Source organism: Gordionus sp. m RMFG-2023, chromosome 1 (assembly GCF_954871325.1).
Source record: "Gordionus sp. m RMFG-2023 chromosome 1, tfGorSpeb1-WG-v2, whole genome shotgun sequence".
NCBI lineage: Eukaryota > Metazoa > Nematomorpha > Gordioida > Chordodea > Parachordodidae > Gordionus > Gordionus sp. m RMFG-2023.
The window spans coordinates 67,903,407-68,037,189 of record NC_088775.1 but is presented as its reverse complement, the minus strand read 5'-3'; the positions used below and the strand labels follow the sequence as shown (position 1 = coordinate 68,037,189).

The following is a 133,783-nucleotide window of genomic DNA, read 5'->3' as shown; positions in this document are numbered from 1 at the left end:
TTACTAAGCTAAAGGATATTTTTAATTTTAGCAAAAATTGCAATTAGACATTTTACCATTTAAATTTATTGTTGTTTTTAGAAAATTCAAAATTTTATTTCTTTCTTTTTATTTATTAAAAATTATGCATATTTGGGGGGTAAATTAATTTTATTTTAAATTTTAGGCTTTTTTATGAAAAATATTCAAATTAAAAAACATGTTTTCAACCTTAAATTTAAAAATAAGGTTTTTACTTTATAATAGTTCTGTAAACGTTGCTTCAAAAAAAGAAACGCGTTATTCCTTGCGTCAAAAAAAGTTGTAAAAAAGGAACGCGCTTTACTGCCTGTTCAGAAGTAACTCGTTACTTGAAAAATTAAATATTATAAAAATTTCTTATGTATATCATAAATAAAATTATACAAAAATAATATATTATAAGATAAGATATTTTTATAATATTTTTTTATTTATTTTTAACAACAATTGATTTTCAAAATTTTGAACAGATAAACGAGAGAATGCTCAACACTTCTTTCGCCGTGCTAAACACACGTTCAACTGTCGCAGATGGGAGGGAATTCATTAAAAATTAAATAATCCCTATTTTGATAAAAGTTATTAGATCATCTTCAAAAGAATATTCATTCAGATCTTCATCAAATTTTTTTTTATCTTTTTCAGATAATAATCTGGTATGTGTTTTGTTTTTTAAAGGAATCAATGTCTGCCTTTTCTATGTCAAGTTATTTTCTCAAACTGGGAATAAGTTCGAGCTTTCAACCTTCGGTGACTTATAATTTTATCAGCCAATCCAATTTAAATGGGTGCAGGCGCGTAACCAATGGGGGGGGGGGAAGGGGGAAATTTCACCTCCCATCGCAAATTTGACTTCCTAAATATCATTTTAAGCTAATAAAAATTTTACCCCCCTCCCCTGCCCCGTCAAAATTTTTCAATATCAAGCAGAGTTTATCTTTACTGCTAGTTGCATTAATAAATTATTTTCCAGCTCACTACTCTGTAGAAATTTACAAAAACCAATCGATTTGGTTCAAGTTATTGATTTGGAGGATAATGTGAATAGGAAGAATGAATGTAGATGAATATTTCATAAAATTTATATAGACGTTGAATCAAAAACTAAATCTTATAGAATATTATAAAATATCCTATTTCATCCCATTCTTAGAAAATTTTTTATCGCAAATAAAAGTACGGTTTTTAGATAAAAAACAAGTCTTTGATAATCATCAAATTTTATTACCTAAAGATCGTTAATCGTTTTCTGATGCCATTATTGGTAAAATTAAATATTTAGCAAAATTTTATTCCTATGATATTCATACTGAAATCAATTTAATCAGTGAATTCGAATTGTGGTATAAATATTTACTACGTTTATTATTTTACTTGAGCATGCTATTGATGCGCTCAATCGGTATAAGGAAACCTTGGCTTAATTTCCAAATATTTTGAAGGTATTTAATATCCTAGCATGTTTGCCTATTACAACATAAACGAATGAAAGGACCTTTTTCAAATTGAGATAGTTGAAATTTTTTTTACAAAATACTACTTCCAAATCTGGGCTAAATCGGTTAGCTCTGTTAAATATCCATAGAGATTTGATTCCAACGACAAATGAATTTCTTGATGAATTGGCAAATTTCGCACGAAAATTAAAAATGGCATTATAATTCTAATATTTAATAAATTTTTTGTATAATATTGTATTTGATAATAAGTTATAAAAACTTGTTCTTTAAAAAATTTTCTAGTCAATATTTTATATACACTACAATTAGTATTTTCAATAAAAAAAATTTTATTCTATATATTATATGAGAATTTAAGTTGAAACTAGTTTTTAAGCCAATTTTATTTAAAAAAATTGACACTAAACTTTATTTCAATTTTATATTTAAAAAAAAAATTTATTTATATAACCTAACTTAAAATAAAAAGTGGGTTATATATAACCTTTATTTCTTCTTTAAATATTCATAATCGCAAATTAGTAAATAAAAGCTAAAAAATATTAATATAATTATTATTGAATTATGAATAATTTAAAAGAATAGCTCACAGATATGACCCGGCTGAAAGTGGGAGAAAAGCTGGCTGAAGGCCCGCCAAAAGAGTATTGGGGCAAAGCCCCCCAAAAAAATCCCCCCCCCCCCGTATAGGAAAATCCTGGATACGCCACTGAATGGGTGAATTATTAGTGATAGTATATATTCATCTTTATAGATGTGTTCGAAAATATTGAAAATAAATATAATCAAAATATAAATTGTAAACAATATTTCAACTGTATACCATTTATGTATGTCTTGCAGGATTGTATTAATAACTTGCTTACAAAACTTGAAATTATTATTTAAAACAATTTTTTAAGTTTTGATGTTATATTAGTTATCGTGGGAGTGAGATATCCCAAATATTCTAAAATCGAAAGAGCATTATAACAGGTTTCATAACATAAAATCAGAGTTGTTAAAGGATCGAATCAAAAGATCGCCGATCCTGGATTCGATCTTAAATTTGTTTATATTCTCGGAATTAAGATCCTGACCTTAAATTGTGGATCGTGATCGAGATCATTTTTTTAAATATTCGATCCCGATCCTTTTAAAAATTATTTTTTACTTAAAAAGCAATAAATAAAATATAAATTTTGAAAATTAAATTAAAATATTATTAAAAAAAATATCTATCTACATCATATTTTATCAACCACCATTCCACGAGATTTTATATTTCACCAATTATCCAAATTTTTAATACGAACAAGTTATATTTATTTATTAATTATATTATAATATAATTAATAAATTTTAGGTTTTAATAATGTCCTCCATTATAGATTTAGAACATGATACATCTACTTCTATTGATGTGACAACAGATATAAGTGAGAATGAGAATCTTTTACCATTTCATAATTTACGTTAGTATTTTACTTTATGTGAAATGTGAAACGGATGGAAGTAACCATACAATGATCTATGCAAAATGCTATTTATGCAAAAACAAAACATCTTCTTCAAAGATTAGCAATTCAAACCTAAAGAGGCATTTAGAAGTAATTAATTCTTTTAAAAATACAATTTTTATTATTTGTGAGGATCATAACAATATGCATATAATAAAAATTATTTACAATATTTATTAATGTGTTAATCTTAATTATAATAATCAGGAATTTTAATATTATTAATATTAGCCCATTCTTAGCAATGATATGAAAGGGAGATTAGTATTTTTAATGGGAGCTGAAATTAATTTTCAGTATTTAAAACCCTTCAACCACATATAAATAATATACTTAACTTAATATATTTAATATGTAACCCTTTATTCATAAGTTTTTAAATGCTAAAAACTCATTTTATTCATATCATAGGAAAATATTTTCTCAAAATCTTTTTCCCATATCATCTTGGGCAGTTGTTAATGATAAACAATTTTAACTTGAATTTTTAAGATAACCTATATTACTTTTTTAATCACATGTGGGAAGTTTTTAATAATGGTAGAAAATATTGTAAACTTAGATTAAATAATATACTTTATCATATATAACAAAATTTGTTTTGAGCCCTTTATCATTTTTTTTGTTTATACAGGTTTTACTTGGCCAGGGTTAGCAAGTCAGTCAATCTGAATAGAAAAATATGTTTGAAAAAGAAAAAACGATATAATTACATGTGAAATGTGATCACAATGCTTATTGAGTTCAGCATTTTAATCATAGTGAATTTAATGAAGAATGTAATAAAATAAAAGAATTAGGCATACAAGGTGGTGATCAAAATATTTAAAGTTATATTATAAATTTCAAAAATAAAGGCGGCTTGTTTAATAGAAAATTATGGGGATAGCAGTAACTTCCATAAGAAACAATCAAATTTCAATCTCAAGCAGTGGAATTAGCTTTGACCACCATGGCCATTAAGAGAAGTGACATTACTAACAATTCCTAGATCTACTTCTTCTTCAGAAAGAAATTGGTCGATTTGTGTCAATAATCTTACTAAAACAGAAATCGATTGAAGATTTAGACAAAAAGAAAATTGATTAAAAAATATTAAAGAAAATGATGATATTCAATATAAAATAATATTTATTTTGACCGTTCAAATGCACAACCGTGGTTTTGTCAGTCACTATTCTTAAACAGTGTAGATGAATAAAGTCTACAACATTACTGTTTAGAATATCAATTTTGAATGGCAATTCAAAAATAAATTACATCTAAGTGAAATAAGGGATTTCCCCAATTTAAAATATTTATTAATCTTATTATTTTACAATCTTTATAGATATCTTTTCTGTTTATTTGAAGGGGGGGGGGGGGCGTGATAAAAATTTTATTATAATATTTCTGCATTAATTTCAATTAATTTAAATATAATATTTTGATATGGGTTCTTATTGAATCTTAAATAATTTTAAAATATAATAAAAAAAATAGCTACACTAAAATTAACAATAATTAATGACATTTGATAAATTATAATTATTTAAAAAAAAAAGTATTACCAAAATTTAAAAAAAAAAATTTTCTCGTCTGGCTGGTGCCATTCCTTTGGTTATAAATATTTTCGCCATTCTTTCCTCTTTATTTCGGAGTATTATAAAATATGTTATCAAGCAATAATAAGGAGATCTTAACCTTTAAAAATTATTTGTTCCGCCTGGATAAAGTAGTCTCTGATACTAATTATTATAGATGCATTAATCAAGATATTTTTAAATGTCCCGTACAACTTACAAAAAAAATGGTAAGATAAAAGATAATAAAGAAATACACAATCATCCAGAAAATCCAATCGAAATGGAACAAGAAAATAATCAATTCAATTAAGAATGAAGCTTTAATAATACTATGGAAACTCCAAACTTTATTGTGGCGAAACACGTATCTCAATTAAGTGATTCCATATCAATGGCACTACCATCACCTAATCTTATAAAACGTATAATTCACCGAACGCGGAGTTCAAACAGTTTTGCACCTCCGGATCCTAGCAGCCTTATTGAGCTGGTAATTCCGCATGAATATTCAATTACAGATAAATATAAGGATTTTCATGATGATGGTTCGGTAAGATTTTCTATAAGTTTTTGAACAAACTAAATCCTTCATTTTTATTGCGATAGGCTGCCCGATAAGAAACACTTTATTATAATTGCTTATTTATTTATCATGTGTGTCAGGTTCCCGACCGTGTTATAATATTTGGAACAAGAAAAAATTTGGACTTCTTAGCTTCATGCGAACATTGGTTTTTTGATGGTACATTTAAATCGTCGCCACCTTTATTTACGCAAATTTATACAATTCATGGGATTAGAAATAATAATGTTTTACCTCTCATATATACATTGACCAATAGAAAGGATTATGAAACTTATAAAAGAATATTTACTATTATAGGTGACAACTTAATATCAACTCCAAAAAAAATTATGACGGATTTTGAAATGGCCAGTGTAAAAGCTTTCAATGAAGTGTTTCCCAGTTCGCAACACAAATGTTGCTATTTCCATTTTGGCCAATCCTTTTGGCGAAACATTCAAAAATATCGCAGAAATATAAAACAGATGTTGAATTTAATATACAACTTAGAATGATGGTTTGTTTGGCGTTTGTGTCACCCTTAAATGTAGTTGAAACATTTGAATTACTAATAAACTCCGAATTTTATTCTAATAATCAATTGTTACTTCAGCCTCTAATTGAAACTTTTGAAAAAGCTTATATTGGTAAAACGTTTGGAAGAGGCAGACTACCTGCTTTGTTTAATATTGAACTCTGGAATTGTTACCAATCAACATTGAGCGAAGCGAAAACCAATAACGCGGTTGAAGGGTGGCATAGATGCTTCAGTTCCCTCCTAACAAGTTACCATCCAAACATGTGGAAATTTATATCAAGTTATCTATATATCTATTATTTTAAAATGATTTAAAAGGTATAAAGATTTACTAATAAACTATATAATTTTTACTAGGCTTAAAAAAACAACAAGGGTTGACAGAGTTAAAAATTGCTCAATATAATTCTGGTGAAACACCCTCTACCCCGAGAAAAAATATCGAAATCTACATGCGAGAATAGTAACAATTATTTCTGACTTCAAAAATCGATCAAGATTAGATTATCTTAAAGGAATCGCTATATTAATATAACATTGAATGTTTAATTTTTTAAATTCTTATCTACAATAATAAAAATTTTGTTTATTTTTATATAATAGTCTCAAAATTTTTATATTTTCATTATTTTTTTGTGACAAAAATATAGGAAGGTCTACTTTGGTATAAAATTTAGCTAGTTACATAAGACTCATTCATCAAGATACAGATTTTATGAGGGTATTTACAAATTCTTTTATATGTGACGCAGTCTTTCTCTACCACATCAATCCCACGATTAATATTTCAAAAATAACTACCTTTCGTCATGCATTATAAAATTATTTTAAAATTCATATTCCCCCTTGAGTCATATAGTTGTTTAACCTTACAAATATGATCATTTTTTATGAGCAACATTATTAGAAAAATACTATTATAAAATAATACTCAAGTATTACACTAATGGGCAAAGTTTTAAACGAGGATTACATTTTCCTTTTTATTAAAGCATGTAAATTTATATCGGGGTGTTTTTGTCAGTTGTTTTTTTCCATGGTTATTTTTAACCAGTCTTTGTTCAAATCAGTGATTCTTTTAAAATTTTACACTTCAGTTATATATTTAACAAACAAACTATTGGTTTAGACGATATGATATGGCAATGCTCTACTTTTTCCTTCACATATTCAATAAATAAAAAAATCATTTTTTAAAAAACTTTTTATAATGAAATTTATTTTTTAAGGATATTTATTCTATATGTAAATTAGATATAAAAAAATATGACCTAAAGGGATCTAAAAATAAGATAATACTTGCTATACCATTTCCTATTTAACTTAAGAAAAGGACTGCGGAGAATATAATCAGGGGCTTGTATGCATATCTATAAATGATTCAACCCTGTCAAAACTTTTAACCTCCTACCAAATATAAATAATTAAAAAAAGAAAATACCTTTCACCCCTTTCCTATTTTTCAAATAATGATAATTATTTCATAACTAACTATCCCCCCTGTAATTTCAATGATGCTCCTCTAATGAGTTCGCAGTTCAAGTTACTATTGACCTTGCTATAAAAATTTGGAAAAAAATTGGTTGTATTAATTTTGTTATATAGCTTTAAAATTCCTTAAGGTTATTAATTATTTAAATATTGGAATTTGGTTAACCTTTTTTAATATACTATATTCTCATTTGATTTGATAACAATGTAAATGAGCTTAGGTGGCTTCATGTCATGTCATGAATAATAAAAATAAAACTAAAATTAAAATACATCATTTTTTTTTATTATATTTTTTTTACGGCATTAAAAATAATCTAAATTTTTTTTATTAAACAATAGCTCAACCTATTCGCTGGATGAAAATAATTAGCTATCCTAATTGTTTTAAATTTTACCATAACCAATCCATCTCATTTTGATATAACATTTTCCAAAGTTGCCGCAAGTTATGTCATCTGTCGGAAAAGTTTCCAAGCTTAATTTTCTTTTGGCTAAAATATCGAGTTAGTCTTTTATCTTTATCCTCATATTTTGAAATAAGGAAAAAAGTTGATTTTATAAATAATGATTATTACATTTAATTTTTTTATTATAATTGCTTTCTTTAGATTCTTTGTTCAATCTAAATTTGATAATTTTTGAAATTCTAATAACTTTTGGTTCATACTCAGGGTTGCCAGGTCAAAATTTTCAAATTGAAGGAGATGTGGGAGAAACATGAAAATTGCGGTAGAAATATAAAAATTGCTAAAAAAAATTTTTTTGCGGGCGGCCTTCGGCCTGGATTTTGAATTGATTTAATTATCCGCCTATTATTTTTTATAATTAGTTATATAAATACAAAGTCGGTAACTATTTTTCAAAATCAATAACATCTTGATTTATTAAAATATATTAATTTATAAAAAAAAACAACGATCTTTATTAAATATAAAAAACGATTTTAATTTTACAATTAAAAATATATTTTATGCGAATGTCCCTCAAAACGACCGCAATTGGAAATCTACCGTGTGTGTGTATAACATTATAGGGATAGGCGCTTAATTATCACGTATCACGTTTAAATACATAATAAAGTACTCCAAAATAAGATATAATACAGATGCAACTACAGTTGCGGCAATTGTACTAATCTTGTAGTACAACATTCACAGAGATGTTTATCGTCACAATGTTGGTAGAATCTTTTTTCCATAATATTTAACGACTCTAATATAAATGAAAATTATACTTGTAGAACAAATGAGCAAGGCTATCATTAATGTTTTATGACCTAAATCCAGGAGGTCAATTTTTGACGATTTGAAAGATGGGCATATATATGCAATTCTAACAGATGCATCTAATAAGGGATTTCCCTTGATCTTCCGCTATTTCAACAAAATTAAGGTCATTTCAATAAAACTATTAAATTTTTTCCCATCAAATAGTCAAAAATCCAAAGACATAGCTAACCAAATAATATCAGATTCGAGATGATCAATAAATTGCATGTCAGCTTTCTGATCTGATAATGCCTCAGTGAATTTGGAAAAAAACAGAGTGTATTTACAGAAGTGAGTCAGCACAATGTTGGTTACGATATGTTCCTAATACCGGCCATCGATAGAATTTTAAAATTTTATACACCTTTAAAAAATATTTCTTATAATGAATGGCAGAAATATTTTTAGGAATGATTTCACATGTAGAATGTGCAGTTGCTATCAGAAGAATCTTAACAAAGATTCACAAAATTATGCTGCAGATGTGTCCATCTTTACAAATTGACAATAAATTTTATGGCGCCCTTGCTAAAACATAATTATATTTTATTTGAGATTTAAATAATAGAACTTAATATTTACCGTCGTTATTGAGATTATAAAATTCCTGGCATGACATATTATACATTATTTAACCATTAGCTCGTTCTCTAATGTTGTTAAATCCGATTTCTCTCCTTTTTCCAGGCAGTCCTCTTCAGGCTAAAAATGCGCTCGGATGAGGCATTAGAATGAGGTAAGGAGAAGTTTTGGCTAATCATAAAAAATAGAGAGAATTAAAATCTCCTCAAACAAGACATCAATGTCTTTCGGTATTTTTAATATATTTATTAAATTACAAAATCCTTAATTGATGGTTTCTGTTCCAAGGTCATAATATTTATACAATTGTAAATAGAGTTATTAAAATCAAATTTTGATTGAAAATATTCTAAAATTGTATTAATAAATATATCTGCTTCATTTAAATATGTATTAATTAGAGTATTATTTGAACATTTTAATATAATATTTTTAGCAATAGCGCCATAAAATTTATTATCAATTTTTAACTATAGAGATGAACAAAGGTAGCATGATTTTGTGAATCATTTTTAATAAAGAATATTCTGATTGCCACTGAATATTAAATGCATGCAGTAGATTTCCTACATGTGAAAAGAATCCCAAATATACATCTGCAATTTCATACTAGAAAAATTTTTTAAAAATTTTAGGACAGCCTTTAAAATCTTAAGAAGTATTTTTTTAAGGGTTTGTAAAATTTTAAAATTCTATCGATGGCAGGTATTAATGACAACCACCTGATAGGTATATATTGCAACAACTCACATCATTCCAAGTCAGACCACTTCACCAACTCTTTTAATTCATTAACTCTTTTAGTTGAACTAAATTCGTTAAAACATTTTATCACAATTATTTCGACATCCACAGATAGTACATTCATTCCCTTCTTGCAATAATTATGTAGTATATATGGCATATACAGCCAATTGGTATTAATTCATTTGTGCTGCCTCAATTCGGTAACTTTAGTTTTTGCCAAAATTTACAGAGGTATTATCAGCGCAGAAAGCTGGCATGCAAATCATTGATAACCCTGAATTAGCTATATTTACCCTTATGTGGCTAGCTACATACATCGTTGTTTTTCACTATTTGAGGAAATTTTTTAAACAGTTTTATTGAAATGTTCTTATTCTTGTTGAAATTGCAAAGGATCGAGGGAAATGTTTTAATATTTCCCTTCTTCTCTTCTCTTCATATGGATGCCCATCTTTCAAATCGTCTAGAATAGACCTCTAGGATTCAGGTACCAAAACACTTGTGATAGCCTTGCTCATTTTTATTGCCACAAGTAAGGTTTGCACTTATATTGGAGTCGTTAAATATCATGAGAAAAAGATTAGACCCACATTGTAATGATATATATAGAGCTCTGTGAATGTTGAACTACATAATAGATGTATACAATTTCCGCAAATATAGTTTCATTTTGAGAATATTTTTGTATTGCAATCGATGTTGATATACTCCACTGTACTGACTGATATTATTGAAATAATGTTGATTTATTATTGGTTAAATAATTAAAACAGGATAGAAAGAAATTTACAAACTAGACATGTTTTTCGAATAAATATTTAAAATTTAATTTAAAAATATAAAAATAATCAATTAATGTCTCAAAATTATTATTTACATATTAAAAACGTTAAAATACTTTTTTAAAAAAATTGCTGGAGAAATTAAAAAATTGCGGTAGATTTTTGCCGGAGATTTCCAATTGCGGTAGTTTTGCGGGAGAGAGATATCTTCGTGTAAACTAAAAAATTGCGGAAGTCCCGCTGATGGGGAGAGACATGGCAACCCTGTTCATACTTAAAGGTTGCTATTGTCTATTTCTCTTATTAAAACTAGTTTTTATTTATTGACTAGAAAAACTGATTGATGGAATAGTAAGTACTAAACTGGCATTTCTATGGTATGAGCTCATCCAAAAATATTTGTTTTTTTCGCATGTTGCCAATCGTGGCAATTTTATCTTATTTTGTCGTTAAAAACTATCTACCAAACGAATTGAAGAATCAATGTAATAAATTTCAATTATTGATTTAAGTTCCAGATTAAATGCTTCCAGAAATTTGGTTGATTATACGCTTTAATGGGAGATATAGATTTTATTTCTCTTATAGTACGGTTACCTTTTTGTATGTGAAAAAAATGACTGAAGAATTAATAAATATTAGCGCAAATCAGCTATTTCCCATTCTATCAATAATGCCAAATTAGGCAATTTTTCTTATTTTGCTAATAAACTTTTTCTTTATACTGTCTATTAAACTAATTAAATTATAATTAATACGGAACATCGATAAAATTTTCTGAATAAATTATTTCCGTCGCCAGTGGCGTAGCTACGGGGGTGGTTTTCGGGTTTGGACCCCTCCCAGAACAAAAATTTATTTTTAGATTATACGTTCAAAAGACTTATAAGTGGTGACTTTATATCAAATAAATACCAATAATATTTATATTTTTCTGGTTTTGATGTTTGTGGAAGGATATTTTATTACTATTGAAATTATCTGGATAGTATTATTATAAAGTCATTGAGAATAATCTACTAAATTATAAAACAAATTATTGATGCATTTAAAAAATATATTTATTATATATTATCGAAGATATGGTTATGATTTGTAAGATAAACCCGGCCGAAGGCCGGGCAAAAGGGCCGAAGGCCCATTAAAGGAAGTCTGGGGGCGAAGCCCCCAGGCTTTTATATGTATGGACCCCCTCTAAGGAAAATACCGAGCTACGCCACTGTCCGTCGCTTAAATCATAGATTTGCCAAAATTTTGTTACTAATAGTTTTTTTCCTTTTGTGAGCTACTATATTCGTTTAAATACTCAATTGATACAAATAAAGCAAGAAATATTGATATAATTTACAATTAGTTCGTAGAACTATTCAGCCGCCAAATTTAACGGCGCTGATATTAAAATATATAATTGTCTATTCCTCTGTTCTGATACTCAAGTTGAAGCATATAAAGAAGTTACTAAGAATTATCAAACTATTATTATAATTATAGATATAAATAGCTTAAACCTTTGATTTTAAATGATACGATCAAGTTAGAATATTTTGAAAGAATTAAATAAAAATGTAAATATAAGCCTAAAAAATATCTAAATATTTATTTTTAATTCTACATTCAAATGCTGGCTCAGAGATGAGTTTAATGTATATGATTAGGCGAAAAAATCCTTCTTCGGTCTCATTTGATTTATTAGAGGCCGAATTATTGGTAAAGCAGAATTTTGACATGAATTGCGAAGAGTTAAAATTTATTTTCATATATAATAAAATTTTAAATAAAATAAATTCCTTCCGATAAATATGTAGATTTGGATCTTATTTTTTATATATTTTGACTTTATAAATATGGATAATATTCAAATTTAAATTTGTAAATTATAATTTGAAAAAATTATTCACCAATATTTATATATAAAAGGATACAATTGTCGCGCTTTCCCGCTTTTTATCCTTTAGTCATTAAAAATCCCACCTCACTCTTAGAATATGGGAGGTATGGCCGGGTCTAAAAATTTTTGCAATTTATAAAAGAGAAAATTGAATAAGACACCTATTTAATCTAGAATTAAAATATAGCCACTTTTTATAATTATTTTTTATTATCCTTCATTTATATACTCTTCTCAAATTTCTTAAAATGTTTTTAACAACCCCCCCCCCCCCCACTCTTGTCGTGGTAAAATATGTAAAAGTAAATAAATAAACACTTAACCCATTTTGCCCTGATTTCCCGATATTGAAATATCTTTATTTTCTTGATTTGGAACATTTTCTATTTATTTTCAAAAAATCCTGATTTTTTTAATTCCATTTTATTAGAAAAAATGAGTAAAAGTGCTTACAAATTGAGTAGAAGCGTTTAGCGATGTTTTCATAAAAACGCTATGATTTAAATTTAACTGGTATTATTTTAAAAAATGATGAAAACTATTTTACGTTTTTTAATCTTTTTTTATATTGTTTAGTTAGACTTGTGAAATCAGCAAAAATAAAAAACTAAAATAATTGAAGATCTAATGATTTATTCCATAATTTATTCTTCATAAATATTACAAATTTATGTAATCCAATATTTTGAATTTTTTTTTTGATTAATCATAACTTTGCGGTTATTTCTATTTATAAAATGCGAATAGAAGAAAAAGGAAAGGTCATAATATTCAAATGAATTAGTTACTATTATTAGTGTTGTTAAACGGCTCGTTTTGAGCCGATTTTTAAAAACGGCTAACTCAGTATTTCACCTAGAATAATATTACGCAAGCCTGAAGATTTTGTTTGTAGAAGGAACATAGGTTTGACATCTATAAGCGAAATCTCGAGGCTTAGGCAATATTTTTCTGGCTAAAATATCTAGTTAGCCGTTTTTAATAATCGGCTCAAAACGAGCTGTTTAACAACACTAACTATTATATCAAAGTTATATCGATGTGCATTATCTCAAAATTGTAATTAGGAGGCATTAATTATCAGTAAAATCTTCTATAATTAAAATAATCTAGCAAAATCAATAAAAAATTCTTAGCTTTCAGTATATTTTTTTTATCTAGTTTAGAAATAAAGTATTACTTTAAATGACATAAAGCACACTTTTAAATTTTATGTTGGGGGGGGGGGATGGTTAACTTATTCTGGTAAAAACTTAACCTAAAATGTCCGCTCCATAATTACAACCATGAGTGAGTGAGACCAGGAAGACTAATATATTTTCTATCACATCAGATAGAGGTTACATGCTTATTAAATAAACAATACGTAATAAAATATTCTTAAAACATTCGCGTTTATGATTTAAGAAACTTCGGTTGGTAAATTGATATTGAATATATCAATTTCACTTAAAATGAATTCACAATTTTCGCGGTCATGCGCTCGCTATATTAATTTCGCGCAAATACATTCGCGGTAGAAAATTCGCTATAAATGGTTCGCGATTAAAGTTTCGCTATAACGAGTTCGCGATCAAAGTTTCGCTAAAATGTATTCGCTCTAAAGTATTCGCGGTTTAGGTTTCGCGATAATGAGTTCGCGATCAAAGTTTCGCCAAAATGTATTTACTATAAAGTATTCGCGGTTAAGGTTTCGCGGAAATAAATTCGCTATAACGAGTTCGCGATCAAAGTTTCGCTAAAATGTATTTGCTATAAAGTATTCGCGGTTAAGGTTTCGCGGAAATAAATTGGCGATAATAAGTTCGCGATATTGTCTTCGCTATAAATGTTTCGCGGAAAAAAATTCGCGGAATTGGTTTCGCTATATTACCTTCGCTATAAAATTCCTTCGCGATAAACGACATTCGCTATAAAAGTTTCGCTGAATTGACCTGATACGCATCGAAGGTATATTATATTTATATAAATTTTATATTTTATTTTAGGGCTTTTATTGGAGTTACTGTCCACTGGCTGGACCCATTAACCCTCAAGAAAAGATCAGCAGCTTTGGCACTGAGGCCCAAAATTGGAAAGCAAACATATGATATTTTGGCTAAGGAAATTATGGATATCCACAAGACTTATAAAATTCTTAATAAGGTGGTGAAGATGGTGACAGATAATGGAACCAACTTTGTAAAGGCATTCAAGTAATAATTTTATTTAACAAAAAAAAATTATTAAAAATTTTTTTTTAATTTTTTCTAGAGTATTTGGAGAAAATGAAGAAGATAGTGAGGATATGGAATTAATAAATTTGGATGATATATTATCTGCTGATGACTCAAATAATCCTACTATCAGACTACCAAAACATCAACGTTGTTGTTGCCATAATCTGAACCTTATTGCAACCAAAGACGCTGAAAAAGCAGAAAATGATATAGCGAATATCAAGAACAACATTTGCTAAATGTTTTACCTTAATTAACAAACAAAATATGTCCCCCTAAATGGCTGATATTCTATTGCAGAAATTGGGAAGATATATAATAGCTCCCAACAAGACAATATGGTACTCCTATTTTCAGTCAATGAAATTAATGGACAATATGCTCTCTGAAAAGTTATTAGAAATAGAAAGTTTATGATCAAATTGGATTCACAATGTTTAGGCAAGAAGAATGTTTCTTTTCCAAAGAATATGCTTCATTAATACAATTATATTTTTACAATAACTAAAATTTAAATATTAAAGGTTATGAAACCCTTGGCTACATCATTAAAGATCTTGGAACGGGAGAATAACATGGAGCAGGGATATCTAACCCCATTTCTAACCATACTTATGGATAAATTAAAGAAATTTAGCTGCCTGCAATATTGTCAGCCTTCTGTAGAGTGTTTTCTTAGAGGTATTGATAAAAGGTAATAAATTTTTATGCAATTTTTTTATGTTAATAGATATCAGATATCTGCAAAATTTATTTATAAAATTGCCATGATCTGGCAATTTTATTAAAATATTTTTAACAGGCCCCTCTGATATCTGGTAAAATTTTAATGGGCCATAATAGGCATTAAAAATTATTAAATTTAATCAATATTATACAGATGATTGGTCAGGCCTCACTTTAAAATTTGAAAGGGCTAACTTTTGCAGATACCTGATTTATATGAATGAACACCTATTTAATAATAAATTAATTATCATTTATTAACATAGATTTCCTTCACTATATGATGACAGTAATATATTGGCATCAATAATTCACCCAAAGTTTAAGCTCAATTGGCCATTTATTAATCTGCCACAAAATTTGTTGCTAAAAGAAAGGCTAATTGCCCATTTAGAAAATATACAGGGTCACCACATGCAGATCCTTTAAATGAATGCATGAATGAAATCGATACCTTTTTTGGGAAAAATTCGTCACAAAATGCTTTTTCCATTGCTATTTTTTTTTTATTCTAATGATGATTCTGTGAATATTTTTAATAATTATGTTAATTTAAAAAAAAAAAATTATTGAATATAACACACCTTTACCATCAAGCGCTCCTGTGGAGCGCTTGTTTAGTAAAGCTAAACATGTAGTTAATGAAAAACGTGGTTGTTTAAATGATGATAATTTAGAAAATTTTATTATTAATGGCTAATTTTAATTTTAAATAAATATATTCTAATTGTTATAATAAATTTATACCATATTTAATTAATTTTTATATTAGTTAATTTTGCATCGATCAGAAATTTAAATAAGAAAAGGATCGTAATCGCGATCCTTTTTTAAAAAAATGGTCGATCCTGGATTTCGATCCTATTTTTTTCAAAAGATCGTGATCGGGATTCTATCTTTTTAAAAGGATCGGTTAACAAGTCTGCATAAAATCATATATATACATACATATCATGTTTTTTAATTAACACTAACTATACGATATAATCTATGAACGACTTGTTATTATATAAAAATCTGTAATTCGGATTTATCTTTGTCAAATTGGCCATCTTAATAAGACTATTAACTTCACGGAGTTATAAAAAGAGTTCCATCCTTTTATCAGATATTTTCTTATTTTTTCCTTAAAAATGGTTACCCAATTGAGGAAATATTTGAATTGGGACAAAACTTTACAATATGTAGACTTTGTACCATTAATTTTCTTTATTGGTGTAAAAAATGTATCATATTGGGCTTAGGGCAGGGCTGTCAGGTCTCTTCCCGTCATCCGGGACTCCCGCAATTATTTTTTTACACGCAGACATCTCCCTCCCGCAAACAGAAATCTCTCCCAATTTTAAAATTTTTAACCTTTTAATTTTTAAATATTAATTTTGAATAACAGTATTTGATTATCTTTATAATTTCTAAATAAATTTCAAAAAAACATATCTAGTTTGTCAATTTCCTTTTTCCTAATGTGTTTTATCCAAATAACAGGTCATAATAACCATGTTTTTATGTTACTTAATTTTAGGAATTAGAATGGGAACAATTTATCTAAACTGGAGTATATTTCCTTTGGTTTAAATCTCTTCTCTTTTAATTAAATTATCATTATATTTATTTCAATATATAATATAATTAAAAATTATATCGGACTTATTTCTATAAGATAATTATTTTATTTATTATAGTTCACTTTAAGCAAAAGCAATTCATTATCATTATAACCAATTATTTAAATCATAGCATTGCATGACTCAATATTTGGTATTATGAAGAAACAATCATTAATGAATTCCTATTTAAACAGCTGTCAACTAGTACAGGCACCTTGTATGCTATTGAATGGTGTGATTTAGTACAAGTTCCTATCAGATGATTGTCACTAATTTTAAAATATCACCAACCTCTAAAAAGATATTTGTCCAAATACTTTGAAGGAATTTTTCGAAAATGAATTGGCGGAAGCATATCTAGGCATGGTTTCACATTTATAAAATCTATATATTGTTAATATTCAATTGCAATAAAAAGATATTTGTTAATACAAATTCATAAAATTAAATTTTCTCTCGCCATTTTTATATTTCTCACATAAAATTTATCAAATTTCTCTCGCAATTTGAAAGTTTTGACCTGGCAACCCTGGGCCAGGGCAGGTTAAATCATCTTCATCTGAAGAATTATGTACAATTGACATAATATTCTTTATAAAATAAATTATAATATTATCGAATAAGATTGTAAATTAACATATCTTGATTGATTTAATATTAATTAGATTAACAATCTTGACCAAAAATTTAACAACGTAAATTTATAAAAATGAAAGAATTTGGTGGTTGATCTGACTTAAAAACTCGGCTTAAATTATTTAGGAAATTTAATAAATAAGAACAATTTTATAATACAATAAAATATGTTTTTTCCATATTTTTTAAGAAATAATTTAAAGTAACGAACGAGTAACGTTTTGCGTTACCGTTACTCAAAAAAATAAACGCGTTTGCGTTACTCGTTACCTCTAGAAAAAGGTAATAAAAACGGCCTTCCGATTTTTTCAAAAAAGGCAACGACGTCGTTTCTAAAAAGAAACGCCTTACTCTCGTTACGTTTGAAAAAAGGAACGCGTTACTCGCTATTCAGTAAAAAGTAACTATAATAAATTTTTTAAATTTTTTTTCCCCATATATAATAATAACAAAACTATACGAAAATAATATAAGATAAGATCTTCTTGTAATAATTTTTTATTTATTTTTAACAACAATTAATTTTAAATTTTGATCAGATAAACAAGAGCACTTAGCTTTCGTTGTGCTAAGCACGCTTTCAACTGGCGCAGAGAATGGGTGGAATTTTTTTTATAATTATAATTTACCCACCATAAAATTACTATTTATTAAACAAAATTCCCAGTGGCGTGTTTTATATTTAATTAATAAAAATTTTAATTTAGGGATTTTAATTAAAAATAGTAAAAGAATGAACTTTATTTTCAAAAAAAACTTATTATATCATCATCACAAGTATCTTCATTCAAATTCTCATCAAAATATTTTTTTCCTTTATCAGAAGTTAATCTGGTATGTGCGTTATTTGAAGAAACCAAGTCTAATTTTAGTTTATATTTGTCAAGATCTTTTCTCAAGGATGAAATATTAATTACAAAGTGTAAACCTAGTGCCTTAAACTTTCTTTATTGGTCTAAAAGTTTCATACTGAGCCCATGGCAGAGTTAAATCATCCTCATTTGAAGAAATAAGTACAAAAATGATAATATTAGAGAATATATTAACATATCACTAATGATTCAATATTAATTAGATTAACAATCTTGACTGTATAAAATTCAACAACAAAAATGTAATAAATATAAAAATTAAGAACTTTGGTAGTTGATGTGAATTAAAAACTCGGCTTAAATTATTTATAAAATTTAACAACGAATCATATATAATAAAATAAAAAAATTTTTTTATCATATTTTTAAGAAAAAATTTTAAGTAACGTTTTGCGTTGCCGTTTACTCAAAAAAAAGAAACGCGTTATTTGTTACTTTTAACAAATAGCGCATGTAATTTTTTTTCCTTAAAAAAATAACGCTGTTATTAACGACGTTACTTTACAGCACTAAGGAAAACATAATTTTCTAATGGTTTTTTTTCCTCTACGCCCCCAAAATAATTCTGCCGTGGACTTATCATTCGTATCGGTCGCATTATTATAGTAGAACCTTTTCTCTCTCCATACTTCCTTTCCTTTAGACTGCTTTATCAATACCATTCTCTGGGCCTGCCCATTCGATCACATAGCTCTACCATCCACATTTTCTGCCCACGCGACTATAATACCTAATTATACCCCATGATAATTTAGTATTAAAACTTTCCTCCCTACACTCACCTACCCAAATTTTCTATAAACTACCTTTCTATAAACAATAATTAAGTAAAATTAATAAGTTTCCTTATTTGATCCTTTAAATTTAACACTTTATTTTGCTGATAATTTATTTCCTGTTATTTTTTGATATTCCGTTTAAAGAATGCGGAGGAAAAATTAAGGTAATTGATATTTACCAGGAAATTATTGCTTTATTTTAAGTTTTCACAAAGTCTTCTCTATTTTCTTATAACTCACGAATTAATTTTACCTATTTCCGTTTAAAGATTTTGGAGCAATTAATGGGCCACAGATTGGCATACTTTTCAGAATTTGATCCTCATTTTGGTCAAGTCATTCACGCTTTTAAAATGGCTATGACAAGGTAACGATTAGCGCTACTCTTTTAGATAATATATTGATACATATTAAGGACTAAATAATGAATTCTTTGTTATTTTTTATTTTGGCAGTTAAACTTTCTTATTTTGCTAAAACTCAGTAACGGCTAATTCCTCTGGTATCCGGTTGTAGATCGATTAGGATCAATTAAAGGGCTATCAAATGGTGTTAGTTTAGTAATTGACCATCAAGTTGTTCCACCAGTTTCAGATTCTCACACTTTTCTTATTTTGCCTTTAATTTCCTACTTGAAGATCATTTTGGCAGAATTGGCAATAAATATTGGCATAAGTTTCGAAATTAAGTCTTCTTACGCCTGTAAATAATAATATCATGTCGAAAAATTATAGGTATCTTTTCTTTGTAATTATACACAGACACAGAATAATTATTATGATATTATTATAATAAAGCAAACATCATTGTATTTTTACTTTATTAAATTTTGGAAGATATCTTGAACTCCCGTCTAATATGATTAAAATGATATGTATGAGTAGCGGAGGCGCTTCCACATACTCTGCTAAGTATATCATATAATCACCATAATATCTTAATTTATTTGAACTGGAAACTATATCATCTTGAATTTTTATTTAATTTCATTTTCAAATTTGTAATGTTAAAATCATGGGAATTAAATAAAACAAGCTTATTCCTGATCATTCAAAGATGGAAGGATTTTTTTTGTCTCATTCTTCTTGGCTTGTAAGAATGTCTATTGTAGTTTTTAAATAGTTATATAAATGATATCGTATGTATTATATTATTTTATTTTAGCCGTCAAATTTTCATGTTTATTAGTTTTATCTTTTTGGAATAATATAAAAAAAGTATTCGAAACTATTTGAAAATTTCTCCAAATATAAGGACTTTTAAAGTATCGCTCAAATACAATAAAATGCAGCTCGTCTTCTTGTGAACGATTATTCTCAGCACTTAAACAAATGTTGAACATTAGAAACCAAATGAGATCATTTTTGTCAATAATAAGCACGAAAAACATTTAAGTATCCAAGAGCCAGCGACGTCGCAGTCTATATCTAGTTTATACAAATTCTAATTAATTTAGAATGTGTTATTATATTGGTTTCTAAAAAAGAAATAGGTCATTACATTGGGAGTGACCTTTAATTGTAAATTAAATAGTTGCCAACCTCATAATTTTATAAGTCACAATACCAATTCAAACAAAGTATTCCTGTGCTAAAGGGTTAGTATAAATGTGGGCCAGGGCATAATATAGTGTAAAGTAGGATCATTAATTATAAATAAAGACGCCATATTTATTGTTTATAGTCGCGACATTCATCCATTACATTGACAATATTTATCAGTTGTTATATTTTATTATCACTTTTAATATATTTTTTTAACGATACCTCCTATTTTAAACCTTGAAATGTTTTTAAAATAACATTTACTTTATAAAATATGAATATTATATATAAAAAAATATCAAAACATGTTTAGTAAACCATTAAATTGTAATAATTTATAATTAATATTTTATTAACACCACACCACTTTTGTTGTATTAGTTTTAAAAAGAATTATGCAACTCTAATATAAAATGTATTTTGTTTTAAATGACCTTTATATTAAAGATCTGCAAAAGTAATTCGGGCCAGTCCTAATATTTTAAAATAAATTCGGGCTTGGTGGTTAAATTTTGAAATAAAATTGACATATTTGAAATTTCTGAAAGAATGCAGGAAACAAGGTGCTAATATTTTTTATCTAATGAATTTGATTATATTCAGCTTAAATATGTGAAATTATATTGAGAAAAAATTAATTTCTATATTTAAATAAATTTGGGCCAAACGGACAAATATTTTAATTAGGATTAGGATTTTCAGGGCTAAATATATTTCGCTCGAGACCGGACCTTGCCGGACAGAATTAAAAAAAACGGACAGAGCTGAACTTGAAAAATAAGCCCGATGCAGATCACTAGTTATAATAGTGATGTTTAACAGAAAATATTTCGTAAGCCTCTAAATTTCGTTAAAAGATGCCTAAACCTTTCTACCATTTATGAGAAAATCTCCAGGTTTGCGTAATATTTTTAGCTAAATCTTGGGTTACTTTTTAGAAATCGAACAAAACAACACTATTATATATCATGGATTTTAAATAAAATGAATATAATATTTCTTCTTGTAAAAACTGCGAAATTCAGTTAAAAAATATAATTTTATATCCTATACCTGTAATAAAATTTAAAGACCGAATTAAATGTTTCTATTTGTTTGGAGACACTATATCATGCGGAATATTATCACGACAACACTTTATTACTCAGTCATTTAATAACATGACTTTTTATCATGATATATTTAAAACTGAATTTGATATTTAAAAAGTTATATTTCGATAATATCTGATTTTTTACTTTTCCTTTTAAATTTCGATATTTAAAAAAAATGTAAATGAATTTTTTTTGTAAATTTTTTTATTTAAAAAAACTAATATTTTAATTTTTATAAACATCATCTCTAACGGGGTAGTAGATAGAACCTTAGGTTTGAGATCCTATATTGCAAAATGAGAATTTCTGCTTTATGAGTATTTGCAATATAATGAATGGTGTCCTTAACTATCGACCTGGATCCCATAAATTGCAGATGTGTGGGGTGACTATATTTGTGTTGAGGTGGAGGTCAATTGAGATCCGTAGATCTTCTGATGATATACAAGTGCCCAGATTCTTACATAATTATCATCGTATCTTATAACATAAGCAATAAGACAATTTAATTTCTACTCTTTATTAATTATTAAGTTATCATAAATCAATATACCACAAAAATAAATTATAAATAAAAAATTTAATTGTAGGAAATATGGGCCATCGCTTTAAAAAAGGTAAAATAATCCGAAATTCTATCATTTAAAACATATTAATGAACGAACTCGTTTTTTAATATCTTCATATTTCTCTGAAAGGTACGGTGTTTTCCCTGTTACGACTTGTAGATATAGAGTCTTATGTGAGTGTTCTTCATGACCCCCCTTTAAAAAATTTCCAAAACGTTGTGAGAACATTGCCATATTGTTCGGGTCACACCATTTAACGTGCAATTGTATTTGTTCCACAATTTGAAATTTATTATAGAGAGGAGCTACAAAATTATTTCGTTGTCCTATAATTTATAACAAAAACATAATCTTTATTTAGATTTCTTGTCTTCGGATATAGGTTTTCTCACTTGGAAATAAGCTCAGAGGAGCCATTAATTTCTCCTATTTCTGCCAAGGTTTCAAATGCATTTCCGGTACATATTCGAGGGCCGATAAACACCTGCTACACAAGAAGTAATCATAATTCCAAATCCTTTATTTTTATATTCATGCGCTATTTTAGATGGAAATAGCATTTATCGTCCTTGTTCAAAATCCACCAAAATATTTCTGGGATTGGCGGCTGGTAATAATTGTTTTAGCTCTTATAATTTGAATTATATCTAGTAAAATAATAATGTGTTTACGTTTATCATTCTTGAATATGACTTATTTGCTAAATAAATCAACAAATCTTATGAATCACGATCGTCGAAACTTTGAATTTTACATTTTGTCACTTATACTCAAGGTAACTTCAGCAATGAAGTATCACTTATCTTAAAAACTCTAAGAAAAGATCCAATTCCATATCCATTCTCACTGATTTATGCCCTTATAATCTCTACTTTAATTTTGGTATTTAAAATGTGTAAAAGCAAGTTTTTTAAGAATATAGTTAAATATATGATAAATTCTACATCTTTCTCTATTGAAAATTCAACATTTTTTATGTAACTGCTGATATGGCACAAGAATCCTCAGCAGACGCAATTGTATAAAAAATAGCGGTACACTCTCAGAATTAGTGTTTAAAATTGACTTATTCCTATTTAAAAAATTTAATAATGTAAATATTTTAATAAAATTCGAATAAGAGTTAATAAATTATTGCCAATTATTTAATTATGAATTCTTCGAAATTATCGAATAATATTGGCTGAATTTATTTATTATTTATATTCGTTTTGAAATTGTAGAATATTTTATTCGAATAAAGTTTGAGATGTTATTCGTCAATTTTTTTTTATATTTGTATTCAGGTATTAAACAAAACCTTTAAAAAAAGCTCAGGGAAGTAAAAACTGGCCTGTCAGTAATATCAAACAGCTATTTGATTCAACTGATTCTTTATCTAGCCTTTTGAGTTTGAGTTTAAAATATCAGAGATTCACCAATTACTATTATGCCGATACCGATACCAAGTTTAAAATGAAGTAAATTTTTAAAAACTTAGTTTCTTTGAAAAAAAAAATATATTTTAAGATTGTCCCCAGTCTTCATTTCTACAAAAATTTTAATTTGAGCCATAAAAATACCTTTGAATTTTCATGAAACTTATAGTCGTAATTTATTTTCTTGCATATTTATTCTTCATAAACTTAATTCCGCATAAATTTTTTAAAAAGAAATAGGAAGAGAAATTAACAACGCTGTCTTTATCAGGGATTTGACAAAAAAAAGCCCGGGTTCAGAAATAAAATTTTAAAAAAGAATTCAGGTCCAGGGTCCGAGTTTGTAGAATATAAGAAATAATGACTCAAAATAACACTTTTCTTATGTTATTTTTATAGCATTTTACAAAATAAAAAAATTATTTTATAATTGACATTTTATTTAATCGCATAGCCCTTAATATCATTTATAATAAAATATTATATACACTACAAACATAAGCGTATCAGGGATTTTATTGGGGGGGGGGCATTATTTGATGGTTTCCCATAAATTTTATAGAGATTTTCAGGCCCACTTATTGCAGGCCTTTGTCTATAGTAGATTTATATAAAAATAATTTTGGGTTTTTATTTAAAAATGTTTTTTTTTCTAAAAATTTTGAATTATAGTTATTTTAAAAGGTTAGCAACTTTCACTAATTTTTCCTTCAAATTCTTCTTTATGTATTTCTTAGAGAGAGGGGAATGAGGGATGTGTAGGGAGGAAATTTTAATTAGGGTAAAATGATATATTTACACGAGAACAGGCATTTGAGATGGGTTAGGGATTGATTCTCTCAACCTTGGTTACGCACCAGCCACAAAATTACCAATATTTCACTTTTTAAAATTGATATAAAACAAGATAAGCAACGTATTCCTATTATATAGCATATTAATACATTATCATTTATACTAAAATATTAATATCTACACTAAAAAAAAATCACAATATTTCACTTTCTAAAATTGACATAAATTAAAACAAGATGTTACCTATACAGTGAAACGAGTGTTGAAAATCAACTAACAATAAAAAGGGGTAAATATAATAAAGTTTTATTAATTTAATACATATTGAAATTAAATATGGACAAGTAATTAATTAACAAGATTTATCGTTGAAAATAAATGTGTTTATTTAAATTTTTCATAAATAAGTAAAAAAATATTTATTATTTTTTAAATTTTTCTTAAATAATAAAAAAAAAATGTTTAATATAGAATCTTTATTATCCTAGTAATATTAATTTTTCCAATTTAAATGAAAACTCCCAATCTTCGTCGAGAACTCAAAGACCAAAAAGAATACACAATATTGAAATAAAGAAAAGACTAAAATGTTACCAATGCCTGAGAGATTAAAGATATTGCAAAATACTTCGAAATGTCTACAGCATCAGTTCATAAATTTAGACGGGACACATTTCCAGATATAAATGGAGATCCTTTAAAAGAATATAATATTCAAAAAAGAGGAAGTAAAAAATAAGATACTTCCATAATTGAAAGACGCATCATAAATTTATTGATGGATAATAATACTCTTACTATCCAGCAGATAATAGAAAATTTACCTCCTGGTAGTCCAAAAACGAAAACAACAATTAGCAAATATATAAAAAATATAGGTTGGTCGAAAAAAAGAGCTGGCAAGGAGCCTGATAGAAGAAATACTCCTGGGGCAATCAATATTCGTCAAATCTATTGTGTAAAGATAAATATCCCAAGAGAAAAATTATATTTCTTAGATGAAACTGGAATAAACTTGCACGTTGTACCAATCTACGCCTGGGCACCATACAATGTCCGTCCAATAATAAAAATTCCATCCTCTAAGGGTAAAAATGTAAGCATACTTTGTACAATTGAAATTGAAGGGGTAATCCATTATAAAATAATCGAAGGAGCTTATAATGGGTTGTTATTCCGTGATTTTATGACAGAGCTTATCAGTGTCTTACCACCAGATGCAATTATTGTAATGGATAATGCATCTATACATAGAAGCCATCTTATCGATGCATATAAAGATAGGATTGAATATCTACCACCATATTCGCCTCAGCTAAACCCCATCGAAAATTTTTTTGGAGTCTTGAAAAATAAATATCAAGCAATAAACCCCCGTCCTAATTCAAGAGATGAAATTATTGGGAATATTATTCAGCTCTTACACGGATTTATTCCTTATGATTTTACTAACTTTTACAATCACATGCAAAGCTATTTGGAGTTGGGTTATCGCGGGCAACTGATTAATTAGGTAATCCTTTTAATTGATTTGTATTAATAATTATAATATTAACTCTTTTGATTTCTAAAAAGGTACCATCATAAAATTCGTAGAACAATAGAATATTTTGATAAATTATAATTATATTTTTTATGTATTAATTATTTTATCAAAGTTATTATAAAAATTTATAGTATTATCATATTTTTATCGAAATAAATGGGTGCAAAATTTCAAAATAGATTACATTTAAGAAATTCTAAAATATTTTCAAATATCAAAAAGACTTTTTACAAAAAATGGTTTAGAATTTTATATAAAATTTAATCAAAAATCTTACTTGAACATTCTCAAAGAATATCATAAAAAAATTTCCATTTTTTATCACAAATTATATATTTACATAATTTCTTTTTAAATTTAAAACCGATTTAATCTTGTTAATTAATTGCTTGTCCATAGTTAATTTCAATATGTATTAAATTAAAATAAAATTTTATTATATTTATCCCCTTTTATTAGTTGATTTTTAACACTCGTTTCACTATAAAATTGAAATATATATAAACCAGGAAATTTTGGAAAATGCGAAAATAAAAATAATGATTTATTTTTTTGATACCTAGAACCCTCTCCTTTAAAAAAAGGGTTCGGGTTTGTGTCTATCAAAAATATGAAGGTTCGTGGTCCGATTCATATCCCTGGACTTTATTAATATCAATTTTATGATTGTCGATGGATACTGATACCAAGTTTTTTTAAAGGAAATATAATCAAAAAACTTGTTATTTGAAAATTTGTAGAAAAAAAATACTATACGATTTTTCCAAGTCTTTATTTCCACCAAAATATTTTTAAATTTAAGCCCTTTGAACTTTAATAAAGGCTCTAGTTGTAATTTATTTTCTTGCATATTCTTCATAATAATTTAATTCCGCAACAAAATTTTAAAAGTAAGAAATGAAAAGAATCAACTCTCTTTTTATTATTAATATTATTTTATGATGGCTATTATTAAAAGTAAAATATTAGGCATTCAATAAACAATATGAGTGTTATATTTTACTTTCGAAAGCTTTCTTTCTTATCTGTTTATAAATTTTAAGATAAATTTTTTCTTCTTATATTTATCGAATGAAATTAAAAGTATTGGTGCATCTCTAGAAAAATTAATTGGTACAATTTAACCAAAGTCTGTAAAAATGGGTATTAGGGGTAGTTAGTTTGTCAAATCAATATTTAGATGCAAAGAAAAATATAGGTTTCCAACATCTTGGATCCTAAGCAAAAGAGAGATGGTTTAAAAAATAAGGGTTAGGCTTAATAAATCTTAAAAAAAGGTTATATAAAATCCAATTCTTGTTAAGTAAATATTTATTGTCCATTATCGTACACCATCACTAGCTGCCCCTTTCCCATCTAATTGAATTACATATATCAATATTTTTAGGTTGATCTAGATACAAATATATATCATAGAGTTATCTAGATACAGATTTTATCGCTTGTATCAGGGTTCGCTGCTCGAAAAGAAGAGAAAAAAAAATATGTAAACAACATTTTTATATTTTGTTTCCATTCAATTCGAATACCATATAAAAAAAAATTCCTATTTTTATCGTTCTTTTGAGCAAATTTTTATTTAAAGCGAGCATTTATTTAAAAAATAACTTTTTTAAATTGTAAACTTATAATTTATTCATTAAAAGTTAGCGGAATATCTATAAAATTATTTTAAAAAAATTCTAAATAAATTTATTTGTTTAAATAATTCTGTGCATCAATGGTATAGTTTTTAATAATTAATCGGCGTCATGGCTAAGCAAGAATTTATATATTCCTTCACATGATAAAAATGTCCTAATGGGGAAAAAAATATTATTTAATGAATATTTATATTTTTTATATATAAATTTTAATATTATATATTTTTTTTAATATAATAGTCTAAATATTTTTTGATGTATATTTATTTAAATTAAATGCTCATAATAGATCACTTGAATTTTGCATTCTTTGTAAGATAAAAAAGCGTTAATGTTCCCAAAAAGTATCTAAAACAGATTCCTCTAAAATAGTATTTATAAACAGATCCTCTTATAAAAGTGTATCTAGATACAGATAAGACATTAACAACTCTTTTTTACATATATTTTTTAATCTACCATTTGTAAATATTATATATTTTACATAAACATTTTATAAAATAAATGACGATAATTATATTAAAATATTCGTATATTATAATAGAATTAAAGACTGGTAATAGAAAATAATTTATTGATAATATTTAATATTTTTTCAAATTTAAAGATGAAACCTCTTTTTTAATAAAAATATTTTAAAAGAGTGCATCATTGCGAATCTTCCATTAAGAGCCAATAATTTTTATGTTTGTAATTGATTAAATTCAGTGTAAATATTGGAAAAGAATTAATTTATATTTGAATAAATTCGGCCCGGACTGACAAATAGTTTTTTATTTTGAGCCAGGCTTTTTGGGACAAATAAAAAAAAATTTCGTTCCCAATCGGGCCAGACTTGAAAAATTAGGCCTATATACTATCTATAACAAGCTAACCAATCAATAATTAGTTAAACTAGCCAGTTATTCTTATTGTCAAGCTTTCAAGAAAGAAAGATAAATATTGTTTAAAAATTTTTTTTAAAAAAATCTTCGATAGACAAATAACGCGAATATAGATTTATATATATATTTTTTTTTACATTTCACAGACGATAATTTTTAAAAATGGTCATGATAAATATTTTAACAACATGAATTGCACGTAATCATAATTTTGAAATTTGTTTTTAAAAATAACTCTGTGAAATTGACAAACTAATGACCTTTATATAAACAAAATTTAAACATTAAATAACGACAACCTTGCTGTGCATTGTTCGGCTATTTTTTATACAGGTATAAACGCAATTTAAAATAATTTGTTAATATGTAATATACTTATACATAAGATATCGTTATTTGATAATTAAATAATACATTGTTATACATAATTTTTAGAATTTTATTTTACAGATAAGGTTATTTTTTAAAAATACCAATATTTAAAAAAATATTTTATTATAATGTGATTCTTTTTATAAAAATTTAATTGCATTTGTAGAAGAAGATATTTAAAAATGAATTAGCGAGGGGGTAGTTTAAAAAAAATAGAAAGAAGGAGATCTTTGATTAGATTCTGAAACTCAATTTTAATCATCAAAAAGTATGGATATAAATTTTATATAATATTCGAAGAAAAGCAAAGAGTTACTATTAATATTAACTAATAAAAGGATTCTTAAAAAGCGATATATTCAAAAAAAGTTATAAGTTAAGACGTTTTAGTGTAATTTTTTCGTCTCCAGATTTTACTGTATATGTATAGATGATATAATATTCTTACCTTTACTGGAACGTGTAATATAATACACTGCTAAACAATGTCAATGACAGAAAAAAATTACAAATAATGTAGAAATAAAATGTATATGTCTCCAGATGTCATAGAATAGAAATTGATAGAGAAAATCTCACATTTGTTGAAACATGTGCTTGGATGGGGCTAAGTAACAAGCGAGCACGTAGTAGACCCCCATTTCAAAATTAAGTTTGGCCGTCTTGTACGGAATATTTTCGACGTTGAATGTTGATATACGTAGCGGAGAAGGGAGGTAACCATGATCCCCGCCAGAGTCGCGTGAATGATAAGCGGTGGCCTTGCCATTGGAGAGAGTGGGGGAAAGAGAATAGGAATCCGAAACACTGGAAAATACCGAAAATAATAGCCCAAATTTTCGAATAACTTCGTTCAAAAACTTTTATTTTTTATAAGTTTTGTAATTTGTATATGCCCGTGAAAATGATAAACAGTGCTCATTTAATAATAAATAAAGAATAGAATATGATTTTTTTCATAATTAATTATTTTGTTTATATTGTTATCTTGTTTAAAAATTTACGATAAAAAAATTTCCTGTCAAAAACGAACGGAGATAGGTACCATTTTTATTTTAGAGTTATCATACATAATAAAATCAATTTAATATAATTATTATGATTTATATAATAACTACTAAACACATATCAAAAGTATTATTACAACAATTTTTACCCATTATATTTCATAAAACTTATTATTTTAAATAAGAAAATAAAATTAGAAAATTGGAGTTCCGCCCCTAAGATTTCAAAATAACTTACATAAGAATCACGTGAGTCCGCACCGGAAGTGGCGTTGAGACTCTGGGAGAATCGTTTAACAGATCTCAAAGATTTAAATAATGTCAGGCTTGGTAAAAGGAACCAAAAGCTGTGCCGAGTTATGGATAAATATAGGAACATGGCGTAGGGTGATAATAGTGCGGCGGCATAAAGGTAGGCCGAAAGAATTGGTCCTATGACATGGGCAAACGTAGTGACACGCCTGTATACATAAAAATATACAAACAAAATCATTTTTATTTTTTCTCTGAAGGGTTCATAAGTATATAGAGCCCTGCGAATTTTTTAGCGGCCTGTGCCGGATTTTAAAAAAAAAATTGCGCCAGAGCCCGGCCCGAGCACAAATTTTTTGTTCCAATCCGATCCGAGCACGATTAAAAAAGTTTGGGCTATTGAATAGATCTCATATTAAAAAAAAATTATCAAATTAAAATATTTCATAACTGTTACAGATTAATATTCTATATATTTTGGCTAAATGTAGAATATATTTTATTTAATCTGATAAATATGATGTATGTAAGTAAAAGAGTTTTAACTAGTCACAATACAAATTACAGGAAAGTGTTAATTTGAGAAATTAATTAAATTAAATGTGTTATATGAAAAATGGCATGTTATTCTGATTGGCATTTCGATGAAACAATGATTAATGAGGATATTTATAATAAATTTTTAGGCCTCGGGTCAGGCTACTTCTTATAGCACGCCCAAGAAAAAGTTTTCAATGACTGAGCCCGAAGTTCGGGTCGGCTTTGGACCCGTGTAGTGCTGTATATGTATAGCATTTATTTTTTTACCCGAACAACTTTTCATTTGATAGTAGCTTTTATTCACATTAAATACATTTAAATTTAGTAATGTTTTAAGTTTTGATATATTTTTTGGACTCCAGTGCAGTGAAAAATGATTTGAATCAGAGGTCCTAGAAGCATGATAAATAAAATTAACAAATTTTTGATACCAAATGAACAAGATGTAAGGTCTTAATTTAATCTCTACTTGCCATAATTTATGCACTTATACGCGCGAAAGGAATGTTAGACTAACACTTAATTCATATTTAGCGTAAATTCGCGGCGAAGTATGGGCTGTATTTTTGTATTCTTCATCGTGAATTTGCGCTAATTGAGAATTAAGGGTAAGGCAACATCAAAGCGTTATAATATTTAGTGGTCTATTAAAGAAATTAAAACAATAATATATTGCTAGAATTTGTACAGGGTAGTTTTAAATATATTATATTATACATCTATTATTTTGAAATATAAAAATGATTCTAAATATATATAACTTGTAAGCAGACGATAAAAAATTTGAGAAATATTCAAATGTTAGGAAACGGTATTTTATAAAGCTCAATTTTTGGCTTGCTATCTTTTAACATGCGCTACGCTCTGGTATGTCCCAAGCCTTATTCTATATCTTAATATAATAAAAACAACCTAAATTGCATATTATGGCGAAAATGGAAATTAATTTTTAATCAATATTAATAAAAATTATGGTACTATATAGTTTATATCATCCATTATATATTATATGAATTAAAGATAGGAGCGGCGCGAGGGCCGGACAACTTGTGCAAAATATTTTTATGGGCTGAGCTGAAAGTTCGCAAATTTTTAAAACTTATAATTAGGACTGTATCGCCGGGGTGGCCTAATGGGTAAGATGTACGATTGGAAACACGAGTATGAACAAAGACGCAGGTTCAATCCTGAAGGAACAAAAACTTTCAAAGTTTTTCTTCGATGACTGATGTGTAAAGACATATGGTATGATGAATTTCGGAGCTTAGAGATGACACCCCGGTCACCGACAGGCCTGGACAGCCGGGTGCTAAGGATACCTGTCCAATAAACAAAATGACAGAAATAAATGGAAATATGAATATGAAAGCTAGGGCGTTCCCTCCATGCGACGCGCAGGGTGTAGACCTCCATCCTGTGAAAAGTAAAGTAAAGGTCAAAGCAAAGAAGACAAGACTGGCAAGTTTGAATATTGGGACGCTTAAAGGTAAAACGAGAGAATTGGCATCAATGTTGAACAAGAGAAAAGTTGATATAGCGTGCATACAAGAGACGAAATGGAAAGGACAGAAAACTTTGATGATTGGAGATGGGTATAAATTGTACTATAATGGACTTGTTAGCAATAGGAACGGTGTCGGCATCATCCTCAGCCAAGACCTAACCTCTTCAGTAGTAGAAGTCAACAGGATCTCTGATAGACTGATGAAGATAAAACTCTGCATTGGTCAATCAATACTACACATCCTATCAGTATATGCTCCTCAATCGGGTTGCAAGGAAGAATAGAAAGATGACTTTAGAGCTATCCTTGATGAAGCTGTAATGGAAATCCCTAAGGATGACCTAGTCATAATTGGTGGTGACTTAAATGCGCATGTGGGGAAAGCAAGAGATAGCTACAAAAGGCATCATGGTGGTTTTGGATATGCAGAAAGGAATGATGAAAGAGAGCACGTACTGAAATTTGCGCAAGCCTTCGACCTTGCCTTAACCAACACCTACTAGGAAAAAAGACAGTCATTTAATAACATATGAAAGTGGAACTAGGAAAACACAGATAGATTACATGCTAATCTCTCGCAGAAGATTAAAAGATGTAATAGACTGCAAAGTCATCCCAGGAGAAGATATCGCCGCGCAACACAAGCTACTAATCATGGATTTACAAATCTCAAATAAATCCACTCAAAATAAGATAAAACTGGAACCATGCATCAAATGGGGCAAATTAAAAACAATGACAGATGCCTTTGCAATCAATGCAAACATTGAAACAATAAATTGCTCACAAGTCAGTGAAAAAATCTGGACAGACCTTTCATCCAGATTAATAGACACTGCAAAATCGACGCTAGGCTTGACAAGAGGAGGCAACAAATCACACAAAGAACTATGGTGGTGGAATCAAGAGGTACAAACCACTATACAGGAGAAAAAAGCCCTTTATAAAATATGGTACAAATCCAAAAATGCAGATGACAAGTCAAGATACAAAAAATCCAAGAGATTAGCTACAAAGGCGGTGGCTAGAGCCAAATCTATGGCATACGATGACATGTACAAGATCTACATACCAAAGAAGGGCAAAATAAAATATACAGATTAGCCAAACAGCGAGAAAAGAACTATAGGGATATAAACGGAGCTCCGAAAGTAATCAAAAATAAAGATGGGAAATTGATAATAAAGGAAAAAGAAATAATGAATAGATGGAAAGAATATTTTCAGGAGCTTCTCAACTTTAATTCCCAAATATTGCATCTCGACGAACACTCCCCTTGTCAAAACCTTGTACAACCTCAAGAAATAATCACATGCCTCAAGCATATGAAAAACAACAAAGCTAGGGGTCCAGACGATATTCCAATAGAAAGCCTTAAAGCACTAGGAAATGATGGAATACATCTCCTCACAAATCTGTACAATAAAATACTTGGAAATGAAGAGGTTCCCCAAAAATGGAGGCAGAGCTATCTAGTTCCTATCTTAAATAAAGGGGATCCACACAATTGTCAAAATTACAGGGGCATAAAACTAATGTCACACTGTCTAAAACTATACGAAAAAATAATAGAAAAAAGATTAAGAGATATAATCGAAATAGGAGAGACTCAGTTTGGCTTTATGCCTGGAAGATCAACAACCGATGCTATCCATGCAATTAGGCAAATGAGTGAAAAATACAGGGAAAAGAACAAAAAGCTACACATGGTCTTTCTCGATCTAGAAAAGGCTTTCGATAGAATCCCAAGAAAACTTATCTGGTGGGCGCTACGCCACAAAAAAGTTCCCGAAAAATATATAAGAATAATACAGGATATGTATATGGGACATACAACAATGGTCCGTAGCACAACAGGTACTTCAGCAGGCTTCACAATAGCCGAAGGAGTTCATCAAGGGTCGGCTCTCAGCCCACTTCTCTTCATTACAGTAATAGATGTATTAGCACAGTCTATACCTCAAACAGTCACGTGGAATATGATATATGCAGATGATATTGTGATACTTGCCGAATCTAAGGATGAAATGAAAGAAAGACTAGTGAGTTGGATAAATATCCTAGAAACTCACGGATTAAAAGTAAATAGAGAAAAGACGGAGTATATGGTGATAGGAGGAGATGAAATAGAGAGTATTGATATAAATGAATGGCAGTATCGGCAATTGAAAGCTGAAAATATTTGGGCTCCACTATACAAACAAACCGCACAATAGAAAAAGAGATAAAGAGTAAGATTAATCAAGGGTGGCTAAAGTGGAGATCTTTATCTGTAGTGCTATTTGATAAAAGAATCCCACACAAATTAAAGGGAAAAATCTACAGTTCCATAGTACAACCAACTATTCTATATAGTTCGGAAACATGGCCAACCAAAGAATCAGACGAGAGAAATCTACAAACTATGGAGATGAGAATGCTGCGGATGATTTCTGGGGTAACAAGAAAGGATAAGGTGCGCAGTACAAGAATACTAAATAGTTTAAATGTAGTGCCCATTAAGACTAAGTTAATGGTAAACAGACTTAGGTGTGGGCACACAATGAGAAGGCCTATAAACTACATAGGAAATAAAGTTGAAAGTTTGGAAGTGATGGGCAAACGTAAAAGAGGAAGGCCAAAACTTCAATAGGGCCATAAAGTTAGAGCCAATATAAAGAAGTATAAAATAGATAAAAGAGATTGTATGAATAACATAAAGTGGAGAGAGATGAAGGAGCTTACCACCAGAAAAGGTGAAAGCTAAAGAAAAAAAAAAAAAATTAGGACTGTGCCGATCCATAAATTTTTCACTGACCAATATTTATACAAAACCCATCCCACACCGACCCTATATTTAAATTAATATTGGTGATACTTAGTGTATTATCACAAATGATTAAGGGTATTTTTTTTTCTTTTTTAATTCCTAAAAAGTCAATCACCCCATTTAAAATATAGTTAATGTTTATGGCTGAATGTGGCTCAATAAAAATTTTAAAAACATTCTTAGTTGCAACTGTAAATAATATAATAAAAAATAATAATAATCACATTTTCATAGTTACCCTTTCTTTTGAAACAATTCAATTTTCTTTGGATTACAAATTAATTGAAATGTGTGTAATTATGTATAAAATAAAAAATATTATATAATTATAATATACAATCGTTAAATAACCCAAAACAATGAAAATATAAGATCGTTGTCTTTAAAAATCGACCGGATCCGGTTTTTTTAGAAAACGGAAAATAACGGCCCAGCCCTACTTATAATTAAGAATTTTTTCCGTCATAAAAGAGGTGGCGAAGGACATTTTCGAAAATTCCCACGGTGAAACTTATTTATAAATAATTCAAATAAAAGAAGCAAAAGAGTAACATATAAATAAATCTCACCTAAAATTGGATTTTTCCTCGGTGAATTTAATATTAGAAGAAAAGAATATGAAAAGGAAAAATATATTTGTTTTATGAGAATCCCAAAAACGTTAATATTTTCCGCATTATTGAATTATCTAATTTTTTTTAGCTTTATCTACACCTCAGGTAAATGTTAAAAGGATATTCTCACCATTTGCATACGATTTATTGTCGCTAAGAACAACTATTTTATTTGAAGATTTAAATGATATAATGATAACAATTTTAAAAAAAATTACATATATTTCAAATTCATTTCCAATATTTAAAACTTTTTGCATCTGGTACCAGAACCTTAATATCAAAACCAGCAACTAAAATGACGAAGGTCCGCTTCGTGACTACTACACGATCTAGAAACAATTAAGAAATACTATTTTCCTAAATTTAAAAATTTCATAAGAGCCTAACAGTTGAAGTGGCGTATTAAATGTAACCGTCCTTTGACGAGATCGAGGTGGAGAGAGAAAGGCGTCAACAGAGTTTGCGGCGTGTGCGACAGCAATAGCGGCGGCAAAGAGCGGAAGAGAGTAGACAAGCGGGACTTCAAGAAGAGAGGCATGGCGACCCGAGTGAGCTAGATACCCAAAAGAAACGCATACGGGTCCAAACACGAGGGCGGCCACCAAATCGCCTAGTCCTGCGAAATACTTTAGACCAACTCCTCCGCCAGTGTAGAGGAAAGATCCGGACATGCCACCGAAGAAGAGGAGGGCCAAATGCTCAGTGCGGGCAGGTGAGACACGGCAAAGAGCGAGAAGGGCTGCGCATGCCGCCAAATACAAGAAGCCTGCAAGGTTTACGACCTCGGGTGGAGCTAAAACCCTATCAAGGAGAGTGCGATCGCGAGCGGCGGGTCCCTTGAGAGCATCGACTCCGAGAAGAAAGTCGTAGTATGAGTTGACGAGATTTCCGGCTCCATGTGTGGCTAGTGAGATTAAGAGCGTCAGGGCTAAGATGGTGGCAGAAAAATGGTCAGGCGCAGAAGCTGAGGGGGTGAGAAAGAGGGCATGCTTGTAGGCCAAGACCGTGCCAAGAAGGACTGGTGTAACGGAGGCGGTAAAAGTCCATGGACGAAGGGCCAAACAATAAGATGACAGTTTGTAGCTCAGGATGTCCAATTTGCCATGACAAGGCATAGCTATCGTATTTTGAAAGTATTCTAGCTAGCTGAGAATTTGAAATGAAATGGTAGTAATTAAATGACTTTAATATATATTTTTGTAAGAATTATAGGTGTTCCGATACCGTTTACTGAGGTCGATCGGATATGATTTTTCCAATAGGTTGATATCAGCCCATCTGATATCACCAATATAATTTTTACAATTGTATACTATACACAGAGCTGTAGTCGAGGAGGATGCACGTATAGGTAAGCAGTGCCCCTTCCAATTTAAAAAAAATTATTAGATTCGTAAAAATATTAAATTTAGATTCGAGATTTACGAATCGAATACAAATCATTTTTTGATTAGATTTTCTGGAGGTATTTTTTTGATTCATATCTTACCAAAATAAAATGAAAATTTTTGATTCACCCATCTTGAAATGAAGGGAAAATTTCTGACTAACCCGTCATTTTTTGGCGGGTTATTTGCTAGTATATATAGTATATACACTATTTATATAATTATCTAGGCCTATTATTCGAATCTATAATGAATAAGAATAGTAAATGATTCGTTTGTTTTACGAATTATTCGATTCGAATAAAACTAATAACTCGAATTATTTAATAACTCGTTTGTTAGACAAATAATAAATCTATTGGTAATAATTATTAAGTTAATTTAATCATTTGGCATTTCTATTGATAACCTATCAATCTAACAGGTGTAGTGATTAACAAGGTATATATCAGCTGCTTGTGAAAGGCTTTTCTTAGTTAAAACTAACTTGCTGTCAAAAAATCGCATGTCTTATAAAGAAAAAATAATAAGAAAAACCCTTTGCCTTAAAAATTGGGTTGGCATCATAAATTAAATTAATATGCATTTTAATTACAATAACTTGATCGCATGTTCTTTATCATCAGATAATTGTGATAATTTTTTCTATTCAAAATAAAATGCGCAATAAAAAAATTTTTAATATATTTTTATATGAATTATTTGATAATATTTAAAAAAAACAGATTATTAGAATTGAATGCCAATAGTAAAATTCGTACAAATATGAATAGTAAATAATTCGCTTCGTTTAAACGAATAGAATACAAATAATGTACTATTAGATTCGTTTTTGAATTACCCTAATATTATCGTATAAATTTTAAATGTAAACAAAATATTTAGGTAATAATTATAAATAAATTAAATCAAATTTAGCTAAATGCTAATTGTCGTGAATATGATTTTATAAAGATTGGTAAAATGGTGTTAAGTAACCCACCAAAGAAAAGATTCTTTCGCTATGTGTACTTATCGCAGGTATGCAAAAGAACATTTTTAGCCATTTTAGCTAGTTTTCTTAAAAGGGTGCATCTGACTGTGGTACAGTATGTTAACCAAGTAAACTTGAATTTCTTTTTTCTGTATTTCAATCATTGTCAAATATGCTGATTTAGATGGTTTAAAAATCTAAGGTTGGTGTCGTAAAATTTGTAGCAAAATATTCGGAAATAATTTTCAAATTTTGAAATCTTGGATCAAATTAATTTATATAACAGTTTAAAATTAAATATATATAAATTAGTGCAAAATAATATGTTTATCAGATTCTTTTCACCAATTTTAATCAAGGTTCACAACAATCATGCATTATAGTGCGCACAAATTGAACGTTTCAAGGCAGCTTTTCAAAAAGCAAATAAAAAACGTAAACGCAACTATATTCAAATTGAAGCGTTAATTTTTATTTTTTTAATATGAAACGTCAAAATTTATTAAAATGCATTATATGCGTTTTGAAAAGCTGCATTTGAAACGTTCAAATTGTGAGTACTATTATGCAGGGATGTGAACCCGGGCCCGTACCCTGAGCCCCGTATTTTAGTTATATTATATAAAATAAAAACATGAATATTAAAATCAAATGTCGTTTGGAACTTGAAGATTTTTAAACTGATATAATACTTTTTGAGCATATTTTACATTTGGTACGTATTGAATTAGTTCCTTCAATATAGGATGTTACTGTAAAATATTTATCATATTAGGGCCATGGTAATGTTAATTCATCTGATTTTGAATTTTCAGAATCAGATGATGATGATGAAATAATAATATCCATGCTTATGCTAATCAATTAAATTAAAATATAAACAATAATATTCAAATTAATAAACTATAATAATGACGTTAAAAAATTAAAATGTGGAAAAAGAAAAACAGCTGATTATAAAATATAAGACTTTTCTTAAAAATTCGGAAACATTAAATTTTTCAAATAAATAAAAAATGTTTTTAAATTGAACGAACGTTAAATTCGAACGCGTTCTTCAAAAGAAAAGAATGCGCTCACGTTCAAAGTTCGTCAAAAATAAAAGGAACACCGTTCATCATTTTTTTCAAAAACATGAAAGCGTTCGATTACAACACTAATTAAAATATTTAAAATGAAAAATAATTTTCCAGCTTTTTTTAGTTTAAGCCTATATGGATTAGGAGAAAGGGAAAACATTCTTTCTGCAGAGTTTAAGAACACGCTACACCTAAGAGTTGATTGAAGATTAGGATTATTTTTTTTGAAAAATTAATAACTAGGTTTAAAGTTTTTGTCATATAAAATCAAATCTTTTTAAAATATCTGATTCAAATCAAGAAAATTCGATTTTTTTTTACTTTTAAAAAATAAATAAATGATGATTTAATAAACCCTGGGATTCTCACTCCCTTCCCTTATGCTTCTAGCTAGCCATACTGCATACTATATATGTTTTTTAAATTATTTGATAAAAATAATTATATAATATTAAAATATATATAAATTGAGGGGGAAAAGTCAATAAATTACCATTCTGCTTTTTCCCCTTCCCCCGACTTTTGTAGGCTATAGGCTAAAATTTAATTATGAAACAAAATAAAAAAAAATAGAAAAAATAAGAAAAAGGAAAATAATTCTAACTTGTGATAATAATTCATTCTCGTATTTTGTATATTTACAAGAGGTCGGTCGGGTGGAGCAAAAAGATTTTCAAACTGAGCGGGATTTTCGCAAACTTTCTTAAGCCTAAATTAGGTAAATTTTTTCTTTTTCCTTTATAAAAAATTAATATAAACAAGGTAGGATACCTTTTACAAAAATATTAATCTTTTCATACATCTTCATGGGATGATTCGGGTCGACCCGAAATATTTATACAGGTTTCTATAGTAAAATAAAATGAAATATTTTCACAAAACATTCGATAACCGATATTTAGATTAATTTTTATATTTTCTATTTAAAAAAATAAGCAACACTTTGGAAATTTCCGTTTCTCATGGACAATGCGCTATGGTGCATTATCATGAATGATTAGGTGTATATTGTTTTCTTTATCCAATAAAATTAATCATCTTATTTAAAATATTGGCAATGTTATGGCAGATCATTTCTGATTCATTAAATAATTTCAGATCTTTTTCTTGTGGAATAAACAAAAAAATCTCATTTTTAGCAACTTTTACTTTTATAATAATTCGATTTTTTTTAAAAAAAGACCCGCCCCAATTTTTTTTTTAAACTATAAATATCGACCCTGATCCGAAATTTAATATTAACACAGTCTCATCAGAGACATGTAAAGATCAAATTATCAGGCTCGGATTTAAATTTTTTTATTATTTTTATCTAAGTTATTTCAAAGGGGCATTAAAAATATGAATAGCAAATAATTATGATTTTACAACTAGTTAATTTTAATTTATATATTTCTTATAAAATTGAACCCGAATTTTTTATACCAAATTACATTATGGGAGATTCGAGATGGGCCTGCAGATTCTTAAGTTATTATTAAATTTTTGGTCCTCCTTCGGATGGGTACTATTGTTAAACGACTCTATTTGAGTAGATTTTAGAAATGGCTAACTCAATATTTTATTCAGAAATATTTTAGGTAAGCCTGAAGTTTTTGCTCAGATGGCACAAAGGTTTGGACGTCATATATTGTCGAAATCTCAAGAATTAGGCAATATCTGGCTAAAATATAGTTAGCCCTATTTAAAAATCGGCTCAAATTGAGCCCTTTAACCACACAGATGGAATCCCTTTAAATTGCTGCAAGGAAATAAAAGCTAAGGTATATAATTTTGCATGCCTATTATTAACGTTAATGATACTTTATATTTTATTATTTTATTTTGAATTTTTTAAATTAGAAATGTTATGGTTTTATCTTCCAAAGTCATATTTCTTGCCCTTTTTGTTACTATATGTTTGTTTGAAATGTGTGTAGATTTATATCGGAATAATGGGCAATGTTTATAATTGAATGTGACTCGTTATATATTTAAAAAATCTTTATTGTTACAAATAATATGGTAAAATAAAATAACATTTTTAGCTATTTCTTTTAAAATATTCGATTTAGGTTTCCTTTATTCATTGATTATTATTAGGCAATAATAAATAAAATATGATTATAAAAACAATCATAAAATAACCACAAACAATGATAATATGGGATCAGATCTGTTTTTAGGAAAATTTAGATTATGAAGTATACATGCTTGTAGTGAATATTCAGAATATGGTTGGTATTAACTAACGATATGTTTCCTTGCTTCATGAGAAGATTGTAATTAGAATGGTTTTGAAGTTAAATTGGTGGCTCATTATAAGATTTTTTAAATTAATATCATGGGGTTGTTAGAGCCAGGGACGAGAACCCTTCTTCTAAAAATGGGTTCGGGTTCGGGCTTAGTGAAAAATCTTTGAACCCGGTGCAGGTTCAGGTGGGTTCAGGGTTCGGAGACCAGAAAATCAATGACTTATTAAAATTAGCTAAAATAATAGAAACATCATTTTTTTTAAAAAAATTAATTTTAATTATTATCGCCATAAAAATAATTATCATCATAATTATAATATATTATATATTATAATACTAAAAATGATTTTACATAAAAAGTTAAATATTATGATCTGGATTCTTCAGTAGCTTCATCAAATATATCTTAGAATCTATATTCCAAATTTCATATTTTAGTTGAAGTTTTTAAGATATAAGCATTTTGTGACTGATTGGGGTTGTGAGACCCCACCAGAGTAAATTAGAAAATTATAAATATATCCTACTATATTATAAAATTTATTAAAACAAAATTTAAATATTTTATATTATGAATAAGATATATGAAAAAAAAACGCAAAAATTTTATCTGGTGGAGTTATTTTATTATTATTTTTCACCAGCTGGCTCATTTCTCAAATTATTTTTATCATTTATAATGATTTTTGCAGATTCTGAAACTAAATATATCATTATTAAATAATATGATATTTATCATATTATTTGAGGTGATTAATATAATTAATAGTGAGGATGAAGATTTTATATATGATAGTGATCATGATACACAATCTGAATTAGAGGAAGAAGAAATGTTGGTTGAAGACAATAAACCTAATATTATTTAGATATATATGAAATCATTTATCAAAGTATATTTCTCTTTAAAATTAGCTAAAAATAAGTTTACTAAATGGAAAAAGGATCCTAATCAAAGAATAAGAACTCAACAATAAAATTTAGTAATTCAGACTTGTTGATAACACCAAAAATGATTGAAGAGATTATTTATCATACCAATGAAAAAATTAAAATTATATGTAAAAACTATACTGACCAATATGAAAGTTCTACTAAAGAAGTTGATGAGACATTATTAGAAAATCTTTATTTAGCTGGAATTTTTAAATCTAACCATCAAAATAAAAAACAAATATTTTTTTTCAAATATGTAAAATAAATTTATGTTTAGAACACATTAATGTTTTATGTAATACATGTTTTGCAAGTCAAATTTAACATATTTCAATGTTCAATATTTTTTTTATGTTTGAATGTATTGGTGTAATTTTTGTTTTAAATTGAAGAATAAAGATCCATATTAAGAATTATCATGATAGATAAGTTAATTTTTTAATTTAATATTTGAAATTTAAAAAAAGTAAGCTTATTTTAGAAAATTTTAGCACAATAATTATCCTCGTCATCTTTAATCTAAGCTTAAGAAATAAAAATAAATAAATATTTTATCAAGTTTAAGGTTAGTTCTATCTCATATCCAAATATTAAATAAAAATAATGAATATAACTGGAGATATATACATTTGAAATTGGGGTCTATTAAATCCCACCCGAGTACTAACGTCATTTTTTTCACCGGAGTATTGAAGGGTTAAATATAACAAAAATAATTACATGAAAAATGACCCAAAACAAAAAAAATTTTTTAAATTAATATTTTTTTTGAATAAAAAAACAATTGTTTTGAATAAGAACTCTTTTTAAATAGGAAATCTTTTATAATTAAAATCGCAAATTACATGTTTTTTATTTTATATTATTTTTAACATATAATTTAAAATAATTAAATGAAAGTTTAAAATAAAAAAAAATAATTTTTTTAAAATTTAAAAAAAACTTGAACCCTGAACCCTAAATTTAAAAAAAGGGTTTGGGTTCGGCAAAATATTGAGGGTTCGGGTTCTCATCCCTGGTTCGAGCATAATAGTGGATAAATATCACGGCTGAAGGCCACCAATATTTTTAGGAGGTTAGGAGATTTTTTTAGGGGATTTGCCTTCAATAAATTTTTAAGCCATTTCGATGCTGCTTATATAATATTTTATTATTGTCAACATGTTCCAAATCTTTTTTTTTAATATCAGTCAATCAATAAAAGAAATGGTTAATTGACAAAAGGACACCAAAGATAAAAAAAATATCCTAAATGATTTTGTTAAAATTGGGCTATTTCTTGCTTGTAGTGTTGTTAAATTGGTAAAATCCTTAAAGTTAAAAAAATTTGCTAAGTCTTGAGACAAGATTATATATTTTTCAAAATAAAGCTATTCTTTAAGTAAACATGATCAAGGTTAAGATGATAGTTTTCGCTTAAAAATACGGTTTAGCCTTTTTAAAGTATATGCTCAAAACCTGTTAAAAATGGAACTATTAAACACTACTACTTGTTGGTGGGGAACCTCACTCTATATGTTAAATAAGAAGTAGTGTTGTTAAACAGCTCATTTTGAGTCGATTCATAAACATGACAAGCTCAATATTTTATCCAGATAAATATTGCTTACATATGGATAAAATATTATCCAGATAAATATTGCTTACATATGGATAAAATATTGAGTTAGTCATTTTTAAAATCAACTCAAGTGAAGCCATTTAACAACACTAATAAGAAGAAGAATCAGCAGCAAATTATAAAAATAAATTTTTTACTTCTCTATCTTATATGTGGCTATAAAAAAAAATTAAAAAGATTCTTGACTACATAATAGGGGAAAAGGTATTCAAATTTAACACTTCTGGGAAAATATCTGAATTTTTATTTATTTATTTTTTGGGGAGGGGGGGGGGGCTATTTGGAAAGAAGGTTAAAAATTTAAAAATAATTAGCAGGGAAGCCCCCTTTACAATATATACCTATTATTCATGCTAAATAAGTAGGATACTGATAAAATTTAGGTAAAAATGTAAATTCATGTAAAAATCGGTATTATATCAGGTTTAATAGCAAATTTTGGATGGTCATCTGCTATATAAAATTATCTATTAGATTTTAAATCATTAAATAAAGGATAATCAGCTGGATTTCAGATTTATTATTTAAATAGCATCACCTTTTTATTTTTACAATGTCTAAACAAATATGAAAAAAGTGTTAGATAAAACATGCTATAAAATAAATTATGACTACAAGTTTTATTAATATTGCAAAATAATTTAATGGTAATTTATAATATAAAAATATTCTTGAGAAAGTGGGTACTTGAAAAAAAATCTATATTTTTTCAAATAAACTTAAGTTCTTATTATTGCATTTTAAAAAATGGTATATGTATTGGAGGAATTGTCAATTAAAAAATAAAAATGTTATAATATCATGTTTGATTTAAATTAATATACAAATAAAAAATCATCAATGGTAAAATATATAAGAAGTTATAATTTATAATACTGTATTTTTTAAAATTAATATTATAAATTGGTTAAATTAAACTAGTAGTGCCTGTTTTGAGAGTTTAACTAAGAAGTAAATTTGAGGTAAATAGATTTTTTAAAAAATATATATATTTTACACCCCCCCCCCCCTTCCAGATTTTCAGGCAGTATAGGTCTAGCAAAATTTGTATAGAAAAATTTATTTAAAAGGTGGAGACTTTTTTGCATAATCTTTAAATTTTAACAAATAATTTATTCTGCATTGGTATAGGCAGGCAGGGCAAGCAGGTAATTTTAACCCTTTAGAAATTTTTCTAGTATTTGTATATATAGTATTAATCTAAAATTATCTCCCTATATTGCCCTCACTTATGTCTTCTTATAACAAATATATAAATATACAAATAAAAATAAGTTATTAAAAATTTTAAATATGACATTCTTTTTTTAAAAAAAAATGACTTATTCTTTTTTTAAAAAAAAAATCAGCCCTAATTAAGGTCTTAAAAAGGCCCAAAACACTCTAATAAAATGGCACCCAAAAGTGCCTCTATTTCTGTAAATCCTTATCAAATATAAATGAAATTTTGAATTCCAAGTTGATAAATATCATACAAAAAAATCAATTTCAAAAATTCAATATTTTTAAAAAATATTTTACCTAGAATTAAAAAAAAATTACTTTATTCGAATGTTTAGTATACTGAAAATAAAAAATAGATAACGACATTGACAGCTATCAAATATTAAAAACAGAGTCTTTAATGAGAATTTTTCTTACTGTGTTAGGATTGAATTTTTTTACAATGCATTAGAGGTAGAGATGTAAATTCCCGGAAAAATTAACTCAGGGGAAATTTCCCCTGGAAAAGTGGGGAAAAAAGGGAAAATTACGAGTAATAACGGAGAATCAAAAAATAATCACAGAATACACTTTAAACCTGTTGATATGACCGATTAATACTAACCTTTAAATTGTTTTTTTTATGTTTATATAAATTGATTTTTTTTATATAAATTGTGTAGATTGATTTTTTTATATATTAATATGAAAATTGTTATATAAGCCTGATTTTTTAGTTTGATAATAGATCTAAAATATCAAAATAAATTAAATTAAATTAAATTTGTAACTTTGATTTATTCTTAATTAATTAAAATAATCTCGTAACATTTTAAATATTTTTAGAAAACTTTATGGTGGCAGTTCCGCTACATATTCGAGGAAATCGTAAATAAATAAATAAATATGAAACAGATTCCCAATAATAATGTTAATATAAATATTGAATTTCCAATATACTCAGGCAATGGCGATCTTTTTTGAGTAGATTCGAAGACATCTTCAAGGACACTCAGATCTCGGACATCGAAAAAGCAGGTTCCTTTACAAGAAGACTACCAGATGAGGTATATATCAAGCTCAAATCGATATGTTCACCTACCGACTTCATCAATCCATCGATAGTGATTGAAAAATTCAGGTTATTACACACGAGGAAATCTGCAAGTTCCAATTTATTTAACGCAGCTGTACAAGTTAAAAACAAAAGTTACATGAATTGGGTAAGTAGATTATGCATTTAAAAAAATGAATGTTTGCTAAGTGATAGTAGAGTTATTGAAAAAGTAAAAATTTCATCAATCAGCAAAAATATTAGGCAGAAAATTACGTTAAAAGAAAACATTACATTAGCAGAAGTTCTTACTTTAAGAGATAATTTTGAAGAGTTATAATTGAAAGAAAATATAATTGCTAAAGTTGAAAATATTTCTTAAAACGAAAAAAACAGAAGATGATACAACCGTGAAACATGTAGAAAGGCAAGGAGGCAGGAAAACAGAAGAAAATAAACAATTGGTGAGATATGGAGACCCTGACGAACGACAATAGTTATAATCTAATTACGATAACAGACAACGATGGACAACAAGAGGCCATGACTTTCAAAGAAATATTTTTCCAGGAAACCCCAGATATCAAGGTAATAATTACAACCCTAGATACCAGAATTATAACGCGAATTATTACAACAATGTCAGAGCAAACTATCCAGGATCGTACAATAATTCTTCGAGATTGGATAATAGAGCTAGTTATAATAACAATAACTATAATAATAATAGATTTAATAATGATTATAATTACAGATATAACAGACATTATAACGATTTGAGATTTATTCAAAGATATAACGATAATCATAATATTAGAAATCAAGGAAGACAAGTATGTAATTGTAAATATCATAACAACGACAATAATCAATCACGATATACAAATAAAGTAAACACTGAATATAGAAGAGATAAAAGAAGATGATAATGACAATCTAGAAAGAAAAGAATATAATTTATACAATTTAGACATAAACAATATGGATACCGATAATAATTACACAGCTAACGATGCTTATAAGGTCACGGTATATTTGAACGACATGCCTATTTTGATGCAGATTGATACCGGCTCGAGGTATAGTATTCTACCGATTTATATCGCGAAAAAGATTGGAATAAAAATCTTAAATAAATCAGAAATTAAATTAACTGGATATGATGGAAACACAATAAATGTATTGGGAACTACATAGTCAAGGTAAAATTCGAGGACAAAAGTCAAATCTTAACTGCTTATGTAGTCCAGAGAGATAAGATTGCACTGTTAGGAAGGACCTGGATAACAGTTTTTGGGAATATACTAGATAAATTTGTGAATATGGTCGAGGATGATAATGATAATACTATACAAGAATTAATTAAGCAATGCAATTTTAAACTTAACAAAAAACCAATACTTCGCAGCTATGTCAAATTACGTTTAAAACACGATGCCACACCGAAAATCATACCGCCAAGGCGTATACCATATTCAAGAGTTGATTTGATAACAAAAGAACTTCAAAAGTGGATAAACGATAAAATTATTGAACCTGTTGAAGATGTTAGATGGGCTAGTCCTCTCACTCCCGTTTATAAGAGTGATGGCTCACTTAGGCTCTGTGCCGACTTCAAAAATACTATCAACCCTGCTTTACAATATTTCAAGTATTTTAAACCACGTATAAATGATTTAATCGCAAAATTAAAAAAATTTACTAAGATGGATTTTAAAAACGCGTTTCTCTAAATACCCACACACAAGGAATCAAGAGATTTTCTTACGATATAGACACATAAAGGTTATTATAAATTTACGAGACTGCCGTTTGGTTTAAAAACTTCGTCAGCAATATTCCAACAAACTATGGATAACATTTTCGGAGATTTAAAAGATGTTATATTTTACATTGACGACTTGTTAATTACAGGTGATAACAATGAGATACATTTGGAGAACATTAAAAAAAGTATTCGATAAGATCATCAAGTATGGATTAACCCCCAATTTCGACAAAAGTTTATTCCTGCAAAATAAAATAAGCTTTTTGGGACTGATATATGCAAACGTAGTATATATCCCAACGATGATAATATAAAAGCTATTTCTAACATGCCGGAACCAAAGAGAAAAGATGAATTGACAACTTTTTTGGGGATGGCGAGCTATTATCTAAAATTTTTATGTAATTTTGCGGACATAGCTGATCCTTTATACAAAATGGTTATGGGATAATACACATCAAGAAAGCTTCGACGACCTAAAAAATCTGATAAGTACTCCGCCTACGTTAAATTTTTATAATCCGGATCTACCAATAGGCATTGCAACTGATGCTTCAAAGAAAGGTCTAGGAGCAGTCTTATTTCATATTGAAGGTGATGGTAAAGAGAAACCCATTGCTTTCGCGTCAAGAGCTTTATTAAAATCAGAGTTTAATTACACTAATATAGAGAGGGAAGCTTTATCTGTTATATACGCAGTAAAAAAGTTTCAAGAATATTTAATTGGCACGAGATTTACAATAATCACAGATCACAAGCCACTCGTTTATATATTTATGAAGGGACTTAAGGATAATTCATCCATATCAATGCGACTTCAAAAATGGAGTTTGGCTATGGGAGCTTATGACTTTACGATAATTCATAGACCCGGGAAACGAAATGTAGTACCGGATTGTTTGTCAAGAATACCCCAAATGAACACAGAAGAAATAATACAAGAGATAGATGATAAAAAAATTGATGACAAATTTTGGCCAATAAATTTTAAAAGAATAGTTCAAGAAACTAGTATTGATATCGAATTAATATGGGTAATTAACAATATAAATAATCATGAACAGATAAAGTATAAAGTATATAAAAATATGGAAATGGAACTGAGCTTAATTAAAGATTGTCTTTTTAAAGAGAATAGGATCCTTATACCAAAAAATTAGAGAAAGGAGATATTACAGGAATTACACAAAGGGCATCTTGGTGCTGGGAAAACGAAATTGTTGGCGAGAGATTACTTGTGGTGGCCAGGTCTAAACGCTGAAATAGATCAGGAGGTGAGAAACTGTGATACGTGTAACAAATATGCGGACATTCCTCATAATGTACAAAATGAATGGGAAACAGCTGTAAAAGTGTTCGAACGCGTACACATCGACTTTGCACAGTTTGAAGGTAGCAATTTCTTGGTATGTGTTGACGCTTTTAGCAAATTTCCTATCATTAGAAGAATGAGAGATATAACTACGGAGTCTAAAATTAAAAATAATCAGTTTGTTTGGTATACACAATATGATAGTCAGTGATAATGGTACGAATTTTACAAGTAGCTTGTTCAAAAATTTTTGTAGTTATCATGGAATTGATCACATTTTCATGGCGCCTCACCACCAACAGTCCAATGGTTAGTGTGAGCGAATGATAAGATAAATGAAAATATGCATGAAAAGGAATATGGAAAGTAATAATAAAATAGACTTAGATATAGCTTTAGAAAAGTTTTTATTTAATTATCGCAACACACCAAATGCGACAACCAACAAGATACCAAGCGAAGTGATGTTCAACAGAACCATAAGAACCAGATGGGATTTAATCAAACCGCAAGAAGATAAATGAACGAATTTAATTGCAATTTATCGTCAAATAGAAACATCATGAATGGTGACAAAGTATAGTATAAAACCTTCAAATAATATATGGGACAAAGGCACGATAAAACGTAAAAATGGGAATTTAACATTTGAAGTTGAAACAGGAGACAAAATTATTAGAAGACATTTAGACCAAATTAAAAAAAGGTCTACGAGTAGGGCACCTCTCGATGAAACGACGCATGTGAAAACAAATGCAATACCTTTTACTGTAAGTTATAGAAGAAATGATGATCCAAATTTAGGAGTACAAGAACAGAGTCTTGTTAGTCAAAGACCTAGCAGGAATATAATTTTGCCCAAAAAATTCGATAATTTTATAATGAAATAAAGACTAAAAATATATATATATATAATATTTTTCTTTTAAATAAATTTTCAATAGCAAAAGTTAATGAAATTTACTAATGATGACAATAAAACTATCAAGAAACGTTGACTGCACGATAAGATTCACATGCAAGAAAAACCTGAGTGGAGATCATTTTTTTAAAGGGTGGAATGTTGATATGACCAATTAATACTTACTTTTAAATTGTTTTTTTTTATGTTTATATAAATTGATTTTTTTATATAAATTGTGTAGATTGATTTTTTTATATATTAATATAAAAATTGTTATATAAGCCTGATTTTTTAGTTTGATAATAGATGTAAAATTTCAAAATAAATTAAATTAAATTTGTAACTTTGATTTATTCTAAATTAAATAAAATAATCTCGTAACATTTTAAATATTTTTAGAAAACTTTAAAACCTTTCAATTTTTTTTATTAAATAACTTTATTAAATTTGGAGAACTAAGGGAAAATTAAATAATAAAGACAAAAATACAATGTAAACATTTGATTTTTTAATAATTTTATTAATTACAATAAGCAAGATTATAAATTACATTTAAAATTCATGGGATGCTAATGAAATAGCATTAACATCTTTATGAGATGTAATTGAAGTTGAACATCATTATTTATAACTTGATATTGATAAATCGGAATCTAAACTCTTTTAATGATATCCTGAACATGATGTATTTGTGTGATCTTATAAATGCAGGGGCCCCTACAACGGGGGGGGGGGGTCCGAAGCAACTGCTTCAGTAAATTTGAGTGGGGGTACTTTTTTTTAAAAATTTTTTTATTTTAATTTTTAAAAAATTTAAAAAAAAAATTTTTTTTTTTACATCCATCATGATAATGTGATTTCTGGTTTATAAATGTAATAATAAGACCCCCCCCCCCACCACTTAATATTTAATTTAATAGATTGACGGAAATTTTGGTCGATGTTTAGTAAATTTTATTTAATATCTCGTAACCAAGCCTTCTGGGGGAACAGGCAACAAGAAGGCAATATGATGGCCCAGATTCAGAATATTGCATATTCTGAATCTATACTAAAAATGTATATACAGCAAAATGAAGAAAGAAAAAGGGATAAAAAAAATAAGAGATTAAAAACGAAATTATATTCAAACCTATTATCATATAATAAAATAAGATAAACATTCTCATTGAAACCATGAAAAATATGGTTGTAAAAAAAATTCAAAATGAGATTACATTTAACAGGTGCTTTTCACTCATAGTTGATGGCACATACGATGTTTCGAAATCAGAAGCAATAGCTTTGATAGTAAAATATGTTGAAAATAGTGAGACGCCGAAGCCTGTTGAAAGACTGATTGACATATATTGTACGGGTAATACCACAGGTCTCAAAGCATAATATAATATCCAAACTTGGCTCGATGAATTTACCCCTTGAATATCTAGTTGGGCAAAGTTATGATGGCGCCTCAAACATGAGTGGAAGAATCAATGGTGTGCAAGCCTTGATTAGAGCAGAGGCGCCAAAGGCAGCTTATATTTGGTGTTATTGTCATCGATAGGAATACTAGATGAGATTTATGTCTATTTTAATGGTGTAAAAAGATATGAGGTACTCAAAAAATTTCAGTTTAATGATCTGAAAAAATCGCAACGATTTAATACCACTCGGTAATAGTTCCTTATTTATTTCAATTTTAAATGTTTTTTTTATTTAGAAGCTGGCTATCGTCATATAAAGCTATTGTAAAATTTTTTCAACTTTATGATGCCTTGAGGGCAGCTTTAACAAATTTAAGGATTCTGAAGATACTGCCACTTCCACTATGGCTAGTGCTATAGTCTTTAGAATAGAAAAATTTGATTTTATCTTATCACTTTGTGTTTTGGATAAAATATTATTGATAACAAGTTTGGCTTGTACAAAATTGCAAACCATTTCGAAGGATATAGGGTATGCAATAAATCAAATTCAATTGGCAAAAGATTGCTTGATTAATTTGAGAAGTATAATATAAATTATTGTCTTAATTATTTTTTAATCTAATAGATAATAACACTGAATTTTTGGATGTTTTTTCAAAGGCGCAAGATTTTATGAAGGAGAGAAATCTACCTTTTGATTTTGAAAGTTCTAGACTTTAAACATTACAATCCAAAAAGGAGAGGTATATATACTTTCATCATTAAATATAGAAATTTTTTTTAGCTTTAAAATAGGTGTGTTTTATGCTGCACTCGATTTAATTATTATGCAGTTTAACGAAAGATTTAATGATGATTCGATGAAATTTTTACATCAAACATCATTTTTTATGCCAAAGGGAATAGCAGAAAAATCAATTATTAAAGAAGATATCGAGGATATCTGTGAATTTTACAATTTAAATTCAAGTCAAATTTTCGAAGAAATGTTGAAGTTTAGATATATTTATAAGATGGCTAAAATATTACTCATGACCTAGAGGTTCAAGAATCTAAAGATTTGTCAGATTCTGAGAATTATAAATTTATTTAATTAAAATATTTTTACCAATACATTATTTAGCTTCTTCTGATGATGATGATAATTCAGGGACTTACGATTCAGATTGGAAAAACTATTCATTTATTTTACCTTATCGTTTACTTTTAAATTTTTCTGCTTTCCCTAATTTAAGAATTTTATATAAATATTTATTAACCATTCCCACAATCTCATGTACTGCCGAAAGAGTCATGAGTAAAATTAAATTAATTAAAACAAGACTGCGCAGTACCATGAAAGATTCTTTTCTCAATAATTTAACCATATTATCAATGGAAAATTTTTTATTTAAACAATTAAATACTGATGAAATTATAAATTCTTTCGCTTTCTCTTCCCCTAATTTATCTAAATTATTAATTTAAAAATAATATTTGTAAAGTTATATTTTTTGCATTTTATTTATATTATATATTAAAAATTGATGCAATAAAAATTATTTTTGAAATTTATGGGTGTCATAGTTATCATTTTTTCGAAGGGGGGGGGATACTTTTCAAGGGGGTACTTTTCATGGGGATATTATGCTTCGTTCGCTCAAAAAGTGTAGGGGCCACTGTTTAAATGTATGTTATGCCTGATTGATATTTATTTTTTGACACTTTCATTCTTTATTCTATTACTTGTAATGAATTTTTCCAAATGCTGACTAGACTCTTTCTGACGCACTGGATGGTATCGAAGGACATCTTACTGCCAATTAACAAAGGGGTTGATTTGTACACAACCCTTTCCACCATAGTGGTTTGGTATGTACGCTCTCCCATTCCCATATGCCAGTTTTATAGAAACCTTGTTTTGAGCGATATTCTGCTAAATTACATAATTTTTCCAATATCGCAATTAATTTGGCCTGAAATAATATTTATTAAAGTTAAAGCTACTATTAACACGCCATAATATCTAGGATCCAGAAGATTCCTTACATAATGATATTCCTTGCAACAAAATTTTTTTCGTTTATTAATATGCATTTTAACACTTTTCAAATCATTTTCATTAAAAATAACAGTTGAATTGAGTTTATCTTTTATATCCCAAAATATTTCTATTTCAAAAATGTCAGTATCCTTCTTTATCCAATACGCCTTTTTGTTTGTCCATAAATAAACTGAAATTGCAATTTCTTGCAACTTCCTTATTTTTCACAACACTTTGCTACATTATAACAAAACTTCCCCATCTTGTCGGACTTGGAATATTTAAAGAAGATTTATATCCTTTCAATATTTGTCTTTCATTAAAAGTTGCCAATAAAATACCATTAAATTTTTTATATTTAATTTTGTTTGGTTTTTTTGATGATCTTTTCAATAAAACGTATTTGGCATAAATTTTTAATATGTAGATTTAAGCCATGTGCGGCACATTCAAAACATTCAATATAATTATATTTTGCCTTAACAAGACTCCAGACCTTTTTCATATTCATTGCATTAACAGTTATTAGAGAGATAAATTTTTTACTATCAATTTCTTCAATTACCTTGATCAGCTCAGATGTGATATAATCACTAGTGTGAGCACTAGATCCTGTAACAATGGATTTAAAGAAAATGGGTTCTGGAGTCATAATTATGAAATTAAAATTATAAATCATAATTTTTGCTATAAAATATTATATTTATATTAAGGGAAAATTCGAGAAATTTCCCTACCTTTACATCTCTAATTAGAGGTTTGCAATAAATTAGCGGGAGTCCATTATTTAAAATTTTTTCAACCTCATGATCAAAAAATAATGGATGAGCAAATTTTTTTTAAAGCTATCTTGATATGTACAGATATCATATAAATGAACGCGAATAAAGTTTAACAAGATGCAAGATATACAACAAGATACGCGATATAGATAATTGATAAAAAAATTGAAAGAACTTCAGTTATCACAAAAAGTTACTTTAAAAATTGGCATAATGGCGAATAATATAATTTTTGGACATAGTGTTACAAAAAATTGACATAATGCTAAACAAAACACTTTCTTTTTATACATTTCTATATTTTTATATAGGGTGTATAATAAAGGATGAAAATATCTTTATATATTTTATTAAGGTAATTTATTATGATTTTAATGTTATTAGCTTACCTACATTATGAAACCTTAAACTGACAGGGTAAAGATAAATAATGTTGGTTGTCATATAGCAATTTGAAACAATCAAATTTACTAAACAATGGCCAAATTTTATTAAATCATCTTGTTTACTTCAGAAAAAAACTGGATCTGAATTCAAACCAAAATCTATACCTAGGGACGTAGCTAAACATTCTCCTTAGAGGGGTGCCACACTAATAAATGTCTGGGAGTCGGTCTCCCAGACCTTTGTTAACGAGCCTTCTCCCCTTTTGCCAAGTCTTTGGCAGGATTATCTTAAAAAATATTTCTTTCTATTTTACTCTGTATATTTTAACAATAATATCAGGTAAATTTAAAATAACCTAAAATTCGACTTTATTTTAATTAAATTATAAAATGCTTATACTTTTTAATTTTTTAAGATAAATATCACTTTTTAATTGTCGAATAAAATTTTTTAAAAAAATGTTTTCTCTTGGCGCCAGGAAAATAAATTGAATTTTCTACTAAAGCAAATATATATATATGATAGCGGCAATGTGTAATTTTCGGCAATGTATACATAGCCTAAATTTTTTCGGCAATGTGAGGTAGTGGTGGGCAGGGTGATTTTTTTATTTCAACAATGTGAACATTGCCGGGTTAAATCAGGCAATGTATTTTATTTTACAAATTGATAAATTTATTTGAGATTAATTTATAATTTATTTAATATTAATTTATATTATAAATTTATTTTTTAATATTTTAGTAATATATTTTTTTAAATATATATTTTTAAAATGATTTTTTATATATTTATTTTTTACTTAAAAATTTTCTTGATAATTCTTTTGATCGCTAAATTTATTTTATTTTTTTGAGATTATTTGTGTAATATGATTTTTTTAATATATTTTTTGATTGTTATTTTTTTTAAATATATTTTTTGCAAGTTGTTAAAGGCTAACTTTTTTGGTAGCTATAGCTAATAGCGGCTACTTTTTTGTAATTATTTAATTTTTTAGCGCGCAACTTTTTTTGAAAGTAGCTAAGTAGTTAGCTACTTTTAAAAAATATAATGAAGATAAGTATAAACATGAAAATTTAAATATAATATCATAATTTTTATGATTTATTATTTAACTTTGAAATTGATATATATTTTCAATTTGTAATTTATATTTCCATTTGTATTATAAACCTAAATCACGTGTTTGTAATTGAAAATGTCATCGCCTATGGATATTCAAATCGTTGAAAGTGATTCAGACAATGATATTAATGAAATGGAAGATACCAGGGAAGAAAATGTTCTTAATAGCTATAATACAAATTTCCCATTCCCTAGATTTGAAAATTTTTTAAAATAAATATATAATCCAAAACTGGCTTCAAATTTATTTGTTTAAAATGTAAAAAAAAATATTTCCTCAAATAAATCCAGTAGCTATAGCCTCATGAAACACCTAAAGGTACATTGTCATTTTTACATTCCTATAATATATATTTTATAAGACTGTTCATGAATTTTAAGGAAATAGAGAAACATCTAAATAATTTTGGTATAGGCGACTCTACATCCAAAAAGACTAATTCAATTCAAACCAAATTAATTAATAATACAAATGACAATATTTCTCAGAAATTGGCTGATAAAGTTATTGTTGAATTCATAATTTATACAGTTCACTCAATGTCCTTGGTTAATAATCCATCATTTACCATGATGATTAAAACTCTATCCCCTAGTACAACATTTTAAGCCGCCAGACACTAATGAATAAAATAGCAGATAACTATAAAATGATGAAAGATGCGCTAATAGTAGAGTTATCAGAGATATCATATATATGTACCACGGCAAATAGTTGGACACATAACATAAGGTAAAAACTTATTTATATTTATAAATTGATCTTATTAAATATTTTTGAGCTTATTTGGGAATCACAGGCCATTGGCTAGACACTAGTGTTGTTAAAAGGCTCGTTTTGAGCCGATTTTTAAAAACGGCTAACTCAATATTTTAACCAGAAAAATATTGCTTAAGCCTCAAGATTTCGAAAATGTATGTCTAGACATTTGTTCCTTCTATGAGCAAAATCTTCAGGCTTGGGTAATATTTTTCTGGATGAGGTATTGAGTTAGCCGTTTTTAAAAATCGGCTCAAAACGAGCCGTTTAACAACACTACTAGACACTAATACTTTAAAAAGATCTATGGCATTAGCCCTCAAAATGATAATAGGATGCCAAACATACGATGTCCTTGCAAATAAAATTATTGATAATCTATCTTATATTAAAAATATGTATATAAGATTAAATACGCCCTTACCCTCAAGTGCTAGTGTCGAGAAATTATTTAGTAAGGCAAAAATACTTTCTGATCGTCGCTCTAGACTTGGGGATGATAATATTGAAATGATTTTATTATTAAAATGGTATAAATTACCATAAATATTTATTTTTTTATAATCACAACTAACTATATTTTAATATTTATAAATGTTGATTTTTATATATTTACTTTACAATAACATTATAAGCAAATTGTTTGTAAATTTTTTTTTATAAAAAGTAGCTAATAGCGAGCTACTTTTTTTGACAAATAGCGATAGCGACAGGGCGCTACTTTTTTTACCAAATAGCGATAGCGCGCTACTTTTAAAAGTAGCGTTTAACAACTCTGATTTTTTGAGATAATATATTTTAATTTATTATATTATTTATTTAAGTATATTTTTTGATAGATATTTTTTTTTTAATATATATTTTTAAAACGATTTTTTATATATTTATTTTTTACGTTAATTTTTTCTTGATATATCTTTTGATCGCTAAAAAATTTTTATTTTTTTGAGATTTTTTGTGTAATATGATTTTTTGATATTTTTCTTAAATTTATTTTTTTTAAATATATTTTTTGATTGATATTTTTTTTTAATTTATTTTTTTTGAATATATTTTTTGAGATAATATATTTTAATTTGTTATATTATTTTTTTAAATATATTTTTTGATTGATATTTTTTTTGAATATATTTTTTGAGATAATATATTTAAATTTTTTTAAATATATTTTTTGATTGATATTTTTTTAAATATATTTTTTGATTGATATTTTTTTTTAATATATTTTTTGAGATAATATATTTTAATTTGTTATATTATTTTTTTAAATATATTTTTTGATTGATATTTTTTTTTAATATATATTTTTAAAATGATTTTTTATATATTTATTTTTCACGTTAATTTTTTCTTGATATACCTTTTGATTGCTAAATTTTTTTTTATTTTTTTGAGATAATATATTTTAATTTGTTATATTAATTTTTAAATATATTTTTAGATTGACATATTTTTAAAATGATTTTTATATATTTATTTTTTGTAATTATTTATATTATATATCCTTTAATCGCTAATTTTTTAGATAAATGTGACAAATGTCATAATCGTTATTTTTGAACTATTTTGAGTTTCTTTAAAGTAAATAGGTAAAAATATGTTTTGCAAACATGTTAAATTAAAATTTTAGTGAAGGTAAACTATAGAAAAGTGACAATTGTCATAATCGCTATTTTTGAACTTTTTAAAGTAAATAGGTAAAAATATGTTTTGTAAACATATTAAATTCAAATTTCAGTGAAGGTGACTATAGAAAAGTGACAATTGTTATAATCGTTATTTTTCAACTTTCCAGATATTTGTAGAAAATTAGGAAATTCAGGCAAGTCAATATTTCGTAACATCTTTTGTATATGTAACAAATAATCAAAAAATTTATCTCATTTATAAATAAGATAATAAATTACATAGAAATTATATTTTCATAATATATTAATGCGATATGGAGAAAATCATTATCATAATAAATATCTATCATATTGTATAATAATTTAATTGTTGACAAGCAATAAATTTCAATATTGAATAAATATTTATATATAAACAATTATATAATACATGTTATAAAGAAAATACTGTATTTTAATTGTATCAAGAATGACTAGATGGAGCTCCGGCATTTTTTATATTTCACAGGTCCATGGACTAGCAACCTTTCCGGACTAATATAAATAATTTAAGAAAGGAATATATTAGAATATATATAGATTCTCTTAGCCTATAATTGAAGGAAGGGGGGAGGGCTTTGAAATCTGACTAAAATTAAAAAAATAATTAATTCATAAAATATCCCATTTTCCGTAACCAAGGTGGTAAAATAACTATAATAGATTATAAATATAAATCCAGTTAAATTACTTAAATACATGTCTTTATTTAGCCTAACTGAATTTCGATTAAAGGGGTGAGAGAGGGAGGGAATAATATGCGAAATAATACCTTTTGACAATATTTTTTCTAATACCCTATCCCCGCTCCCCTTTGTATGACAGCAGATACATAAATGTTGTATAAGTATCTTCTCCATACTAGATACATTTCATAAAAAGTATCTGTATATATACTTTTTATTATATGCAATATTTGATGCATTTTGATATAATTTTATTTATGTTTTAAATTTATTAAATATGTGACAGTTTATTTCTTTACAATTTAATTTAAAACAAAAGTCAAATTTTATTTTTTACAATGGATGACAATATAGTAATTAAATTATAATTATTTAATATTTTTAAATATTTTATTATTGATGGATAGTGGCACTGTCATGTCATCCCAATTTCAAATAAAATAGAGGTCGGTGCGGGCTGGCCCTGTAAATATTTGCCCTGTCTAAACCTTAAAAATATTTTGTATATGTTGCCTGGCACGTGATAAATTTTTTTAAAGAAAAACAACATAAAATTAGAATAATTATATGCTTTAAGAATATTTTCTAAACTTCAGGCCGACCTTAAAGATATTCATAATATCCTAAATCATTTGGCTTTCAGGCCAGGCTGCACCGACGAAAGAAAGTTTAAGTTTTAAAGATTCTCAATTTCAATATTATGCACATACAACACTTTATATAAATATAATAAAAAAAATATATCTCTTAAATTCAGGGTGTTTCAAACCGAACCCAGAGATGTAAAACTTCAGAGGGTATTTGCAAGAATCTTAACCTGAACCCATTTTCAATCATTTTGTAAACATCAAATTAAATCTGTTTTTGGAAAATTGATCTAAATTCTGGTTCATACCAATTTTTCAAAATTCCTTTTCATCAAAATTTGCCATATATTATAGAATTATAAAAATAGAATTTGAAATGAATTTTTTATTATTTATGTAAAAAAAAACCCTTCTGAAAAAGCTAAGAAAAAAAATATATACCCTTACTTGAAACCCCTTCCTACACTCAAATTACAATTTAAGGACAACTAACTCAAAGAGAATACCTTCTAAGAATTTCAAGACAGTTATTTTGTAACAACACGATACTTTTATTATAATATTTTATTAATACAAAATGATATTAATTTCAAAAATTAAAATCTATATTTAATCATCAATTTTTGTAAAATAAGAAAAAAGTAATAATCTACAATTTTATTCGAACACAAAAAAAAAATATATTAATATCACGTGTTCTTCTATGGTAATTCTAATTATAATCCAATCAACCTTATTTATTTTGGTTGATTGGCATTATGCAAAAATTAATATAAATTCATATATAAAACTACGACAATTTTTATATATTCATATATATAATTCCTGTATGCATAGACTATCTGAAATAACTTTTATCAGTTTTAACTTAGAAAAACCTTTTGTCCTTGGAAACAGGAATAGTGACCATTAATTATCTTAATCTTATAAAAATTAACTAATCCTTCCGGACTATCAGTAAAATAACTTCAAATTACCGACATTTTTTTAAACAACATTTCTGTTAGCATTGTTAAACAGTTCGATTTAGCCAATTTTAAATTAAAATTTTCATCAAATAATATTACGCCATCCTCGAGATTTCGTTAATAGATATTTCAAACCTTTCTGCCATCTATGAGCAAAATCTCCTGGCTAATATATATTATTTGGCTAAAATATTGAGCTAGTCATTTACAAAAATCGAGCTATTTATCAACATTAATTTATATTAACATTAATTTGCTATTTAAATATTATGAAAAATGGAAATAATTGTAGATGAAAATCTATCTTCAATTGAATTTTTTGCAGCATCCATGAAATAAAAATAGTCACTACTCTTTTTTGGGATTAATGATATGTTCATTATTCGTAGTAAAACAACCTTTATGCGTTTCTTTTACGAATTATTTTGGAAATTCTGGTTCAAGGTCAATTCCAACAATAAAATTAGTAGATCTTTAAATAATTCTTAATTCTTCTTTTTCTCCGTTTAATGGGATTTTATGTTTACCCAGATAAGTAATTTCCCTTCTGATTTTTCTTCTCCAATTTTGACGGTCCTGAGCATCAATATTTTTATTTTCTTCATATCCGGGGCTTATTCACGTCATCCTCGACCTTCTTTAAGGTTGATTCTCTTACATCCATCGCATCTCTTTACCCAGTCATCTTTTGTTCCATATGCCCAAACCAACTCAGTCTATTTCTTCTCATTACCACTCCAATCACTTCTATTCCCATCCTTGCCAATTCTTTGCTGGTTTTTCTCTTCCTCAGAGATACCCCTCACCTCCGTTCTTTTCAATTTAGTGACGTGAGCAGCTTTCATTGCCCATATTTCACCTACATAAACTATACAACTCCTCACACAGCAATAACTTCATAGATGGCTTTCCAAAAAAAATATATTTTCTATATAATCAGCTATTTTTTTGTTGCTGATTTTGCATTATGATAACCAAATAAATTTATACAATATTATTATTGTAAAATAAATTTCAAACATTTTTTCCACAGGTTTAGCAACAATATTTTTGTCGAATATACTGGGTTTTTTTGTATTTTCGTCATGTTTTTATACAAATAATTATATATTTCTCCAAAATTGTAACAATTTAGTTTAAAAGCTTTTACTCAACTTTTCCATGTTGTTTTGAAAATTTTGCCCTTTAAATTTTCTTCTATATTTTCCATCTTAATATTAAAATTGAGAAAAAATCATAATTTCATTTATGGTAAAATAGTTTGAAATGGCATTTGTAATCAAATCCTGAGTCTGGTTATTTATACCTAAGCATGTAAAAAGCTCCATCGTTTATAATCGAAATAAATACTTGGAGTTCATTCGATTTTCCTCTTTTATTGACATTTGGTACTATTTTATAGCCCTGACCTTGCAAGTCCTATATGTTGGTAAATATCAAAGAATTACAGAATCCTCATTTTTTAAGTTTTCGCCAGGGCTTCTTTTAACGGGTAAAAATTTTAAAATATTTTTTTACATTTGGACTTCCATTTTACACATCTATAAATATTTCTGACATTTACTCAGTATGAATACAATCCGGTGTACAGTCAAAATGATGGGAAAATATTTAGCGTTTTAGGCATTTAATAATTTTAATTCGAATTACACTTTCAATTAAATTTATTATTTTGTTCTGAATACTTTTTTCCCTAATATTTTTGAAATTTAATGAAAAAAATAAATGTAATTGTGGTCGATAGACAGTCATAAAAATAATATTAATTTGGTTTTAATAACAAATTTTTTTCTTTTTATTTTTTAAATTTGGCGCTCCTAAATACTCAAATTTGCTAGGCCCAACAGACACTGTGTAGTCATATTTGCGTAAATGGCAGAGCCGGTGCAGTATTTTGCTTTAATATAGTTTGAATAAAATAGCCTTCTAAATTAGATTTTTTAAAAAAATCATATGTATGATAATTAAAACGTTTGAAATTATAAAAATTTTATCAACGTTTTTAAACCCGAATTTACAGGGTTTCACATTTAAAAAAGGAAAAGTTCTAATCAAAAAAGGAAAAGTTTCAATCATAAAAGGAAAAGGGTCAATCATAAAAGGAAAAGGTGCAATTAAAAAAGGAAAAGATCCAATCAAAAAAGGAAAAGGTTCAATCAAAAAAGGAAAAGTGTCAAACAAAAAAGGAAAGGTCCAATCAAAAAAGGAAAAGGTCCAATCAAAAAAGGAAAAGGTCTAATCAAAAAAGGAAAATTCCCAAAAGGAAAGGAAAAGTGTCAATCAAAAAAGAAAATTCCCATTCAAAAAAGGAAGATCGTTATTTATTTATTTTTTAAATTATAAATTTTTATTTTTCTTACTACAATGTATTTTTCTTCTCATTTTTGATGATTCTTTTGTACTTTTAAAAATAATTTATAAATTTTTCAATATTTTCCTTCACCTCTCTGCTTCATATTTTTAACAATTCTTTACTTTTATTTTGACTTTTCATTCCTAATATTGTAATCTTTTACATACATATCTAATTTTTTCAATCTCTTTAAGTCATATTTAATCATTATTTTTTTGATCTTTTCTCAATTTTTTTTCTTCTTATTTTTGATAATCCTTGAATTATATCTAATCACTAAATTTTTAGCAGTCAATTTTTTTTTATTTGATTTTTTTTCATATCAAATTATTTAACTACAATTGCTAAATTACAGGGTTTCCCATTCAAAAAAGGAAAAGTCCCAATCAAAAAAGAAAAAGTTTAAATCATAAAAGGAAGGTCCGATCAAAAAAGGAAAAGTGTCAAACAAAAATGGGAAAAGTTTCAATCAAAAAAGGAAAATCGTAATTTTATAAAATTTATTTTCTTGTCAATTTTTCTTAAATTTTTATTTATTTTTGTTATTCCTTCTTATTTTATATATAACTTTTTGCGATTTCCTTACTTTATTTTTCTTAATATATCTTTTCTCAATTTATTTTTCTTCTCATTTTTTTATATTTCTTTTGTCTTTTTAAAAATAATATAAATTTCCCGTTATTTTTCTTCACCTCTCTGCTCCACTTTTTTAACAATTCTTTACATTTTTTTTATCATACGTACAATATTCTTTTTATGATTCTCTCTCCTTATATTGTAATCTTCTATATATATTTCTAACCTTTTGAATATCTTTAAGTCATTTTTAATCTTTATTTTTTTTTGACCTTTTCTCAATTTTTTTTCTTCTCATTTTTGATAATTCTTTTTAGGAATTACATTTAATCTTCACTAAATTTTTGGCAGACAATTTTTAACATAACAAATTAATTAATTACAATTGCTAAATTAAATTAATCGTTTGGTTAAAATGTACCTTTTTAAAATTAAATAAGTTTGAACTGTAATACCAAACGATATGTAAATTATAAAATATACTCATTTTTAAATTCTTATTTTTAAAATTTTAATATTTATGCAAGACGCATTTATACTTTCGACCAAGTAAGTAATTTTTTTGTAGTTATATTTAAGACTAAATTCTTTAATTTATGAATAATTAAACATAAAAATGAAGTAAATGTTATAGAATTTCAGTCTTTTTTGTCATTCATCCTATTTAATGAGTAAATATTTTAAAAAAGATATGGTAAAAACAAGGGGAAGAAATATTAACAGTGAAACAAAAGCTCTAATAAATGACGCGATAAAAAAGGATAGTATCAAAAATATAGCATCATGTTTAAAGGTAAGCTATAAGACAGTGACAAGTATTTAATACTCCCATCTCAAAAATGGAATAAAATATAATTTGCCCAAAGGTGGTTCACGTGCACACAAGAAATTAAATCAAGAACAGGAAGAATATATATTAAATTGTATAAATTAGGTTGAACTTTATCCCAAAAAAGGTTATGCGAAATGATTAAATAAAGATATGATGTGGAAATATCAAAAAATACGGTATCAAGGTTACTCTCGGGATTTAGGTACAGCTTTACAAGAGTATCACTAAGTTCAGTTAGAAAAAATACCGAATCAAATACGATATTCGCAAAAAATACGCGAATTGTTTGCAGATGTAGCCTATATGAAAGAAAAATTTATATTTATCGATGAGAGCGGGTTTTCAAATGAGGCGGTTTGGATATTCACAAATAAATAAAAAGGCTATTAAAAATGTTCAAGGGACAAAGACAATAAATTATACTATCATTGTTGCTCTAACAATTGCAAGAATATTTAGATTCGAAGTTCTTGATGGCCCTTGCAATGCTATATATTTTAGCAACTTTGTAAATGAAATTAAATCATTTTGAAGAAGGTAACATGATTAATATGATTTTTGTGATGGATAATGTTCCATTTTATTATAATCATACAATTAGGGAATCGATAGAAAGAAAAGGGCACACATTGAAAAATTTACCACCTTGCAGTCCTTATCTTAATCCCATTGAAAATGTGTTTTTTCAATGGAAGAATTCAGATTCATTTCATAGAGCATGGAGAGAGAGAAATATCTGAGGAGAATGCAACAAATTATTTAGAAATATGGAGACCCATATTCCAAAATGTAGAAGGGGGGAAATTATTAATGATTAATATAAATTTTTTGTATTATACATCGTAATTGTAATTAAATAATTTGATATGCAAAAAATTTTAATAAAAAAAAATTGTCTGCAAAAAAATTTAGTGAAAATTAAATATAATTCCTAAAAAGTATTATCAAAAATGAAAGATCAAAAAAATAAAAATGACTTAAAGAGATTGAAAAGATTAGAAATGTATGTAAAAGATTAAAATATAAGGAAAAAAATCATAAAAAGAATATTATATGTGTGATGAAAAAAAAGTAAAGAATTGTTAAAAATATGGAGGAGAGAGGTGATAAAAATAACGGAAAATTTATAAATTATTTTTAAAAAGACAAAAGAATGATCAAAAATGAGAAGAAAAATAAAAATTTATAATTTTTTAAAATAAATAACGATCCTTTTTTGAATGGGAATTTTCCTTTTTTGATTGACACCTTTCCTTTTTTAATTGACACTTTTCCTTTTTGATCGGACCTTTTTCTTCTATGATTGACTCTTTTCCTTTTTTGATCGGACCTTTTCCTTTTATGATTGAAACTTTTCCTATTTTGATTGGGACTTTTCCTTTTTGGAATGGGATTTTATTTACTTTGAACTGAAGAAGGTTCATGATTTTAATATAATTTTTGAACCCAAATTGAACTTAGCTAAAAAAAAATTCGCTGGTTCGAAGCCGTACCTAAATGTATCTAGATAGATTAAGTATTTGTAAACTCATTTGTGTGTATGGTAGGCCTTTATTTTTAAATTAGAGAATGGAATATTAAAAAAGAGAAAGTTTTTTTCTCACATGGATATCCATCAAGGCCTTAAATAAACGAGTATATAAAGGATTTGTTCCTTTAGTCGTGGGGATTTCATATCTAACTCCTTCGTACATAATTTGGTGAACTGGAGTAATAACAACCGCTGTCCCCGTGCCGAAAAATTCTTTCACCTATATGGGTATTTGAATTTTGAAGGAATTAAAAATATCATTTCAAACTTGTTAAATATCATTTTAAAACTTGAAGTGCATCACTCTAAATTTTATCTGACATTTATTTACCCAAAATAGGTGTCTGCTTCTTTGAAATTATAATAAATTAACTTAATATTATAGCTTGGAGACACTACATTTTTTTTAAAAATGAACATTAAAAACTACAATATTAAGTAACATACATAAGGTTAATTATCTAGCATAGTGTGTTTCAAACTTAATAGATAGCCTACATTTTAAAATCTATATGATTGATAACTGTCATGAAAAGAAAGTAGGATAATTATACTAATTAGAACCAGAGTTTAGATCTGGAACCAAACCCCATTTTTAAATTTCCAGGAATCAGTTCTAACAAAAGTGCAATTTAAATTTATATATCAGTTTTGAGAACAGGGCCAAAAAAATTCATTTTTAATAAATCCGGGCATGTCCTAAAAACAATTATTTTTTCATCAACCCTGAGCAGAATAGTTTAAAACTCGACTAACTATTATCATGTAAATAAAAAAATATATAATATATAATATTTTAAAAAAATTTTCATATTCCTATTTTTAGCTTAATCATACAAGTATTTGTCTTTATAAACTTTACTATATTAGGTAAATAAAAATATTTATTAATTTAGGAAACTAATTTATTTATTTTTAATAAAAATTAGATAAACTATAGGAAGAAAAAAGAAATAGTTACTATTTAAACAATTATAAAATAATAACTAAATCCAACTAATACTACAGGTAAATATAGATAAATTATTAAATATAATTTGCAATAAACAACTACATCATTTTAATCTTTTCCTACATACTCAAAAAAAATTTGATATACCCAGGCTCGGCCGAAATTTTTTTTACAAACCCGTCTCTGATATATATCGTTTAATGTGTGATTTAAAGTCGTTATTTATTGTTTAAAATTTTTTTATTGCTTTATACTTGAACTTGGAACGGTGTAAGATTAAACAGGAACCAAAATCACTATTTAAAAATTATTTATAATGCTATAAAAAAAATAAGGGCTCAACATGCTAAGTGTAAATAGGAATAATTTTGAGGTAAATTAGTTAGAAGCCTGGCTGGGCCAAAAATTAAATATATAGGGTCAGGCCATTTAAACTCGTTATTTTAAATTTTTTCTTAAAAAAATATGATAAAAATATTTTTTATTTTTATAAATAATTTAAGCTGAATTTTTAATTCACATCAACCACCTAAGTTCTTAATATTTATATTTATTACATTTTTGTTGTTGAATTTTATACAGTCAAGATTGTTAATCAAATTATTATTGAATCATTCATGATATGTCAATATATTCTCAAATATTATCATTTATTTTGTAATCAGATGAAGATGATTTAACTCTTCCTGGTTCTAGTATGAAACATTTTTTTTACAATAAAGAAAAATAAGGGCATGAAGTTTAAACTTTTTAAGTGTAGATTGTGCTCTAATTCAAATATTTCAACCTCGATGTGCAGCAGCTCAAATCTAAAAAGGCAAATATGAATTCAGATAATGATAAAAAAAAATTTAATAAGGTATTAAATGAAGATTCCCGTGAAGATGATCTAATAAGTTTTTTTTAAAATAAAGTCATTCTTTAAATATTTTTAATAAATTGCCCAATTAAATTTTTTATTTATCATATATATATATAATACAACCCTACCATCTTCTGCGCCACATGAACGTGTATTTAGCACAGCGAGCTGTGTTGAGTTCTAAGTGCTCTTGTTAATCTAATCTAAATTTTGAAAATCAATTGTTGTTAAAAATTAATACATTATTACAAAAAGATTTTAACTTATAATATATTATTTTTGTATTATTTTATTTTTGTTAACTATAGGAAAAAAATAATTTATCTATAATATTTATTTAGTAATCTTTGAGTAACGAATAACTAGCTACTTTTGAATAGCAAATTATGCGTTCCTTTTTCACAAGGTGAGTAATGGCAACTCGTTCCTTTTTTTCAACGTAACAAGTAAGGCGCTTTTTTGAGATAACGTTTAAGCACTAAGTATTAGTGAAAATATAATTAATTATTCTTAATTTACATTTTCTTCAAATAAAAATTTTTGGTAAGGACAAAAATAAATAAAAAATTCAAAACCGAGCCAGGCTTAAAATTTCTTTTAAAAAAATAGGGCTGGGCCTTAGTTTGGTAACGGATTTTAAAAAATTGACTACTAATTATATAAACTAACCCGGTTTTCTTTAATACCTAGCAACAGATCCCCCATAGTGTAAACCTTTTCTGACACCTCGAATTCCTTCTGATAAAAATTAAATATATATGACTGCATATATTCATTTTATAGTATATTTTTTCACTATTCCCTAATTCATATTATGGTTTGATCTGAATATAATTATGCAACAATATTTTTCTATTAAAAAAAAGTACAGACAATGGCTTTATTTATTTTAAAGAAAGGAAGAGAAAAAAAGAGAATTCTCCTTGTTTGAAAGAAAAAGAAAAACTTAATTCAACCAGAGAATCTATAAAGCTTAATTTAATTTATAATATGGTTGAAGGAGGGCAACAATAGTATTATAGTAGTATTCAAAACAAAATATAAATGCGATATTGAAGAACTTTAAAGAGTTTGTTTTCTACCAAAAAATTTTCTTTAGATTTACCCATGATCTTGCCAGTTCTAATATGCTTAGTCTCGTTATTCCGGGTAAAATTAACCCATTCAATGGCGCTGTTATCAACTCTAATTCTAATTTATATATGTGAAAAAAAAATCCAATTTAGGTATAAAACATACACAAAGATTTCGTATTATTTACTAAGTCTGATACTACTCAATATTTTATCCCCAAAAATATTATACAAGTCTACCGATTTTGGTCATAAATGGCACAAAGGTTTGGATATTTATTATCAAAATCTTGAGACTTAGGCGACATTTTTATGGCTAAAATATTGAGTTAGTTTCAAAAATCGGCTCAAATCGAGACGTTTAACAACACTATCTATATCACCAACTAGTGTTGTTAATCGACTGAGTCGAAAACTGAGCCAAATTTTGGGTCAAAAAAATCGACCCAAACTGACTTGAGTTATAAACTCGGGTCATAAACTCAAGTCGACTCGAGTCGTGAACTCAAGTTCATAAAATATTCGTCCTATGGTCGACTAGAGGACGAATATTTTATGAATTTGAGTCGACAACTTGAGTCCACTAGAGGACGAATATTTTATGAACTTGAGTGAGTCGACTAGAGGACGAATATTTCAAGTCTATTATTAATTAAGTTCTGCTTTTACATTACTTCTAATTTGAATCGTGAAAACAAATGAGTCGACTAGAGGACGAATATTTCACATTAGTTATTATTAAATATTTTTTGTTTTTTACATTTTTTTACTTTAGACTTCCAACTTGAGTCTTGACGTGAATAAGAATGATATACTTGAGTCGACTAGAGGACGAATATTTCTAGTTATTTATTATTAATTAAGATATATTTTTTTTTACATTTTTTTTACTTTAGACTTCCAAATTGAGTCGTGAATACGAATTACTTGAATCGACTAGAGGAAGAATATTTCATATTAATTATTATTTAAGATATTTGTTCTGTTATTTACATTTTTTTTCTTTAAACTTTCAACTTGAGTCGTGAATACAAATTATATAGTTAAGTAGACTAGAGGACGAATATTTCAAATTAATTATTATTATAGATATTTGTTCTGTTATTTACATTTTATTACTCAAGACTTCCAATTTGAATCGTGAATACCAATTATTTACTTCATTATCTTATTCCTCATTTTATTTGATCTTATAAACATTTTATTACTTAAGACTTCCAACTTGAATCGTGAACAATTATTTACTTCATTATCTTTTTCCTCATTTTATTAGATCAAATAAATTCTTATTAACATTTTTTGATTGAATACTCAAAAAAAATTCTTATTTACATTTTTTTGATTGAATAATATTCTCAAATAATAAAATATTGCAGGTATCTGAATATTTTGAAATTATATCTCAACCATATTTTGATTTTATATAAGAAAGACAGACGTGTGATAATAATGAAAACTATGAGATGACGGGTGAATCTTCTTTAGCACTCCTCCTCACCTGTGTATTTATTATATATTTAGTTTTACAGTCCCTCTTTTAGGTAATTTTTTTATTTAGTCATTAATGGTTAATAACTATTAAAATATTTTAAAAATATCAAATGTACTTGTCCAAGATACATATATAGAAATAGAAGAAAAAAATAAATATATGTGTTTAAAAAATAGCGATGAAATTAAACAAATCCAGCCAGAAAGTTCGTACTTAATTTTGAACTATGATGGGACATAGCGATACTATTAAATCTAGACATACTGACACATTTAAAGAAGGTTTCATGACCGGTCTGTTGTTTAGAATCCTCTTTTTTTAATACCGAAAATATTTTAAAACTAAAAAAATAGAAGATTTATTATATTTAAATTTATAAATTTCAAAAAAAGAAGAAAAAAAATTCTAATATGATTTAAAGAAGAAATTTAAATTATTTACTAGATTAAATTGAAAATGTATTTTATTTTCAAACAAAATATTTTTATATGGGGTGGGATGGTTTTTTTATTGATTCAATCGTCATTTTCACGTGTTGAGGTTAAGTCAATTTTCAATATATTATATTACTTTTTTTAAACAAAAATGCATACATGTGTAATATAAATTATATTTAATCTTATGTATGGTAATCTTTTTAATTAAATATTTTTAATATTTTAATAAAATTCAAGCTATAAAATAAGATTAAAAGAATTTTAAAATTCCATATTTTGTATTAATAGTTTGTTTTAAGTTATGTGAGCACATTTAGTAATTATATGGCTACAATAATTGATCCTAAAACGAAAATCAAATATATGCCTAAAATATTAGTTAAGGAGGAATATATGGAAAAATTTTAAATATTATATAAAGGTTTTGAATTTCCATCTAATAGATCTAATGCCTATGAATTTTCTCCTGATGATATGGATCTCAGCCGTATTCTGTTTGCATGCATCATGAATTGAGAAAGTAATTAAAAATATTTTATATTATATATTATAATTTTTATAGCATATGAATTCCCTGAACTTATAAAAGATGAGATCAAGGATTATCTCGATGATAAAGTAGCGTCCCCTACAACGAATACACTAGATTGGTGGGAAAAAAATTGCCTTGTCTATCATACATTATCGCTGATTGCAAAAGATTTTCTTGCCCAGCAAACATCAAGTGTGCCGAGTGAGAGAGCCTTTAGCAAGAGGATTTCCTTATGAAAAAAAGAAATAGGATGTCACTAGGCCTAAAACGAATTATTTGTTATTTGATATTCAATTCGATTCGATTCGTATTTTACGAATACGAATAACACAATTATTCTGAATAATGAGGAAAATTATTCGTATTATTCGAAATTTATTTATATATAAATATTCGTAATTATTCGCAAATATCTATCAGTGAGATTGAGAAAATAGAAACTTATTATAACTTAACAAATATTCACACTATAATATCAACAATACTGGATCCTAGACTAAAAATGGAATTTTTTGAGCAACTACCAACTACATATAACATAGACACGACAAATCTATTAGAAAAATTTAAAAATGTATATAATGATTACAAAATATAATATCAAATCAACATCAGTTAACCCAATAGTACAGTCGAACATGGATAGAATTTTTAAACAAAATAACATCACATCAGTATGTGAGGTGGAGACATATCTTAACAAAATAAGAATCAGTTCAAATAAGAGTCCCTTAGAATGGTGGAGATTGCATGGGGATCGTTTTCCTGTGTTGTCGAAAATGGCAACTGATTTATTGTCAATTCAGGGATCTTCGGCTTCATGTGAGCGGTTGTTCTCAATAGGAACAAATATGATAATGAAAAATAGAATGTCTTTGAATGAGGAAACTATTAGAAAGACTTTATGCTTAAAAAATTGGATATTATCAAATTCGGATTTACTATAATTTTATATTTTTGTGTATTATTTTCTACCTTTATAAAATGAGATTATTGTATATTTTTAGAAAATTTTAATAAAATTTGAATATTAGATTGAAGAAATAGTTTAAATATTTTTTTATAAGCAATTCTAATGCTAAAAATCGGATATTTTGGTCAATTTGTATGGTTAACGTTATATGAAATCATTGGGTTTTATTTCGTTTATTTTCAATAAATTTTTATATTGTAATGACAATTAGTTTAGAGAATCCTTAAAAGTGTCATCTTTAAACATCTGTAAAAATTTTTTTGCAAAATATTTTATAAGCTTTAGAAAAAATTTAGAATCGAATCGAATATTCGACGAATCGAAACGAATAATGATTTTGTTATTCGTACGAATACGAATAGCGCAATTATTCGATTCGAATTTTCGAATCGAATATGAATAATAATATTATTCGATTCGTTTTTTTGTAGGCCTAGATGTCACCATCCACTTTAAAGTATTGTTTATCCTTGAATAACTGGGATATCGATATGTGGCAGCAATAATATCTATATTTTTTTCTTATGTTATACCATATAATATTTTTTTCTTATTTTATATTTATAATATAATATCTTAATTAGAAACAGAAAAATAAAGTAAATTGTGTAATTGTTGTTTGATTTTTTAATAAATTCTAAAATGCTAAATAATATTATTAGATTAAGATAAGAATAATTATTTACTAAAGAGGGAATTTTTTAAATATTTTAATAGATATTAACCATTAATTATAAAATAAGAGGGACTATAAAAATACTAGATATATATTAAATACAGATGAAGAGGGGTTCTAAAGAAAATTCACCCGTCATCTCATAATTTTAATAATTATCACACGTCTAGTTTTATTATATAAAATTAAAATAATGGTTGAGATATAATCAAAATATTCAGATACCTGCAAAATATATTATTATTTGAGAATATTATTCAATCAAAAAAATGTAAATAAGAATTTTTTTGTGTATTCAATCAAAAAATGTTAATAAGAATTTATTTATCAAATAAAATGAGGAATAAGATAATGAAGTAAATAATTGGTATTCACGATTCAAGTTGGAAGTCTGAAGTAAAAAAAATGTATAACAGAACAAATAATTTAAATAATATTAACTAATTTGAAATGTTGGTCCTCTATTCGATTCAACTATATAATTTGTATTCACAACTCTTGGATGTATAAAGTAAAAAAATATCTTAAATAATAATAACTAATTTGAAATATTCGTCCTCTAGTCGACTCAAGTACAGAGAACTATTCGTCCTCTAGTCGACTCAAGATAAGAGAACTATTCGTCCTCTAGTCGACTCAAGTTCAGAGAACTATTTGTCCTCTAGTCGACTCAACTATATAATTTGTATTCACGACTCATGAAAGTCTAAAGTAAAAAAAATGTAAAAACAAAAAATATTTTAATAAATAATTTGAAATATTCGTCCTCTAGTCGACTCAAGTTCAGAAAACTATTAGTCCTCTATTCGACTCAAATTGACGACTCAAGTTCAGAGAACTATTCGTCCTTTAGTCGATTCAACTATATAATTTGTATTCACAACTCTTGGATGTCTAAAGTAAAAAATGTAAATAACAGAAAAATATCTTTAATAATAATAACTAATTTGAAATATTCGTCCTCTAGTCTCAAGTTCAGAGAAGTATTGGTCCTCTAGTAGACTCAACTATATAATTTGTATTCACGACTCATGAAAGTCTAAAGTAAAAAAAATGTAAAAACAAAAAATATTTTAATAAATAATTTGAAATATTCGTCCTCTAGTCGACTCAAGTTCAGAAAACTATTAGTCTTCTATTCGACTCAAATTGACGACTCAAGTTCAGAGAACTATTCGTCCTTTAGTCGATTCAACTATATAATTTGTATTCACAACTCTTGGATGTCTAAAGTAAAAAAATGTAAATAACAGAACAAATATCTTTAATAATAATAACTAATTTGAAATATTCGTCCTCTAGTCGACTCAAGTTCAGAGAACTATTCGTCCTTCTCTTGGATGTCTAAAGTAAAAAAAATGTAAATAACAGAACAAATATCTTAAATAATAACTAATTTGAAATATTCGTCCTCTAGTCTCAAGTTCAGAGAAGTATTGGTCCTCTAGTAGACTCAACTATATAATTTGTATTCACGACTCATGAAAGTCTAGTAAAAAAATGTAAAAACAAAAAATATTATAATTAATAATAAATAATTTGAAATATTCATCCTCTAGTCGACTCAAATTGACGACTCAAGTTCATAGAACTATTCGTCCTCTAGTCGACTCAACTATATAATTTGTATTCACGACTCACATTGGATGTCTAAAGTAAAAAAATGTAAATAACAGAACAAATATCTAAATAACAATAAATAATTTGAAATATTCGTCCTCTAGTCGACTAAAATTGACGACTCAAGTTCATAGAACTATTCATCCTCTAGTCAACTCAACTATATAATTTGAATTCAAGACTCAAATTGAATGTCTAAAGTAAAAAAATGTAAAATACAAAAAATATCTTAATTAAATAATAAATCTGAAATATTCGTCCTCTAGTCGACTCAAATTCACAAATCGAGTCGACTTGAGTTTACGACTTGAGTTCATAACTCGAGTTCACGGAGTTAGTCGACATATTCGACTAACTTACTCGAGACTCTGAGTCGGAGTCGGATGAACTCGACTTTTTAACAACACTACACCAACTATGCTGAAGACTTATTCTGATGGAACACATGTTGGATATGCCAAATACTTAAGTGTAAATTTTGTCAAAGTTAGAACCTTTATGCATTAACACTCCAATAATGAAGAGGATCAATTGGAGATAAAATATTGGTATCTTAATTAATCAAATTTTGTTAATATATAAATTTTGAATATTAAAACTTTTATATTTTTCTTTTAAATGAAATGACCTTTTCGCAATTTTTTTTATATAACTTTTTAAAAAAACTTAATATGTAAAAATATATATTGTATATAAAGAATAAAATTTTCAATATAGATAGTAATAAAATAAAAATTTAAAATTAAACGTTTGCCTTCCATACTAAATTATTATGGTGGCAGAATATTTGCTAATTATTACGTTACCAACCGAAATATGTATTAAAAAAAATTTTAGATATGATTTTAGATACTGGAAAGTGGTGAAACTAGACGAAAGAGGATTATGGAAAATGGTGTTAATTTAATTCTAAAACACGTAAGAGATGATTAAAATGTAAAATTAAAAATAAATATAATCAAATTTTAATAATAAAATATTTAAAATATGATTAAACCTATATGGGACAATAAGAATAAAACAAAATCCATAGATGAATTAGAAGATTATTTAATATACCATGAGAGTAAAGATGTTTTGAGTACATTTAATCTACCAGATGACTTATATTTGCTTATGGACACAATGTTACCGATATATGGAAGTTCAAGTTATGAAGAAGCAATATCTATATTAAAATGTTTTTGTAATTATAAAGAGGTAAAGGAGATAAATGAAAAATCTAAATCAAAAAATATATCTTATCCTAAAACTTGAATAAAATTGAATTCTGTAAATTAATACCAAATGTTAAAAAAGAAATAAATTCTTCTAAATTAAGAAATAAATCATATGATAACAATTGAAGAAATAATAGTGATTAAAGACAATAATGAAATAAAAAATTTAAAAAAACTTTAGAAATAAAGAAAATTAAAACAAATATTAAAAAGAGAGGCAAGGTGATTAAATATCTTGATGTTGAAAAAGTTTTTAAGAGTATGATATGGAGATCGTATGTTGAAGATGGAAGGAGAAAGAGAAATTTTTTTATAAAGAACAAGTTGAAGATAAATTATGATATAAAAAAATTGTTTAAATTGAAAAATAAAGGAGTAAAATTTAAAAAATAAAAATAATTAAATAATATCATAAAAAATTATTATATAAAACGAGACAATTCCAATATTCTATATTCCAAATTATGATTCTTATGAATGATTCTGATAAATTATTTATTCCATAATCATTTCAATTATTCCAAAATTATTTTATTTGAGATATATTGATCATAATATATATTTACAAACATTGATAAATAAAAAATAAATAAAAATGATAATAAATAACGAGATGAACAAGCTAATGTGAGGATGATGTTCAAGCGAATGATTAGACGATAAGGATAACAAGCTAAGAACAAATCAATGAAAAAGATATGACTGAGGCTAAACAACGAACATAATATCAAATGAAAATTCTACAACAAAGCTGAAAAATTTTTTAGAGGGGGAAGAAGTGAACAAGTTCAAGTTCAAAATTTGAAAATTCAAAGTCAAGTTCAAAAGAGAGAAAATGACTTACGACATAGAAAATGATTGTTATAAATAAATAAAAATTTTGTAAAAAAATATATATAAATTGTTGAAAGAGAAATGGGATGATCAATACAAACAGCAAATCAACAAGCAATGTTCAAACAACGATGTTTCACAAACGATATTCAATAAACGATTCAACAAACGATAATCAGATGGTCAAACAAACTATCTCAAGATATACGAACAAATGACTAATGGAGAAATTGAGAAACAAATGACTGGAAGTGAAGATAAGAAACTGAGGAAAGAAGACATTTAAAAAAAGAGGGAAATGTTAAATATATAAATTTTGAATATTAAAACTTTTATATTTTTCTTTTAAATGAAATTACCTTTTATCAATTTTTTTTATATAACCTTTTAAAAAACTTAATATGTAAAAATGTATTTTTTAAATTGTATATAAAGAATGAAACTTTCATATAGATAGTAATAAAATAAAAATTTAATTAAACGTTTGCCTTCCATACTAAATTATTAAATTTAAATTCGCATGATTTTTATTTAATATAAGTTCTTTCTTAATAAAAACAATGGAATAAACAATAGACAAATAAAAATATGCAAAAAATTTGTAACTATCTTTTTATATCACTCCCCACCCCCCCTCCCCGGCACTGCATAAGTGTCTGACTAGATGGAAAATTATTTTTCTATATAAATAAATGATCCATCAATGTTTATAGACTTTTACATTGACGAATATAACTAAATAAATAAGCCTAAAATGAATAAGTTAATTAAAATTTGATGATGGTATATTTTTAAATGATTATTTAAAATATAAATATGTACAACAAACAAAATCAGATTAGTGATATAAGCACCTAATAACAATTTAATATCGGCAACCGTACTAATCGACCTAATAATGATTATCATCAGATTTTTAAGATCCAATATTAGAATAAATTGTGTCATAAATAATTTTTATATAATAAAAAATCAGAGCGGCCAACTAAAAGATAGGCCCATACCGATATATAAAAAAATAATGATCGATATCGAGCTTATCCCATCTTATAAAATATTAATTAAGAATTATGAGTGTATTCTTAATTTCGAAATTATCTAATTTAACTTATTCTTATAAAATAAAAATATTAAATATATGTGTTGTGTGTCATTTAAAATTTAACCATTTTTATATAAAATTTTTGACAATATACTTAAATATTAGATACTATTTTATTAGTCCTTATTTCATTTCAAGGCCAAAACTCTTTTAAAAAAAATTATATAAAGAGCAGTCCAATAACTAAAAGCGTAAATAATTTTTTAATTTACACATTCAAATATATTTTAAAAAAATAAATAAATACTTCCATCGCAGTTTTCCCAAAGCATAAATGTGTTCATAGTCCCAACCTCGGTAATTTGTCGATCTGGCCCGTATAGCCATAAGACTTGCTGGCAACCATTTTCACAGGCTTTCTTTTGAAGGTAAACCGTAGGAGCGTAATTGCTATGTTCATTTTTTTTTCAAAATTTATGTCGGATAAAAAAAATACTATAGTATGTATTTGTTGTTTTAAATAAAACTATATATAGAATTTTAATCTAACTGCAATTGTTTTTTTTAAAGTAAGGGCCCTAACGTAAGCCTTCTTCTTTTCTATCAAAAAATAATATGCAGCCCCCCCCCCCCCCTCATCCCCAGGATATTTCATAATTTTAATTTAAAAAAAGAATGAATATTAAACGTGTCATTTACAAAATGAATTTATAATTATACATTCATTTTATGGTGAAAACTACTAGTTTATAGGGCTAAAAATAGTCTGGTAATCCAACTAATAAAATCGAGTTCTTTTATTTAATAAACTATATTTATAAATCGAAATAGTTGAAAAATAAAAGCGTTCAATCCAGCATTTCGCAAAATTTTATAATTTTTACTTTAAGAAACAATTTCCTTAAATTTTTAGGAAATTGGAGGGAAAAAATAGCGCAATAAATTGAAAACATATAAATTTTAATGAATACATGGGATATTTTATTAAAATTGTTGTTTAACTTAATAGTAATAATCAATAGATCATTAAATGGATTACCAATTTTATCCCATGATGACTGAAGCACTTCCAACGTCATTTGTTAAACATTGTAAAAGTATAATTCATGATTTAAATTATTTTGGGTTTGGCTCATTAAAAATTAGCAAAGCTGGAAATAAACGAAGTGCGAAAAAGGCAAAAAAAACTGATCGTTAAGATTAAATCATTTTTATAAAATTCTTATATATCTTTTAGATAATGTGAATAAAAAATATATAAAGATGTAGACACACTAAATCGTTTTAGAATTAAGAAATGAATGTATCTAAGACTATTTTATAATATATTACTATATGTTGTATTCCATATTAAATCAACCAAAAAAAGTCGATTCTCAACCCGATACCTTCGATTTTTTTAAAAATTTGTATGATGGTAGTATATACACTAACTAGTAAAAATGTAAAATTTTAATTCTCAACTCAGCTTACTTTATGAGATATGGCCATCTTTAGAAACGCGGAAATTCCAAAATACACTATATTTAATTTTAAATATCTCAAAAAGTAATTAAGCTAAAGACATGATTTAAATTTTATTAAATAGCTCTAAAATAGCTCTTTAATATGAAATAAGAAATATTTTTGTGAAAAAAAGTCTATTACCAAAAACCGGAAATGGCTATAAAATAAAAATTGCTCTTTTTTTTCTTTTAAATTTTTTTTACAGATAGACATTATACTTCTTAATATTTGTACAAAATCCTAGATTGGGACGAGTATTGGGCCAAAAATTATTACACTTTAAATATAAGTAGTATGGCTTAAATCCTATATTATATTAAATGTATAGTAATTTAGAAAACAAATAAGAAAATCCGTTTGGGATCGGGCCGGATATATTTTTTTATAAATCTTTCTGGCCGTGTTAGAAAAATTAGGCCCTATGCAGATCACTAGTAGACATTGTGTCATATTTAGCACATAAGTTTAGCTATTTTATTTTAGAAGGAAAATAATTGTAAAAATATTTATAACTTTATTTAGCTAATTAATATAAATTAATATTTTAATAAACATATTAATGTTTGGCCATTAAAAATCTATTTTCAAGATTGATTTCCATTCTTAAATATTCTACGTTGCTAACAAATGTATATTTAATTCCCGGGATATTCTCGCATAATTATATAAGTCAATAGGAGTTATTATAGGATTTTCATGAGGACGTTGCAGGCTTGCTCTAGCCGCCAGTCTCTTAATAATTCCCCCTTTGCCATTCTGCCTTGATCCCAAAATCATTATAATGGTTGTCGAGGTTTACAAAGTTTTTTTTGTTTTTATACTGGGTGACAGCTCCATCAGAAAAATAAAATATTATTGAAATCTTATCAAATCTTTCTTTCAAGAATAGAATTAATTTTATTTGAAATAAATGAAAGGAACAAGTATTGTGTTTGAGACAATCTGATATAATCACGTAACTTAAACGTTTGATGATATCGCCTTCGCGGTAATAAATCATAAATGGATGAAGTGTTGCCTATTATTAGTCCAATGGAAACCCTGAGCCTGATCTTAAACTACAAAAGCGTAGTTCTCTGCAAAATCGGATATTAGATATTCCCCATCCTTCAAATTCGATTTTAATGCTTAAAAAATGAGATTGTTCCGAGGAATTAAAATATTTAATTTTTCAATCAAATACTCCACAAATTCGTTGGCGGACTTTGTTAAAGTTTCGAGTGTAGTACAGTCAGCTGCCAACCATTGTTTAAATGTTATATAATCTATGGCATTATTATCAAACAATAAGTGTAGTCTTTCTTTAAGTTCCAAAGTGCCGGGACACATTTGGCATTTCCTCAAGTAACAGCAAGGCTGGGGAAGATTGCATAGACTTCATGCAGTAATGTTTAAAATCTTCTAAGGGAGGAAATGGAAAGTTATGCTGGTTTGTAGTTAACTTATCTAATTTACCACCAATTATAATTAACTTAAAATTAATAGAAGGTAATGTGATAGGGATCGTAGAAGTAAAAGGTAAGATGGGATTTGTTGAATATTTTTTAAATTTTTTCCGTCAAGAACTACAAATTTTTGATTAATTGATAAGCTAGAATTCACTTGTATCATCCACTATAAAACACCTCTAAGATCGTAGGGTACTGAATGAGTTATTCGAAATGGGTTGCAGCACAGGAATTGTAGACATTTAAAATATAATTTTTTTAAATTAATAAATAAATTTAATTTTTTAGAAAAATGGCTATGTAAAATTAATCAATAAAAATGACGACTGTTGTTGTTGGAATTAATTTTGAATATTGACTTTATGCCAAATATAATTATTTTATTTTAATTAATTATAATTAGATTAAAATAATCTTTAAAATGAAAATATATTTCTGACAATCACAATAATAATTAATTGTTGGCAATGAAAAATAAACTTCAACATTCACTAACAAAGTTGCCAGGACAAATCTCGAATTTAAGAAGAAATTTGGGACGAATATAATCTTTAGGTTGGGGTGAAGAGATTATTGAGCTCACTTTTTATTATCATAGTTGTTACTTTATTACTTTATATAAAATCTTATTATTTATTCCTTATAATGACTCCAAATTAAGGCGTTTTGCGTTATATTTAAAATAATACAATACAATTTGGTGAATGTTGTTTTGAGTTTTTTAACATTTAAAAAATGCAAAATAATAAGATTTTTTAGGATTTTAATTTTAATGCTATTATTCACATATATTTCCCACTTTTTAAAAAAATAATTACTCTATATTTGGTATAATATAGGATTTAAGCCATACTACTTATATTTAAAGTGTTATAACTATTGACCCAGTACTCGTCCCAATCTAGAATTTTGTACAGATATTAAGAAGTATAATGTCTATCTGTAAAAAAAATTTAAAAGAAAAAAAAGAGCAATTCTTATTTTATAGCCATTTCCGGTTTTCTATTTCCGGTTTTTGGTAATAGACTTTTTTTCACAAATATATTTCTTATGTCATATTAATGAGCTATTTTAGAGCTATTTAATAAAATTTAAATCATGTCTTTAGCTTAATTACTTTTTGAGATATTTAAAAATATAGTGTATTTTGGAATTTCCGCGTTTCTAAAGATGGTCATATCTCATAAAGTAAGCTGAGTTGAGAATTAAAATTTTATATATTTACTAGTTAGTGTATATACTACCATCATATAAATTTTTTAAAAAATTGAAGGGGGTCGGGTTGAATCTTCAGTTGATTTGATATGGAATACAACATATATAAATATCATTTATAAACACCATGTTGATATTAATAAATTATAAACCTATTTTTCTTCTCATGATTGATTATTTAAATAAATGTTTTCATACAATATTTATCCTTAATTATTAATTCGTTTGTGTAATCTATTTTAAAAAATATTCAAATGAAAATCATTTCAATCGAGACCTGCATGCCCGGCCAAGATACCCGAGCCGGGTCTAACGAAATTTATTTAAAAATACCCAGGTCGGGCCTTATATTGTAAATAGCCATTAAAAATAATAAAAAATATTTAAAAATTGTGTATCAGAGAACAATATATTACATTCATTCACTTATGGCTGAAAAATGATCCGTAAAATGCCGAATAGGAAAAAAAAAGACCGTAGAAATTTTTTTAAAGTGATCAGAGCCAAAATAATTCTTCTAAAAAAATCAGAGCCGAGCCTAAAAATATAAAACCCGGGTCCAGCCTAATTTTTTTTCTTTTAAATCCGGACCGTGAAAATGGTATCTCTGCAGGTATCTGCTTTTATAGGGTGGATCTATTTATTACTTGGCTGATAATATCGCTCGGCTAACGACATAATAAATTATTACTAAATATCGATCGGCTAAGAAATATAGCTCGGCTATTCGTATAATAAATTATTTATTACTAAATATCGATCGGCTAACCATATCATATATCATTTATTACTAAATATCGCTAAACTAACCATATAATAAATCATTTATTAATTAATATCGATAATTGCTATACTCACTTTATTATTAAAATTATATTTTTTGTCAAACCAATTTTACCTTTGTATATTTTTAGTTGATAAAATATTTAATGGGTGATCTTTACCTTACTGCTATAACATTTAAACATATAGCAGTTAAGAGATATAACAGACGAATTTCCTATATTTTTGGGACCAATATATTTGCATGGAAATTCTGATATCACCTATCAAACTTCTTTTTTTGCATTCTGTATTTTTATAAAATAAAATAAATATCGTATTTGGTCATGAAATATCTCAGAAACATAAATGGTGTTATGCCTAAAAAAAATTATACATGATATTTTTTTCTTTTAATGGGATTTCATTTTCTCGGAATGACCAAATATACAATAAAAAATTAAATGATTTTGATAATAATCATTTAAATATATTTTTGTCATATATAAAAAATTAATTTCAAAGAGTAATTTAAACATTTTTACATCCCTCAGGCTCAAAAAACCATATCATTTAATGCAGAACTAAAACAGAAAGGACTCGAAATTATAATATAAAATCAAATAAATAATATTCATAAAATTGAATTAAATGTTTAAGCCTTTTGGTTTTATAACAGATAATTTATCTTTGCTTCGACTATTAATTGAAATATTAAGGTTAATATTGTATTAGAAATTAGGATATTGATTATATGAAAAATATTCTTTTCTTTTTGAAAGATATCTTTCAAATTCTTTCTCTTAGAACATTATGATATCTTTAATTTTGTCGATTAATTCTTTTAAAGAACGTCTAAATTAAGTTATATAGGACAAAAAAAAATTAATTTTCATTATTACCACAATTATATTAATCATTTAATTTTATTTATTATATATTTGGTCATTCATTAAAAGAAAAATTATCTTGTGTAATTTTTTTAGAAATTCGCATTTACAACTTGTTTTTACTGAAATATTTCCCGAATCGGGTTTACTCGCTTAGGCATTACATTTCTATCCTTCTAATTTTCTATATTCTTATCGTTTAATTTTAATTATTTAGGGTGTGTCCTGAGTCAACTTATTTATTAACCTAAAAAGCAAAAGAAAAAATTTTAAAAAGCGAAATTCAAATACGAAAAAAGGGAAATAAGACAAAAAACGAGAAAATAAATAAGAAAAATAACAATGCCACCTAATAATTAAAACAACTTAAAATAGGGTGTCCTAGTTCAAAAGCTAGTTTAGCTAAACAGCAATTAAATATAAAAATTAAGTCGAACCTGAATTTAGCCTCACTATTTAGTATGCTTATAATTTCGTTATTATGAAAATATTTTTTATAAATTTTAATTACCTATTTTCGCTTGCCCTTTCCTATATTTCTAGAATAACGGATATATTTCGCCCATTGTTATAAAAATATTTTTTATATTTTAATTCCCTATTTATTCCCGATTTTGTGTCCCTTTCCAATATTTATAGAATAACAAATATATTTCGTCAATATATATTAGATTATATTACCCTAAATTTATATTTTAATCCGCTCTTTGCCGATTCCAAACAAATTATATTATATTATATCTATAATTCTAGTTAATAATTAATCGAATCAATAAAAATTTAAAAGAGACAATACTGATTTTTTTTAGCAAAATACAGAAAATAATGCACAATAAATTCATGGAAGGAAAACTAAAGTGTTGAACATTTAATAAATTTATTATCCCAGCTTCCAATTTGATTATAAAGAAAGGAAAATTAAATTTGGAAAACTCCTAAATGTTTTCATGCATCTTGGTAGAATAAGGCATAATTGATTAAGCTTTCAAAATTATTTTTTTAAATAAATGACAAATAGAAAAATATTAAAATAAGCCATCTTGCGGATAGAAATATATTATTACTTTAAAAATAGGATTCATGAGAAAATTACTTCTTAAAAAGATATTGAAACTAAAATATGATATAAATAATTTTTTATATTTATCTAAATATTTATTTAATTATAAAAAAACTATTTTAAATCATAATAGAGCGTATGAAATACAATAATCCAAAATGAATTATGTAAATAATTTTTTAAATCTATTCAGCATTTATCTTAAATAATAAAACTATTTTTCATAATAAACTATTTTTCATAATAAAGTCTATGAAATACACCAATCTAAAATAAATTATTAAAATAATTTTTCATACCTTATCAGTAAATATTCAAATAAAGTAACCCATAACCGAAAAATAAAAAAATTTATCATGTTCAAAAACTATTTTAAATAATAGTAAAGCTAATGAAATAGAACAATCTAAAATAAATTTTATACCTATTCAGACATTTATTTTAATAATAAAAACTATTTTAAATAATAATAAAGCTTATGAAATACAACAATCTAGAATAAATTAACAGACAAAAAATTAATATAAATAAAGTGAAAATCCACTGAAATATGATTATATATAAATACTCGACTATTTATAGCCGCACAATATTTATTAATAATATCTTATGTAATTATCCGAGCGTGCTTATAAATTATTCGTTATGTGGGTAGCCGAATGATATTTAGTAATAAATAATTTATTACGTGGCTATCCTGGCGATATTTAGTAATAAATGATCTATTATGTGGTTAGTCAGGCGATATTTAGTAATAAATGATTTATCATGTGGTTAGCCGATTGCCATTTAGTGATAAATAATTTATGCGGCTAGCCTGGCGATATTTAGTAATCAATGATCTATAATATGGTTAGCCGAGCGATATTTAGTAATAAATGATTTATTATGTGGCCAAGTGCTATTTAGTAATAAATGTTTTAATATGTGGCTGACCTAGTGATATTTAGTAATAAATAATTTATTCTGTGGTTAACCGACCGATATTTAATAATAAATGATTTATTGTGCGGTTAGCAGAGCGAAATTTCCCAGTAGAGGGATATTTAGTAAGAAGAGAATTATTATGTGGTTAGCCGAGTGATATTTCCCAGCCGTGTGATAAAATGACACCCTCAATTAAAATGATATATATTTGAATATTTTTAAAAATCTAGGATAAATAAAATAATTATACACAAATCTTCTGATGTTATAAATCTTTTCTTTATTAATAGTTTCTATAAAAACATTTATTTAAATAATCAATCATGAAAAGGAAAAAAGGTATATTATTTAATTGCAATATCAACAAAATGTTAATTTTATCATTCATTCTTAATTCTAAAACTGATTTATATCTGTATCTTATTTTTTATTCAAATAATCTAAAAGATAAATAAAAATTATGAGTTTTATAAAAAATAAAGTATATTTTTACATTGCTTTACACATGACGTATGACAAGGAAGGGCTCCAAGTTAAGCATAAAAAAATGAATATTGTAGTTTTAACATTAAAATTATGGTAGATATTATGAAAAATTAGATATTATGATAAATCGCTTATAAAATTTAAAAAAGTAAATAGAATTTTATTTAAATTTATTATTCTGATTTTAATTAAAATGTTAATTATTTTTAAAAATGATTGCTAAATATAGTAAAACTATTTTTTTAAAAAACTGGTGTTATTCTTACTAAATTTCATTTAAATTCTTTGATTAATTAGTAAATCGAAAAATTATTTTGCAATAAAAAAATTATGGGTTACATAAATAATTTATAAAGTAACTGGCAATGTAACAAGTTAGCTCTAAGAGTCACTTTTTAAGAATTTAACTGGTGTGAGCTGTCTTATAAATTGAAAGGAATGACCAATTTTAAAAAAGATACATATATTATCTAAATTACACTTATGATTCGATTTATTAAAAAAAAGAAGCCTTTTCACAAGAGACCCGTTTTGAAAATAATGATTGTTAGGTTACGGTTTTCAAAAAAAAAAAATCTGGGTTTATTTTATACAAAATTAGTATTTTTTAGTATTATAAAATAAAAAGATAAGTTTCATGTACACGTGATTTGATCAATGTGAAAAATGGAAATGGCCATTAGTAAATCCCCATGCAAAAGTAAAGTGTTTTAGTTTTCAAAAAAATATAATATTAATTAAAATTGTAAATAATTGGGTCGCTCCACTTAATTTTTTGTTGTAAAAGTATAATGCAAAATAGTTTTTATTTTTTTATATATTTTTAATAAAATATCGTTTCAATTTAAACAGTACATTAAATATATTTTTAATAATTTCATATTACGATCCGAGTTTGATATCCCCGACGCCACCAGGCCACGCCCTAACATACCTAGCGTCGGTGTAGAGGGCGATGGAGTCAGATCCGTTGGCGTAATAAGACCCCACGGGGGAAGTTATGACGTAAAGTTGGGCACTAGTGGAAGAGGCAACTCCTAAGGTCGGCTTTATATGGCGTTTATTATGGGTTTATAATGTTTTACGAATAAAATGATATTATATACTTTTAAAATTTTTTTTACTCTCTTTCTTATTATCAATTAGAGATCGGCAAAGCCCGGTCCATTATTATAATGGAGCGGGCAATTTGTACATTTTTTTGGACCGGGCCGGAAAACTTATACATAAAAAAATCAGACAAGCCTCGCAAATTGCAAATTTCTGATTTTCGTAAAATTTTAATTGGCCAGTTCGGGCATCAAGATTTTAATATATTCTTTTGAATTTCAAGCTAATATTTTGATTAATACTATTATAGAATAATTTTTAATATGCTTATTTCTTCGTTAGGAGTCCGAGATATCTTAATTATTTTTAAAAGACTTAAATTTTTAAATTCTTATGATTATCTGTTTATCTATTTTATTTAAAATTACATCTATTTAAAATCAATTTACATTATATCAATCTAATAGAAATAAAAATATCATAAATGAATAATAATACAACCCTATCTAAATATTAAATTTTAATTTACATTCATAGTTAGTTAAATCAAGATTTGAATATTACTAAAACTATGATTTTTGGCATTTCTTGATTTTAAATTGAGATATGATTAGAATGATATTTCTTACTTATAAATTATTTTAAATTTTAAAAAATCTAAATTAATGAAGTGTTTGATTACTTTTAAAATATTTTGAACAGAAGAAAAAGATAAATAAAATTTTCACAATGGGTAAGATTTGAGGTCGGGGTAGACTGGATAACTTGTGAAAAATATTTTTCGGGCGTAACCTGAAATTTCCAAAAAAAATAAGCCTAGAACTATGCATTTTTTCCCTTTATATAAAATTATTTTAAGGGCTAGGCAAGATAAAAATTCATGAGCTGGGCCCAAAAACTGGATCAACTCGCCCAAAATACCAGACCAGGCCGTGTAAAAATTTAATTTATATATGCATTTGCTATTGTATATATATAGCATCTATTTCTAATTGAAAAACAAATTGACAGGGCTGAGAACCCAAAACAGATTTTACTCAACTCTCACCTAAACCCTATCTAAAATTTAGGATGGTAGAATTGTTTTTTTTTCATTTTCGGTATTAAATCATTTTTATTAAATTTTATGTACATATTTTACCGCCATATTTTGTAATTTTGTTATCTTAGAATATATTTTGTAAGAATATCAATTGTTTTTGTTGAAACTTTTGAAGTACTTTTTTTTTATTTAACAAAACAAATATTAAAGCTATCATCTAATATATAATCTCCATAATCAAAACACGATCGTTTTCATATCTCCCTAATGTATTTAAAATTTAAGGAGACTATATATTGTAATGTTAATTTTTTGCTCTCTATGAGAGTCGAACCACAAACCTCCCCTTTCAAAGGCGTATGTTTTACGCATGCACCAACTTGAATATAATCAAATAGTCCTAATGAGTTGACCTTGATCTGAAGTAGGATTGAGGTTTTTAGAGATTTACCTATCTCCAGGCTTGGAAAAAAAATTTCAAAATTATTAGGGGTTGGCCAGGTTTGAGAAAAATTTTTTTAAATTATTACGGGTGGGGCTGGGCTTAGAAAATATTTTTATGAATTATATTGGACTGGGCTTAAGGAAAATTTTTCGAAATTATTATCAGCTTGGACGCTTGGGAATTCTATTATCAACTAGATCAGACATTGACCTAAAACAAATTTTTGGGAGGGGGTTATAAAGAATAAAAAGATATTATTTTCAAATAACAGGTAACAACTATCATAAAAGTATGGAGAAAAACTATAATATACAGAGTTAGCAATCAGTCAATTGACAGGTCTACTCTAAAAATCGGAAGAAAAATAATTAAAAATTTATTTGAAAAAAGAATAAACAATATAAATACATGTGATCACAACTGCTTATTTCAATATCAAGAGGAGCATCTTATTAGTAACGAATTAAATGAAGTATATGATATAATACAAGGATTAGGCATTTTACAATGTGGCGATGATCAAAATACTTCAAGTGATTTCATAAAACTAGTAGTAAAATAGGCATGTTTAGTAGTAAATTATGTGGAAAGCAGTAATTTCCATAAGAAACAATCAGAATCCGGCCTCAAGTTAGTGGAATGGGTTTGCCCGCTATGCCTATTAAGAGAAGTGGTATTTTACTAGTTCCACTTCTTCTTCAGAAAGAAGTTGGTCGATTTGGGTTAATATTCATACTAAAACAAAAATAGATTGAAGATCTCAACAACTGGAAAATTGATTAAAAATATTAAATATAATGATAATATTGAATATGAATCAGAACAAAACTCTGCCATGGGGAGCGAAATATTAGCTATAGAATGACAATGAATTTAAATATTATAAAATCAATATTACTATTATATACAAAATAATATTGTCTTATATCAAATTTAATTTGACTGGCCATATTGGACAATTAACCGAATCATTTTGATGGGTCAAATACACAACCCTGATAATAATTATCAGAGACTTGCAGGCCCGGCCCTAAACCCGGCCCGGGCCGTATTATAAATTTTTTAAATATACCCGGGCCGGGCCTAAAAAAATTTTTTTTTAATATATCCGGGCCGGGCCGGGCCTACAAAATTTTTTTTTAATATATCCGGGCCGGGCCTAAGATTGTTAAACCCGGGCCGGGCCAAAGATTGTTAAACCCGGGCCGGCCGGGCCTTATTATTTTTTATAAAAATTATTACATTATGAGTTAATGGTTATAAGATTATATTATATTATAGTTATGATTAATATAATATTGGGTGATGGTTAACACTACCTAACACCCACAGATCGATCTAATTATTAATTTCCTGCAAATTTATTCAAAGTATTAATATATTTTTTTATAATTCATATCTAAATTTTTACAACATATTTTACCAAAACAATCAAATAAAGGAATATCTTAAATAAGCCCCAATATTCAAGTATTATTAATATAATTTTTTATAATTCATATCTAAATTTTTAGAATATATTTTACCAAAACAATCAAATAAAGGAATATCACTTCTTGAAGTTTGTAATACCTTTCAAAGCGAAAAAGGAGAAATAAAATTGATTTTACTTAATATAAAGCATTTTTTAATTGAAAAATTTGTTTTACACAAGTATCATTTTATTTCTCTTTTTCTCTGTCCAAAATTCAAGCAATTACGTATGTAGTCAGGGACAGATCGCAAGATGACGGAAAACTATATAAAAGATTATATTAAATTACAAGAGGCTCAGGAAGTAAATGAAATACCATCGACCAGTCAAATTACGACTGTTGTTAAACAAACTGAATAGTTTTATGACAAATGGGGCGATGGTAATTCTGGTAATATGTCAATACCCGATGATGAATATTATAATTACATAAATAAAAAAATAGATGAAACATTTAAGGTGGATAATTTGTTAGAGTGGTGGGCGGCTCATCAAAGCGAATTTCTAATTTTAGCAAAATTGGCAATTCTTGCTTCAAGTGCAAGCTGTGAGCGGAATTTTTCCACTACGAGAATTCTTGAAGAAAGAAGAAGTAATCTTCAACCTGAAAAGGTAGATATGCTTCTCTTTCTTCTTGATAATTTGTGAATTTTTAATATCTTTCTTGAGTATAGGGTTTCGTCAATCATGTTGGTTTTTTACTTTGCAAACTGTCAAATATTTATTGCATTTATTATATTTACCTTGAGTCATGAAAGTTTTTAATCCAACATTTTTCATTATTCTTTTTTACAATATTATATAATACAATTATCTTCTTTTGTTAAAAATTTATATTATAAAATAAATTATATTAATATTGTGCAATTAGATTATATTTTCAAAATACTATTTATTATACATGCATTTTTTTAAATAGCGATTTATTTTTATTTTATAAATTAAATAGTAAATTAAATACAATATATTTTTTTTTTCTCTTTAGCTTTTACCTTTTCTGGTGGTAAGCTCCTTCAACATCTCTCTCCACTTTATGTTATTCGTACAATATCTTTTATCTATTTTATACTTCTTTATATTGGCTCTAACTTTATGGCCCCATTGAAGTTTTGGCCTTCCTCTTTTACGTTTGCCCATCACTTCCAATCTTTCAACTTTATTTCCTATGTAGTTCATAGGCCTTCTCATTGTGTGCCCATACCACCTAAGTCTGTTTACCATTAACTTAGTCTTAATGGGCACTACCTTACTATTTAGTATTCTTGTACTGCGCACCTTATCCTTTCTTGTTACCCCAGCAATCATCCTCAGCATTCTCATCTCCATAGTTTGTAGACTTCTCTCGTCTGATTCTTTGGTTGGCCATGTTTCCGAACTATGGTTGTACTATGGAACTGTAAATTTTTCCCTTTAATTTGTGTGGGATTCTTTTGTCAAATAGCACTCCAGATAAAGATCTCCACTTTAACCACCCTTGATTAATCTTATTCTTTATCTCTTTTTCTATTGTGCCGTTTGTTTGTATAGTGGAGCCCAAATATTTGCAGCTTTCAATTGCGGATATCTGCCAATCATTTATATCAATACTCTCCGTTTCATCTCCTCCTATCACCATATACTCCGTCTTTTCTCTATTTACTTTTAATCCGTGCGTTTCTAGGATATTTATCCAATTCACTAACCTTTCTTTCATTTCATCCTTGGATTCGGCAAGTATCACAATATCATCTGCAAATATCATATTCCACGGGACTGTTTGAGGTAAAGACTGTGCTAATATATCTATTACTGTAATGAAGAGAAGTGGGCTGAGAGCCGACCCTTGATGAACTCCTTCGGCTATTGTGAAGCCTGCTGAAGTACCTGTTGTGCTACGGACCATTGTTGTATGTCCCATATACATATCCTCTATTATTCTTATATATTTTTCGGGAACTTTTTTGTGGCGTAGCGCCCACCAGATAAGTTTTCTTGGGATTCTATCGAAGGCCTTTTCTAGATCGAGAAAGACCATGTGTAGCTTTTTGTTCTTTTCCCTGTATTTTTCACTCATTTGCCTAATTGCATGGATAGCATCGGTTGTTGATCTTCCAGGCATAAAGCCAAACTGTGTCTCTCCTATTTCGATTATATCTCTTAATCTTTTTTCTATTATTTTTTCGTATAGTTTTAGACAGTGTGACATTAGTTTTATGCCCCTGTAATTTTGACAATTGTGTGGATCCCCTTTATTTTTGAAGATAGGAACTAGATAGCTCTGCCTCCATTTTTGGGGGACCTCTTCATTTCCAAGTATTTTATTGTACAGATTTGTGAGGAGATGTATTCCATCATCTCCTAGTGCTTTAAGGCTTTCTATTGGAATATCGTCTGGACCCCTAGCTTTGTTGTTTTTCATATGCTTGAGGCATGTGATTATTTCTTGTTCTGTTATAGATTGTACAAGGTTTTGACAAGGGGAGTGTTCGTCGAGATGCAATATGTGGGAATTAAAGTTGAGAAGCTCCTGAAAATATTCTTTCCATCTATTCATTATTTCTTTTTCCTTTATTATCAATTTCCCATCTTTATTTTTGATTACTTTCGGAGCTCCGTTTATATCCCTAGAGTTCTTTTCTCGCTGTTTGGCTAATCTGTATATTTTATTTTGCCCTTCTTTGGTATGTAGATCTTCGTACATGTCATCGTATGCCATAGATTTGGCCCTAGCCACCGCCTTTGTAGCCAATCTCTTGGATTTTTTGTATCTTGACTTGTCATCTGCATTTTTGGATTTGTACCATAAAGGGCTTTTTTCTCCTGTATAGTGGTTTGTACCTCTTGATTCCACCACCATAGTTCTTTGTGTGATTTGTTGCCTCCTCTTGTCAAGCCTAGCGTCGATTTTGCAGTGTCTATTAATCTGGATGAAAGGTCTGTCCATATTTTTTCACTGACTTGTGAGCAATTTATTGTTTCAATGTTTGCATTGATTGCAAAGGCATCTGTCATTGTTTTTAATTTGCCCCATTTGATGCATGGTTCCAGTTTTATCTTGTTTTGAGTGGATTTATTTGAGATGTGTAAATCCACGACTAGTAGCTTATGTTGTGCGGCGATATCTTCTCCTGGGATGACTTTGCAGTCTATTACATCTTTTAATCTTATGCGAGAGATTAGCATGTAATCTATCTGTGTTTTCCTAGTACCACTTTCATATGTTATTAAATGACTGTCTTTTTTCCTGTCGAAGGCTTGCGCAAATTTCAGTACGTGCTCTCCTTCATCATTTCTTTCTCCGTATCCAAAACCACCATGATGCCTTTTGTAGCTATCTCTTGCTTTCCCCACATGCGCATTTAAGTCACCACCAATTATGACTAGGTCATCCTTAGGGATTTCCATTACAGCTTCATCGAGGATAGCTCTAAAGTCATCTTTCTCTTCTTCCTTGCAACCCGTTTGAGGAGCATATACTGATAGGATGTGTAGTATTGATTGACCAATGCAGAGTTTTATCTTCATTAGTCTATCAGAGATCCTGTTGACTTCTACTACTGAAGAGGTTAGGTCTTGGCTGAGGATGATGCCGACACCGTTCCTATTGCTAACAAGTCCATTATAGTACAATTTATACCCATCTCCAATCATCAAAGTTTTCTGTCCTTTCCATTTCGTCTCTTGTATACACGTTATATCAACTTTTCTCCTGTTCAACATTGATGCCAATTCTCTAGTCTTACCTTTAAGCGTCCCAATATTCAAACTTGCCAGTCTTGTCTTTTTTGCTTTGACCTTTACTTTATTTTTCACAGGATGGAGGTCTACACCCTGCGCGTCGCATGGAGGGAACGCCCTAGCTTTCATATTCATATTTTCATTTGTGTCCTTCTTTTGTTTATTGAACAGGTATCCTTAGCACCCGGCTGTCCAGGCCTGTCGGTGACCGGGGTGTCATCTCTAAGCTCCGAAATTCATCATACCATATGTCTTTACACATCAGTCATCGAAGAAAAACTTGAAAGTTTTTATGGTTCTTACCAGGATTGAACCCGCGTCCTTGTTCATGCTCGTGTTTCCAAGCCTACATCTTACCCATTAGGCCACCCCGGCGATTAAATACAATATATTATATTCTCAAAATATTTTCCATTTTTATAAATTAAATATTAGTTTTATTTTTTTTAAATGTAATATAAAATATAATATATGACAAATATTATTACCACTTTTATGAATATTAGTTTTATTTTTATAAATGCAATATAAAATATAGTATATGCTCAAAATATTCATTTTTATAAATAACAGTTTTATAATTTTTATAAATTCAATATAATATTCTCAAAATATTAGCTTTTTACATGTATTTTTTAAGTAATAAGCGATAATACTCGCTGAAAAATATGGTAGTAAATTTTTGTATATACCAGGTCGAATATAATTTTAAAAAATTCCGAGCCGGGCCTGAAATTTTTTTTTTAAAAATATCCGAACCGGGCCTTAAATTTTTAAATCCGGGACGGGCCGTAAAAAATTTTTTTTTAAAATATCCGGGCCGGGCCTAAAAAATTTAAAACCGGGCCAGGCCGGGCCGTGCAAATGGTACCTCTGAATACAAACGAATGTTATAAAAAATAAAGAAGAAACAGCATAAAACGGGGAAGAATAAGGAAGGAAGAGTAAGTCTAGAAATAGCTTTAAGGGTAGCTATGGCCAGCCTTTGTCTTATGAAGAATACTTTTTTAGGATCGCCAGAGAGCTTGCAGATGTGGGATCCTAATTATTTGAAAAAAGAATAAAGCAAGTTTATCGAATGAAGTTATGATAGTAAATATAATTAAACAAAATCAAAAATAGTTTTATTAAATGCAAATTGCAATGCACTGTCAAAGTTAGTCATAAAAAATCTATATTTTAATTTTAACATATAATTTATGGAGGGTATCATGGTAGAGATCTGCAAAGTTAGGCCCGGCCCGAGTCCGGTCCGAACAGGCTTCGGGTCGGGCTTAATTCTATTAAAATAATCGGGTTTGGGCCGGGTCGGGCCTAATATTTTTAAAAAAAATTCGAGCCGGGTCGGATCGGACCTTGGAATTTTTTTTAAATATATCTAAATTTATCAATTTTATATTGAATTTTTTAAGTAAAATAAAAATTTTTGATTTTATTTATAGAAACTAAACGCCATATAACATATGTCTTTTATTTTAAGTAATTATAAATTAATTTCTATATTTAAATAAATTTGGGTTCGGGCCGGGTTGGCCAATCTTTTTAAAAAAAAATTCGGGCCCGGCCGGGCTTGAAAAATTAGGCCCGATGCAGATCACTATATTATGATAATTCGCTTAAAAAAAATTAAAAAACAAATAGATTATTAAAATCCAATAGTATTTTAAATATAGTTATGATGGTAAAAGTTTTTTATGGTAGTTACTAAGTAAAATAAATTTTTTAAAAAAAACTGATGTTTCTGTTTTTTTACTAATTAATAATTTTTCTGGACTAACCCTGAACCCGGTTCAGGAATTTTTCACTGAACCTGAACCCTTTTTATTTTAAAAATAGGGTTTACAGCCCGTAGATAGGTAATTTGAAAAAGATATTTAAAAAATCTTTGAAATCAAGTTCAAATTATTCTGCGATTACCAAAAGCTAGCAGTTAATCTCACTTCTTCCCTCAGAATGAGAGATCCTGGGCGTATTCCTCTTTCCTTAGCCCTTTCAAACGTTCTCTCTTCTCAATTTATTCATCTAAGATAGAGGAATTAATAAGCGTATTATAGTTTGCCAACAAATTATAAACCAATGGGCCCCTAAACATGCTATTTCCCTTTTTACTTGCCAGAAACTATTCTGTTCTAACGCTTTATCTTAAAAAAATTGGAACTCTTACTCTCGTTCGCTAACTCATCTATTCTTCAACTACTAAGAGCTTCATATTTACAAAAATTGCAACGAATGGCTATGACCTCCCCAGTACCTTGGTCTTTTACTCAGTGTTGAGGAATTCAAGTCACCACCAGCCTAAGTCTATATCTCAGCTTGGTTTCCAAATCGCTTAGAATACCACTACCTTTTCCTCGATGGTATAAGGCCAAATGGTGCTATAATAAATGGAAAAATAATCTTAATTAGGGAATTTTATATTAAATATCAATATCGACCTCGTCCTTCGCCAAGAGGTTAATAAAATCATAAAATATTCAATTCTATTTCATAATAATCAATTTTTATCCTGGCTATTGCTAGTTTCTTTGGCTAGGGACTTCTAAACCTCCTAAGCCAACAATGATTATAATCGCCCCTCCCCTAAAAATTTCACCCCTCTAAATTAACAACATCAAATTTGGAAAAAAAGAAATCTAAATTATAACTATTAATTTTCTTCAAATGACGAGTGTCGTCCAATTTCACCGGAGTAGAAATCCATGCCCTTGGCCACGTTGGTTTAGATTTAAAAATTATACTTTTTACAAATCCATCTGTTTTATCCCTTAAACCAGAGACCAGGAAAAAGTATTTTTAGGTTGCTATTCCGTTGTCACTCGTGCCAAAAAAATATGTTCCGTTCTACATTTCGAAAAAGCTTTTCTGAAAATATTTTCAATTTTAATTCATTTTAATATATGTTGATTATTAGATTTAAGTATCAATTAAGATATTCATAAAAAATCATTTATAGTTGAAAGGTGGTAATATATATTTGAGAGTAAAAACACGCATCACAAACTTGGTATCAAAATTTTCCGTTGACATCAAAAACTTTTTATTTTATATTATAATATTAATTTTTATAACAGTTAAAAATTATTTATGGGATCTTAAAAAAAATTATAATCAATGTATTTTATTTTGTAATCATATTGTTATGTGAAGCAGACTGAAATTAAAGAGAAAAAAACAAATATTTATGAATGAATGAGCTAAGTATGTAATAAATTAAAATTTCATATTATCAGAATTTAAGAACTGTTTAAACAGTTCCAACCGATAGCGTTCAATCATTTTCCTAAAGTTCTATTCCATGTCCCTCCTTTATTTAAAATTTATATTCTAATGTATAAGAAATTGAGATCTGCAAAGTTAGGCCCGGTGTAGTATTGTAAAAACAATACCATCTAAATTCAATAAGGTATTGATTCTACAATATTGTAAAATCAATACCGTATTATTGATAATTTATGACCGAACCTCAACTTTTAAAAATAAAACCTAAAATTTATGAATGAAATCGGTACATTTAAATTTATAATTATATTTATATCAAGCAATAACAATTAAATATCAAAATAGGAGAATATAAGTAACAGAAAAATATCATTTGCTGCCAATACTTAATGACAGAAAATATCCTTCCTTTACTGCTTTAAAATATCACAAATTTTTTAATGATCAAATTGGTACACTTAAATTTATAATTATAATTTTATATCAAGCAAGTACAGATATATCAAAAATATTCTTTATTGTTAATACTTATAACAGGAAAATATTCTTCTTTATTGCTTTAAAATATCACAAAATTTTTAATGAATCAAATTGGTACATTTAAATTTATAATTATATTTATATCAATTGCTGCCAATACTTGCTTTAAAATATCACCTAATTTTTAATGAATCAAATTGGTACATTTAATTTATATTTATATCAAGCAATAACAATTAAATATCAAACAATAAGAGAATATAAGTAACAGAAAAATATCATTTTCTGCCAATACTTAGTGACAGAAAATATCCTTCCTTTACTGCTTTAAAATATCACAATTTTTTAATGATTAAATTGGTACAATTTATAATTATAATTTTATATCAAGCAGAAACAGATAAATATCTAAAATATCCTTTATTGCTAATACTTATAACAGAAAAATATTCTACTGCTTTAAAATATCACAAAATTTTTAATGAATCAAATTGGTACATCTAGATTTATAATTATAAATTTATATCAAGCAATAACAGATAAATATCAAACAATAAAAGAATATCTAGTAACAGGAAAATATCCTTTACTCCTTAAAAATGGTTCAGGTAAAAAAAGTAATTTTAGATGTACGGAAAAAACAATTTTATTTTTAAAGAAGATATTCTTTATAGAAAAATAAAAAATGAAGGTAAATGTGATCACAAAATAATAATTTCTATTTATTTATTAGCTTTAGTAATAATGGATGAAGCAGAGAAACAAAGGGTAATATCTGTTATTCACCAAGGATCAGATATATCCCTAGAATCTAAAGTTATTGGTGCCCACCTAGGCATTAATAAAACTCAACTTAAACTCTCTGAAAGGTATTTATTATGGTGTTTATTTGTTAATTTTGTGTTTATAGATATTGGTGACCAAAATTATTTCAAGACACTATTGATTTTATAAAATCATGTGATAAATGTCAGAAGGCCAATAAAAGATCATCAAAAATTTCTTCTACTTTGAATCCAATAGATGTACCACCTCTTCCATGGGCTCAAATAGGAATTGATCTTTGCAGCCTGCTCACTTCAGAAGAAGGCTACACATGTATTGCAGTTGCCTCTGATTATTTCACAAAATGGGTTGAGGCAGAACCTATGAAATCAAAGACAGCTGAAGAGACTTGTAAATTTATCTATGGTCTGATTTGCCACCATGGCTGCGCAACTGTAAATCAAATTATATAAATATATATCGATTAAAAAATGTGCATTTATGATAATTTATAAACTTTTGATTTTATACAATATAGATACAAATCAATGATCAAGGCCGAGAATTTGTGAATGAAATGGCCACGAGACTACATAAAATGACAGGGACGTAGCAACGTATTTGTAGTGCATATCATCCTCAAGCTAATGGGTTAACAGAAAGAAATAATCGTACTATTCAAAACTTAATGTTAAAGGTTTTGGGTGATGATCAAACACTATAGCCCAGGGTTCTTCCGGAGGACTGTTTGCAATGCAAACCAGTGTCCACAAATCTACAGGATTCACCCCATTTTATATGATGTATGGTCTGAATGCAAAGCTGCCATCAGACTTAAATTCGAAAATTGAGCCAGATATTGTTAAGGAAATCAATAATAATATTGAGAATAACTTTGAAGAGAGTGAATTATTAGAAAGAATAATGAGCCTATCAGTCGTATGGAAAAGGGCAAAATAAAATATACTTGTTGCCCAAGATAGACAAAAAAGGGATTATCAAAAAAGGCAAAAGGATAAAATCCCATATGAAGTCGGGCAACAGGTCCTGATCTGGAACTCACGACGTGTGGATAGAAAGGGTGGAAAAATGTCCGATCCCTGGCTTTGTCCATACATAATTGATAAGGTATATTAGAACGATCTTTATAGTGTATGTAATAAAGATAATACTCTATTAAAGAGAAAGTATAACGGGTGTAACCTCAAGCCCTACTTCCAAAAATCTAATATTGGGGAGGAGGAAAAAGAAAATACCGATATTAAAATAATACAGGGTTTCCCATCCAAAAAAGGAAAAGTCCCAATCAAAAAAGGAAAAGGTTCAATCAAAAAAGGAAAAGTGTCAAACAAAAAAGGAAAAAGTTCAATCAAAAAAGGAAAAGGTCCAATCAAAAAAGGAAAATTGTCAATCAAAAAAGGAAAAGTCCCAAAGGTTAAGGAAAAAGTCCAATCAAAAAGTGCCAAACAAAAAAGGAAAAGGTTCAGTCAAAAAAGGAAAAGTGTCAAACAAAAAAGGAAAAGGTCCAATCAAAAAAGGAAAAGTGTCAATCGAAAAAGGAAAATTCCCAAAAGAAAAGAAAAAGGGTCAATCAAAAAAGGAAAATTCCCATCATTCAAAAAAGTAAAATCGTAATTTTTTTAAAAAAATATATAAACTTTTCAATTTTTCTTAAATTTATTTATTTTTGTCATTCCATCTTATTTTATTCCTAACTTTTTGTAATTCTTTACTTTATTTGTATCTTTTCTCAATTTATTTTTCTTACTATATCTTTTCTCTATTTCTTTTCTTCTCATTTTTGATAATTCTTTTTTAAAATTATATTATTTTTTTTGGCAGACTATTTTTTACATACATATTTATAATTACAATATTAAATTAATCGTTCGGTTATAATAAATAAGTTTGAACTGTAATACCAAACGATATGTAAATTAATAAAATATAATCATTTTAAAATTCTTATATTTTTAAAATTTTAATATATTCAAAACGCATTTATTCTTAGCAAGTAAATAATTATTTTGTAATTTAATTATCTTTTAAACTATTTTGATTTATGAAAAATTAAACGCAAATGAGGTAAATTTTATAATCTTTTTCACTTCCATTTGTTGAGTATATACTTTAAAAATAAATTTTTTTGTTTTAAAAAATAAAATTATGAAGATATGGTAAAAAGGGGAAAAAATATTAACAGTGAAACAAAAGCTCTAATAATTGACGCGTTAAAAAAAGATAGTATCAAAAATATAGCATCATGTTTTAAAGTAAGCTATAAGACAGTGACAAATATTAAATACTCTCATCTCAAAAATGGAATAAAATATAGCTTACCCAAAGGAGGTTCACACGCACGCAAGAAATTAAATAAAGAACAGGAAGAATATATATTAAATTGTATAAATTTGGATTGCACTTTATCCTTAAAAAGGTTATGTGAAATCATTAAAGAAAGATATGATGTGGAAATATCAAAAAATACGGTATCAAGGTTACTCTCAGGATTTAGCTACAGCTTTAAAAGAGTATCATTAGGTTCAGTTAGAGAAAATAACGAATCAAATATAGAGATTCGCAAAGAATACGCGTATCGATGAGAGCGGGTTTTCAATATCAATGAGGCGATTATATGGATATTCCCAAATAAATAAAAAGGCAATTGAAAATGTTCAAGGAATAAAGACAATAAATTACACTATCATTGCGGCTCTAACAATTGCAGGAATGAAGTTCTTGATGGCCCTTGCAATATTATATATTTTAGCAACTTTATAAATGAAATATTAAATCATTTTGAAGAATCTAACATGATTAATATGATTTTTGTGATGGATAATGTTCCATTTCATCACAATCATTCAATTAGGGAATCGATCGAAAGAAAAGGACATACATTGAAATATTTATCACCCTACAGTCTGTATCTTAATCCTATTGAGAATGTGTTTTTTAAATGGAAGGATTTTGTCAGAAATAAAAATCCTAGTAACAAGGAAGAATTAATTCGTTATATAGAACATGGAGAAAGAGGAATATCTGAAGAAAATGCAAAAAATTATTTTAGAAATATGGACTCAAAATGTAGAAGGGGAGAAATTATTAATGATTAATATAAATTTTTGTTTTGTACTTATATCGTAATTGTAATTACAGGGTTTCCCATCCAAAAAAGGAAAAGACCCAATCAAAAAAGGAAAAGTCCCAATCAAAAAAGGAAAAGGTTCAATCAAAAAAGGAAAAGTTCAATCAAAAAAGGAAAAGGTCCTATCAAAAAAGGAAAATTGTCAATCAAAAAAGGAAAAGTCCCAAAGGTTAAGGAAAAAGTCCAATCAAAAAAGGAAAAGTATCAAACAAAAAAGGAAAAGGTTCAATCAAAAAAGGAAAAGTGTCAAACAAAAAAGGAAAAGGTCCAATCAAAAAAGGAAAAGTCTCAATCGAAAAAGGAAAATTCCCAAAAGAAAAGGAAAAGGGTCAATCAAAAAAGGAAAATCGTAATTTTTTTAAAAAAATATATAAACTTTTCAATTTTTCTTAAATATATTTATTTTTGTCATTCCTTCTTATTTTATTTCTAACTTTTTGCGATTTCTTTATTTTATTTGTATCTTTTCTCACTATATCTTTTCTCAATTTTTTTCTTCTCATTTTTGTGGTTTGACTGAAAGTCTTCATTCTTGGTCTGGATGGGTATGACTTGGTCTGAGGTGGGAAAACGGGGGGGGGGGGGGGGGGGGTAAAAATAAATTTTTGTTTTGTACTATATTAAATATATACCGTAATTGTAATTAAATAATTTCATATGTAAAAAATTATAATAAAAAAGTTGTCTGCCAAAAATTTAGTGAAAATTAAATATACTTAAAAGAATTATCAAAAATGAGAAGAAAAAAAATTGAAAAAAGATACAAATAAAATAAAGAAATCGCAAAAAGTTAGAAATAAAATAAGAAGGAATGACAAAAATAAATAAATTTAAGAAAAATTGAAAAGTTTATATATTTTTTTAAAAAAATTATGATTTTCCTTTTTTAATTGACCCTTTTCCTTTTCTTTTGGGAATTTTCCTTTTTTGATTGGACCTTTTCCTTTTTTGTTTGACACTTTTCCTTTTTTGATTGAACCTTTTCCTTTTTTGTTTGACACTTTTCCTTTTTTGATTGGACTTTTTCCTTAACCTTTGGGACTTTTCCTTTTTTGATTGACCTTTTCCTTTTTTGATTGAACTTTTCCTTTTTGTTTGACACTTTTCTTTTTGATTGGGACTTTTCCTTACTGATTGAACCTTTTCCTTTTTTGTTTGACACTTTTCCTTTTTTGATTGGACTTTTTCCTTAACCTTCGGGACTTTTCCTTTTTTGATTGACAATTTTCCTTTTTTGATCGGACCTTTTTCTTTTTTGATTAAACTTTTTCCTTTTTTGTTTGACACTTTTCCTTTTTTGATTGGGACTTTTCCTTATTGATTGGGACTTTTCCTTTTTTGGATGGGAAACCCTGTATTATATAAAGAACAGGATATTTCCCCGTTACCTTACTGCTACAAATATTGCATGGAAGAAATATCATGCTCAGAGGCTAGGCATTCCTCATCAGGAATAAAAAGCCATCGAATTAAGAATTTAAGTTATCCACCTAAATTTGAGGCTGTTCTTGGTGACGGAAATCGTTATTATCGCTGCTTGAGCAAAGAGATCACAGGCAGCGAGAATCACCATGCAATTATAAGGGGATCTATAATCTCTTATATAGTGCTGTTGGAAAATAATGATATTTTTACTGATTTTATGGGGAAGGACATAATAAAACATTTGGTTGATACAAAAAAACATCATCTTGGAACGTGGGCAGATGAATTAGATATCATAGCATCTCCTACGTTTTTCCAGACGCCAATTATTATTTATTGTAAAAATGGAAATGAAATATATTACATATTCTGCATTATCAAAAATGGACTGTATAAAAAATTTTAATTCAAATATATATTTGATAAATGCATCTTCAGATCATTTTAATCGTATTATAGTATAATATACACACAATTTTTTGTGATAATTATGTTTCCTTTTTTAAGATATATCTTCTTTTTATAATATTTTTTTGTTTTTGAAATAAAATTATGTATATCCTTTTTATTTAAATAGTATTAAGAAATCAGCCAGTTTTAATATTATTGCAATAAAATATATATATACAAACAAAAATAGTTGTTTCAGTTTAAAAGAATAATTTAAACATTAAGATTTGATTTAAACTTTATTTTATATCTGTATAAAAAATTTTGTATTTTATAAATATAAGTGTTAACTTTTAATCAGCTAAAAATATAATTATATATACATCTAATAAATAAAATGACGATTTTAAGAAGCCAAGAGAAAATGTTTAATCAGAGTGATAGATAGTGATTGAGATGCTTGACATAATAGAAAACCTTATTTGTTTGTGATTTGCTTACTTTTGTCTATTAAAATTTTAAGGCTTGAGATTCCAATAATACGATGTATGAAGAAAATTTGTATACATTTTATTTATTTAAAATTTTCTGCAATAATTATATATAAATCTAAATAAAATGACGATTTTAAGAAGCCAAGAGGAAATGATTAATCAGAGTGAGTGATTGAGATCCTTTGACATAATATAAACCCTTATTTGTTTGTGATTAGCTTACTTTTGTCTATTAAAATTTTAAGGCTTGAGATTTCAATAATATGATGTATGAAGAAAAGTTGTATATATTAAACAAATAAAATTTATATAGGATATTAAGAATTGTAAAATAAATAAACTCCCTTAAAAAATTATATAAGAATAGAAAATCATTTATATAATCATTTAAATCTATTTTAAATAAATATTTACAAATCGAAAATGGCCGCCAATATTTTTGAAGCGACGAAAAATATATATGTCATAATTTTTAAAGGGATCATGACTATACGAGATCTTCACGGGATTTAAAGGGATCCCTTTAAAATTTCAATTTTTTAAAGGATAAAGAACTATACGGTATTATCATTGGGGCAGAGATTGACCTCCAGTTGAATAAATCTTTTGATTAGCTATCGAATGATACCCTATACTAGACATATCTTATATCATAAGGCCAAAAAAAACAAAATTAAAAACGCAACGAAACTCGTGGAAAACGCTTTTAAAATAAGATTCTTCTTTATCACGATTAAAACGTGATAATCCCGTATTATCATTCCTTAATTATCAACTCTAATTTTTTAGTTATCCCTTTAATCCCGTGAAGATCCCGGATAGTCATGATCCCTTTAAAAATTACGACATATATAATAAAAAATATTTTATAATTTTAATGGCCGCCAATATATTTGAAGCGATGAATAAATATATAATAATATTTATTTTAAAATTTTAATGGCCCCCAATATATTTGAAGCGATGAATAAATATATAATAATAAATATTTTAAAATTTTAATGGCCCCCAATATATTTAAAACGATGAAAAAATATATAATGAATAGATATTTTACCATTTTAATGGCCGCCGATATATTTGAAGCGATGAAAACATCTCTTAAAAATCAATAAGGTATTGATTCTACAATATCAAAATATCACTATGGTATTGAATCTACAATGATAATATCAATACGGTATTGAAACTACAATGGGTATTGATTTCACAATCCTACACTGGCCCGTACCCGGCCTAAGTCCGTAAAATAATCTAATTCGGGCCGGGCCTAATATTTTTAAAAAAAATTCGGGTCGGGTCGGGTTGGACCTTGGAAATTTTTTTAAATATATCTAAATTTATCAATTTTATATTGAATTTCTTATGTAAAGTAAAATATTTGTTTTATTTATTGAAATTAAACGACATATAACATGTCTTTTATTTTGAGTAATTATAAAGATTAATTTCTATATTTAAATAAATTCGGGCAGGGCTGGGTCGGTAAATTTTTTTAAAAAAAATTTCGGGTTCGGGCCGGGCCGGCAAAACTTTTTAAAAAAAATTCAGGTTCGGGCCGGGCCGGCAAAACATTTCTAAAAAAAATTTCGGGCCGGGCCGGGCTTGAAAAATCAAGCCCGATGCAGATCACTAATAAGAAATATATTATGTTGATAAAACTAAAGATCACTAAAAAAAATTAATCAAAATAATATAAGAATTTCTTATAACAAAGAGTTTAAAATTTTCAAGTGGGAGTTTCATTTGCCATTCTCATATCTTTCCTTTTTTAATATATTCGTATATTATTTTTGTCATATTTTGATTAAAATAGTTTATTTTTTATTTCAAAATGTTTATCTCTTGCATTTACTTTCTCAGCCCTATGACTATGAAAGGGGGATGAGACTGGTGGTATATCGAATCGTCTTTCGTTATAATTAAATTACTATTTTTTATTCGTTGAAAAATCAGGTGATATTATTAAACATAAACATACGATATTTTTTTTTAAAAAAGGCGTGATGAACACACTCTTTTTTTTACATCGACGAATTGGAAAAGAGTATTATATAAATAATTTATCAGACCTTTTTCGATATATTTTATTTTATTAAATTTTTATTTATTTGGTTGTTTCTTTCTTTCCTTCCTTTCAATAGTAGCATTTTTAGATGAGTTAACCCTAAGAGTTATATGCATACATGGTTTAGGAAATTTTAAAAATCGATTTAAATATAAATATGCTCTAAAATAATATATTCTAAATATACTCATAAAAATTTTCAAAAAAGTAAAATACAAATACGCTAATGAATACTTTTTAGAAATGTAATTACTTTCTAAAAATTATGTTTATAATTGTATCGTTCAAAAAATTTGTAGATATTTTTATTTAATAATTATAATAGTCATCTTCAAAAATTTTCATCTTGAGTATGAACGTAGCTTATTTTAATAAAATAGGATGAAAGAAAGATAAGTTCTTGATTCGCTTATCTAACTCAATTATAAAATGAATATTTAAAGAAATAAATTGTAGATTTTATATATAATATAAATGAATTTTAAAAAACGAGAACATCTTTATAAATCTCAAATTGTATTGAATATAAGACTTTTTATTTTTTAGTATTTAAAATACATATACTAAATAAAATACAAAAAAAAGTATTAGCAAGTATTCATGATACTGCCCAACCCTGCCTATATATACGTAAAAATATGATAATACAATTATTGGAGACATCTATAGAGTGAATATTTTTCAATAAAAACAATAAAATTTATATCTAACAGAATCACTGACATAAATGTCCTGGAGAAAAAGACTCAGATAAAATTACCCCAGGCAAAAATACCTATGGACAAAAAGACATCAAACAAAAAAAAACCCAATTTAAGAAAAAAATCAAATTTATTTTTTTGAAAATCGGAGTATTTAATTCCATTGTTTCCCATGAACAAAAAGACATCGAACAAAAAAAACCCCAATTTAAGAAAAAATCAATTTTATTTTTTTGAAAATTGGAGTATTTAATTCCATTTGTTCATGGGAATTTTTCCCCAATATCTTTTTACCCTGGATACTTTTGTTATCAAGGACATTTATGTCTATGATTTCAAAATTTATGATAGGATTTTAATTTAAAAATAATTAGTGCTATTCTCTCATTTATCATTTCTAAAAAGGTCAATAAGTTTAAGATAATATTTACCTCAGTGCCAAGATAAGTTGGGCGAATATAAAGGGAATTGAGTAAATTGGAATCAGGTCTTGGAACCCAATTCTTTTCAATATTCACCAAAGTTTTTATACATTCCAAAAATTCAGATGGATCAAAGCTCTACATGTAAAATTTTAAAAATATTAATATTTTTATTACAACATCCTTATATATTTTATAAATTTCTCGTTATATATCTTTAACATAAATATCTTAGTGTGTTGATTATAATATCTTTACTATTCTTTTTATTAGCTATAATATTGACATTTATTTAAAAGTATTCATAATTTCATTAGTATTAACAAAAAATTTTAAAAAAAGGTACTTAGATTTATTATTTATCTTAGTGTTTAGCTAATAAATTTAAACTTTTACTGGTAGAGCCAATCTTTCAGTTCCTTTGAGAATCCTTTGAATATTTAATTGAGGGCGAAATAGCCTTATTTTATTATCAATGCCTCTATAAGCCTTTAGCCCATCAAAAAGTTGAATAGCGTAATGAAGGGCTTTTACTGCAGGATTAATTGTCAAATTTTTATAAGGTAATATTTTGGGAGTCCCCCAACCATTTTTTTCTGTCCAATTTATATCCAACATATGGTCACTAAATGTTTTACCAAATATTAAATTTTTGGTAGATAAGATATCTGTTTTTAATGGATAACATAGCTTAATTTCGATATCTTTATGCTTTATTAATTATCTATAATACTATTTTATATAAGTTTATTGTACTTTAAAAGAATAATTATGTGTGGTAATATAATAATTTTCTACATTCTTTAAAATTTTCTAAATATATTTAAATTATTATATCTATAACTGAATAAAATACATTCCTAATCCAGTTATGAAGCTTATGCGTCATCTTCTTATCTTATCTTTCTTTAAGATTTGAAAATAAAACCAGATGACTATAGGATGGGTGATTAATTTAAAGATAATATTTGCAATTTATTAATTGCAACCTAAATTTTTATATGAAGGTGGTAGTTATTATAAACAAAATTATTTCTAATGTTTCATCTTTTGCAACTCTTTACTTTTATATTATATTAGTTGAGATGAGCCAAGTTAAAAGTAATAAGAGACTAACTAATACCTTGAATCTAATTTTTAAAGTAGGATAAAATTATTAGCTATAATATTTAACTGGTGCAAAGTGAATATAGACCTAGAAAATAAAGACACTATAAATGAATGTTTTAACTTTGGCTCAGATTATTTAAAAATTTGATTTTTATATTTTTAGGCCAAAAAAATACAACCCAACCCCGGTATATTAACAGAAGAACAACTCTTGTTTTAAAATAAATTTCACAATCCTATAAAATAAAAAAAATCTGCCAAAAAATATATAAATTTATCATTTTACTCAAACCACCTATATTCTAATAACTTTTAAATTATCTCCTTTATACTACAATGTAAATTTTTATTTACTTAATTTCAAAAAAAGATAAATTTGTGTTCGTTTTTGGTTAACTACATTTTATTAATAATTAGTCTTTATATTTATAATTATTTTATTTATATAGTATAATAAAAATTTAACCGTAATATTAGCTGGATTTGTTTATATTACATGGTTTTCCTTAATTTCGAATAGAAATTATTATGAGAAAACTAAGTACGTAAACAATATTTTTGTTATATTTTGTTCTCATTCAATTCATCATATGAAAATATAATTATAAAAAAAATGGCATTACCCTTATTTTTGCCATTCTTCCGTTCAAATTCTTATTTAAAATGAGCATTTAGTAAAAAATATAATACACTAAACTTGTATTTATCAAAAAATTAATTTTTAAAAATTCGAAATATATTTATTTGTTTAAAATAATTTTACACATCATTGGTAATGCACAAGAATATATTCTATAATACTCGAAATAAGCTATATTTCTTTAGTAAAAAGAATATAAAGTTGTGATTTTTATAGAAAAGAATACTCAGATAGCCTTATTTTTTACGTGAATTGACTTATATGATTGGAAATTAATACAGAATTTAACTGTATTAACCCATTAATGGTAAATGAGCCATATCTGCAACAGTTGTTATTTATTGATTTTCCACAAAAATATTTTTTAAATTTAAAATGATTTCACTTATGTTTCTTATAGCTTGAAGACTGTACTATAACATAAAAAAACATTTTTTAAAAAAATATTTATTTTTGAGTGCGCTAGATGTCATTGAAGTTCGACAATTTTGGACTATTGAAATGCCATTAGTTCTAGGCTCCCTTGTTGAAAGAGTTTTTTTTTAACAATTGACATAAATTTATTTCTTATAGATGTCTTAACCTACTCTAATTATTTTCGGCCCATCGCTCTATCTATTCTCGGACTCATAATCATATGTTTTTTACTGTACCATTTATCAACGTTGAAACCATAAGGGTTCCAAAAAAGTTGTTTTTCTAAAAAATTATATTAAAAAAAATATGGCATAGTGTTTTATTTTTATTTTTAATTTTTGTTTTTATTCTTACAAAGCAAAAATACTATTTTATCATAATATTTTTATTATTTGTAAAAAAAAATTCCAGAAAATTTATAATTGTTACTCTTGGAATATGATAAATTTATACCAAATGGCCCATTAGCAAGAAATAAAGGCTATATTTTGTCTTATTTATACGCATTTTCCAAGTCGATAAAAAGTTACGAAGTTATATTGAGGAAGTTAAATAATTTCAAACTCGATATTTGAACATTTGTTTTCCATTATAATTTACTTGTATAAAAGTAACATTCAACTAATCCTATCCTGGTATCTATAGTGCTACGTAGACAAAAACCTGGAATAAATTAATATACCAAAAAATTTCTGGGTGATAAATTGTCAATTTCATATTTTGAATCGTATTGCAAGGCTTACATTTATACAGTATATTGATACTTTTGGATTGTAGAGATCAAATTGATTTGAAAATAATATAGATAGATATAAAACTACAATGTAATAATAATAGTAATAATGTATTTAACAGACTTAATCAAATATCATGAATATTAATGTTTTGTTAACTAGTTGCCCTTAACCATATCTTGTATATTAAGTTTTGTTTTATATTAACATTATTTAGATCAGATTATTTTTAGGTATAATGATATCTATTGCCAGCTTTTCAATAGTATACTTATAGATATTACCTTGTGATAACTTATTCTATAAATTTAAAACACACAACAACCCTTAGCATGTTTCAAATTTACAAACAATTGCTCATTTTTATATAATTTTTTTATTGAATTTATTATGCTAAATTTATAAATTATTTTATTTTTTTTATAAACTTTTAAAAAAATTACTCTTAATGAGACCAGGTTAAAACTCAAATAATTTGGGCCCCATAAGGAATGTTCTTAATTATACCTAAATTAATATAATTTTAATAACTTATTAACCCTTTGACAAATATTAATACCACTTATGGTTCTTCAGAGTGTCTCGTTAAGATAGAAATAGTACTAGGTTTGGTTAAATCTCTAGACCCTAATTTTTTTATAAACACGTCAAATTGGTCAAATTATAATATTTTGGCAAAATTTTTGCCTTTAACAAATTCATTACGAATCTTAACATTTTATTTTGGTACAAATTTTTTATTATAAAAAAAGAATATTCATGTTATATAATTCGGTTAAAGATAGTCATATCCAAGTCAACGCATAGCACTTTTCTAAATACTAACCAAATTTGTTAAACACCGACCAAAATTTATTAAAATGTAAAAAGACCTTATTTAATATATATTATAATGGAATCACCTGGTCTAGTCCGGCCTTCTATATATCATCCCCCCAAGGACGGAACCACCAAGTTAAATTAAGAAAAAAAACATAATCATTACTGGGATTCGTATCCATAACCATCGAATTGGTAAGCGACGCTCTTGCCGACTAGGCCACAGAGGCTTTCCAAAAATCACGATTTCAAATATATATTATAAATAAGTTTGGTAGTGCCTATCCAAATGTAAAATAAACAAAATACAAATTTGATAGATATTACCTTAATGTATTGACTATCATTAACCCACATATTCTATATGAAAAAAATTCAATAATTTATATAATTAAATATAATTATGCTTAATAACATAAATATATTAAATATAAATTGATTAGTAATATATACATGTTTAAATATTGAAATGAATTTGTTAAATAATAATGAAATTTGGTTAAAATATAATAGTTGATAATAATATAATAAGATAAGTTAGATAGTAATATAATATATATTTATAAAAAAAACTATAAACCATATATTTTTTTTATAAATTGATAATATTTTATATTACAATTATCTAGATATATGTTAATTGTAAATTGTAATACTATTTCAATACAATCTTTTAAAAATTTATATTTGAATATAAAATACTACATTAAAAATATAATATCTTAACAAATATTTAAAAGGCATTATAAAAAACTTCTATATTTGGAATACTTATGTTAAACGGTTCAATATAGAACGATTTTTTAAAAAAGTCCGAATAAGGTTTTAGCCAAAATAATATTATGATTTTGCTCATAGGTGGCAAAAAGTTTCTATTTCCCAAATCTCGAGACACATAATATTATTTTAACTAAATCCTTAATTGTGTTATTTTAAAGTTAAACTAGATAGGACCGTTTAACAACACTAATTAAGTATATCGAAATTTATATATATATAGATAATGTTAATGAAATAATATCCTTTAATTTGGGATTTTATATCTTAATCCTAAATTATTCATGGAAACCAATTTTTTAACTTTTGAATTTTAGATATTATAAAGATTTCTCAGATAAATTAAAAAATACACCATAATTCATGGCAATATTTAAATAATTTTTATTTATTATCCTCGAAAATTTGTAGTAACAAAATATTCGCATATATTAATATTTTTAGAATGCGTATTTTTGTAAATATTCCATAAACTTTAAGATTTGGGATTAAGGAATTTTACCCTACTGTCAATATTTATTCTAGTAAAGATGAAGAAGTAGTCCTCTTCTTTGAGTGAGTATTTTAGTTGTTTTTTTTTATAAAATTAGTATAGGTCACTTCTGAACCTAATAATAAAATATATATAGTCCAAAAAACTTTTTCTCTTAAATTGCATATTGTAGTTTGGCATACAATATCTAAACAGGGTTGTCATGTCTCCCCCCATCAACGGGAGACTCCCGCATTTTTTAGTTTACACGCTGACTTCTCATTCCCGCAAGACTAACGTAATTTAAAATCTCCCGCAAAAATCTCCAGCAATTTTTTAATTTCTTCCTCATTTTTTAAAAGTATTTTAACGTTTTTAATATAAAAATAATAGTTTTAAGAGACATTAATTGATTATTTTTATATTTTTAAAATAAATTTTAAATATTTATTCGAAAAACATGTCTAGTTTGTAAATTTCTTTCTATCCTGTTTTATATTTATCCAATAATAAATCAACATCATTTCATTCATATGAGTCAGTACAGGGGAGTATATCAACATCGATTGCAATACAAAAATATAATAATAAATAATACAGATGCAACTACATTTGTGGAAATCGTATACATCTATCATGTAGTTCAACATTCACAGAGCTATATCATCACAATGTGGGTCGAATCTTTTTCTCATGATATTTAACGACTCCAATATAGTGCAAACCTTACTTGTGGTATAACAAAAATGAGCAAGGCTATCACAAGTGTTTTAGTACCTGAATCCTAGAGGTCAATTCTAGACGATTTGAAATAGGGGCATCCATATGCAATTCTAACAGATGCATCTAATAAGGGATATATTAAAACATTTCCTTTGATCCTTCGCTATTTCAACAAGAATAAGAACATTTCAATAAAACTGTTAAAATTTTCCTCGGATAGTGAAATATCCAACGGTAGCTAGCCACATAATGGTAAATATAGCTGATTCAGGGTTATCAATGATTTGCATGTCAGCTTTCTGCGCTGATAATGCCTCTGTAAATTTTGGCAAAAACCAAAGTTACCGAATTGAGGCAGCACAATAATGAATTAATACCAATTGGCTGTATATGCCATATACTAAATAATTCTTGCAAGAAGGCAATGAATGTAATATCTGTGGATGTCGAAATCATTGTGATAAAATGTTTTAACAAATTTAGTTCATCAACTAAAAGAGTTAATGAATTAAAAGAGTTGGTGAAGTGGTCTGACTTGGAATGGTGTGAGTTATTGCGATATATACCTATCAGATGGTTGTCATTAATACCTGCCATCGATAGAATTTAAAATTTTACAAACCCTTAAAAAAATACTTCTTAAATAAAGATTTTAAAAGCTGTCCTAAAATTTTGAAATATTTTTTCGAGCATGAAATAGCAGAAGCATATTTAGGATTCGTTTCACATGTAGGAAATCTACTTCATGCAGTTAATATTCAGTTGCAATCAGAATATTCTTTATTAAAAAAGATTCACAAATACATGCTACAGCTCTGTTCATCTCTACAGTTAAAAATTGATAATAAATTTTATGGCGCTATTGCTAAAAATATTTTATTAAAATGTTCAAATAATACTCTAATTAATACATATTTAAATGAAGCACATATTTTTATTAACACAATTTTAGAATATTTACAATCAAAATTTGATTTTAATAACTCTATTTACAAATGTTTAAATATTATGACCTTGGAATAGAAACCATCAATTGATGGTTTTTATAATTTAATAAATATATTAAAAATACCGAAAGACGTTGATGTCGTGTTTGAGGAGATTGTAATTCTCTCTCTTTTTATGATTCGCCAAAATACTTAAAGTTAGATGGTCTAAAAGCAGAGGAGAAATGGGTAGAATGTTTTCGTAATAACGATAAATCTCTATGCTTGGAAAAAATATGCGAGTATGTCTTCTCCTTGCTTAATTCTAATGCCTCATCCGAGCGCATTTTTAGCCTGATGAGGACTGTCTGGAAAAAGGAGAGAAATCGATTGCTTTAACAACATTAGAGGCCGAGCTAATGGTTAAACAAATATATAATATGTCTTGCCAGGAATTTTATAAATATCTCAAGACGACGGTAAACATTTAGTTCTATTATTTAAATTTCAAATAAAATATAATTAAGTTTTAGCAATGGCGCCATAAAATTTTGTCAATTTTTAACTGTAAAGATGAACACATCTGCAGCATAATTTTGTGATTCTTTGTTAAGATTCTTCTGATTGCAACTACACATTACATATGAAATCATTCCTAAATGTACCTCTGCCATTCATTATTGAAAAAAATTTTCCAAATGTTAGGACAGCTTTTATAATCTTTATCTAAGAAATAAGGTTAATAAAATTTTAAATTTTATCGATGGCGGATATTAGGAACATATCGCAACCAACATTGTGCTGACTCAATTCTGTAAATACACTCTGCTTTTACCAAATTCACTTAGGCATTATCAGATCAGAAATTTGACATGCAAAATATTGATAATCTCGAATGGTTAGCTATGTCTTTGGATTTTTCACTATTTGAGGGGAAAAAATTTAATAGTTTTATTGAAACGACCTTAATTTTGTTGAAATAGCGGAGAATATTTCTCTTATTAGATGCATCTGTTAGAATTGCATATGTATGCTCATCTTTCAAATCGTCAATTGACCTCCTGGATTTATGTCCTAAAACATTGATGATAGCCTTGCTCATTTTTTTCATTTATATTAGAGTCGTTAAATATTATGGGAAAAAGATTCTACCAACATTGTGATGATAAGTATCTCTGTGAATATTGTACTACAAGATAAGTGATTTCAATTGCCGCAACTGTAGTTGCATCTGTATTATTTCTTATTTTTGTACCTTATTACCTATTTAAACGTGATACGTGATAATTAAGCTATCCCTATAATGTTATACACACAAACTGTATATTTCCAATTGCGGTCGTTTTGCTGGACATTCGCATAAAATATATTTTTAATTGAAAAATTAAAATCGTTAATTTTTATAAAATTTTATCTTGTTTACATTCTTTTATATTTAAAAAAGATCGTTGGTTTTTTTTATAAATTAATATATTTAAATAAATCAAGATGTTATTTTATTTTGAAAAATAGTTAGCGACTTTGTATTTATATAAACTAATTTTAAAAGATAATAGGCGGATAATTAAGTCAATTCAAAATCCCAAATGCGGCCGGGATTTTGCGGGCCTTTTTTTAGCAATTTTTATATTTCTACCGCAATTTTCATATTTCTCCCGCATAATACCAAATTTCTCCCGCAATTTGAAAATTTTGACTTGGCAACCCTGTATTTAAACCTAGTTAAGGGATTTTTATTCGTTAGAGTGGCATCTATGCATAGCCAAGATTTTCCTAAGGGAAGGAGGGACGCCCCCAGACCTCATTTTTCTATATACAGTTATAAAATATTTTGCAAGATAGGAGGTTAATTTTAATAAAAGAAATATTAACTTTGTTCAAAATATACGAAATTGGTTAAAAGATTATATGAATAAGTCTGAAACAAATAGGAAATACATTTATAATAGTTTATATAAAATATAATAATTACATATATATATATATATACATTAATTTAAAAACGTGGTAATATTTTATAATGTTGGATTTAATTTTCTTTTAGAATTTGACAATTAAATTGTTACAGAATTAACTGGTTTTAATTCCCGGTGAATATTTATGAACGCTAAGCCATTTAATCTATTTTGCGAGGTAGTATTTCGCAAATACGTTTTTAGCCTTCGTAAATTCGAGATAGTTTTTTCATTTTTACTGTCGCAATAGGGAGGCATGCTAAAATTTGAAATAATTTGTAATGTTTGGAAAGTTTATTATTGTGTGTTTACATACATTAAAGGCACTGCACTTATTGCATTCAGAAGCTTACTTTTTAAGCTTGTATACCAATATTTAAATTTAAATTACTTCCATGTATGTCGTCCCTACCATATCTTGCTAATTAAACGTATATAAATAGTGAATTTTATCTCAAATCTCATCCGAGATTCTCACGGATGGATAAGAGGATAACAAAATTTGAAAGTTATTGAGCAACAGTTTATGATTCAATCAGTGTTCTCTAATTTGTGTTAAAAATGTATCCATAAGTGGTATAAAAATCGTAAAACTCTAATACTCCTAAACTGATTATGTGGAAATATCCTATATACTTGTCTTGATATAATTCTTGGCATGTTTATTATCATATTATAATGGACATTTTTTTGAAACATGTTAAAAATCTTGCCAAATTCATAATCAGCTTTCTTTCTTATTTGTAAAATAGCATGGTAGAGTTCTTATATAAGCAAATTTAACCAGATTGCAAATTTTGTACTTTTGAATGTATTCTCTATAAAATAGTATTATTGATCAATAAATTATTTAACTTTAAAAAAATACAAATATTATGTTAAAATACACTACCTATTGGGACTAACTGAATGATAGGATCATTTTTCTCTACCATAATCACTATTGTTTAATCACCAAGAGCAAAGCTACTTACCTAAACGCCCATCCCATGGGAAATAAGAAGAGGTAATAACCCATGCGAGATTAAATAAAAACTTGATTATAGAAGAGTTATGTTGGTTATATTAATTTTACTTTTATTTAGCATTGTTGACAATAAAAAATACCAGTACAAATACAATCACTTATCAGTAAAACTAGTCCTTTATATCCAACTTTGAAAATAATATAACCCATTCGATATTCAATTTACATCGTACACACTTAGAATTTACATTGATAAATTATTATATATTAGTATATATGTTAGCGGCAATGTGAGGTAGTGGTAGGCAGAGTAATTTTGTTATTTCGGCAAAATATACATTGCCGAAATAACCAGGCAATGTACACATTGCCGGGTTAATTCAGGCAATGTGTAATTTTTGTAATATTATATTATTAATAATTTTTTCGTTATTATTAATAATTTTTAAGATTAATTATATTTTAATTTGTTTTATTTTTAAATTTTATATATTTTTTTTCAATATATTTTTTTGATTGATATTTTTTTTTTAATATATTTTTTTTACTTGATATCTTTTGATCGCTATTATTTTTTGTGTTATATGATTTTTTTAATATTTTTTTTTCAATATATTTTTTTTAATATATATTTTTGATTGATATTTTTTTTTAAATATATTTTTTTTACTTGATATATCTTTTGATCGCTAATTTTTTTTATTTTTTGTATTATATGATTTTTTTAATATTTTTTTTAATATATATTTTTTTGATTGATATTTTTTTTAATAATATTTTTTTTACTTGATATATCTTTTGATCGCTAATTTTTTTTAATTTTTGTGTTATGTGATTTTTTTTAATAAATTTTTTTAAATATATTTTTTTGATTGGTATTTTTTTTTAATATATAATTTTAAAATGATTTTTATATATTTATATTTTACGTAATTTTATCTATTATATATCTTTTGATTGATAATTTTTTTGGTAAAAGTGACAATTGTCATAACCTTTATTTTTAAACTTTTTTGAGTTTTTTTAAAGCAAATAGATAAAAATATGTTTTGTAAATATGTTAAATTAATATTTCAGTGAAAGTGTACTATAGAAAAGTGACAATTGTCATAATCGTTATTTTTAAACTTTTTTGACTTTTTTTAAAGTAAATGGGTAAAAATATGTTTTGTAAACATGTTAAATTAATATTTCAGTGAAAGTGTACTATAGAAAAGTGACAATTGTCATAATCATTATTTTTGAACTTTTTTAAGTTTTTTTAAAATAAATAGGTAAAAATATGTTTTGTAAACATGTTAAATTAATATTTCAGTGAAAGTGTAATATAGAAAAGTAACAATTGTCATAATCGTTATTTTTAAACTTTTTTGAGTTTTTTTAAAGTAAATGGGTAAAAATATGTTTTGTAAACATGTTAAATTAATATTTCAGTGAAAGTGTACTATAGAAAAGTGACAATTGTCATAATCGTTTTTTTTAAACTTTTTTGAGTTTTTTTAAAGTAAATGGGTAAAAATATGTTTTGTAAACATGTTAAATTAATATTTTAGTGAAAATGTACTATGGAAAAGTGACAATTGTCATAACCGTTATTTTTGAACTTTTTTGAGTTTTTTTAAAGTAAATGGATAATAATATGTTTTGTAAACATGTTAAATTAATATTTCAATGAAAGTGTACTATAGAAAGTGGCAATTGTTATAATCCTTATTTTTAAACTTTTTTGAGATTTTTTAAGGTAAATAGGTAAAAATATGTTTTGTAAACATGTTAAATTAAGATTTCGTAAGATTAATTTATTTTTTCCTAAAATGTTAACTACGAAATATATTTAAGTTAATTGTATATCAATACATTTTAAATATTTATTCACTTTAGTGAACGATCTGAAATTACAAGTTAAAGCTACTATTGAAAATTAAATCTATCAAAGTATTAAATAGCTTTTTGAAAATGAATATAATTACGAAATTAATTTTAGCATTTTCAAAGTTAGCCCTCATATTTATATTTATTTTAAACAATTACTAAGATTATACACCATACATTCTAAGTTTATCTAAGTTTTTTTCGAGAAATGAAGGCCTTTGGATAATTTTTTTTACTATATTTTATTGAATTATGCTAGACTCTCTCTTTGAAAGCCTTTGGCCAATTTATGTTTTAAATTTTCCTCGGGTTTATAATCTTTTTTTAAAATACTTCTCACAAATTTTAATGTGTCTGATTTGGTTAATTTTATTTAAAATAATAAAGAATTTACCTCTATCAAATAACTAAAAGTGCGTATACGATGTCACAAAAATATAAAAAAATGAATAAAAATAATGACCTTATAAAATTTGTGAGAAATATTTAAAAAAAAGATTATAAACCCGATGAAAATTTAAAACATAAATTGGCCAAAGGCTTTCAAAGAGAGAGCCTAGCATAATTCAATAAAATATAGTAAACAAAATTATCCAAAGGCCTTCATTTCTCGAAAAAAAAAAAACTTAGATAAACTTAGAATGTTTGGTGTTTAATCTTAGTAAATGTTTAAAATAAATATAAATATGAGGGCTAACTTTGAAAATGCTAAAATTAATTTCGTATTATATTCATTTTCGAAAAGCTATATAATACTTTGATAGATTTAAATTTCAATAGTATCTCTAACTTGTAATTTCAAATCGTTCACTAAAGTGAATAAATATTTAAAATGTATTTACTCACAGAATTGAAATAAATAAGTCAAAGATATTATAGTTAATTTATATACAAATAACCGATGCAGGATTCTATATTTAATATATTTCATAGTTAACATTTTGGGAAAAAATAAATTAATCTTACAATTATTTTAATCTTATATCGGCCTACTATTATAAATTATGTTAAAAAAACATTTCCGGAGGCTATGAAGATTAAAGTTTAATCATAATAGTGGAATTTATTATCATTTGAAGTGATTAATATATTATTAATAAAATCTCGAGTTTAATAAAATCAAGGAATGACGATTAGCAGGAAAATAACTCATCATTAATTTTGAATATATAAATAAAGGCGAATTTAGGAATTTTATTGTTGATATTACTGTTAGTGACTTAAACATATAAAACATATCTAAGCTGAAATTTTAATTTAAAGTTTACAAAACATATTTTTACCTATTTACCTTAGAAAAATTCAAAAAAGTTCAAAAATAATGATTATGACAATTGTCACTTTTCTATAGTACACTTTCACTGAAATATTAATTTAACGTTTACAAAACATATTTTTACCTATTTACCTTAAAAAAACTCAAAAATGTTCAAAAATAACGATTATGACAATTGTCACTTTTCTATAGTACACTTACACTGAAATATTAATTTAACATGTTTACAAAACATATTTTTACCTATTTACCTTAAAAAAACTGAAAAAATAAGGATTGTGACAATTGTCCCTTTTCTATAGTACACCTATATTTAAATTTAATTTAACATGTTTATTAAACATATTTTTACCTATTTACCTTAAAAAAACTCAAAAATGTTCAAAAATAACGGTTATGACAATTGTCACTTTTCTATAGTACACCTATATTGAAATTTTAATTTAACATGTTTACAAAACATATTTTAACTATTTACTTTAAAATAACTCAAAAAATATTAAAAATAACGATTAAGACAATTGTCACTTTTCTACAGTACACTTTCACTGAAATATTAATTTAACATGTTTACATAACCTATTTTTACCTATTTACTTTCAAAAAACTTAAAAAAGTTTAAAAATAACGATTATGACAATTGTCACTTTTCTACAGTACACTTTCACTGAAATATTAATCAAACATATTTACAAAACATAATTTTACCTATTTACTTTAAAACAACTTAAAAAAGTTTAAAAATAACGATTATGACAATTGTCACTTTTCTATAGTACACTTTCGCTGAAATATTAATTTAACATGTTTACAAAACATATTTTTACCCATTTACTTTAAAAAAACTTAAAAAAGTTCAAAAATAACGATTATGACATTTGTCACTATTACCTAAAAAATTATCTATCAAAAGATATAAAATAGATTAAATTACGTAAAATATAAATATATATTAATCATTTTAAAAATATATATTAAAAAATATCAATCAAAAAAACATATTTAAAAAAATTTATTAAAAAAATATATTAAAAAATATCAATCAAAAATTTATTAAAAAAATCCTATAACACAAAAGTTAAAAAAATTAGCGATCAAAAGATATATCAAATATAAATTTTTTAAGATATATATTTAAAAAAAAAATATCAATCAAAAAAATAACAATCAAAAAAATATATTTTAAAAAATTTATTAAAAAAAATCATATAAACACAAAAAATAAAAAATATAAAAAAAAATATTTAAAAAAATTTATTAAAAAAACATACAACACAAAAAATAAAAAAAATTAGCGATCAAAAGATATATCAAGAAAAAAGATATATATTTTAAAAAAAATATCAATCAAAAAAATATATTGTAACAAATTAAAATATATTTTAAAAAAAATATAAAATAAATTTATAATAATAAATTAATATTAAATAATAATAAATTAATCTCAAATAAATAATAAATTTATTAATTTTTAAAATAGAATACATTGCCTGATTTAAACCGGCAATGTGCACATTGCCTGGTTATTTCGGCAATGTATACTTTGCCGAAATAACAAAATTACCCTGCCTACCACTACCTCACAGCCGAAAACATTGCCGGAATATTATGATGTCCATATCAATAATTTATAATCTTCTGTAAAATATATGATTCACTATTGGTAAAATTATTAGATTGTCTTACGATATATTAGATAAAATTAGATATACTATAAAATCTACGACACTAATATTCCAGTGTTTGTATTGTGTGTTAATTTTTTTACTTAATTTTAATTTAATTTTATCAATAATTTTATAATTAATTTTACATTTATTAAGAAAAATAAATTAAAGTTATTCACTTTATTTGATATATTATATTATATAGTAATTTTATGGATCTTTTAATAGTAATTATAATAAATTTCACTTTTGTCTTATAATTTATCTTTGGCTTATATTACATTTCTTAAAAAACATTTTTGGTCTCAGTTTTTTTATATATAAATGCTTTTTTGCAAAAAAGTGTGAATATAGTCAATAGTTTTAGTTTAAAAAAATATTAACTTTTACATTCTTTTTTTTCAAATTATTTAAGATATATGCATACATTTTTTGGGGACAAGGGGTAGGAAGAGGACTAATGAGGATATTTTTTATTAGCTTAAAATGATATTCACAAAAAGTGATATGTTTTTGAAGGAGGGAAATTTCCCCTTGCCCTCTTGGAGTGGCCGATAGGTATATTGCTATTTTAATTATGTATTCCATTCATTATTTTGGTATAAACCATAATATTTGATAATTCTTTAGTTTTATTTTTATTTTATCAAATATTTTCTATATTATATTGCAAAATTACAAGCCTATTTTTTCTTATGAAATATATGCTACATTGTTATATAAATATAAAATAAGATTACTTGAATATAAAAATTGATTAAGTAAAATATTATTATAGATTTGATTACATTTTATTTATATATTTTAGTTATTATTTAAATTTATATCAAATAATATAATTAATCTGGAAATATTATTTTTTAACAGTTATAAGAATATTTTGGAGATTATGTAAAAAATAATTTTATTTGAATTATTAATTTATTTAACTATGCTCACTATTTTAAAGGAACATTATTTGTAAACACAGATAAAAAATTTTCAGATATTTAATTCAGTATAATTTTGATCTTATACCTTTATAATATATTTATTAATAATATTATAAGACTAGCGGGCCAACCCATTACTAATAACAGGATTGGAAATAGTTGTGAATATATGGTGGTAAATAACTGGGGGTAATAACTAATAGTAAAACTAGTGGCGAATCAGAAAATAGATTATTTTCATAAAACTATATGAAAAAATATGAGTTACTAGTAGTGACGAAGCGTCCATAGAAATAAGGGAAATATTTTTTCTTTGAAAATTTTCTTTTATCCTAACGTTGAAAAAATTGCTAAAAATAATATTATTTTTATTACGTTCAAAATTTACTATTATTTTTACTCTTTTTTTTTTTTCTCTTTAGCTTTCACCTTTTCTGGTGGTAAGCTCCTTCAACATCTCTCTCCACTTTATGTTATTCGTACAATCTCTTTTATCTATTTTATACTTCTTTATATTGGCTCTAACTTTATGGCCCCATTGAAGTTTTGGCCTTCCTCTTTTACGTTTGCCCATCACTTCCAATCTTTCAACTTTATTTCCTATGTAGTTCATAGGCCTTCTCATTGTGTGCCCATACCACCTAAGTCTGTTTACCATTAACTTAGTCTTAATGGGCACTACCTTTAAACTATTTAGTATTCTTGTACTGCGCACCTTATCCTTTCTTGTTACCCCAGCAATCATCCTCAGCATTCTCATCTCCATAGTTTGTAGACTTCTCTCGTCTGATTCTTTGGTTGGCCATGTTTCCGAACTATATAGAATAGTTGGTTGTACTATGGAACTGTAAATATTTCCCTTTAATTTGTGTGGGATTCTTTTGTCAAATAGCACTCCAGATAAAGATCTCCACTTTAACCACCCTTGATTAATCTTATTCTTTATCTCTTTTTCTATTGTGCCGTTTGTTTGTATAGCGGAGCTCAAATATTTGCAGCTTTCAATTGCGGATATCTGCCAATCATTTATATCAATACTCTCCGTTTCATCTCCTCCTATCACCATATACTCCGTCTTTTCTCTATTTACTTTTAATCCGTGCGTTTCTAGGATATTTATCCAATTTACTAACCTTTCTTTCATTTCATCCTTGGATTCGGCAAGTATCACAATATCATCTGCAAATATCATATTCCACGGGACTGTTTGAGGTATAGACTGTGCTAATACATCTATTACTGTAATGAAGAGAAGTGGGCTGAGAGCCGACCCTTGATGAACTCCTTCGGCTATTGTGAAGCCTGCTGAAGTACCTGTTGTGCTACGGACCATTGTTGTATGTCCCATATACATATCCTCTATTATTCTTATATATTTTCGATTATATCTCTTAATCTTTTTTCTATTATTTTTTCGTATAGTTTTAGACAGTGTGACATTAGTTGCCCCTGTAATTTTGACAATTTGTGTGGATCCCCTTTATTTTTGAAGATAGGAACTAGATAGCTCTGCCTCCATTTTTGGGGGACCTCTTCATTTCCAAGTATTTTATTGTACAGATTTGTGAGGAGATGTATTCCATCATCTCCTTGGAATATCGTCTGGACCCCTAGCTTTGTTGTTTTTCATATGCTTGAGGCATGTGATTATTTCTTGTTCTGTTATAGGTTGTACAAGGTTTTGACAAGGGGAGTGTTCGTCGAGATGCAATATGTGGGAATTAAAGTTGAAGCTCCTGAAAATATTCTTTCCATCTATTCATTATTTCTTTTTCCTTTATTATCAATTTCCCATCTTTATTTTTGATTACTTTCGGAGCTCCGTTTATCCCTAGAGTTCTTTTCTCGCTGTTTGGCTAATCTGTATATTTTATTTTGCCCTTCTTTGGTATGTAGATCTTCGTACATGTCATCGTATGCCATAAATTTGGCCCTAGCCACCGGCTTGCTAATCTCTTGGATTTTTTGTATCTTGACTTGTCATCTTGGATTTGTACCATATTTTATAAAGGGCTTTTTTCTCCTGGGTTTGTACCTCTTGATTCCACCACCATAGTTCTTTGTGTGATTTGTTGCCTCCTCTTGTCAAGCCTATCGTTGATTTTGCAGTGTCTATTAATCTGGATGAAAGGTCTGTCCATATTTTTTCACTGACTTGTGAGCAATTTATTGTTTCAATGTTGTCATTGTTTTTAATTTGCCCCATTTGATGCATGGTTCCAGTTTTATCTTGTTTTAAGTGGATTTATTTGAGATGTGTAAATCCACGACTAGTAGCTTATGTTGTGCGGCGATATCTTCTCCTGGGATGACTTTGCAGTCTATTACATCTTTTAATCTTCTGCGAGAGATTAGCATGTAATCTATCTGTGTTTTCCTAGTACCACTTTCATATGTTATTAGTACCACTTTCATATGTTATTAAATGACTGTCTTTTTTCCTATAGTAGGTGTTGTAAGGCAAGGTCGAAGGCTTGCGCAAATTTCAGTACGTGCTCTCCTTCATCATTTCTTTCTCCGTATCCAAAACCACCATGATGCCTTTTGTAGCTATCTATTGCTTTCCCCACATGCGCATTTAAGTCACCACCAATTATGACTAGGTCATCCTTAGGGATTTCCATTACAGCTTCATCAAGGATAGCTCTAAAGTCATCTTTCTCTTCTTCCTTGCAACCCGTTTGAGGAGCATATACTGATAGGATGTGTAGTATTGATTGACCAATGCAGAGTTTTATCTTCATTAGTCTATCAGAGATCCTGTTGACTTCTACTACTGAAGAGGTTAGGTCTTGGCTGAGGATGATGCCGACACCGTTCCTATTGCTAACAAGTCCATTATAGTACAATTTATACCCATCTCCAATCATCAAAGTTTTCTGTCCTTTCCATTTCGTCTCTTGTATGCACGCTATATCAACTTTTCTCCTGTTCAACATTGATGCCAATTCTCTCGTCTTACCTTTAAGCGTCCCAATATTCAAACTTGCCAGTCTTGTCTTCTTTGCTTTGACCTTTACTTTATTTTTCACAGGATGGAGGTCTACACCCTGCGCGTCGCATGGAGGGAACGCCCTAGCTTTCATATTCATATTTTCATTTGTGTCCTTCATTTTGTTTATTGGACAGGTATCCTTAGCACTCGGCTGTCCAGGCCTGTCGGTGACCGGGGTGTCATCTCTAAGCTCCGAAATTCATCATACCCTATGTCTTTACACATCAGTCATCGAAGAAAAACTTGAAAGTTTTTATGGTTCTTACCAGGATAGAACCCGCGTCCTTGTTCATACTCGTGTTTCCAAGCCTACATCTTACCCATTAGGCCACCCCGGCGATATTATTTTTACTCTTAAAAAAACAATAAAAAAACTTAAAAAAACATATTTGAGGAAAGCAGATTTAATATTGTTTAATTTTAAAAATATATATTTAAAAAAACATGTTCATACGATACATTTTTGGCATAATTTTTTTTACTATGTTAAAACATCTAAACATTGGGGAAAAATATAAAATTAGTTATTTTTAATAAATAAAACGTTAATCAAGCGATTGTATTATGTAATTTTACGTTTAAAAAAATGCCTATTACTCCCAATGGGAAGTTATGTTTGGTATGACAAAGAATTTTCGGATATGATATTGAAAATAAAAGAATTAATTGTTACTCTAGTAATATATCCTCAAAGACAAATATATTTTATAATAATTAATATAAACTTTTATTGTGTATCGATTCTTTATTGTATAACAAATCAAAAACAATATCTTCTAACTCCAAATACTAAAAAATAAAAAATTAAATATTTTAATTTAAAATAAATGAATGTTTGTCTTCGAGTTTCCTTTTATTCTTTCTATTTGTCACCACATATATCTTCATATATAACATCTCCCTTATTTATTTCGCTTTGTCCCTGCTCTTTGATTCATATTCGTTTCCATCATCTCCCATCATAGTTATCGTGTTGCTCTCATTCTACTCTCTCTGTATTGACTTCCTTACAACCCAAATCCTAACTTTTTGATTACTAGTTTTCAGTTGTTATTTTTTCAATACTCTCGGCATCTGATGTACTCTCGTACATCAATGCTCTGATTCTTTCCTCATTTATCGTATTTCGACTACAACAATTCATTTGTTCCGCCGTCACCATTTGTCTTATACTTCATGTTCATCGTTATCAATTCTTTTACTCACCATTTTCCTTTCATATCAATTTTTTTGTCCTTCGTCTTTTAAAATCTCTTTTTCCCGTTTCGTTTCAATTCTCGCGCTTCCCCAAAATTCCATTCCTTTATATGCATTAATAGAGAGTAATCGCGTATAAGTCTGACTTATGGTGATCATTGTTACAATAAAGGAAATTTGCTTAAGTAATTTTGAATTACAAATTAATATGTTTATGCATTTCTTCAGGCGCGTAACCAATGGGGGGGGGGGGGGCGCAAATTTGACTGTTTTCATAAATATCATTTTAAGCTAATAAAAATTTTAATCACCCCCCCCGCCCCCCCCCCCTTAAATCACAATTTTACAAATATTTGAATATCAATTTTCCAACATAAAACTTATTTTTTATAAATAAATTTTTTTTTAAATTTCCTTTCCTTGTGAGTACATTAACATTATTCAAAAATATATATAAAAAATGTAGAAATTTTTAGTCAAGGACAAAGATATTGAAATCAAACGGTATATAATTTAATTAATAAATATCTAATTTTATATTTTTCATTTTTCTTTAGAACAGAAGATATACAAAATTTAAACAGGTCTGAGCATGAAAAAAATGTACAAATAGAAATTGAAGGAAATAATGATAAAGGTAGGTAGCACTAGCATATATTTTATAAAAATTAGGTTAGGCAGTTGGTGAATATTATAAGAATATTAAATTTAAATTTGATAGATATTAATAGTGTGGAATTTTTATTAATGATCATAACAATTGCTTATTAAATAATATGTTCATTTTCATTTCAATATGTGTGTTTGAATGTAGTGTATTAATTTTGGCCAGATAATGCCTGTCTATCATTGGCATACGCAGCGGGGGGGGGGCAAATCCCTATCCCCCCCCTTCCCAAAGCCAAAAAATGCAGATGCCGGATATATTTTTCAAAAATATTTTTGTTTAGAGTGTTGTGCAGATTTAATTTAAAACATTTCAATATTTTTTAATTCGTTTGTAAATAAGAATTTTAACTTGTAAAAATTGATAAGAATATATAAATATGTTATTTTAACAACTTTTTACAAGTCAAATAATTTTATTTTCAAATAAATTAATAAATATGGAAATGTTTTGAATTAAATTTACACAGTACTATATTAATTTATATTGTTAATATTTATTCCTATCTCATATTAAATATATATTTAATTACATTTATTATCACATTCATCACTAAGTTTATCAATTAATTTTGATTTAAAGTTCTCCGGCGTAATATTATCTTATTATTTTCAAATTATTAGTGGTGTAATATTTATCTACCATTTTTAAATTTCTAGTCAAATAATAATTATTCTGAAATTGTCCAACAGGGAGAAAGAAATTGCAACCTTGTCCTACGAGATAGAGTCTCCGCCATCAAGCAGTAACAGCTTTTATGGAGTTAGAAGAGCCGATTATTTGCTATTACTGACATATCACAATGGCCTGAAATAAACTTTTCCTTAGAAGCAAGAAAATTATTGGATTCAATGCTTATTCCAAATTTTTTTTCTCATTAGAATGTACAACTATTTTATGTATTACTTTTCAAAAACATGATGATTTGATTAAGAAGATGAGAATAGCGGAGAGCATTTTATTAGAATTCAAGGAAATTAGGGCTAATGTTTATGAAGAATTTCATATTTTATATGTTATTGTTAAGTCAAAAGCAGAGCTCTACGTGTTTAATATTTGTCTCACTCGACATGCAGCAAGGCAAGCTCATAGTTAAAACATTAATATAGGATCAGTAGAGGAGTATATCTTAGGTACAAATACATTTATAAACCAAATAAATGAATGGTTTTTAATTCATTATGCAGCACTTACCAATCTGCGAATATTATTCATAAAAGCCTTTCCAACCTTTTTCAGATGGTGATAGAAAAAAAAATATTTGTTGGATTTTTATCATGAAGATGTTAAAGTATCTTATGATGCCTTATTAACTGAATAACTATGTTTATAAGATTAACTATGGTTGATACAGTCCCAAAAAATGCTATGGATGCTCTGTATTATTTCAAACACATTTTAGATTATATTCCCAATGTATTAAAAGGGTTTTAGCAACTCTTCCCAATAGTAAACTAATGAGAGAACATTCTCTTTTTTAAGAAGAATAACAGAGCCCTGCAGAGGTACCATTTGCAGGGCACGACCCGGATTTTTTTAAAGATTTTTACGGCTAAGCTCAATTTTCAGGCCCGACCCGGCCTTTTTTAAAATAAAATTTTCAGGCCCGACCCGGATTTTTAAAAAATAAATTATATTTATTTTTGATTTTTATAGCTAATAATAACGATTTCAAATATAGGCTGTTTTAAAATATACAGTCCGGCCCGGATATTTTTTAAAAAATATTTTCAGGCCTGGCTTAGATGTTTTTTTTGAAAATTCAGGCTCAGCCCTGGTGTTTTTTTTTAAAATTCAGGCTCAGCCCTGGTGTTTTTTTTTAAATTTCGGACCCGGCAATACGGTCCGGCCCGAGGGCCGGGCCTGCAGGTCTCTGAAAAACATACCAAGAAGTACAACTTTTGAAAGTAAATTGAAAGGTTTGGATCTTTTGAATATTCATAGCCATTTGACAACAAGCAAGGATGAGATAATTGAAAAAATAGCTCAATCCCAACGAAGATTGGATTTTACATTGTAAATATATAACATACAAAATACAATTATTCCCTAAGCTTTTTGTGTATTAATTTATATTTCTAACATTTAAATTTTTTATACTTTATATATAAATTTTAAAGCTCAAAAAATTCAAATTTCTATTTTGGGTCATACCCTTTAGGTTCCCTGATAAGATTAATATGATGCAACACGATATTTAGTAATTTTTTTATTGATTCATGTATAGCATAATATAAAACCCACAAAAAAAATTTTTTTAATTTAAAATGGCGGCTCTCTCTGGTGGTTTCAAATTCATATCATAGACACCTTATGAAAACTTTCGAAACAGTTTCTATTTTTAATTAGACATAGTGGTAGGTTGCATTTTGCACGACCACCTTGTTCTTCTGGGATTTAACTTTGTACTACAGTGGGCACACCTTCTGGAGGTTCCTGTCTGAGGTTGATGAGCTGAGTTTTTTAGTCTAATTTCTGGAAGGATATAAGGCTTATTATTTTTTCTTTGCATTGATGTATAATTATTATCATTCTCAATATTATCATCCCTATCAACATTTTTACAGTGTGCCAATTCGCTAGCAATTATTTGTCTTCGGAATTCTTTCAATGAGAGTTTATTATCTGTAAGAATATTGTAGATTATGAATGAATTGATAATTGCCGCATCAATCAGCCAAAAGAATATTGGCAGCCACCATTTTCGCCACTTTCGCGAGATTTTATATAAAGACTTTAAATGGTCGAAATGGTCAACAGACCCCATAAATTTATCATATATCTTTATCATCATTGGACATTTTACGTCAAATACTTCCCCTTTTTTATTTTTCCTCTTCACAGTATCCACTGATCTTGGATCAATATAATTGGACATTATAAATACATCCCGATTATCTCGCCATTTAATTATACTTATATTTTTGTCACTTCTCCAGTCAAACTCACCTCTTGTTAATTTTGTTTCCATATTCTTTATGAGCAAATATCTCCTATTTTTGTTTAATGTTCCGGTAGCATATATACCTTTCTTTTTTAAATCGGATAATAGAGTATAACTCGTAAAATAATTATCGAAAAATATTTTATGATTTTGAAGTCCTTCGCAAAACTTTGTTACAATATTATAACCTAGATTACTTTCAGCCTCTTTATTTTTCCCAGTATAGATATTAAAATCATTCATATATCCTGAATTATCACACCTCATCCATACCTAAAAATATAGTTTAGTCGAAATAAATAATGACAAAATTCACATATTACCTTGAAACCGCGTTTAGTAGGTTTCTTAGGCATATATTGCCTGAATCCTATACGGCCTTTGAACCTAATCATTCCTTCGTCAATTGCTTGATATTCCGAGGGAAGAAAATATTTCAAGCAGGAGGAACGGATATTATCAATGAATGGTCTTATTTTGTATAATTTATCATAATTTTCATCATTTCTTGATGGTTCTAAGATATTGTCATTTATATGGATGTGGCCCATAAGCCAAATAAAACGTTTTACTTTCATTATGGATGAAATGAAATTGTCATGGAATTCTGGTTTAGAACTCCAATAATCTTTGTAATTTGCCATATTTTTAATTCCAAAAAGTATATGAAGACATAAAAATTTTCTTATTTCTGTAGGAGTTGTTGGTTGATATTTAATATTTTTTTGTTGGGCATATAAATTGGTATTGAAAGTAATTATATTTTTTATATATATCAGATGGATACAATGGGTCCTTTTTTAGAGATGATATTGGACCTGATATTTTATCAAATTCTAATACTGGTTCTGAAAAATATTTTTTGCACCAGATAGGATTATTATGGTTTGTACCAGATTAATCATTCATAACTTGTTCCGACTTGTCATTGTCATTAATTTCGATTTGATAACGTGTATCTGATTCATAGTCATCACTATCAATTTGGTAACGTGTATCAGATTCATAATCATCTTCGGTATCAGTGGATGAGTATAACGAAGAATCTTCAGATGGAATATTCAAATAATCATCCATATAACAAGCTAAAATTATTGCTAAATGAATTTGCAAAATTTATCAATTATTTTTGTAAAGTGGCAATGGTTAGTTTAATATACCACATTAAAAAGATCAAAATAATATATAAATATTATTTATTTGATGAAAAATAAATATTAGAAAGATTGATAATATAGTGAGGAATATATATATTTAAAAAATATTTGATGAATATACTTACTTATAATTAAATTTAGAATTTTAAGAAAAATACCCGTTGAAAACGTATTTTGAAATAAAAGCGCGAAAAAAAAAATTAAAAAATAACTCCTCCACAAACATATGAAAAAGAATATCTTTTAATATATATTCGTGGTAGTTTCATTTTATATGATTAACTCCTTTAGAAGATATAAAGGTCGTAAGGTGGTTTTATATTTGCACTTCCGCCACCGAAAGGGTTAAGTGATTCTTTACATATAATTTTTTTATAATTCACATTAATTTAAAATTGTGTATTAGAAATAGTTATTAATCCTAATAAATGTATGCTTGATATTTTTAAAAACAATAATATTTCTTAAAAAATTTTATTATCCCCCCCCCCCCCAGACCAAATTCCTGCGTACGCGCCTGCTGTCTATTATCATTAAATGCTTTTATATGTACATTAATGAATGTTTGTAATAAAAATTATGTAAGGTACAAAGATAAAAGGTTAAAGGGTGGTGGCCAGCCAGTTTTCAAACACCATTTATGCCAGATCTTCACTATGTGACCTATTTTTTAAATATAATATAGTTAGTACAAAGTTTTCTTCAGATTTTTATTGATAAGACAACCATTTAAAAATAAAATTTTAATAATGTCTTTTAGGGCAACCGTGGGATATATATAATTTCCTAAAGAATGATTTAACTCCTCAAAAAAACTGGAGATTTTGGAAAATATATATCAACCAGATATAACTTTCCCATTTATTAGGGACACGACAACAAAAAAATTAAGGTTCCAATATGTTTGGTTATCAAGGTGGACATGGCTTGCATTTTCTCCTACCATTAATGGTGCATTTTGCAAGAATTGTGTTTTATTTGGTCCCAAATTTGCTGGAAGAGCTCAGCAAAAATTACAGAGCTTAGTATTAACACCATTTGCTAAATGGAAAGATGATACTGAAACTTTTAACAACCATCAAAATAATAAGTATCATATTAATGCAGAACAAACAATATATTCCTTGCGATCTATCAAAAATGGAGAATCTATGGATACTATTAGAATAATAGATACTGGAAAGCAAGAACTAGTCTTGCAAAATAGATCAAGACTAACGCCAATAATTGACGCTATCCTGGTATGTGGCATCCAAGGTATCGCTCTTAGAGGTCATAGAGATAGCGGTGCGATATATGATAATGATAACAACAATAATGATGGTAACCTAAGAGCTATTCTTCGAAATAGATCTCTTGGAGATCCCATACTTAGAGACAATTTGTTAAATTGTCCTAAAAATGCGACCTACTTGAGTCCAATAATTCAGAATGAAATCATCTATGCCTGCAATGAATTAATATTGAAGAAAATTATTACAAATATCAACAAATCACCCTACTTTTCGGTCTTGGCTGATGAGACCACAGATGTCTCTGGAGTAGAACAAATGTCTTTATGTGTGCGCTATATAAGCCTGGATGGTAAGCTTATAATTTTATTAATAATAAAAAAAATTATACATCATAGGTGATATACAAATATTAGAAGAATTTTTACAATTTATACCAGTTATGGATATGAGAGGGGAGGCCCTCGCCAAAACTATTTTGTTAAATTTAGAGAAATATAAGTTAAATTTAAATTTGATGCGAGGACAAGATTATGATGGTGCTCCGGCTATGAGTGGCCATTTAAATGGTGTCAAAGCACATATTTTAAAAAAATATCCCTTCGCTATATATGTTCATTGTGCATCTCATTCGTTGAATTTGGCAATATCCGATTCATGTGCTCTACCTTCTATACGCAATTCCATGGGTATTTTAACTTATAAAATAAAATAAATTAAATATATTTTTAGCCATTATATCCAAAATTTATGATTTTTTTAAATATCCCAAACGGTCAGATGTTTTGAATCGAACTATATCAATGAATGCACCCGAAACACATCATCAAAAATTAAAAAAAATGTGCCCTACAGGATGGGTTTACGTCATGATTCAGTTTCGGCATTTATAGAACTAGAAGAGATGATAAGAATATCTTTACATGAAATTACCAAATGGCAAGATAGTAATGTGTCGTCAGAAGCGATATCATTATTGAATTCAATTGATCAATCAGAGTTTATCATTGCTGCTAGTTGCATCAATAAATTATTTTCCTATAGTTCAATACTTTGTAGAAATCTACAAAAACCAAATTTAGATTTGGTTCAGGTAATTGATTTGGCAGAAAATATATATGAACAGGTGGATAAAATAAGAACGAATGTCGATGAATATTTTCATAATATTTATGTAGATATTGAATCGAAGGCTCAATTTTATGATATATCAATAATTAAACCTCGTCTAGCACCAAGGCAATTAATGAGATGCAATATAAATATTGGATCAACTGAAGATTATTATAAAATATCTATTTTTATCCCATTCTTGGACACTTTTTTATCACAAATAAAAGTACGATTTTTAGATAAAAAACAAGTCTTTGCAAATCTTCAAGTTTTATTGCCCAAAAATCCCTCCTCATTTTCTCATGGCACGATTGATAAAATAAAATATTTAGCCAAATTTT

The 133,783-nt window shown here is 26.9% G+C and overlaps 4 protein-coding genes across 7 annotated transcripts; 1 reads left to right on the top strand and 3 right to left on the bottom strand.

Moving 5' to 3' along the window:
* Positions 1-28,912: 28,912 nt before the first annotated feature.
* LOC135922872 (ubiA prenyltransferase domain-containing protein 1-like) lies at positions 28,913-45,632 on the bottom strand. Of its 2 annotated transcripts, none has more exons than XM_065457375.1 (4): positions 45,616-45,632; positions 36,230-36,988; positions 30,359-30,581; positions 28,913-29,973 (listed from the first exon to the last, which is right to left on the bottom strand). In XM_065457375.1, the coding sequence occupies exons 2-4, from the start codon at positions 36,955-36,957 to the stop codon at positions 29,689-29,691; spliced, it is 1,236 nt and encodes a 411-aa protein (XP_065313447.1). In that variant the 5' UTR covers positions 36,958-36,988; positions 45,616-45,632; the 3' UTR covers positions 28,913-29,688. The 2 variants fall into 2 exon arrangements, with proteins under 2 accessions (XP_065313447.1, XP_065313448.1); XM_065457376.1 differs by having other exon boundaries at positions 45,595-45,630.
* A 13,105-nt stretch (positions 45,633-58,737) lies between these two features.
* On the bottom strand, positions 58,738-107,768 carry LOC135922691 (branched-chain-amino-acid aminotransferase, cytosolic-like). Of its 3 annotated transcripts, none has more exons than XM_065457123.1 (10): positions 107,707-107,768; positions 107,607-107,663; positions 107,241-107,561; positions 106,860-106,988; positions 86,897-87,057; positions 78,024-78,166; positions 68,923-69,008; positions 68,487-68,552; positions 66,077-66,223; positions 58,738-58,965 (listed from the first exon to the last, which is right to left on the bottom strand). In XM_065457123.1, exons 1-10 carry the CDS (start codon positions 107,737-107,739, stop codon positions 58,927-58,929), a joined length of 1,182 nt encoding a protein of 393 aa, XP_065313195.1. In that variant the 5' UTR covers positions 107,740-107,768; the 3' UTR covers positions 58,738-58,926. The 3 variants fall into 3 exon arrangements, with proteins under 3 accessions (XP_065313195.1, XP_065313194.1, XP_065313196.1); XM_065457122.1 differs by having other exon boundaries at positions 58,741-58,965; positions 68,487-68,555; positions 107,707-107,760; XM_065457124.1 differs by having other exon boundaries at positions 58,742-58,965; positions 68,487-68,555; positions 107,247-107,561; positions 107,707-107,758.
* A 21,569-nt stretch (positions 107,769-129,337) lies between these two features.
* LOC135929077 (piggyBac transposable element-derived protein 3-like) lies at positions 129,338-131,017 on the bottom strand. Its single transcript, XM_065465571.1, has 3 exons — positions 130,894-131,017; positions 130,264-130,568; positions 129,338-130,213 (listed from the first exon to the last, which is right to left on the bottom strand). Exons 1-3 carry the CDS (start codon positions 131,015-131,017, stop codon positions 129,338-129,340), a joined length of 1,305 nt encoding a protein of 434 aa, XP_065321643.1.
* Positions 131,018-131,654: 637 nt separating this feature from the next.
* Positions 131,655-133,222, top strand: LOC135929067 (zinc finger MYM-type protein 1-like). The gene is made up of 4 exons (XM_065465563.1): positions 131,655-131,698; positions 132,014-132,681; positions 132,728-133,018; positions 133,062-133,222. Exons 1-4 carry the CDS (start codon positions 131,655-131,657, stop codon positions 133,220-133,222), a joined length of 1,164 nt encoding a protein of 387 aa, XP_065321635.1.
* The last annotated feature ends 561 nt before the right edge of the window (positions 133,223-133,783 follow it).

Coding starts and splice junctions, on each gene's coding strand:
- LOC135922872 (XM_065457375.1), bottom strand. CDS start 36,957: ATGCCTTGTCATGGCAAATTGGACATCCTGAGCTACAAACTGTCATCT. Junction 30,582..36,229: donor TTTAATACGCCACTTCAACT/GTTAGGCTCTTA, acceptor TTATGTATACAG/GCGTGTCACTACGTTTGCCC. Junction 29,974..30,358: donor CGGACTCACGTGATTCTTAT/GTAAGTTATTTT, acceptor AAAAAATAAAAG/TTTTTGAACGAAGTTATTCG.
- LOC135922691 (XM_065457122.1), bottom strand. CDS start 107,739: ATGACGCATAAGCTTCATAACTGGATTAGGAAT. Junction 106,989..107,240: donor GATTGGCTCTACCAGTAAAA/GTTTAAATTTAT, acceptor TTTTACATGTAG/AGCTTTGATCCATCTGAATT. Junction 68,556..68,922: donor TAGAACTGGCAAGATCATGG/GTAAATCTAAAG, acceptor AATTTTTATCAG/AAGGAATTCGAGGTGTCAGA.
- LOC135929077 (XM_065465571.1), bottom strand. CDS start 131,017: ATGGATGATTATTTGAATATTCCATCTGAAGATTCTTCGTTATACTCA. Junction 130,569..130,893: donor TGACTATGAATCAGATACAC/GTTATCAAATCG, acceptor CAAATTACAAAG/ATTATTGGAGTTCTAAACCA. Junction 130,214..130,263: donor CTACTAAACGCGGTTTCAAG/GTAATATGTGAA, acceptor CTATATTTTTAG/GTATGGATGAGGTGTGATAA.
- LOC135929067 (XM_065465563.1), top strand. CDS start 131,655: ATGAATGTTTGTAATAAAAATTATGTAAGGTACAAAGATAAAAG. Junction 132,682..132,727: donor GCGCTATATAAGCCTGGATG/GTAAGCTTATAA, acceptor TATACATCATAG/GTGATATACAAATATTAGAA. Junction 133,019..133,061: donor TTCTATACGCAATTCCATGG/GTATTTTAACTT, acceptor ATATATTTTTAG/CCATTATATCCAAAATTTAT.